General features: G+C 39.2%; 9 protein-coding genes and 1 non-coding gene across 11 annotated transcripts; 6 read left to right on the top strand and 4 right to left on the bottom strand.

The window, feature by feature from the left end:
• Positions 1-12,998: 12,998 nt before the first annotated feature.
• Positions 12,999-13,967, bottom strand: LOC145766012 (protein CFDP2-like). The gene has a single exon (XM_082577665.1). It carries the CDS (start codon positions 13,965-13,967, stop codon positions 12,999-13,001), a length of 969 nt encoding a protein of 322 aa, XP_082433791.1.
• A 2,362-nt stretch (positions 13,968-16,329) lies between these two features.
• On the bottom strand, positions 16,330-21,847 carry LOC145766273 (uncharacterized). Its single transcript, XM_082577947.1, has 5 exons — positions 20,865-21,847; positions 20,618-20,738; positions 19,948-20,052; positions 18,521-18,604; positions 16,330-17,577 (listed from the first exon to the last, which is right to left on the bottom strand). Exons 1-5 carry the CDS (start codon positions 21,350-21,352, stop codon positions 17,422-17,424), a joined length of 954 nt encoding a protein of 317 aa, XP_082434073.1. The 5' UTR covers positions 21,353-21,847; the 3' UTR covers positions 16,330-17,421.
• Positions 21,848-39,409: 17,562 nt separating this feature from the next.
• LOC145767029 (twinfilin-1-like) lies at positions 39,410-51,551 on the top strand. Its single transcript, XM_082578760.1, has 9 exons — positions 39,410-39,545; positions 42,113-42,193; positions 42,964-43,133; positions 43,613-43,708; positions 43,982-44,086; positions 46,378-46,503; positions 46,923-47,073; positions 47,590-47,711; positions 49,841-51,551. Exons 1-9 carry the CDS (start codon positions 39,521-39,523, stop codon positions 49,997-49,999), a joined length of 1,035 nt encoding a protein of 344 aa, XP_082434886.1. The 5' UTR covers positions 39,410-39,520; the 3' UTR covers positions 50,000-51,551.
• Positions 51,552-51,745: 194 nt separating this feature from the next.
• LOC145767635 (uncharacterized) lies at positions 51,746-99,368 on the bottom strand. Of its 2 annotated transcripts, XM_082579488.1 has the most exons (38): positions 99,227-99,368; positions 98,250-98,383; positions 97,788-97,901; positions 96,849-97,116; positions 96,224-96,404; positions 95,645-95,764; positions 95,120-95,316; positions 94,601-94,772; positions 94,175-94,253; positions 93,458-93,613; positions 92,637-92,784; positions 92,161-92,310; positions 91,845-91,948; positions 91,549-91,644; positions 90,737-90,897; positions 87,121-87,244; positions 86,632-86,736; positions 85,771-85,917; positions 65,059-65,249; positions 64,266-64,410; positions 63,911-64,045; positions 63,138-63,279; positions 62,635-62,776; positions 61,881-62,003; positions 61,606-61,722; positions 61,401-61,532; positions 61,113-61,238; positions 60,367-60,474; positions 59,921-60,019; positions 59,496-59,567; positions 58,823-58,938; positions 57,089-58,531; positions 56,649-56,762; positions 55,861-55,990; positions 54,180-54,309; positions 53,843-53,976; positions 52,346-53,453; positions 51,746-52,110 (listed from the first exon to the last, which is right to left on the bottom strand). In XM_082579488.1, the coding sequence occupies exons 1-38, from the start codon at positions 99,336-99,338 to the stop codon at positions 51,985-51,987; spliced, it is 7,401 nt and encodes a 2,466-aa protein (XP_082435614.1). In that variant the 5' UTR covers positions 99,339-99,368; the 3' UTR covers positions 51,746-51,984. The 2 variants fall into 2 exon arrangements, with proteins under 2 accessions (XP_082435614.1, XP_082435616.1); XM_082579490.1 differs by lacking the exon at positions 60,367-60,474.
• LOC145767638 (sorting nexin-17-like) lies at positions 68,972-71,657 on the top strand. The gene has a single exon (XM_082579493.1). The coding sequence runs from the start codon at positions 69,035-69,037 to the stop codon at positions 70,475-70,477; it is 1,443 nt and encodes a 480-aa protein (XP_082435619.1). The 5' UTR covers positions 68,972-69,034; the 3' UTR covers positions 70,478-71,657.
• LOC145767637 (alpha-L-fucosidase-like) lies at positions 71,665-76,896 on the top strand. The gene is made up of 7 exons (XM_082579492.1): positions 71,665-71,964; positions 72,476-72,608; positions 73,769-73,979; positions 74,575-74,755; positions 74,920-74,996; positions 75,499-75,622; positions 76,060-76,896. Exons 1-7 carry the CDS (start codon positions 71,671-71,673, stop codon positions 76,489-76,491), a joined length of 1,452 nt encoding a protein of 483 aa, XP_082435618.1. The 5' UTR covers positions 71,665-71,670; the 3' UTR covers positions 76,492-76,896.
• Positions 78,852-84,462, top strand: LOC145767636 (alpha-L-fucosidase-like). The gene is made up of 7 exons (XM_082579491.1): positions 78,852-80,555; positions 81,053-81,185; positions 81,661-81,871; positions 82,163-82,343; positions 82,508-82,584; positions 83,097-83,220; positions 83,648-84,462. The coding sequence occupies exons 1-7, from the start codon at positions 80,208-80,210 to the stop codon at positions 84,077-84,079; spliced, it is 1,506 nt and encodes a 501-aa protein (XP_082435617.1). The 5' UTR covers positions 78,852-80,207; the 3' UTR covers positions 84,080-84,462.
• Positions 99,369-114,406: 15,038 nt separating the features above from the next.
• LOC145767505 (myeloid leukemia factor 1-like) lies at positions 114,407-119,652 on the top strand. The gene is made up of 7 exons (XM_082579338.1): positions 114,407-114,554; positions 114,793-114,910; positions 115,167-115,310; positions 115,829-115,939; positions 116,047-116,119; positions 116,299-116,385; positions 116,558-119,652. Exons 1-7 carry the CDS (start codon positions 114,517-114,519, stop codon positions 116,782-116,784), a joined length of 798 nt encoding a protein of 265 aa, XP_082435464.1. The 5' UTR covers positions 114,407-114,516; the 3' UTR covers positions 116,785-119,652.
• Positions 119,653-129,186: 9,534 nt separating this feature from the next.
• On the bottom strand, positions 129,187-133,066 carry LOC145766287 (solute carrier family 25 member 36-A-like). The gene is made up of 7 exons (XM_082577962.1): positions 132,734-133,066; positions 131,963-132,193; positions 131,498-131,749; positions 131,000-131,147; positions 130,569-130,704; positions 130,273-130,409; positions 129,187-129,743 (listed from the first exon to the last, which is right to left on the bottom strand). The coding sequence occupies exons 1-7, from the start codon at positions 133,003-133,005 to the stop codon at positions 129,684-129,686; spliced, it is 1,236 nt and encodes a 411-aa protein (XP_082434088.1). The 5' UTR covers positions 133,006-133,066; the 3' UTR covers positions 129,187-129,683.
• A 5,301-nt stretch (positions 133,067-138,367) lies between these two features.
• Positions 138,368-138,474, top strand: LOC145767735 (U6 spliceosomal RNA). The gene has a single exon (XR_014288885.1). It is a non-coding gene; the product is annotated as a U6 spliceosomal RNA (small nuclear RNA).
• The last annotated feature ends 5,705 nt before the right edge of the window (positions 138,475-144,179 follow it).

The following is a 144,179-nucleotide window of genomic DNA, read 5'->3' as shown; positions in this document are numbered from 1 at the left end:
GATGTCAACATCTGCATCACCTGGAGCGTTCATCACATTGCAGCTTCTATTCCTCAGTTGAGCAGAAATTAATCCTTCCTTGTTGGAAGCTCGAGGCAAGAACTGCTCCTTCTTTCCAATGAACTGGGTGTCTACAGTAAAGTGAACAACCGGGTGGACGTTCATGCCGCGTCTTTGATGGGTATTGTCTTTGATAGACGGACCACCATATCCATCAAAGACCACCGTTGCTAAGCGATAATGACGAATGGTAAAATCTGCATACGACTGTGCAATAGACCCATAACTGTCTCCAGTTTCCATGGCACTCGATGCAACAAGAACCCTCCATCAAGGAATGTAGTGATCGGTTTTCGAGGCAGATTCTTTCACTACTTCATAATCGGCTGACATCACACTGCGGGCATGTTCTGTGATGGCAGTAGCTATCTGAGGCTTATCTTCTGCAAGAAACAGGGTCTGGATGTTACGTGGCTGTCACAAGTAATACTCGTCTTCCTCTCAACTGGTCTGAGTTTTTGGGAAATGACAGCAACAAAACTGCGTTATATCAACTGGTTCAACAAGCTGTGATAACTTCAGTCGATCCAAACTTGTTTACGATTGTTGTAACATCATTAGATACAGCTCTTAACCCTTAACATACCAAGCGGGGTCTCGTAGGGACCCCAGAGGTGAATTTTTTTTATCTCCCGCCTTACCTATAGCATCATTTTTTCTCTTTATCTTTGTATGTGTCATAAATTTAAGCAAGTTCAGTATAGTGCAACAAAAATTAAAAAATTATTTGAAACATATGCAAAAAAACAACATAACGTTACCTGGGGTCCTGATGGGACCCCCCTTGGTATATTAGGTTACAAATGTTGAATGTTATCCAGCTAACTTCACGCGAAAAATGTCCTTACATTTTGCCAGAGTTTGAGAATTTGATGACAAATCAACATGTGGTCAAAGCAAAGAAAATGCTAAACTTGCAGCTTTTCGCGAAATTTGGGATGGATTTATAGAAAACAGCAAAAAACTTTATAAGCCATTTGAAGAAGTAACGGTAGATGAACAATTAGTCTCTTTCCGAAGGAAATGTCCAATGCGTACATGAAATCAAAACCAGCAAAATATGAAATTAAAGTGTGGGCAGCTGAAGACGTGAAAACCACTTATCTGTATAATCTCCAAGTCTATTCAGGAAAACTTCCTGGAAGTGCACCAGAGAAAATCAAGGACGTCGGATTGTGTGTACTGTGTGGCATGATGAAATCACTGTTTGCAACTGGAAGTGTTACCACAGATAATTTTTTTACATCAGTGCCAACTGCAGAATTTTTGTTCCAGAAAAATATCACCAAGATAGGAACACTGAGCAAACAGTCAGATATTCCTGCAGTTATGGAAGTTGCGAAGGGACTATATGTTTTATCGTCAAACTTTATCTTTTCAGATAAACTGTCAGTTGTAAGCTATGTGACTAAAAAAACAAGACGGTTTGTTTTCTATCTTCTCAGTGTCTTGATGATTCACTGTCTAATGAAGATCACAAGAAACCCAACATGGATACTTGAATATAACTGCACAAAAGGAGGAGTGGATGATGCATACAAGTTGGTGAGTGAATATTCTTGTGCCAAACGAATGTCAAGATGGCCTTTCCGACTTTTTATGAACGTGCTTGACATTGGAGCCCTGAATTCCTATATCACTTTGGTGTTCAAAAACAGAGACTGGAACAGTAGAAAATCTAATCGAGGATATTATTTCTTGATGGAGTTAGGCAAAGAATTGACGTAACCTAATGTCTTGCGCAGAGCATGTAATCCATCTGGTTTTCAGCTTCACATCGTTAGAGCTATTGACGGTATGGGAGTTTCTGAAGCTCGAAACACTGAAGCTTCAAATTTATTCTTAACGTCAAGGCAGCTAGTGAGACGGAAGAGAGGAAGATGTTTTCAATGTTCTTGAAACAACGATAGAAAAGTTAACATTATATGCTCCAAATGCAAACGTTTCGTTTGCGAACAGCACCGAGTCACCAACACAACTGTGACAAGTGCAAAAGAATGTGAAGAAGGAAGATGAATGTGAATGAACTGTGTATGTATGAATATGATCCTTTGTCTAAGTAATTTGTAGAAACACATATTATACTGTATGTGATGCTAAGACTAAAATTTTAGTTTTTATAACACTTGGGGTAAAAACAGGGGTTTGTTGCAATGTCATAAAAATGGCATCTGCTTTACTTACAATTTCAGCAATCTTTCTTTCTTACATTAGCTTTATAAACTGTAATCTAAGTAAGGATGAAGAAAGTAGACTATAAGTTGGCTTGTGCTTTGGTGTGCCGGTATACTGATTGTATGTATTGTGAGAAAACGCAAAACTGGCTTAGCCAATTTGCCGTTTTTCATTTCCAAGGAAGAATGGCACCTTCATCCCCAAACCTGAACCCCCTAGACTTTGGCTTCTCGTCTTACCTGGAGAGCAGGGTTTCGACTAAACACCACCAAAGTTTGGAAGTGCTGAAAGCTAATCTGAAAAAAGAATGAGCCAAAATACCTCAAAGAGTTATTCATGACTCTTGCAGGTCGCTTTCGAAGCGTCTCCGACTTGTTATCGACCCAAATGGCCGACACATTAAGTAAAACTTGTTTTTCCGAAATATTTATTTACTTGACAATAACATTATATGTTTATTACTCATTTATTAGGCTATCTACCATTTGTTAAATACATTTGTTTGAAGTTGTAACGTTAATTATTGATGACCCTGTATATACTGTATACTTTAAGCAATAGAAACGACGGGGTCCTTGGAGGACCCCACCTTGGTAAACGACGTTGGTGAGCGAGGCTTGGTATGTTAAAGGTTAACAATCAAACATTGGACATGTCTGATGTTTCCCCATGTGATCACGAAGAGGCAGACACCCGTATGTTTCTCCATGTGAAACATGGAAAATCCGATGCCATAGTCAAAACAGTAGATACTGATGTGGTAATTATTGCAATTTCGTGTTTTGACAAGTTAGAAATCTGTAAACTATGGGTTGAATTTGGAGTTGGAGAAAAAACTCGCTTCATTCCAATCCATGATATTGTTTCATCTTCACCTCAATCTCAGATGATTTGCGCTTCTTTACCTTTGTTTTATGCTATCACAATCTGTGATACTGTTTCGTCTTCGGAAAAAAAGGCTTGGGATTGTTGGATGCTTAATCTTACCGCAATGTGTGGCTTATTTAACTCTCTGAATTTCTCAAGCTCACCTAGTTCTATAAATGACATACAAAAGTATGTCATAGCTCTTTATGGCAATAGTCCTACTATCACGGATGTAGACGAATGCCGTTATATGATGTTTACCAATGGTTGCACTATTGAAAAGCTGCCACCAACGTCAGCTGCTTTGATGCAACATACACGCAGAGCGATACATCAAGCTGAAATACGGACATCAAGCTGAAATACGGAAATCAAGCCTCGTAAATGTTCAGCAACTACCTTCTCCTTTAGCTTGGGGTTGGAAACATAATGATGCAAATCAGCTTGTTCCGTTTTGTCAGTCTACTTGTGGCTCTCGATGTCCCTGTAAGAAAAAATCCATAAAATGCACAAGTCTTTGTTCATGCGAGTACGAAACATGCAATTCGACCACAAAATATCCAATCCTCTCTGATGTTTCATCTTCAATCCACATTGACGTTTCATCTCCAATCCACAATCATCATTCAAGAAATGCTTTTGACTTTCTAAACTCTATCTTGTAACTTGAAAAAACTTGTCGTACACGATTTTTTTTAATATCAAATTACGTATGGTAGGAATTTAACATCGAAAACCGCTAGTGTTTTCATCTTGAATTAACAGTGTTAAGACTCTGACATTGCATCATCTGGGGTCGTGTATTAATTGGATTTGTAGATCATAATTAGGGCTACATAATTATTTTAAATTTTAAAGTGGCATGACCAAAAGGGAAATTCACCCCTGTTAGCTGCTCTTCTGGTTATTCCCTTGATGACGTCGTTATTGCGTCATACTGTACTGGAATTATTGTTATTGCTTGCAATTGTAAAATTTTAAGCATTTGCAAAACTAATAATGAGAGTATTTGATCGCTTTTTTCGGAATAAACTTACCTTTGGTTCCTGAATTTGAAGTTGTCTAGTTTTAATAATGTAATGATGACGTCATAAAAGACGCAATCATGACGAAACTACTTTTAGAAATTGTGAAATGGTTTTAGTAACCGGTACTCCAACTAAAACCAACAGCAAACGACCAAAATAGGTTAAAAAAGCAAAAAAAAATATTTGATGACGTCACAATGACGTCATCAATTAAATTATTTTGTGTTTATTTTGTCTCACTTATTAGTATGTGCTTTTTAAGTTAAAATATACAAAAATCGAATATGTAATTGCACAAAAATGACGTAAAAAGAGCTGAAACGTGATTTCTGGGGAAATCCCCGATTTGGGGGTGATCACGTGACCCAAAAAGTTGCGGCACCCACTAAAATCAAAGTTGGGTTGATCAACTGCAAAAATATGCAAAAAAACAACGTGTAACACGTTTAGCCTAAAGATTCCCCTAAGGACCTGAACTAATAGCCTTAAGTATTTAAATATAACTTTTGTATTACAGAGAAGCAGTGAAACGTTTGTTGATGTACTTATTTTTATTTTAGCAAATAAAAAATCATTTGATTTTTTTAATTGATTTTTTTGATTTTTATTGTTTGATTTAAATCAACCAACCCTGATCCACATTTCACGCTATTAGTGAAAAGACTTTTTTCTATGACTTTTTTCTTTCTATGAAAGAGTCTTATTGTCAGTCAACATTTAGACTAAGAAACTGTATGGTCGTTCAGTGTTTTTAGGCAACCTTCCTTTTCCGATGTGTATTTAGAAGTTAAACTCACTTTCTCTCATACGGTAGATTGATTGAAGGCAGTGGCTATTTGACCGGCTCCGGTCTTTGAATCTAAAACACTATTTGACCGGTCATGACGTCACTATATAGGCAGTTAGGCACCTTTTTCTTTTCTCTTTTAAAGCAAATGACGAAAAGCGCCTATATAAGTTCTAAATTCGACAACTTCATTCAACTCGATCCGTGGCGCGTATGATATTTCTCCGGTTGCTATTCCAGAGGGAATGAGTTTGATACTACTCGGAAGCGTTCCTTTCTTCTTTTTTTTAACTAAATTTTGATCCGAAGTGCATTTTTTTGGTCAATTTTTAATTTGAGTTGCCTACAGCCCAATTTTTTATGTCTTTTCAAATGTGGGTAATAAATCTAGAGTTTTTTTAATTTGCTGGAATTTGAGATTTTCTCTGGGTACGGTAATTTTCCGTTCGTCATAAGAGGATGTGACAGTGTTTGCGAACGACGCATTACATTTTTGCTCTCAACAAGTTAGTTATATACAGCTACTGCAAAATGACTTCAGAGCTTTTTACCAAAATTGACGCCAGGTTGGTAGCTGTGCGTTTTACATCAGATCATACCACTAACAAGAAAGATTGTGACTAACAATGCTAAGATTGTGAAAAAGGTTATAATAATGCAATATGACAAATTATTAAGAAAGGTCCATAGTTTTTATTAAAAAATTTCATTGTATACAAAATGCTTGTTTTTCTTGAAAATTTAGAAAGGTCCGAAGTCATTTTGCGGTAGCTGTACAATGCTTCTTTTAAAAAAATGGTAATGGTATGTAATGCGTCGCTCGGCAAACACAGTCACATCCTCTTACCGTACAGTACCCAGAAAAAATCTTAAATTCCAGCAAATTAAAAAAACTCTAACTTTATTACTCACATTTGAAAAGACATAAAAAATAGGGCTGTAGGCAACTCAAATTAAAAATTGACTAAAAAATGCACTTCGGGTCAAAATTTAGTTGAAAAACAAAAAAAAGGAACGCTTCCGGGTAGTATTGAACTCATTCCCTTTGGAATATCATACGCGCCACGGATCGAGTTGAATAAAGTTGTCAAATTTAGAACTTATATAGGCGCTTCTCGTCTTTTGCATTGAAAGAGGAAAAAAAAAGGGTGCTGGTTTAGCATCGGCCGCCTTGGTCAGTGACGTCATAAAAATGTGTGACATCATGCAAAAAAACGCAACTACTTTTAGGAAGGGTGCAAAAACGCGGAATAGAAGTAAAAGCGGAATGACTATTGATTTTTAAATATTTGTAGTGAATAGTGCCTCCAGCTTTCTCATTTCTGCTTAAATCGTTGGAAAGCACGATGCTTCATCTACCCGAATGAATTAATTGCCAAGGCGATTCGATCATTGTTCATCATAACTCATAAACCGCCACCCGTTTGCTGTGATCGGTGAATAGTGCCTCCACCAAATATGCTGTAGCTTTCTTATTTCTGCTCGGATTTTAACAATTTTACTATCATTGGATGGCATTATGCTTCATCTACCCGAATGGATTAACTTCCAATCTAAAGTAGGCATTATATATATTTATGTAGCGCTAACTTAAACTTTATACTATTTTGTACCAATTCTCAGCAATTCATTTTTTACAATAAAAATACCAAACCAACACAAATTAAAAGAGTATGTCTTGGTTTATTCATATGTTAATATTCACATTTATATCTAATCCACAAAACAAGCAATCGTTGTTCAAACGTAATCGCTCGACGAAGCTTTTTACCAAAACAATGCAAACACAAAGCGATCAATTTCGAGTGTTCATTATAAGCCGCCCACAATTTGATGTGATCGGTGAATACTGCCTCCACCAAATATGCTGTAGCTTTCTCATTTCTGCTCGGATTTTAACAATTTTCCTATTGTTGGAAAGCATGATGCCTCATCTACCCGAATGGATTAATTGCCAGTCTAAAGTAGGCATTACATTTATGTAGCGCTAACTTAAACTTTACTATTTTGTACCAATTCTCAGCAATTCAATTTTTACAATAAAAATACCAAACCAACACAAATTAAAAGAGTGTCTTGCTTTATTAACCTAACAACTTTCACGTTTATATGTTATCTATTATACAAAACGAGAAATCGTTGTTCAAACGTAACTGCTCGACGAAGCTTTTTTCCAATGCATTTTTCAAGGCGATTCGATCGTGGTTCAGTATAAGCCGCTCACAGTTTGCTGTGATCGGTGAATACTGCCTCCACCAAATATGCTGTAGCTTTCTCATTTCTGCTCAGATTCTAACAATTTTACTCTCGTTGGATGGCATTACGCTTCATCTACCCGAATGGATTAATTGCCAATCTAAAGTGGGCATTATATTTATGTAGCGCTAACTTAAACTTTACTATTTTGTACCAATTCTCAGCAATTCATTTTTTACAATAAAAATATCAAACCAACACAAATTAAAAGAGTATGTTTTGGTTCATTGATATGTTAACTTTCACATTTATATCTAATCCACAAAACAAGCAATCGTTGTTCAAACCTAACTGCTCGACGAAGCTTTTTTTCAAAACAATGCAAACACAAAGCGATCAATTTCGAGTGTTCATTATAAGCCGCCCACAGTTTGCTGTGATCGGTGAATACTGCCTCCACCAAATATGCTGTAGCTTTCTCATTTCTGCTCGGATTTTAACAATTTTCCTATCGTTCCAATTCTCTTGATTCTCCAATCAATGATTTAAAACTACATTGCCAGTTGAGGAATGATATGAAAGAGATACAAAAATATTCTGCAACTATACCTCCACTTTTTATTGAAATAACTTTTAGCATATTTGACAAAGTTTGATAAACATTAATATGTGGTACCTTTCTGAGCGCCTAGTTATTTTTGCACTATTCAGCGATCATGCTTCCTTCACTCAGAAACAGAAAATGGCTAGAGAACTTTTAAAGTATGATGGAGCATTTAAATCAAGTAAACTTCCAAAAATCAGAATCCAGCAAATGCCAGTTCTTCAACAACAAACTCAACTCCACAACCTTATTATAGGAAAAGACTCATGGACTTAGTTCAATTTACTCAAATTAGATACAAGTTTTTTAACAGCTAATCCCAAGTTTTGGCACAAAAATCTACTGATACTTAAAGATAAAAAATATAATCAAAGCAATCCCAGTTGTCAATGATGCATCTGAACGAGCATTGGGTCTTCTTACTGAATTTTATGACAAACTTACCCGAAATTCTACAGCAAAACAAAACATTTTAAAGATTATCAAAGGATTGAGAGAAAAACAAGCCACAGTTGCTACATCATCAGAAAGAGTTACTAAAAAAGGAATGAAACTGTACTTGTGAAAACTACAAATCAAGCAACATTGATGCGTAAAACATTGCATATTGCATTATGGCTACACAGGTACCGGATCACTGGTACACCTTTTGTCTTGAGCATTGTCAAAGGAAGTAAAATAGTATTGGTTACTACATGTTAACTGATATACCGTATATATTATATACTGTATGTATGTATACCAGTAATTTAAGGTTTTAGTCAAGTACTTTAATTTTTTGTTTACATTGCCAGACTATTGTGTGATTGTTACATTGCCACTTTAGCCAGCAATAGCAAAAATTTGTATAAAATAATTTTTAGAGTAAATTAACTAGATTTTTCACAAAAACGCTATTTTAGGAAATATCTAAAAAACTACATTACCTAGACCCATAAAATGTATTAAACACTCATAGGAATATTGGTGTTCTGGAACTTTTGGTGTTTACTAGAGCTTTCTAACTAAAGTGGTTTTCAAGTTACGCCATTTTTTTAAAATTTGGGTTGTTTCCATGGAAATGTAAAGAAAATAGGCGTCAAACAACAATGAAATTTAAAAATTTTTATATTAGCATTAGTTTTGACTCCAAACACAACTTTTTGCCAGCCAACAGCAAGATCAGTGAAAGTAAGGTTTTTTTGGTACACCCTAATGAACACTCGATATTGATTGCTTTGTGTTTGCATTGTTTTGAAAAAAAGCTTCGTCGAGCGGTTACGTTTGAACAACGATTGCTTGTTTTGTGGATTAGATATAAATGTGAACGTTTTAACATATGAATAAACCAAGACATACCGTACTCTTTTAATTTGTGTTGGTTTGGTATTTTTATTGTAAAAATTGAATTGCTGAGAATTGGTACAAAATAGTAAAGTTTAAGTTAGCGCTACATAAACATAATGCCTACTTTAGATTGGCAATTAATCCATTCGGGTAGATGAAGCATAATGCCATCCAACGAGAGTAAAATTGTTAAAATCCGAGCAGAAATGAGAAAGCTACAGCATATTTGGTGGAGGCACTATTCACCGATCACAGCAAACGGGTGGCGGCACTATTCACCGATCACAGCAAACAGGTGGCGGCTTATGATGAACAATGATCGAATCGCCTTGGCAATTAATTCATTCGGGTAGATGAAGCATCGTGCTTTCCAACGATTTAAGCAAAAATGAGAAAGCTGGAGGCACTATTCACTACAAATATTTAAAAATCAATAGCCATTCCGCTTTTACTTCTATTCCGCGTTTTTGCACCCTTCCTAAAAGTAGTTGCGTTTTTTTGCATGACGTCACACATTTTTATGACATCACTGACCAAGGCGGCCGATGGTAAACCAGCACCAAAAAAATTGCCTATAGAGTGACGTCATGACCGGTCAAATAGTGTTTCAGATTCAAAGACCGGAGCCGGTCAAATAGCCACTGCCTTGATTGAATGAATCTTTATCCTCGGATTGGGAAAGCTTCTTACAGAGCTTAATCCTGGCAGTTTCGCATACTTGTAGAGGCTTTGAATCACTGACGCAGGCCCGGTCACCGAGATTGGAAGAGTGCAGTTTCCGATTGTTGAAGTCTTGCTGCCGGGGAGTTATTCCATCCATTAGGCTAGATGCCGCTGTATGGAGAGCAGTCCTTAACGTGCGTTGCTCAAGCGCACACCCTGAGAGTCGAACCAGCACCACTTGATCTTGAAGCTTCTTTGTTCCAGAAGTCACGCGCTAACCAACTGAGCTATCAGGTGTGCGCTTAGTCAACCCTGTAAAATAGCAAGGTCTACAGTATTTTCTACTAAAACTATACACTTGCAGCGTGAATACCTAAATCAAACATGACTCCCACATCACAGAAGGCGCTAAGGCCTGACAAACTTTCGAATGTTACTGGTATGGATGCTAAGATATCTACTGTACTGTCAGTCCAACTGTCCTAGATGCCACAAAATTATATCAATCACTCAACTGGTTCATTAATCATTTCAGTTCAAAACTGCGCAGTTTACACATGATTGATTGCCAGTGTTGCCAAATCTTTAAAAAAAGTTCTTGCAATACTGCATAAAAACAACCCAATCCAATGACATAAAAATAAAAGTAGCCTTATACAAGCCAAAATTTATTTTCTGAAGTATTTTTGCACCAAATAGTCCAGTCCATTTGAGAATTTACACTGCTATCATTCCAAGTGCATAAACATGAAACGTTGACTTTGCAAAACAAAAGTGCTCATACTTGCTATGATGCTATTTTATTCGTATTGTTTATAATAATATTTATTTGCATCAGACAAAGCTGTCCATATCCAAAACAACGAAATAATACACAAACTGCAAACAACGAACAACAACAACGAATAAGTATAAACAATAATATAAAAACAAATAATAATATAAACGAATAACGAATAATATAAAAACAACGAATAATTATAACCAGGGATATCTAGAACAATATCCCTAATCTAATATCCCTGATTGGTGTTCTAATATCCCTGATTATAACTGTATTCAATTTTATTTTATTTGTTATTGCTGACGCGAACATGTAGAGAACGACAAAGTAGTAGGCATCCTTCCATCTTTTCAGATGATGGTACCGGTAGCACTCTGGGTACGGCAGCTTCTCATATAGCTCTGAAGTCCAATCCTGGCGTGGCAGTCTCGTCCACAGTTTGGACATATGAAATCAGAGGAGTTCTGAGGCTGCTGTCTCTCTTTTCTTCTTTGTCTTCTTTCCTCTAGTTGCTTCCTCCGCCTCGACTGACCCTTTGCTAGACCCGCACTGACTTCGTAGCGCCATCTGTTGCGATTTGCTGCGATCAGTTCCCAGCTGGCAGGGTATGTCAGTCTGCTTCAGGTCTCTGTCACGCAGTGCGGGTCGTCCTACTGGGCGTTTCCCTGTGGCAAGTTCACTGTACAGAACGTCCTTGGAATGCGCCCATCCTTCATTCTGGATACATGCCCCAACCAGCGTAGACGTCGCTGGCAGAGGAGAAGGTGTATGCTCAGGGAGCAAGAACGTTCCAGAACAGTGGTGCTGGGTATTCTGTCCTTCCAGGAAATACCAAGAATGCGCCTCAAGCAACGAAGGTGAAAGCTTTCAAGGCGGTTTTCTTGTCTGGCGTAAGTGGTCCAGGACTCACTACCGTACAGCAGAGTAGGCTACTAAGAACACACGCACGGTACACTCTGAGTTTTGTGTTAAGTGTCAAAAGATTATTGTCCCACACTCTCCTCCCGAGTTGAGTCATCACTCCTGCAGCCCTGGCTATCCGTCTGTCGATTTCCTTATCTAAGGACAGGTTGCTGGTGACCGTTGAACCAAGGTAGGTGAAGTGGTCTGTCACTTCGAGCAGTTCTGGTCCTATGGTGATGACAGGTGGCTTGGGACATCTTGGCCCATGACTGCTGTTTTCTTGATGCTGGTGGTCAGTGCGAATTCCCTACAGGCGTGTGCAAACTGGTTGAGCAACTGCTGCAGCTCGTGCTCGGCGTGTGCTGACAGTGCTGCGTCGTCGACAAACAGCAGTTCTCTGATCAGCACTGTGCGAACCTTCGTCTTGGCTCTCAGTCGGGCCAGGTTGAACAGTTTCCCATCACTGCGGGTGTGTAGGTGGACACCTTGTGTGGAGTGACCGAATGCAAACTTCAGTAACAGAGAGAAGAAAATCCCAAACAAAGTCGGCGCAAGGACACATCCTTGTTTCACACCAGACCGAATTGCGAAGGGTTCAGAGGTCTCCCCGTCGTAACTGACCACACCCTGCATGTCCTTGTGGAAGGAGATGATGATGCTAAGCAGCTGTGGAGGACAGCCAATCTTCTGCAGTAGCTGAAACAGGCCTCTCCTGCTGACAAGGTCAAAAGCCTTCGTCAGGTCAATATAGGCGATGTATAACGGCCTCTGCTGCTCACGGCATTTTTCTTGAAGCTGTCGTACGGAGAAAATCATGTCTGTTGTGGACCTCTGGGCGCGGAACCCGCACTGAGATTCAGGGTAGACCCTGTCGGCCAATACCTGAAGGCGCCTAAGGACCACCTTGGCAAAGACTTTTCCCACGATGCTAAGCAGAGAGATGCCTCTGTAGCTGTTACAATCAGTGCGATCCCCCTTGTTCTTGTACAGAGTAATGATCTTGGAGTTGCGCATGGACTGCGGTACTTGGCCCTCTTTCCAACAAAGACGCAGTATAGCTCGTGCAGTGGTTTTAGCAGGACAAGTTTCCCACACTTTGTGACCTCGGCTGGAATGTTATCCTCTCCCGGTGCTTTCCCACTTTGCATAGAGTCAATGGCTTTACTCAGTTCTTCTAAAGTAGGTTCTGCATCAAGCTCTGCTATAACAGGTAAATCTTCAATGTTGTCTAGCACTTCTTTAGAGACTGAGTTTTCTGTTGAATATAGTCCCAGGTAATGTTCCACCCAGCGTGCCATCTGCTTGTTCTTGTCTGTAAGGATCTCGCCAGTCGATGCTTTAAGGGGGGCACACTTTTTGATTGGTTTTCCTGTTGTTTGCTTGATGCCCTCATACATTTTTCTTATGTTGCCACTGTCTGATGCAAACTGGATACGTTCTGACAGCAGAAGCCAGTGGTTGTTAGCACAGCGGCGTGAGGTTTGCTGAGCTTTGTGTCGGGCGACTTTTAGGGCTTGTAGGTTCTGACTGCTCGGGTTTTGTTTGTAGCTGAGCAGTGCTTTACGTTTCAGGTCGATAATAGGTTCCAACATAGAGATGTGTGCTTCAAACCAGTCTGTGTTCTTTCGCTTCTTCTCTCCTTAGGTCTGGACGGTGGATGGTCTTACTCAGTGACTCCCACATGTGTTCTGCGTCCTGAGTCTGGGCAATGTTTAGGCTTTCTTCAAGACGTTCAAAGAACTTCTGGTTTTTGTTTGGAAGGGAGGTTTTGCTGACATCGATTTTAGGCTGGCCTTTCTTCTTGATGTGATGCAGCCTCTTGGGCCTTATTGATATCCTTGAGGCAACAAGAGAGTGGTCAGTGTCGCAGTCTGCACTGTGGTATGATCTTGTGTTGCAGACACTGTTTAAAGAGGTACGTCGTGTGATGACTAGATCCAACTGGTGCCATCGTTGCGATCTGGGGTGTCGCCAGGATGCTTTATGGATAGCCTTGTTTTGGAAGAAAGTGTTTGTTACACAAAGGTTGTGGTAGCAGCAAAGCTTGAGGAGCCTTTGCTCGTTGTCGTTCATTTTGCCAATCCCATGGTGACCCAGCACATTTTGCCAAGACTCATTGTCTGCCCCCACCCTGGCGTTGAAGTCCCCCAAGACGAAGATGTGCTCTGATGCTGAGATTTCCTGAACAGCCTTGTCTAATTGCTCATAGAACTGATCCTTGGCTTCAGGTGTGGCCTGCAGTGTTGGCGCATACACACACACGAGGTTTGCAGGACCTTCATGCGTGGAAAGGCGCAGTGTAAGGATTCTTTCTGTGCCTCCCGTAGGGGGTTTTATCATGTGCAGCATGGTATTTCTAACGGCAAAGCCAACCCCATGTTCTCTGGTTTCATCCCTTGCTTTCCCTTTCCAGAAGAAGGTATAGGAGTCCTCCTTTAGGGACCCACTGTCAGGAAGTCTTGTTTCTTGCAAAGCAGCTATATCAATGTTCAATCTGTAGGGTTCGCGATCGATCACTGCAGTCTTACGAAAGTCCTGTATATCTCTTAAGTCGTCGGATAGACCAGTACGCATAGTTCGTACATTTTAGCTTGCAATACGAATGGCTGGAGTTTTCTGTTTACTTCTGTCATTTCTTACTTTGTTGTTTGGTGTATGGCATACAACCCACCTATCGAGTAAGACTCTAAGCTCCACACACCCAATGAAGCAGGTAAGTCGTGACGGGTCAGCACCTAACTGGCCGGGGGCTGCCCGGCTTAAAGCGGGCGGTAGCTGAACCAGTAGGATTTCGAGGATCCTTCCCACTGTCGAAGACAACCCGTGGCGTCTAGCTTTTACGTCAATTTAACAAAGACTTATAACCCGTAGACTGCTGTCCTCCGGTTTGTTTTACGCACCCAGGGATGGGGGCGACTGGAGTGGCCTCTCCAGAGTGCTGGCCTGGGCGTCTGTATGGAGGTCTTGCGCTGCCCAAAAACACAACAGGACCCCCTCTCTGCCTCTCCGGCGTGGTCCGAGGGAACGCAAAGCGTGACACTCGGCGACGGTTTGGCTGCAGGAGTTGCCGGAAGGATGTCAGAGTTTGACAGTCGACCGCCTCACGTACTCCACTCCGGATTTTCTGTCTGGGTTGACTCCCGTAGCCTTTCCCAGGACTGGATGTAGCCGCAAGACAGCGGAGGTTTTTAAATCAGGGTTTGCCTTCCCCGAGACGAACTGCCGTCCAAGACTGGCGGGCTCCGTCTGCCCGGCTGTTGCTGTACTGTCTTTTGTCTGACCTCTCACCTGTAACCTGTCCGACATGGTTAGACCTGCCAGGGGCTACGAGCCCCCGTCGGTATAGCCCACAGGATCCTTGAGGTACTCAAGCCTCCCCACCACGGCAAGGTAACAAGTACGGGAGAAACACACAAATTTGACACCAACAAAAGGAAAAGATGACAAAACCAAAAGGTTTAAAATATGCATCAATAAATTCATAAAACAGTGTTTGGAAAATACTACAATTAACACTTGCAAGTGCAACAAGAACGATTTAAATTATACAACACACAAAAGAAATTCAAAGAGACTGGATTCCCAGATTTTTTACTTTGAGCGTCTCGTATTCAAAAACTTATTTTGTACTGATCATACTATTTTTGCTACAGACGAAATAAAAAAAATTCTCTCCCCCTAACAATTTTTTAGGCCTCGATCGAATGAAAATGGAAGACACCACACTCGAATTTCACCCTTATTTGGGATCACTGGATCATCAGTCGTGCATAAAGTGGTAATATACATTTTACATGTAAGGATGGTTTTATTCAGATTTTATCATTTTAAATGTTAATTGGCAGTCTAATGAAATTCTGTCTGCCGGACGGACATTCTAACTAATTTGACCATCCTACTCCATTAAACGATTTCCACACAATTGTTACTCGAATTATAATTTTAGTTATCAGAAGGTGTTCGTAACTTATAATATTGTAGGTCTATAACAAAATGAATTTAAACATTACAGAATAATGAAACAATAAGAGGTTACGAATTATCACATTTTGGCAGTCATCCAAATTGTATACGTTGTAATGTTTATTCTCTCTCGTGTCTGTTCGTCAAAAGCCAAATGTGAACAGTTTTATTTTCTGTTCCCTTTTTTCTATTTAAAGCAGCTTAGATGGAAAATACAAAATCTTTAGAAAATGACGTAGGCCTATGGGTTAAAGTGGTTCAATTGTTAGGAATGAAAACGTATTTGACACAATAATGGATCGCTACAGTGCCATCATAGCCTACTATTTTTGCTACAAAAGAAATAAAAAATGTTCTCTCCCCCTAACAGTTTTTTAGGCCGCGGACGAATGAAAATGGAAGACGCCACACTCGAATTTTACTGATGATCCCAAAAACTCGAGTATGACATCTTCCATTTTTTGTTCGATCGGGGCCTAAATATTGGTCAACACTGCGAAGGAGAATGTCCCTTCGTTATGTGAGTTGGAAAAATTTCCTACTGTCAGACAGATTTTGACCCTAAAGCAATTGCAGTGCCTCCCCTGAAGAAAATCCTGCGTAGCCTACGCCACTGCTTGCAGGAAACCACAACTAACGATGAAAAACAAGTTAACCTGCAAACACCAGAAGTCCAATAGTTACGTGAATTGATTTCAACTTTGAGTGTGGCCATTGCGAACATATTCTTTGCTACACACAGGCCATGCATGTAGGTGTTTACACTGTGGCTGTTAAGCATGAATTGCCAAACTCCCACGTCATTATCTTCTGCAACTTGTCCGAAGTAATCTGACAATCTAGTCCTCAGGCTATCGTAATCAAGTGAACATATTCTGCAACGATAATAAGACTGGATGAGAATTGAACATTCCGAAGTACTTTTGCGTATAGGCTTCTGCAAATTTATCCCAAACTTAAGCATCACACTCCGTTGCAAGAATCACAAATAAATTTTATTTCTCTCCACAAGGACGAAAAAACGCGTAAATCAAAGTAGGCGCTAACAAAAACATGACTACAACAGAGGCACGGAGAACTTGGCAGCCCCAAAAGATAATATATTGAGAGGGGGTGAGGGTAGCTGAACTGTTGTAGGAATATTTTTTAAATAATTTTACAAGGTAATTTACAAATTTGTGGAACCTCTTTGAACACAAGGGGCTAACTACAACTTCACAAAGACATGGGTGGCGACTTTGGAGGTGTCTGTCACCAACCAGACTGTGGGAAGTTTGCAAGAAAGCACTGGCTTTGACTCCAGATCTCCGAAGCTGTAAATTGCTTCAAAGTTTTCTTCACGTCGAAATATTCATTGCAATTTACCGCAAACGTGAGTTTAACACGCATGTTCTAAATTTACCAATTTCAAATATTTGCTTCTCGTAAAATGTTTTAAAAAGATTAAAGAAAAATTTAACGCTCATAAAATTAGTGTGAAGCTTTAGAAATCGAATTCGTACAACAACGAAGCTGTGAAAATTGCCACAGCCACAGCTTCGGAGATAACGCTTTGTCCCCACAGCCCGGATACTTACCAAAGACAATGGCTGACTTTCGAAGCGGGAACAACAGATTTTCAAACATTGCTTCCACACTGACACGCAATGTAACAACTCGCCCGTTGATAGACTTGAATTTCAAATCTTAGGGTAACCGAGACTGAAACGAAACCTTTAGGCAAACGTGATTCTTTAAATATGACAAAGTACCAAATATGCATTGAGGAAACATAGTGCTCTGAACGCGCACAACGTCTCCTGCTCCGAGGCCAGAAGATAAAAAAATCGATTCTTAAACACGTGCCGTGGGCTACATTTTCTGGAAACAAGAATGCGAGGAGAAAAATATAAAACGCTCAAGTTTTATCAGCTCTTTCGAAGAGCTAGTCATTCCTTGACCCTAGATATGGCCGATCATCTGGAGGAAGAACGTCCTTGGAACAATTGGACACCAACTCGCAAGGACTCGGAGTGCGAAGGGAGGAACAAGGCAATGACTAGACAGCAAACACTGCGCCAGACTGTCATTTAAGAGAGAACGACAACTTAGGTCGAGTGTTCTTCTTCCCTAGGATGACGTTTTGCTCTTGTCGAGCTTGTTTCTTCTTCTCTTCCTCCATCTTCATCCGCTCCTCATGGATAAGTCGCTGCTCATCTAACATGGCTAGGCGTTCTTCAGCCTGAGTAGAAAGTTGGTACTGGTTAAGAGAAATAGTACATCTGCTAAAGCATGACGGTATGTCGAAGGAATGCTAGTGTCATATCTACAATCATATTATTTTATCTTATCCAGGTTTGACGCTATTTTGCACCCAACTGGTGCAAAATATATTATTATCCACCCTTTATGTCCGGTAGTTTAAACTTTGGGTTAAAAAGGCGGGAAGGTAAAAAAACCAATCTCCGTACCCATCTTCAGGCACAGCTTCAAGTGTATTGCCAAAGACAACACAGCCACATGCTCATGAGTGGTGTCGAACCGGCGCCCTTTCGAGTATCGTACCAGGGTTCTCACCACTCGGCTATGCAGCAGGCATATCTACAGTACTTATGAGTGGTAGCTTGAGATTTGGATCAAAGAGATGGGAACTTTATCTGAATGTCCACATTCAATGGCAAAGGCAATGAATGTCCACCTACCAAGGTCCACCTTCAAAGGCGGTGATATAACATACTGGTTATATCACCTTAAACAATTTTTTTTTCACAAATGACAAAATGGTACAAATTACAAAGCAAAAATGAAGTTTCCTTTATCGTAAAATGATGTCGAAGTAGTTTTCTATCCCTAATTCTAAAAATAATTTAGATTTTTTTTAAATAGCCTATTTTATCAATTTCCCTGCAGTGCAACTGTGAACAGAAGCGCAGAGTGTCGGGTCATACCAAAGACTTTTTAAAAGTTGTGCTGGATCTTATTCCTGCTTGGCACTCAGCAATGGAGTGGATTTCGGTAACAATGTGCTCGGTTGCGCTTCTATACGGCTGCATTGACACTGTCTGCTTTGTAAAGCGCAGAGGAGCAACTTGTTTTTGTGATGGATACAGCGCTATATAGAACTAAACATTACTATTACATTCCTTTTATGTCCTATTTATAACATAAATCAAAGCTGTTTTTACCAGTTTCGCTTGGGCTTCTTTCATCTTTATCTCGTTTTCCTCTATTATTTTCTGAAGTTCATCATGTTTTTTTCGTTCTTCCTCCTTAAAACGGGCAAAAAATTAAAACAAAGTATTTAAAATGAATTTCAAGAGAGACATATTTCTTCGTTGCCGTTCCACAAGAATCAGGTTGGGATAATATTTCAAATCGTTTTTAAATCCACGCAAACAATTGTGATTACAATCTACAATATATTTTACTGCATTTAGACGAAAATACTAAAACTTCGGTTAGAAAATAAAGCCAATTCTATTAATTTCGTTCTACGAGAAGTGATGAGATCATCCCAAATGTCAGGGCACAAATTGCTGAACAAGCAGCATTGGCGTTATTTGCTAACCTCATCAAGCAAGGATAATAAAATGCATACCACTAACTTATGGTTCTAATTTACGTGACCAATTACGGATTGTTGAAGGATCAGGACGGTTCCTTAGTAACTTATCTCTGTTTCAAATAAAAACAAATCGGATAAGTTTGCTTGCAATTCCCTCGGCGAGGAAGACCTAGACACAATAACTTACCAATTTGATCCCAATAGGATATTTATTAATTTCTTGCTTGCACTGCACCAAAGTCGTACTACCGTTGACAACAAAAAGAATCAATTTAACTTTCAGTTTTTTGAAACGCTAGGAAAATAATTTATAATCTACTAAGAAGGAAAGGTGGGTGTTATCAACAATGGCTGTAAACTTTGCCGATATATTGCGTCGTTTGGACGTAATTGGTTTTGGAAAATGTTTGTGTTGCTTGATTAATGGCAGTTGCGTAGTTATCACAACTGAAAATAACTCTGTAAGGAGACACTGATACAATTCATAGCCGAATACAAAGGTAAACACTCTGTCGTACTTTTTGCGTTGGCGATGTACGTTAAAGGTCGGCCACAAATAGAGAGGGAGTTGCACTTGTTCCTCAATATGGACGTCAACTACGGGAACTAATAGAAAGTTGCACCATAGAGCGACAGTCCTGTCAATTTTACAATGGGCCTCAGCCACAAGTCTCATTGACTGCTTTATTGCGTCTGTCTTTCTAGCAGAAGTGTGGAGGCGTAAAAACAAAAAGTTCAAATGTACAAGCTCTGAGAGACCTAAGAAGTATATTCTTCAACCAATTACAGGCTTACTTCTATACTTTCACAACTCCAGATTTAATCCTATACTTATTCACAGTGCAAAGCTACAGTTGTGCTTAATAGACATCTCTCATATCACGTCGCACTGTGGACTATCAGATAACCATTGCCATTAAAATGAATTGTTCAAGTGAAAAGCGGCAAAATGATTGAAACCAATCTTAATACAATCATTTAATTCAAACAGATATGCAATTGCTCTGAAAAGAAGGAAATACTTCATTGCAAAAGTGACCACTTTACCTGTTTTTCTAGGCGGGCTTTCATCTCGATTTGTTTCTGTTGCTCCAGCTCTTCCAACATCTTTGCTTCCATCTCCTTCTTTAGCTCTTCCATCCTGCGTAAAACCTAAAGGACAATAGTAACTTTTAAGTTGAGAAAGAGCGATCTTCCTGGCGTCAGCACTACCTGACTACTCAATACAGAACAGCGAGCATTGTGTTTTGCTAACCATACCGGTGTAGCCTCCACACTAGCCATCAAAACTTTTCCCAAAAAACATGTGTTTCTTGGCTGTCGAGTGTAGAAAGAACTCAGCAGTACTGATGAGCCCAGCCTGATGGGCGAAACACGTGTATATCGCCGAGTTCTTGCTACACTCGACTGCCTAGTAACAGTAACTTTCAAGACAACTTTTCAACAAAATACAACAAACTGGCTTTACCTTTACCAGAGTGAGTTTAGTCGTGTAATATATTAATAAAATTAAATTTGCTGAAGCTTAATGTTATAAATTCTACTTCAATGAAAGAAAATAACTGGCCGACCGTGATGTTTTGGGAAGAAGATTAGCCCGTTAAGCTGAATTAGAGAGAGGGAGGGAATGACAGACAATATTCACAACAGTGTCAATTCGAAAAAGTAAATCAATCCAAAAGTTAAACAAGTTGATGATAGTGAGAGCAGGTTTCACCTCCTTTTCAATCTCTTCGCGTCGTTTTTCAAGCTCTTCCTCAATCCTCTTGGCGACTAATTCTTTAACTCTGCGCTGTGTTTCCTCTTCTATCATCTTCTCTTCAATTAGTTTCTTTTGTCTAAAACGAAAATTGTGGCAATAGATTAAGGGTGTTTCAAACGAATGAATGGACAAGCAGTATGAGAAAATTGAATGAAACAGAACGTTAGTTAGACTTCAACCCACAACAACAAAGGAATCTTACATCTGACGTTGTCGTTCAATGGCTGCTTTCACTTCCTCTTCTTCTTTCCGTTTTTTTTCTTCAAGAGCATTTCGTTTGCTCAACGCCCGACCGAAAATATCAACTCTTTCAGGAGTTGATGACCTTGAACGCGATCGCTTTGAGCTTCCTCGATCACGGGAGCGCCGTCTTTTTCGATCCCTAGAGCGAGAACGATCTCTTCGTGATTTGTGCTCTCGGTCCTTAGAGTACTTTTTATGCTTGCTATGTTTCCTTTTCACTTCCACAGGACTTCGACTCCGTGACTTTGCCATGGTTTTACTTTCCTTAGAAATGTTGTCCAACATTAAATTTATCAACGCAAATCTGTACAAAACATTCCGTGCATCAAATAAATACTCGGAGTATATAAGGTAGCAATGATATTTCAAAACAACCAATTTTCCGACGCACAACTTAACACAACTACTTTTAACCGAGGACCACTTTTCAAGGAAAATACTTTGCATTATGCAAAATGTTTTGATGCCAACTATTGTTTAATAAACGACACACCATTTTATGACAATTGTTACAGTATCCTAACGTAAATTACAATCCTTACAAAATCGTTACTTACTATAAACTGCAATAAAAAAGCATGAAAAAAAACATTTCAATGAGTTGACATTTAAGTGACTGTTGATCTACTTTTTTAATTGCCTTGTAGTAAGAAACTTCAAAACAAAACAATGTTAACTAATCCCAAAGACGTTTGCAAAAAACTTATAGGCCTGCCAAGTTTGACATGAATTAAAACAACAATCAATTTGAAAATTGCTTTGCTCTCTAACTTTCAAATTGCTACAGCCACACATTTCTAAAATCAAAATTATCTATCTGTTGAACAAGCACACACTACAACCTTGAAATTATGAGTTATATAAAATTAATTCATATCTTGATGCTGTATTATGCCAATTAATATTTGAAGTCTGCACATTAACATCTTGTCACACAAAAGTTTATTTTATAAATTTCTTGTATATGTTGCTGATGGTGATTTGAGAAGCGATCATCCAAAACATGCAACCAACATTTCCGGCAACTTCGTTAGGAAATGCAATAATTCTAGCTATAAAATCAGGATAAATGACATTCGATGACATAGAAAGAACCGGTACTGATCTATAGAACATCACGATGTAAAGAAATACAACATAGCAAGCAATTTTTAAACTCCACTTGAGAATTGTTTGAAAAAAAGTCAATTTTTGCGCTGAATTTTGAGATAACTTATTCAGTTGGTCTTTCAGGGGATCAATTCTTCGCTGCAGTTTAGTAAACTTTGCAAAGTTATCAATCATGCTTAATTGACTTTGTTCTAATAGCAACCCAGCCAATTCCTCTTCCAAGTTCTTTTTATTTATGCTAGATCGATGTGTTAGTGACTTTAAAAGGGGTGTACAAAGATTCACCAACTTCCCAATGCTGCATCTGAAAACAGTCAAACAAACTATGGCTAACAACATCTTTTATTCCCACTTTGAAACCTTTCTGTGATGTACTGAAGCTTCTTTCAATTCTGACTGGTTTTCTTTGTTAGCATTCATATAAGCAAGATACGCAACACATCCAGTTAGAGCAGTCAGGCCAAATATCATAATAACCTTATTAGGCCTGGCATAAAGTTCAAAATTAAACAGGGCAAATCCAGGTGTTGTTTTCAGTGAACGTAGTCCGCTGCCTGGATCGCTAACTTTCTTAGAAGTTTCCACTTTAGAGCCAGATGCACTTTCTTTGCTCATGCCCTCCCTGTTTGCAATTTAGCTGAGAATGTGTTAACAGTAGCAAGTATGCTGCTCTGCAAACTATTTCATCTATGATTAACTTACATCTGCAATAATAATAATAAAAAATATTTTACAACATTGTTTAACTTCAAAACTTAGGCAAGAAAAAACTCTGACTGTAAAAATGTCAAGATATTATTCAACACATATTACTGGCACAAAAGTTGAAATTTTCACAAAATCAACAAAAAAGGAAGTCGCCATGTCTACACACTATACATGCTCATTGCTCTTATTGCTTTTGCTTAGTGTCAATTATTGTCATTAGTGCAATTGTAACAATAATTATATAATGTTTTACTTTGAAGTCTAGATTAAAAACGCGTGTTTGCCTGCCTTGCAGTATGTTGGCGAGATTTAGAAAATTTAAAAAATTGTTTGCAGATTTAACCAACAGAAAAGTCATTTCCTCATGCTTGCTTGAATTTTTTCACTTTGATATTCAGAACACTGGGCAGAAATTGTGTTACATCAGCACTAGCCAACTCAAGATACCTAACTTGAAACATTATTAGCCCCTAAATTCAAGAAGCTTCAAGATCAATCGGCGCCAGTTTAAATCTCGAGGTGTACACTTGAGCAATGCGTCATAAGGACTGCCCTCTATTCAGCGGTATCTAATGGATGGAATAATTCCTCAACAGCAACAACACTTTAACAATCAAAAACTTCACTTTGTCAATCTTGGTGGCCGGGCCTGCGTCAGTGGTTCAAAGCCTCTACAAGTTTGCGAAACTGAATTAAGCTCTCAAAGAAGTCTTCCCAGTGCAAGGATAAAGATTCAATCAATCAAGGCAATCGCACATCGCTTTTTCAGGTCTACGACACTAAAAGTTGATCGCTACAAACACAATATGTTTTCTTGGGGTTTGTGTGACTCACCAGCCTGTGTTTGTGATGAAACTTAAAAGCGCATCACATCATTAATCATTGTCCAGTGTTTCGACCTGCAGAGCATGTGGATCTCATAGACCCTGATATAAAAACTGGTTTCAGCAATTGGGAGATGTTGCCTGAATTGATGCCTCATAAGCAAGAAGAAAGTCATCATATAAAAAATGCTTGAGACAGTTTTATGTATGGTATGGTACTATAAATATAACGACTCTGCTTTATGTTTTGAATTTTTAAGTTACTGTATTATTTAGCTGCTAAGATTAATTATTTGAATAGAGGAAGTAGGATTTTACAAATCAAACATGACTTGAAGGATCAGGGACCTGACTCTTCTTGGAGAGATGATTATGAGTTGATATTTTTTATTTTATTAGCAAGTTTTTGCAAATTTGTGTTTTTAATTTGGCTGTGGCTATTTTTCTCACATTTCTCAATTCTGGAAAATTTTGAAGTCTTAACCCTCAATCTCTCATCTTAACCCTAACTCTGGCAATACCTGCCATGAAGCAATGCTTTTTATCACAATCATGGCAAATAGTTTGGAAAAATAGCCACTGCATTTTGATTTTCTTAACTAAAATAATTTTAGCTTTTACGTCAATAAAATGTACAATTATACATAGAAGCGTGTACAAGCGATAAAAAAACATTATATTATCATGAAGTATATGCAAGAAACTTTCAAGAACGAATTTTTTTTCGGGATATCTCGTTAGTCGTTACCCACATGACACTTTGAGCATAGGCGCCGACTTTTCAAAAAACCTTGGGGGGCGAGAAAGGTGGTGACGTCATAACCATAACGCTATTTTACTCAATTAAAATAGTCTTTGATTAAGCTTACTGTCTTGCTTATATTGACACCTACGTCGCAAACCGAATTTGTTAGAACCGCTGCTTGAAATTATTAGTTTTACGCATGCAGTACGCCTAGTCGTAAAAATTTTGAAGCTGAAGATGCTATTACTATAGCGAAATCGATTCTTAACTTTATAAATTACACTAAGAGGTTAGATTGTTGTGCAAATGCCAGCATTTGATGAATACAAATTAGCAGTAGCTCATAATAAATTGGAATAGTTGGAAAACAAGCCGATTCATTTCCTTTTCGTGCGAGTGAATAACAACGATCAAGACAGAGAAAAGTTATCGAAATAAAAAACGCAAAAAATCATGATCTCAAACATAGTGGAAACCCGCTATCAGTTTTATTAACCTCGTTTCGCTCGTTTTGCTAATTACTTGCCTTCAAAGCGTTAATAACATAACGGCAAAGTGTTTTATCGAAAATCTTTATAGCCTTTTATCGAATATCGTATATACTCCAGTATAGGTCGAAATGTTTGCAAGTGATTTTTCACCTTAAAAAGACAGGTTCAACTTATACACGGGACAAGCAGTTGTCTCCAGCGCGGCAGTTTTCAAAGTGAACGCATTTTTGCTGCGGCAAAATCATTGCCGACGTAGATTACGGATTGTGAAATGGCCAAAGTAAAACTTTTGAATACGTTTATTTGCAGTGATTCAAACTTAATTTTTAAATTTAATGATTTCTTGTCAATTCTAAACTTTATGCACGTCTTGAGCAATATGCAAAGCTCACGAGACAAAACAGCACAAAGAGCTGTTTTAAGAGATCAATTTTTTTATTTTTGCGTGTTGGATATAATCGTTCTTATTACGTAACATTCCATGATCGTTGAAGTCGATGTCAAACCTAAATGGTCGCATAAAACAATGATGTCGGGTTGGCTAGGTGATAATAGCGGTAAGAGACGTCATTGCAGGCAATATCTGCGACCATGACCATTAAACACCTTTTCTTTTATCGATTTTCGATTTAATTCTCACACATTGCAAACAAAACAATGCATTCTGTTGAATCATGATTAATCTCACGGCGGGAAGATCTTGTTGAAAATAGCGCGTCTAATTTAGCTGGTTTACTTATTAACTTATTATTGTCGTGAATAGTTATGTGACTATTCCAGCAGCGTAAGTTACTCTCCGCTCTACTTTGAAATTTCCTCACAGTACCGGTGTAACGGTCCAGGAGTGACCGCAGTCCAAGAGTTACCAGGGTTGCCAAATATAATTTTTTTTTTTAATGAAAATAATTGAAATTTCTACTGACTCAAAAACTTACATTGACAATTTTTGGCATTAATTAATCTTAAATGAAAAGGTATGCATTAGTTTGAGAGTAACTACTCAATTAAACTTAGTTGTAAAATTTTTGTTTTTGTATTGCTTTTGGAAGCGCCGGGCAACTCTGGTCATTTGTGATCTGACACCATTTCTAGACTGTCACGCTGCAGCAGCACGGTAACTTTTAGACCGCAGTAACTCCTGGACCGTTACACCGGTATGTCAATACCAATACTTAGTCTTAGATGAACCATCGAATGGTAGCATCGGAAATAAGTTATTTGACTTATACACGGGAGAAGGAAATATCACCGATTTTCAGCTCAAAAGCAGGGCTTTGACTTATACACGAGATTGACCTATTTCGAGTATATACGATAGTGCGGGAGTGTATAGAGATGAGTGTATGAAATGTATATATTTTTACAATATATACATCAATACAGTGCTTACTGCTTATTGAAGCAAAACACGGATGACGTTTTGAAAAATGCATGTTTTCTGCTGTATTCACGTAATTGTTCGTTGTGTCGTAGTTTCAACTCGATAAAGTTTGCTAAAATCGATTTCATGTTTGAAGTCACAGAAAATCTAACTGATGTTTGGATAACTCGTGAAATGAGAATAAACATTCAATCTCGCATTGGCATTTTCGCTACCACGCGTTTTGACTTTGAAGTTGCTCCTCACGTGCGGGAAGATCAGCAGTGTGTGACTGTGAGCGACTGAGCGTGCGCATCTCAGTAGGCCTAGTAATTCACGTTCCAGAGAAAGCCATGCGATCAGCTGCTGTTTTGCGAGCAAGAGCAACGTAGGCTGTTTTTCGCTTTCGGCATTGTTTAAGTCCATTTAAATGAGCTCAATCTTTTTTGCAAAGTTTCTTATCTTTGAAACACCACTATTAGCCATTTTTGGTGCCCCTCAGCTATAAATTTACGGGGGGGCTGCCCCCCTGGAAGTCGGCGCGTATGACTTTGAGAGTTGGCGTTTGGTCCCCCAATTTTTTTTAAATGCCCCATAACTCCTTAGCTAATGCTTGCAGACTAAAATTGACACCATTATTGAATTCTGCATAAAATCAAAAAACATTGGGAATATCAACAGCGTCACCTAGTGACAAACACAAAATTTCAAAACGCAATATCCCAAAAACCGCATGTTCAATTTTCAAAATTTTTTTCTGCTTAAAGGGGCAGACAAGTCCATTTTTAAATGCAAATTGAGAGTTGAAATACATAAAGGGGATATTCAAAAACACGTTGCACTTGTTTTTATGAAAAAATACTCATTTGTTCTCACGCAATCTTAAAACAAAGTTCTGGTTTTGTAATTCGAACACACACCACATGAACTGTTGTCGAAATAAAAAAATTTCTTGCGTGACGTCATGAGAGTACAACCGCTGGGCAAATATTTTGCTTGTTTGAAGTGTGGCAACTGTGGCATGCGTTTGCAGCAGTGGATAAGATTATTCCAAGTTACAATTGAAGTTCAGATTTAGTTTATTGTAGCCTTGGTGCTAGCTTACATCATTTTACAGACTATACTAAACTTTTTATTGGACGTTTAACCTAAACATTTTGGGCTAGACCTTGCAGTGTTTGCATAGTTTTGATGGTATTTAACAGCAAGAGGTTCAAAATCAGACAGTCAAGGGTTGCAGAGATTTGCATTTATTTTTTTCTTCATGGTTAGTCAGTGCTGTGTGCACGATAGGCCTACCTACCAGTCTCAGTATTTACTCATGTATGTCAATTTGTGATTGTGTATTGGCTAGACAAGTACAGTAGGCCTATTTCAATATGCATTCTTCCCCAGTGCTGTGTGAGTAAACTAAGCTAAACCTGTAACAATTCGGTACTCATCATGCCAAATCGGTGTGTTGTCTATGGCTGTTCATCTGGCGGTTCTTCGATTGATAAAATTTCTTTGTTCCATTTTCAAAAAAATCGTACCATAAAAAAGAAATGGAACAAGTTTGTAAACACCACAAGAGTGTGGCCAGGATCAACAGAGTCCAGCACAATATGTCGACTCCATTTCAAGGAAACAGATTTTCAAAATCTTTTTCAATTAGACATGGGTCATGCCACACGTCTCAATTAAAACCTTAATGCATGCCCTTCAATTTTTCCAAACAAAAACATTTCAACAACTTTGCAACCGTTCGATTCAAAGTCCAGTGGAGAGACAACTCCACAACAAAATTCCATTTTATCCATGGACATAAGCTAACAATTATATTTCTACATGTTTGTTATAAAGTACCGTGTCACATAAGTAGAGAAGTAGCATCCTTGAGAAATTGTTTTCCATACAGTTTACAATATGTATGCTGCCTGCTGATATAGTGATTCTCAGCTACATGCAGTTTTAAAACGTCCCATGTATAATTCACCGAGTGCATTAACAAAAAAAGTCCTTCATATATACATTGTTGTTTTCTTTTTCAGTTACTGGCTAGGGATGCACCCAAATTAGGATTATTATGGATCATTACCGGAAATTTTAAAATGTTTGAAGAAACCCCGATCAACCCTAACCCTTTTAAAATGTTTGCGGAAACTGCGATCAGCGACTTCGGCAAACTCTTAGGATCATTAACGGAAATTTTAAAATGTTTGCGGAAACTACGTAAACTGGGATCAGCGACTTCGGCTTTGTTCTATTTTTTCTCTCGATCTTTTCCGTTTGTTTGTTTGCGGAAACTCCGATCAGCGACTTTGGCTTTTTTAATTTTTTCTCTCAATCTTTTCAAGGTACAAATTGTTCAGGGTACGAATTAGGTTGCACCCACTGGCTAGCACTAGTGTTGACAATGAAAAAGCTGAACACACTGAATTGCAGGAAGATGCAATGGTAATGTTTAGTGTATAAATGTGGGTTTTACAGTATTTGTTACTGTTGTTGTAATGTGCTATTGTGCGTTCTTCTGTTTATAGTTGTCCCGGTATTCTAATGTGTCATGCCAAACAGAAATGGTTACTTGTGATGCTGCAACACAATATGACGTGTTAGATTTCCGTGTTTGTTCATCAAAAGTATGCCAAGCTGCCTTGAAGCCAATGAGTGCGGCGAAAGGTAAGAAACTTTGACTCTATAATATAACATATTATGAAATAACAGTAGTGTACATTTTAAAAGCTTTGGAAAGAGAAGTGATGCCAAATAATACTGTAAAAGTTGCTTTGCTTGATTTGAAATATGTTTATTGCAGCAAGTCAGGCGAATGCCCTGGTATCAACACAATCTGTAGGTGTGACCTGCAACTTGCAAGAAAGAAAACGAAGTCCACCAGATTACCTTTCTTCCACTCCCAAAAAAGCAAGAATGGCTTTGCAAGACATATCTTTTGAAGATAATGAAATGCACGATCCAAATTTCTCAATAAATACATTTTCAGAGGTGTCTACTGTCTACCAATGAACATAGTGATTAGTGAAAAGCTCTGGTAAGTTTGTAAACAATGATACTGTTATCTGTTATAGATATGTTATGAATGCTTCCTGATGTATAGAAACACACACATACTGTAAGCGCTCAATCTTTTCTTTAAAATAATGTCATGGATAAGAAGTTTTTGTGCAGTGAGCTATATTGCTTGCTGTCACCAATACGGTACCCGGTCATTTGGTCGACAGGACGTTCGGTCGACAAGACATTTGGTCGACAAAACGATTAATTTTAGGGTTAGAGCTAGGGTTAACTAACCCTAACTGTAACCCTAACCCAAATGTCCTGTCGACCAAATGTCTTTTCGACCAAATGTCTGTCGACCAAACGACTGTCGACCGGCCATGCACCAATACATTGGTGTTGCTCTAAAATAATCTAAAACAGTTCACTTGCACTGTTTAGATCTTCCAGTTCCTCATCAAACACTTCTCCAATTGACGAGAAAAAGTATGTTGTATTTGCTACACAGCTGATAAAATTGTTCAAGATTTGTCCAGTCTACCAAACTGCTACAAATGCAACTGTTGCTGGTTGTGGGACATGCATAACCATAACAGAAGTTTGCTCTATGCCTGAGTGCAACTATTCCAGAGTCTGGTCAAGTCAGCCAATGATGGGACAGATCCCAGCAGCAAATTTATTACTTGTGGGCAGGGATGGGCAAAATAGAATAATTAGCTATTCTAGAATACTGAAACCGAATATAGAATACAGATATCTATTCTAGAATAATTGATCGTTTTTACCATCAACACATTTTAATGATTTTATAAAAGCAATGAACATCACAAAATTGCTTATTGCAGTGTAACAAATTTAGGCTTTTTAAATGTTCACCAGTCAAACGGGATCTCATCTTGGTGGCAGTTAGTGTTGGGCGATAACTCGTAACTGCAAACCCTTACAAAAACATTGCAGAGGCCAAGCGGCAAAAGTTGAAATTGCGTCGGCAATTATTTTGAATGTTTATTACGAAAAAAATTGTACCAAAACATGTAAAACGAAAAGCGAAAAATATACTAGAGTAGTCCATCACGACCGCACTGTTTGATTTGTTGTGATATAATAATGCCAAAAGTAGCGATAAAGCGAGTAACGCAATACGCACGCTGTTACAGTAATTCACGTTAAATAACTCACAGAGAGGAAAAGTAAGTTAATTTTGGGTTGATTCAACGTTCGAGTCGGCACATATCGATTTAATTTTCCCACGGGTTATATTGCGTAACAACAATGCCCAAAAAGAAATTTACGTTTGTTTTACATTAATTCGACATCTAGCGACGTTAAATTATCATAAAATAACGTTAACTGCTCAACCAGGTACTGGTAACAAATTAATAGCTCCCTGCAAGAAGATTGCCTCGATTTTCGATGCACTAACACAGTTTCGGCACAATTGGGATACTGCGAGCAACACAAAGTCTATTTGATAAAGAACTAGCTGTCAGAATCGGAATCATCAGATGCTGTATCGAAGGATGAGGTTGTCGCCCTATCACTGGAATCAGACACACCAAGAGGCTCATCGCTTGGCTGTAAATCTACACTGTCTTCGCCGTTCGCAATGAAGCGTCCACATTTTGCGACTTTCGTGCTTTGATACCCATCCACACGCCTCTTTCGCATAGCTCCATCAGGGTGTTGACTAAGGAACAAATCTATGGCTGTGCCATAACGACTGGCAGGAATGTCTAACCCTAACCTTACAAGCGCTCGTGTGGCCTCGGCATTTTTATTGCTGACGCTAATTTCAAAGACTGAGAAACTCTTTTCTTAATTGGAACAAAAATATCGAAAAGTATCGAAATATCGAGTATTTTTCAAATATCGTATCGTTTTGTTTTTTTCAATATCGCCCAACACTAGTGGCAGCTAAACCTGCACTTGAAAAACACCTCTCTGAAGAAGAAGCAGATGTGACAGTTACACTAAAATATTGCGCTTGACAAGAAAGATCTCTTTAATGCAAACAACGAAACTCGTACGTTTTTCCTATGCCGGATTGCACTAAATCGATAAACAATTCTACTTTCGCTGCAGCGAATTCGTTGCGACCAGACGGAGCTGTACGGAGTCGATCGTTAAAGCGGTTTCAACTATCCGATTTCATATGGATTTTGAAACCGGTTAGGCTTCACAACCGGTTATTCTATATTCGGTATTCTATTTTGCCCATCCCTATTTGTGGGTTCTATCTTTGCTAACGGCTTATCGTACGTCAAGACACTGAGGATGCTTGCCACCTGAATGTTCAGAGTATTTCAACTACTACCTTCTATAACCTGTCTAAAAAACATGTCCAACCAGCTATATATCGCATGTGGCGAGAAGAGCAGAATACTATACTTCAACAATTGGAAGGTGATGGTGGTGGATGCAACCTAGTTCGTACCCTGAACAGTTCGTACCCTCAGTTCGTACCCTTAAAAGATCGAGAGAAAAAATTAAAAAAAGCCAAAGTCGCTGATCGCAGTTTCGGCTAACCGTAACCTTCACCCTAATGCTAACCCTCGCTGATCGCAGTTTCCGCAAACATTTTTCTGCATTTTCCGCTAACCCTAACTCTAACCAGTAACCATAGACTAATCTATGCTCTAACCCTAACCCTCGCTGATCGCAGTTTTCGCAAACATTTTTTCGTAGTTTCCGCTAACCGCAGTTTCTGCTAACCCTTACCCATAGGCGTCTATTTTTTCTTAGAAGAGAGGAATTCTGGGTGGGCGAGAGTTTTCAAACAGATTTCATTGAATGTGTATGTTCGCAAATTCGCAATGGTTAGTCTTTCTCACAAAGACTGCGTTTAGCGTCACGGCATTTAGCTTTGATAGGTTTGATGTTTCATTCTTGCGCCTTGCGATCTTATGAGCGCTGCTAAACTAAACAAACTTCTTTATGTTTTCCTTTGCGACCTAAAAAGCGCGTGACTCGTGACCTGTTATTTTTAAAGTGGTGCTTTCGGATTTGCCACAAAATGTTCGGACAGGTGACTGCTGACTGCGGATATTGCTGCTGTATAACTTCCATTGGTATGCGGCAGTTAACCGATTGTTTTCCGAGGCCCACAAACAGCAGCTACAGTAACAAGTAGGCTACCATCAGGGTTAAGACGCATCCACTGGAATCAGAAAAAAGCTTCCTTTTCAACACACGACCGTCCCGAGCCGGAAGCTGATCCGGCAGCATGCTAACGTCAAATGGAGCAGGTAGAGATCCATGGCTCATGCTGTCTTCTACAACTACGGGTGCATTGTCTGAGACATTGACTTCACCACTGTCCATCCTTGAAGCACTGCTTTCTTCATCAATGTCATCTCTCTACGTTCATTTGTGGTGGACGTGGCTTCTTCAGCATTATCATCTCGACGCCTTTTGGAAGCTGGTTTTTAGAATGCGCAAATAGATGTGTGACTTTGCTTCATGTTTAACTTTTCAATAATAAAATGACAACATCGCGCGGTGCCCCAATTTATACATACCCAGCAACAAGTTTGTGAGGAAAGATTTGTAAGAAGCAATTGTTTCAGTACGGTACGTTTTTAGTTTGTATCGGTTATTTTATTGTTATGTTCATTACGATGTCATATTCATATTCCCTTACGCTGACCTGGAATTGAAGTTTGATTGTGACGTAACGAAAGTGAGACCATTCTGAGAAAAGATCAAACGTGGCTTTCTCTCAACAGGAATTGCCAGCGTGTGACAGTTGCCCTACCAACAACAATGCAGTGAATACCGCCTTTTTTTCAACGCAGCGTTGATGTGGAATTGCTTTGTTCTGTTGGATACCTAGCGAGAGACATAGCGTAAAACAAGAAGTTGCGCTGCAGTTGGTTGGATAATTCAGCGTTTAACAAAAACGGAAATAATTGTAACAAACACTTCATAAGTGCCATGAAAACAGGGTGGGCGAAACATATTTTGCCCACCCTCGTTTCATGGCAATGTGGGCGCCGCCCACCCGGCCCACCCTATTTTGACGCCTATGCCCTTACCCTAACCTTAGAGTAATCTATGCTCTAACCCTAAGCCTCGCTTATCGCAATTTCCGCAAACATTTTTCCGCAGTTTCCGCAAACATTTTTTCGCAGTTTCCGCTAACCTTTACCCTAACCATAGAGTAATCTATGCTCTAACCCTCCCTGATCGCAGTTTCTGCAAACATTTTTCCGCAGTTTCCGCAAACATTTTTCCGCGGTTTCCGCTAACCCTTACTCTAACCATCGAGTAATCTATGCTCTAACGCTAACCCTCGCTGATCGCAGTTTCCGCAAACATTTTTCTGCGCTTTCCGCTAACCCTAACCATCGAGTAATCTATGCTCTAACCCTAACCCTCGCAGTTTTTGCAAATATTTTTCCGCAGTTTCCGTTAACCGCAGTTTCCGCTAACCCTAACCCTCGACTTGTTTGCGGAAACTCCGATCAGCGACTTCGGCTTTGTGCTATTAAACTGCGATCAGCGACTTCGGCTTTTTTAATTTTTTTCTCTCGATCTTTTCAGGGTACGAACTGTTCAGGATACGAACTAGGTTGCATCCGATGGTGGTGACCTCATGTTAGCGGGAGATGGAAGGGTAGATTCTCCTGGACATTGTGGGAAGTACGGTGCATACACGATCATGGACACAAGATTGAATAAAATAGTGGATTTGCAACTTCTTCAGGTATGGACTTCAGCCAGTACATTTTATACTTTAGCTAGCAAATCCAGCTTCTATTTACATCACTCGTTGAAAAACCAGTGTGTCTTGTAACAAATTTAAGTTTATTTTACGTATGTTTGTACGTTATACTCAGACAACAATATCTCTGGTTTTTACATTGATTTAACGTCTGCAGACGTTGAATCAATGTAAAAATGAGAGATTTTCTTGCAGTGTTCAGTTAAAGGGACTTTTTGTTACCGTACTTTAAGTTCTGATCCTGTGAGACTGATTTACTTTGTTCGTTTTATATTATTGGCTTGTGTTTTGCAGATGTACTTCGATTGTTAGTTCATTTAAACCTAATAAATGGTCATTTCAGTGTGAACATACTTTTCTCAAAACTGCTCGTAAACAGGCCAACTTTGCCAAGAAAGCAGCAACGTAATGATGATTTATTGATGCTAAGCTATTTCTGAAAGATTTCAACGGTTCGAGAAAAAGTTTTCTCTGCCTATAAAACGTTGTATCGTAGTTTTATAAAATATTTCTGGAATCTTCATTGGTTTCGTATTATCTGAATTTCTGAAAGATAGCAGAACCTATAGGAAATTCACTGAAACGATACAAGTTGTATTTGGCTGTACAATGTACATGCTTTCCATTGCCAAGCCAAGAAAAATTTGCGGCCATAGCCATCTCCCATCGAATCGGCACATACAACACTCATAAATACAACATACAACACCATCGAATCGGCCATAGCGTTTGCCGCTAAGAGTAGATAAAAACAGATTGTGCAAAATTGATATGTTTAATGTTGTTGCAGAGCAATGTATGTGGTTGCAGCAATGCGATGGAAAAGGCTGGGCTAGTTAAATGTATGGATTTCGTTGAGAGATGTGGCTTTGATGTGCGGGTGAAACTCCGCCATCCACAAATCATTGCATATATGTGGGATCACAAGCCAAAGTTGAACATGTGTTTGATGTCTGGCATGTGGCAAAAGGTACAGTTAGAATATTGTCACAATGAATGTGACTGCTACTTTATGCAATACTGGTAGCTGACTGATGGTTTTTATTTTATTAGGATTTTGGAGATACAAAAGTAAATATAACCAAAAGTTGTTTTTATAGATGCTATAAGCACATTTCCCACAGTTTGTTCGGTGGATCTGGGGTTATCTTGGAAGATCAATCCGTGTGCCTCTGACGTCATGCGTCGTTTCGGCCATTAGATCGAAGTTTCCAAGTGACAAAAACGAATACGTTGGGTTTAAGTGTCCTGATTTGAAATAAAGTCACAATACAAAGTCTGCTTTGAGAAAAGCTTTTCCGTGTGCACAAAGAGAGAGAGTGAATTTTATACATGTACAGTAAGCTATACTAGAGGTCTTGAGAGAATCTTCCTAGTTCTTCACAAACTAATATGGTACTTGTCGAAAGGTAGTTGCTTTCAGTGTTCATTTTATCAACTACTGAGCCGCTTACAATCGACATAAATAGTTTATTCTATTTGTTGGAAACGTCACTACAAACAACCGCTTACACTGCATCTTGCGCGAACACAAATCAGCTTGTACTCTCATGACGTCACACGTGATTATCGCACGGTTCAGTGCGCGCGCGCCTTCAACAAATATAGAGCAAACAAAAATGGCCCTACAAAGGAAACGCAATCAAATTTAGGGAAAATTTCAACGACAACCCTTTACTATAAACATCTAGAGCACATACAAACAAAAAAATCGCAAAGTACAATTTGGACTTGCATGGCCCTTTAAGTTCAAATTTTGTAAACAACAAAATATATCAAAACCAACACCTTTTGAAACCTAGTGGTTACATTTCGTAGCTGGTGTACAAGCTCCCGCCTTGGTTAAAAAGGTGATGACGTCACGGAGGAGGTATCGACCAAAAAAATAGTGGAAAAGTGGGGTGAAATCAGTCAACCATGATGATAAAAAGCATGCAAGTGTCCGCCTTTAGTAAATTAGTTGTGATGTACTTGATTCTGCTTCGATTTTAACAATTGAACCAGCCCTGCAAAGCAGAAGATCTCACCTACCGTATGCAAAGCAATGTAACACAGGCCCAAAAAACACCACATATCTCCTTAGAAAAGAGTTAAACTTGACCAAGTTTAACTATTTATCCGAAGAATACTTCTAAAGATACCAGCATTTAATCAAGAACATATCTCTGTCGTTTCTGCTTCGATTTTTACAATTGAACCATTGCTGGAAAGCACAAGCTATCGTCTACCCAAATAAAGCTAAGCCAGACCCTAAAAGTTAAAAACATTTCCTAGGTAAAAAGTTGAACTTGACCGAGTTTAACCATTTATACGAAAAATACCTTTAAAGATACCAGCATTTAATAAACGCTAATTTAAAGAACATATCTCTGTCTATTTACAAGCAAAAGTTGAGGTTGATAGCTTTTTCACAAAGCGAGCAACCGGGCAAGCGGACGCTTGCATGCTTTTTATCATCATGGTTGACTGATTTCACCCCACTTTTCCACTATGTTTTGGTCGATACCTTCTCCGTGACATCATCGCCTTTTTAACCAGGGCGGGAGCTTGTAAACCAGCTCCTACATTTCTTACTAAAATTTGTTGATTTATAATGGAACCGGAATGCCTCATAATCATCATTAGGGTATCATTGGGGGATATTTTCCGATTGGATGTTCCATTACAACCACGCACACGTTTTTTTAGACTTTAAATTAAAGTTGTCCATCATTTCCTACTTTTAACATGTTTATGTGGTAGGCTACCCAAGTGAATCAGATAGAATCAAAACAAGTTTTTTTGAAAAAATAAAGCTAAAAAGTTTACCATTTTTTTGGTTAGGTCTACTATAGCAAGTGGCCAATTCATTTCCAGGTAAAATGGACTAAACTTCAGCTTACTTGTGCAAGTACGTAGGACTTGAAATGCTTTTGAATTTGAGAGATATTTGATCTCAAAGAAGACTGCTGTCTAGCAGGGACCAACCGCCCACCAGAAAATCAGAGACACTGAAAAAATGTATAAACCACAGCGTTGCCAGATGCTGGAAGCTGCTTGGCACCAAAAAGTAACTAAAATTTCACCAGATTGCATTCAATTTCACCAGATATTTAAAACACCCTAAATAAAGCAATTTCGCCTAAAAATACAAATAGTTTTTGAGACATAAGACTAAAATGAAACGAATATGCAAAACGTATGTTTTGTCACACATTGCATACACGGATTATAACTGTAGCAGTCATAATTATCAGTATAAACATCAAAAGTTCTTAACCAAAAAAGTTGTTGTTTTTACTTTAAAAGCGGAAATTTTTACTGCCAGGGTTAAAATGCACTCCAAGATGCAATAACATCCCGATGAAAAAAATTGAAAGACTTTTGGATATCCATTAAAATGAAACAAGTGGCCACTGTATGCATGTGTATTGTGTAGCGGCCGTAGCCTATGTAAGGTCACTGATGTTGATCTACGAAATCGGAGTGTCTTGGAAGCTAACTTTGTTCAGCCCCCATCTTATGGAGATGCCTCAACGTGGTGTAGAGGTGAACCCAGGCTGAAAAATAGGCTCATTCCTAGCAACTCCTGGGGCTAATAGACACACGTAAAAGTCCCCAACGGCAATCTCTTTTTGGCGGAAGAGGGTAGTGTCTGACGGGCGTCAATGAACAGAGCACCCGGCAACCCGTTGCAACCGGTTCCCCTGAATCTGCACGTTCCGATCTTATTGGACCGCAGTGGACATGGATCTGGCCAAGAGTGTGTGCGTAGGCAGCGTAGCCCTCGCGTAGTCACGACCACCTTAAACAACCACACAAGCGAATGACCTTTGTCTCAATTTGGACCAGGACCGAACAAAGCCCAATGGCGATGATATTACCGGTAACGGGGGCAGGCTTGGTAAAGCTGGAAACCTCCAGCTCGGTCTCACACATTGGCGGCGGATCTATGATGATCGTCTCCCACTCTCCATACAATGTGGCTTTTGCCCACGTTTTTTCCATCATAAACTGGGCCTCCAAAGCCACATAGGCCTACGACATCACCATCCAAAACCAAGTTCAATTTGAAGACAAAACCAATGCTCGGACACGAGCTGGAGCCGACGAACGACGACGATGTAAGGTCACTGATGTTGATAAACTTCTAGTTTTGGGGCAAAAAACAACCTCCTTCACAAATTTTAAATATAAAACTTGCCTTTTTGGACAGTTTTTTAGCAAAAAGAATTCTCCAAAAAGAATCGTCTCGCCACTGCCTGCAACCATGCCAGTAGCAAAAGCTACACGTTTGCTGGTAGGCTATCAGTGCTGCTGTCAGATTCAAAAGATTGATTGAAGAGCGGAATTTGTCACTCTGAACTTGCAACACACTGCCATCACGCATACGCAAACCTTTTGCAAAACATTTTCTGCACGAGCAGAGATTTTTTGCTAAAAAGTTTAAAAATTTTTGGAAAAACTTGAGTGGGGTATCTGCTTGACTCGAAGACCCATGGCCTCTTCGCATATTCCCGTTGCTGGGAATTCCTTTTTTATTGCTGTATTTATTGTACTATATTTACCTACAACGAAATAAATCAATCAATGGGGAATATTTCACCAGATTTCACCAAAACGTTGTTTGGTTCCAAGGTCAAAAAGCGTGGTACCAAAGACCACTAAATTTCACCAGAATTTTTTTATTTGGTATCCTATTTCCCCATCTGGCAACGCTGATAAACCAATGTTGCCAGTCGTACTGATGGTGACAGAAACAACGTTTCGAAAAAAAGGAAAATAAAGGTCGCCAAAAATTAGACTTCTCTTCAATAATTGTTATTTTTATGAGAATGCTCCGCTCATACATTTAATCAATATATTTTGTTTTATTTTTATGGATTTATTTTTATGGGAGTGGTGGCAGACTAGATGACCGTTTATGGTCTTTTGCTTTACCATCCTGATTGCGCCAGAATCTAACCGACAACATTGTTTTTACTTTTCATTTACTCTGCTTGTTTGTTTATATGTGGCACTAATAAAACAAATTAAGTTGACTTGATTTTCACATCGGATGTAAATAAAAATGATTAAATTTTAAATTTAATTTAATGAATAAATTAAATGGCCGAGTGGTTAGCGCGTTGCGCTCGCAGTCGAGAGCCTGCATGTTCGACTCCAGCCACCCGCACTTGCTGTTGTTTCTCTGGGCAAGAAACTTTACGATAATTGCCTCTACCCAGTGATCGATTTCGAGTAATGGGTAGTACCAAATTTAAGTCATAAGTAGAGTAGACAACCGGAAAAGACATTGCCGTCGGCTGCAGCGTGGGTCAGGTGTACGTCGGAAGGCGTACACCGATGCATAGCGCTCAAGTCCGCTTTCCCGCAATGCAGGATAAAGATAAACAAACAAACAAAAAAAAAAAAACAAATTTCAATTAAATGGTTGCGCCAGCAATGAAAAATAAATTTAAATTGATTTATGTTTTTATTTTTCATACGCCATCAGCTACCGTATCATAGCCAAACTTCATCTATAACTGTTTTAGCTCTGCAAATTTTCCTACCTTCTTCCCTGTTGAAAATCCGCACCCTGGGGGTTTATTTTTATATTTTTTAAATTTAGATTATTATTTTACTTGTGGTATTTCAGCTGCACTTTTTTTGTTAACTCAACATAGTGTCGTTGAAAGATGTCTCACCAAACAGGAATTAAGTGTGAGTTGAGTATGTTTTATGTTGTTTGCTTGAATTGTGTTACAGTAATTGAGGAAAAACTGGTCGTATTTCTTGTATACGTAAGTTTATATAGCGTTTGCACATCGATAAATGATAAACAAAAAACGCAATGTCGGAGATTTTGAACAGAGCTGTTAAGAAATGATAAAACGATGTTGTACCAAAATTGCCGGCAGCAATTGCCGAGTGGTTAGCGCGTTGGGTTCGCAGTCGAGAGCCTGCTTGTTCGACTCCAGCCACCCGCACTTGCTGTTGTTTCTCTGGGCAAGAAACTTTACGATAATTGCCTCTACCCAGTGATCGATTTCGAGTAATGGGTAGTACCAAATTTAAGTCATAAGTAGAGTAGACAACCGGAAAACAGACATTGCCGTCTGCTGCAGCGTGGGTCAGGTGTACGTCGGAAGGCGTACACCGATGCATAGCGCTCAAGTCCGCTTTCCCGCAATGCAGGATAAACATAAACAAACAAACAATACCATGTTGTACCGTACCATATCAACAACGGGTGCAACCTAGTTCGTACCTTGAACCATTCGTACAGTCAGTGCGTACCCTGAAAAGATCGAGAGAAAAAATTAAAAAAAGCCGAAGTCGCTGATCGCAGTTTAATAACACAACGCCGAAGTCGCTGATCGGAGTTTCCCCAAACAATTTGAAACAAACTGGAGGGTTAGGGTTAGCGGAAGCGGCAGAAAAATGTTTGCGGAAACTGCGATCAGCGAGGGTTAGGGTTAGAGCATAGATTACTCTATGGTTAGAGTTAGAGTAAGCCATGGATCACGGAATTAGATTTTTAATTCTTTTAATTAGATTTTTAATTTTCATTAATTTCTAATTCCGTGATCCATGGGTAAGCGGAAACTGCGTTTAACGGAAACTGCGATCAGCGAGGGTTAGGGTTAGAGCATAGATTAGTCTATGGTTAGGGTAAAGGTTAGCAGAAACTGCGATCAGCGAGGGTTAGAGCATAGATTACTGTTTGGTTAAATTGTTGATTAGTTTCATAACTCAAATTATTCTTTCCAGGGTGGCAACTGACTATTTGACCATATGGTCATTTCGTTGTCTCCCCATCAATAACAAAACCTAAACATTGTATGTATTATTGTTTTATGTCACTTTTGTGTTTTGTTTTTTGATAAATAAACGATTGATTGATTGATTACTCTATGGTTAGAATTAGGGTAAGGGTTAGCAGAAACTGCGGAAAAATGTTTGCGGAAACTGCGATCAGCGAAGGTTAGGGTTAGACTAGAGCATAGATTACTCCATGGTTAGGGTTAGCGGAAACTGCGGAAAAATGTTTGCGGAAACTGCGATCAGCGGACTTCGGCTTTGAGCTAATTTTTCTCACGATCTTTTTAGGGGGAAATTTTAAAATGATTGTGGAAACTGCGATCAGCGACTTTGGCTTTTTTAATTTTTTCTCTCGATCTTTTCAAGGTACGAACTGAGGGTACGAACTGTTCATGGTACGAACTAGGTTGCATCCATCAACAACAGGTGTAGGCCTATATGAGTTCCCAAGAAAAAGTGTAGTGTAGTTCCCAAGAAAAAGTGTAAAAAGTGTAAGAGTGTAAGTATAAAAGTGTAAGTAAAAGTGTAGAAAAAGTGTAGTGGGTTCCCAAGAAAAAGTGTAGGTGCAGATGACAATGAAAAAACTTGCAAGCATGCACCATTTCTGTGGCTGGTTGCATGAACTGGAAGGGTGCAACCTAATTCCTACCGTCAGTTCGTAGGCTATCTTGAAAAGATCAAGAGAAAAAATTAAAGAAAGCCGAAGTCGCTGATCGCAGTTTCCGCAAACATTTTAAAAGGTATAGGGTTAGGGTTGATCGCAGTTTCCGCAAACATTTTAAAATTTCCGGTAACGATCCTAAGAGAAAGAGTTTGTCGAAGTCGCTGATCGCAGTTTCCGCAAACATTTTAAAAGGGTTAGGGTTGATCGGAGTTTCCGAAAACATTTTAAAATTTCCGGTAATGATCTTAAGAGTTTTTGTTGGTTTGCGGAAACTCCGATCAGCGACTTCGGCTTTTTTTAATTTTTTCTCTCGATCTTTTCAAGGTACTAATTGTTCATGGTACGAATTAGGTTGCATTCAACTGGAACCATCCAATGTTTGATCAGATGGTTTATTAAAAAGACCAAAAGATTTGGAGCTGGTATACAAGTCCCCCCCTTGGTAACTCATGACAAAGAGGAGTTGGCCAAAACATGTGGATTGAAGTGTGTGAACAGTAAAGCAAAGGTAAAGTAGTTTCACCCTATATGTTTGGTCGAGTCCTGTCTTTGTCATGAGTTACCAGGGGGGGGGGGGACTTGTATAGGCTACCAGCTCCAAAGATTTGATTACTGTTTACATCAACGACTACAAGGGTGTATGATGTAACATCAGTTCTGAAGGGTGTGTAAAAGGTGAAAGGTTGAAAAGCAGTGTCACTACAGTTCACACTTGGATAAAATGAACTGGTTTTTAGTACCACAGTATGATGGACAAAGCTATAGAATTTTGATCTTATAACAACACTATAAATATTTCCAGGTGGTGATGAATTAAAAGATATATTTCGAGATTGTACCACAACAGGCGACATACGATGTGTTAAAGTTTCTATTAAAGAAGGTATGAAAATCTTTTTATTACAACATTTCACAGCTTATGTTGTTTGTACTTTTATCATATTTGGTATATATCCATTCAATTGTGTTTAGTACTAGTAATTTAGCTTCAGTACAAGTGTTATAAAAGGTTTGGTGTGATGCTGGGTTGGGTCAATCTTGGTCTGGCAGCTCATCTGTAGTCACATCTAGTATGGAAGTTCCATGGCCTTGCTTGCCGCACAGATTCCACAGTGCTTGCAAGTCTTCACATGACCCAGGTCATCACAAAAAAAATTCAGGCAAACTGGTGATGTTTTTAAACTGTCCATAGACTGCACTACCCGGTGATTTCGACCCAGTTTACCAATGCAAAATACATTTAAAACCTTTCTAAAAGATAAGGTTCAAGTGTGAAAATTCCAAACGAAAATTACTAGTATCAGTGTTCACTGTTCACATTAAATGTGACTTTGAAGCAAGTACAGTTGTGTATTTAATTTATGTTTAGCAATGTTTATGTGATGTAGTTTATTCTCATCATGTCCAGTCTTGTTACCATTGCGTTTCGGTGCTTTAGATAAGCGTTAGACACACAAGCTCATTTCTTTGCATTAACTCTTTTTTTCATGAACATTCAATTATGGTTTTCTGTGCACATGATATCATGGTGTTTCATGTTTTGACTTATGTTGTTGCTACTACTGAGATGTATTACTATTGTTGACTGATATATAAACACAACAGTTGCATATAAAAACCATGCACTAACTTTTTGCCACTTTTTCTTTGTAGAAACATTAGTTTCTTCGACGTGTATCAACAAAACCTCAGATTCCTGGCAAGATGAATATGATGATGTCGTGCTGAAGTTACTTATGGACAAGCAACCAGCCTATTTGATTTATCAATTGGCTTCGAAGAACAGTTGGCTTCTCATAACATACTCTCCTGATAATGCACCTGTGAGTTGATTTTTTCATATTAAACTTCATACGGTGTATTTATTATTTTTAATAAGAACCTCTTTTTATTTGATGGTGGTAAAGTTGTGCTCCAAGGTTTACATTAAAGCCTCAAAATAATTGGCTTGATTGTTCATCATATTAATATGTCAATGTTAGAAGCTGTATATATGATATAGAACTGCGTTCTGTTGTGGATTACTTGTTGTTGTTGATGTAAACTTGTACTGTAAATAACCATAAATGGTTTTTTAATAAAAACTACTTTGAAAATGACCAGCTATTTGCATTGCTGTATTTCATCAGCTCATGATTCCTTGTAAAAAACGGTTGCTTGCAAAGCATGTCTAATATTGTTGTTATCTTCACTTCACAGTGTAGATACTAACGGCCTGTTTTAGCCGGATGCTGTGAGTTCACTGTGGTTCACAACACAATTTCCTAGTCATGTGCTATGACGAATGGTGCTATGTTTGTAGGTTCGTCAAAAAATGTTGTATGCTGCTACTCGGGCAACATTGAAAACGGAGTTTGGAGGTGGATTTATTCAAGATGACATGTTTGGCAACACTAAAGTGAGAATACATACTTAAGGCTTAAAGTTTGATCTTTGTTGTCTTGGTACAGTTGTGTGTCTGAAGAAAGTGTTGCCATATGCCAATTCAATTTTATGGACATTCATGTTGGAAAGAATTGCCTTGGGAATGCTTTATGAACAATATTTGGCATTTAATTGGTTTGCAAGCAGACACTGGGAACTTATTCAAAATAGTTCATGTTTTGCATAATTTTTTATGCATGATAGTTTTAAAATATCAATTTTTTGAAACATAACAACCTGATGGCAGGCGGACCTTTCATACAAAGGATACATGCAGTATCTGACCCACAAGAATGCTCCCCCACCGCTGACTAATACTGAGGAGGAAAAGAAGTTAATTGAGGAAAGCGAGGTGAGTAGATCATTGGCGATGATTCCAGGAGGAGGATGTAGTAGATCAGTGTTTCTCAACTTTTTTAGCCCAACGTCCCCTTTATAAACTGGCGAAATTTTACTGCCCCCCAACAAAAACGATTAATTACAAAAAGCAAATATATATTTGCGAGCATGAAAACAGTATACTGGTAGTAGTGGTTACGTCATAATGGAACTCACCAGATTTTGTGATATACTGAAAAATTACTGAATTTAAATTTTAAATAGATAGCGTTTGTAAACAAAACGGTTGGTCAATCAAATACGACGATGGTGTAAAAGAAATTGCTTGGTTATCATACGAGCATGTATATAGAGTAGATTATCCAGTCAATGATGTGACAAAATCGTTACGCTGGTCGGTAGATGTGTTAAACCAGAATGCCCCCTAATAAGCATATCGCCCCCCTGCAAAATCAAAACGCCCACCCACCGCCCCCGTTGAGAACCACTGATATAGATAGTACCTAGTGAGGATCTTTTCCAGCACTGGTTGCTACGTTCATCTGATGAAATTGAAAGTAAAATTAACAACAAACAAGATGGTTTATTGCTTCACTGACGTTTTGCGCACCATGACAATGCGCATCCTCAGAGCGAATAACATACAAAATAAAATTTCACCAGGTTATATACTGCAGTGCGATTAAAGGCAAGAAAAAACTAAAACACGCAATATTTTAAAAATTGGCCAATGATGTGTGAGCGGTTACTTTCCACGTTAAATTACGTAAAAACTTCCAACAATAGACATAAAAATTCGACCAAACGTCAGGTCAAACAAAGCAACAGCAAAACTTATAACAGTTTCACCACCATTCCATACATACAGGGAGTTTCTGAGTCGATAAGACGAGCATTGAATCGCGCCGGAGTTAAAGTCGCTATGAAACCATTTCGAACCATCGGCAATATTTTATCACTACCAAAAGACCCCACCCCTTTTGACAATAAATGTGGTGTTGTTTATGAAATTCCGTGTAATGATTGTGACGCATTTTATATTGGCCAAACTGAACGTAGTATAAATTCCCGGGTCAAAGAACATCGCAGAGCTGTCAAAAATATGGAACATAAAAAGTCAGCCCTTTGTTCACACATGTTAGAAGAGGATCACAAAATTAACTGGTCAAACAAAAATTTTGAAAAATGAAAGTAATTATTATCAACGCACCACCGCAGAAAGTTGCTTCATCAACATCACTTCCAAACATTGCAATGTACTCAACCAGAACGACGGAAACTTTTTACCAAAACCTTATAAATCATTATTGTCTCGACGTGCAGGCTTCAAGCCTAATTAAACACAGTTGGAAACGTTATTGCAATCTAATTTTGTCTCGAATTTCTAGTGGTCTTCAGTGCTTCGAACTTATGTTTATTGTTGGAAGTTTTTACGTAATTTAACGTCGAAAGTGGGGCCTGGCTCCTTCATCAGAATGCGAGTGTGGTGCCACGGAACAGACCGCAGACCATGTCATCCACCACTGCCTAACCCACCGGCCTCCACAAAGTGCGCATGGTCTGAGAATCCTGGACGACGAGACTGCTGAGTGGCTGAAGATTTCCTGCCCTCCAATCTAGCCTGAAAAGATCGCTCATACGCCATCATCATCAACGTCGAAAGTAACCGCACATCATTAGCCAACCTTTAAAACATTGTGTTCTATTTCTCTTGCCTTCAATCGCACTTTTTCTGTTGGTCGTCACCGCTTCGAATTTTTATGTCTATTGTTGGAAGTTTTTACGTAATTTAACGTGGAAAGTAACCGCTCACACATCATTGGCCAATTTTTAAAATGTTGCGTGTTTTATTTTTTTTCTTGCCTTCAATCGCACTGCAGTATATAACCTGGTGAAATTTTATTTTGTATGTTTTTCGCTCTGAGGATGCGCATTGTCATGGTGCGCAAAACGTCAGTGAAGTAATAAAACATCTTGTTTGTTGTTAATTTTACTTTCAATTTCATCAGATGAACGTAGCAACTAGTGCTAGAAACGATAATTGTCCTGATGAACACCCAAACTTTTTAGTATTTAGTGAGGATCTTGTTCAAGAAGCTGCCTCTTTGAACTTCACAAACTAAAACTCTTTTCTGTTGCTGCCAGCTCCCAGATTTATGCAAAAACCAAACATGAATTGCTGATTGAAGTAATATTTATCATTTATCCTTCTACCAGCATCTTTTCTGATACCTGTATTTCAAAACTATAACCACTCCATCATTGACGCTGTTGCTAATTTACAAATCTTAAATGTCATTCCAGAGTAAATCTGGCATCGGTACCTCTACACGTCACCAAACCGTGCAAGGTCTTGAATTCCCAATAACTGAAGACGCTAAACAAGCGTTGCAAGACTTCAAAGAAGGAAGTGTAAACCACGTTGAATTGGTAGGTGGACAAAGACTATAGTTGGAGTAGCCATTGCGCTTATTTCAACCTTGTATAATGCGTTGATGTGTATTGTGTGAAATATCAATATTTGAAATTATATTATGGCGTCATTTTTGCCATATCCAAGCTCGTGCCTAGTGATTGAGATTAAGACGAAATCCAAGAAAGTTAATCTTCGCGCCCATGTCATTGATCCTAGATATTCGGCTTGAATTAGTGACTTAATCAACTTATCATATAAAGAAAAATAATTACAGTTTAGTTTATTTACTTTGTTGGCGAATAAACAAAATTGTACAAACAGAAATGACGAATAATAACAAGGGTGGCAACGAAAGACCAATAGTGCAAAAGTCGGTTTTTGATCATTTTGTAAGATTTATCACTAATTGAGATGTAACTAGTTTCGCTTTTAGAGCATCAATCTCAAAGACGAGGAAATATACAAGTGTGCCTCAAGGACTATCTCTGCTTCAGATCTGGAAAGTTTAATATCCAAAGACAAAGCTGGGTATCATTTATTCAACTACACGCATAGGTTTGGCGGAGAGGATATCAGCAGCATTTGTAAGTGTTTTCAACAACGTAGTGTTGTAAATTTAAGGTCGTTTTAACTTATGATCCTTGCAAAAGTCACCCAAATGAAATCCTTAATTGCCCAGTTAAGGACACACGGTTATGTTAGCGTGGAGGCAGAAAATCAAAACCCGATGAAAATATACTTCTATACATGATCACTTGTTTTATTGCTGTCCATGGTCACCTGCTGGAGTGGTTGCCGAAACCGCTAGGGTTAAAACTTCTAGAGAGGTTTTCTCACTCAGATGCCTAGTCTTGTGACCAATTAGCATTGTCAGCACAATTGTGCATACTTTCATCTACACTCGGAAGCACATTCTATTGGCATTTATCGACAAAATGTTTGAATTCGAGTCTTTATGTTTAATCTACGGTTTCATGTTATCGTAGCTCTGTAATTAAAAAGCTACCCGTGTGACTATTATGTGATGATTACATAACATTGTTAAGCTTAGGTTGAGTTTCAGTTTTGTTTCGATTTTAAAAGTGACAAAATCGTTACAGTTTTCATTTACTCGATGCCCGGCCACTCTGTCCCCATCAAAGCAAGGATGCTGTACTCCTCATGCAAGGCTCCTCTTCTCAGCACCATAGAAGATGTGTACAAGATAGTTCTGGATAGGAAGGTTGGTTTATTCTCTTGAATGTTTGTCGAATTGTGAGCATTCCATCTAAAGAATCTGCGGCTCCTTTCAGTGACGTAACTATAATTTTTTTTTTAAAGGGGCAGAAGAAACTATTGGGGGAACATCATTCAACATGAATTACAATGGTATTAACACATTGTCATAATATTGAAATATTTTGGGGAGGGGGCGATTGCCCTCCCAAGCCTTTCCCCCCGTGGCTACGTTTCTGGTTTCTTATGCTGTCCATTCGTCGAATTTTTTACCAATATGTTCATCGAATTGTGAGCATTCGATTGTCGGCTGCATAGCCGATTGGTGAGAGTCCTGGTACGACGTTCAATACGGCGCTGGTTTGACACCGCTCAAGAGCATGTGGCTGTGTCTGGCAAAACACTTAGAGACATGCCGTTGATTATGAATGGTACGCTGCTGTAGAGAGAGAAGTGCTTACGGTCCTTCTTAGGGTTGTGGCTCACTAATCTGAGCATTCCATCGCAGAAGAATCTGTAGTTCCTTTATGTTGTCCATTTGTCAAATTCTTTTTCTAACAACTCTTGTTTCCGTGAAGTTTGGTTTGATAGTGACACGAACAAACCACGTCTTTTAGGCGCAGTCCTTCAGGTACATGCTAGGTAGGTCTTCTCAATGTAGTACGGGGCGTTAAGGTATTGGACTCACTAACCATGCGACAAAATGAGTCAACATTCAGACCGCAAAGTACAAGTGATAACATGTACCGAAGTGTTTGCGCCTAAATGTCGTAGACCAGTGAAGATCGGTGAGGGAAAGCAAGGAAAGCAGTGCTTACCTGAGCGAAAACTATGCAAAATATAATGACTGAATTCTAGGTTTAACTTCTTATTATTTTTATCAAGTCTATTTTAACTTGAAAATTACTGTGTTCGTGACTAGAATTACTCGTAACGCTTGTGAGTAGTCTAAGTCCTCACCAATCCGCATTTCTTGCCTATAAATGCCAATTAACGCAAACGCTTTTGTCAGAAACCATCACTGAAGCTCCAGGGAAATCAACTTTCAAAATTGCTTACCCTACATTGAAAAACGTCTTCGTTTTATCCAATCCTCAATCGTTTTGCAAAACGACACCAGCTGCTTAGCCAATCAGATGTGTTATCTGGTGTTATGGTTAAAGTTGCTTTCCCAGTGACGTCAATGCGTATCTCATAGCGGCTGCTTTTGGTTTCAGGCGAAAGGAATACAGCCTCTACGCATGAGTGATTTTCGGGCTTGTAACTATAGGCTACTGAGTACGCTGAAAATAAAGCTGGTTCTCTTACCAAAAAAAAACATAGATTCTACAATAAGACATGCAATTCCAAAGGGTACATTAACCAACCAGTACTGAAACAGCACAAGTGTTTTTTAAATTCTTTGGGTCAATAGACTGACATCACAAGTTCAGAGCAAACATACTTGTGTTCTTCAAGAATGGACTAGCTTAATTTATAGGCTAATTATTTGCTCTTTACTAGTGCACCAGTCCAATGCATGTCGTAAATGCTTACAGATGACATTGACAATAAGTTTTTGTGCTCAGTCTAAAAAAGCAGCCAACATTCTAGACTAGTCCCAGTTTGATTGATTGAATCTTTATCCTCGGACTGGGAAAGTCCGAAGATTTTGTTTTGGAAATGCTCTCAGAGCGCACCAAATTGGAAGTGTTTTTCAAAATTTTCTGGGGGAGGCCCCCCAGACCCCCCGCTGGAAGTGTTGCCTTCGCCCGACGGTTACGCCCCTCGTGCCTACTACCTTGCTGCAACATATTTCCAAGTTGCTTTCCCAATGGTTTAAGCCACCAAACGTCACTGTCGTAGACTAACAATGCGGCATTATCCCAACATCAATTGCTCTGATGTAACCCAATTATATGTGACGCCATGTGGAAATCGCACCTTCCCAAATTATTGTTGCTGAAATTGTTTACCTATTTTTGTAGAAGAAGCTGAAAATTTAAATGAGTTCAAAACTAGCTTGAAAACATTTGATTTTACTGAACATTGTGACTGACAATGTTATTTTATCACCATTATCATGTAAAGCGCCCAGGAACATGGTTTGCACTGTGGATGTGGCGCTATATAAATGTTGTTAATATTATTGCGCAGTTGGAGTGTGACAGCAGTGAGATTGTCAATGAGGCGTACATGCGCAACGAGATGCATCCCCCTGATGTTGATAAGCGACAAAACTTCAACAAGCCAAAAGCCCCCGGAAGGCGTGCTCCCACCCGCAAGCCGAAACTAGTGGGCAAAGACGTGGAGTAGCGCGAAACGTCACCCGTGACGTCATCGCGCGGCACAAAAAGCAATTGTTTTGTCATGGGCACGTCATAACAAATCTGTTTGTAACCATTTTTATTACACCATTGTGGTGTTCGCCCGTGTCGCGAACATGATCAGATCTTTAACTTAGCACTTAATGCCATGTCTTGCCTGCTGTTACTGCCGTTGTTATTTTGTTGTGAAGTAACTTGAATTATTACATGTGCATTTGTTTGACCAACCCTCGATAACTGTGTGTGTTTTAGCTAAGGTATACACTATTGCTCTGAGAAATTTTATTCATCAATTTGTGACATACGTACTTTCAGCACAGCTTCAACGATTCACCATATAAAGCGTTTCGTTTTTTTAACAGAAAAAGTGCAATGTTGTTGAATTAAATTTTGTCCTCTGCTGCTCTAACTCGTTAAACCAGTTCATTCAAACATCTGCTTTTTCATGCTGTCCTGGTGGACGATTATATGAGAATTGCACTGCCAGTAAAGTTGCTTTCTTACATCGTTTTAACTACACAGACAGCAAAATCCGTCATTTTTACACTGATTCAACGTCGAATCAGTGTAAAAATGACGGATTTCGCTGTCCGGGTACTGAGTGATGGAGATATAGATATATTACAATTTATAAAATGTCGTTTATGGTTTTGTTGGTTGCTTGATATTGGCCATTACATGACGTTTGTTGCTACAGAAATAACATTTTGCTTTCCTTTAGCTGCAATTGTTTCAAAGACAAGTCTAGTAGCCTATCACTCAAAAACATTTCAATCATCGATGTTCTGATGAGTATAAAACACTTAAAATTTTTGGTAGTGTTCTTATTGTACTTCCACTTCCACTTTCAGTACCGGTATGCAATATTTCAAGCTAGTTGGCAATCTAGCAGTAATTTTAGTAGTAGACGCTGGTTCAGCGTTTCTTTCCACTGTTACACTTGTACAGGCTTCTTCCATCAGCTCATTCTTACGATATAAATGGTATTCTGCAAGTATTTTTACAATTAACTGACGATGGGGTCAGGAGCGGTTTAAAAATCCTATGACCCCATCTCAAATCATTTCTTTGCCTTCCCCTGAAAGGTGGTTATGACACCCCCTCCTTCAGAGAGCGTCATATCATGCAGCGCTATATTTGATGAAATTTATTACATTGCTCATATTGTGTCATCTTCGCCTTCATGACACGTCACTCCACGGCAGAGATTATTTATCCCAGATTCCAAAGTTTTCAAGGTGATCACTGATCAACCTTGCATAGTTCAAAGCTCGCCCGTCCTTGCTGCTCAGATAGTAAATCAGGCGTTTTTACATTGATTCAACGTCTGCAGACGTTAAATTGTAAAAAAACAACTGATTTGCTATCTGGGTAGTATGTCATTGTGACGTCACTGTTGGTAAACCTGATTTGCGTCCAGCGTATTCGCTGTGTTACTTGATTGTGATCTTATTTATTCAAGAGGTGTCCGTGTATGATTATGACGTGTTTGTATCGCATCTTCCTTCACCTATCTTGCAAAATATCAAGACCAGCATTGACTCTCTCGTGGCAAATCGCTGTTAGAACATTACGTTCAGTGTCACAACGTCATCAGTGCGACGCCTGAATATCGTGTTTTCTTCCTCTCTCTCTATGATTTTTCTGACAACCCGGCTTTTGGGCGTTATGGTTGTACAGACCCTTTGTTACGTTGACAATCAGATCGGTCGATTTGTGCGGCAACAGACGGTCATAAGGCAGTGCGGTTTATTTCAGGCAGTCAACCTCACATAATACCAAGATCGTATGAGCTTGTTGTAAAGTCAGCAATTGTTGCATTGATTGAACGTTTCTTAAAGTCAAATTGAAAAAGCCAAGGTCAGAATTGCTCGCTCACAAAACACTGCTGTGATGACGCAAACCATTAAAAGAAAAACAGGGAAATGAGCCGACGGGGTGGCAGTGTTCACTGCTTGGTTGTAGATGAGGCTTTCATTTCTTTGTGTAGGTTTTCTTCTTTCGGTCATAAGTAAATACTTTCGCTCTTCTTCGTGACATGATAGGATATATGACGTCACCCGTTCTGGTTGACCGCCTTGTGATATCAGGTTCGCTGGCCTACAAAAGAAACATTCACAAGTTGATATGGTGATTATTCAAACAAGAAATTCAGTGGCTGTGCAGTGTGCAAATAAGCTGAAAGTATGGAAACCTCTTTTCGGGAGGAGGTTGCCCCACTACTTGGGCCTTGGTAGGGCACGCCTGCTAGCGGGACAAACGCCAGATTCCATTTATTAAAGATGGGACAAAGGGATGATGATATCACAACGTCATGGACTAAGAAACCACTTACCGTAACTCGTGTCATTGGCGAAGCGTCGCTTGTTGATTGAGAAGGAACGCGAATTAAATTAATTCCTTCGTTCGTCGGGGTCCATTTCTTCGTAACGTCATGGCTACGTAATCGGAAAAAAGAATGTTCAACTGAAGATTCGGCACCTTCCGCGGTTTCGTCGACCGTTTCCATTGTGAAACCTGCCGCGAATGACGTCACAACGTCCGTTGTGACGTCATCGCTCGTCGAACGTGTACGACGTCGACCAGACAATGTAGTCCCGCTTTGGCTAATGTCCGCTGAAGGTTTACGTGAGCTACGTTTTGACGTCGATTTTGTAACCGTTGACTGATTATCTTCCACTTCAGCGGTTTCACGACGTCGAGTTCTGGAACTTGTCTTGGTCACGGTTGGTGACTCGTCACGGTTTGGTTCTATGACGTTGCGTTTCTTCGATCCGGTCTGAGTAACAACAGGCTGTTCGTCATCAGTGGAGGCTTTGTGACGTCGGGAGCTAGTCCTGGTCACGGTTGATTGGTGATCCGTATCGGATGACGCACGGCTACGCAGCCGAGTCCTCGATCCAGTCTTTGTCACGGTTGGTTGATCTCCAGCGCTGTCATGCGACTCGCTTGCCCTCGCCCGCTTTCCAGGGGGAGTTTTCGTGTTGTCGTCATCGCTCGCTTTTATTGATGACGTCAATTGACCACCAGCTGCGTCATTGGACCTTGCGTTGTTTTTCTTGCGAGACGAAGTTCGGGTCACGGTTAGCTGACCATCGATTTCCGATGTTGTCCGAGGTTTTCGTCTCGATGGAGTTTTCGGAGCCTTCTCCTCAGCTGATGCGTGATCCGAAGAATCGCGAGCGGATGCTTTGGATTTTATTCTGGAGGAGAATCTTGTTGAAGCTGGAGGAATCGGATCCTCTTCAATCCGTGAGCGATTCCTTGCGCGAGAAGCCGTTCTCGTCGCGGTTGACTGATTTTCATCAACGGCACGTGACTCGTTCTTTGCGGGGGTTTCCATGACAACCGGCTTCCCATGGTCAGGTGGTTGCCTCAACGAGGACTTTTCGTAGTCGGATGGAGCCTCATCATCTGCATCCGCAGACTCGGAGCCGATGTTCCTGAAGAAAAGTTTATCATCAGCTGTTCACACAATCTTCGCCAAACAGAGATGATACTCAGTTATTCGGAACTGTAGAATATGATACAAATATAGGGATGTGAAGGCAAAGTCGCAGTAGGTACACATCCAGCCAGACTTCAATAGCGTAGCTGGAAGCAGAAGTTGTAACCTCCCTCCTCCACATGAAACGTCTAATTGACCGACGAATAAATATAATTAAATGTATGTTCCCAGACAAAGTGTCCCATCTTGTGACTATTACGGATCCCCTCCAACATAAATTGAACGAAATTTACTACGGTAGCAACACACAAGGCACACAAAGCCAAAAACCAATCAATATCATCTTTTTCAGAAGATTACGAAATCTCTGACGACCCCACTCACAGAGATGCAGAATCCTTGCTTCGTCTTCCACCGCGTCTGGAAGGCGTTCTCTTGACCGATTTTCTTAACGCGTTTGTGATGTCACTGTCTGATAAGTGATCGGTGACGTCATCTTCGGAAGAGGTTTCCTTGGCCTGAAAACGTTGACAGCTCAATAGAGTAATGCATTACAAAACGTGAAAAACTTTAAGAATTTGCAATGAAGAAACGAACAAGCGTTCTCATAAGCCCACAAATCTTTGGCTAAAAACTTAACATGGGGTTAAAAAAATCAATCATGAAAACATGAGGGTAAAAGTTTGGAGGTTAAGGTCACACTGCTACGCGCCATACTAACCTTTAACCTCCGACTGGATCTAGATGGAGTTACCAGTGGCTTCCGAGAGGGAGTCCTGGTTGACTTTCTGGCGGATTTAGGAAGAGGAGGTTTCGTTGAAAGATTGGGGTGAACTTGAGGGTCTGATTGTCTAATAAATCATAACAAAATTAAAATGAAATTGTGTAACAAAACAAACCATAAGCCTTCAGTCACAGACATAAGGTTCGAATGTGCATTTTAATGACAAATCTTTTGTAACAGACAACTTCACGTCTTGATACGAGCAGAGTTAAAGCGCAAAGACCAAGAATTTGTCCATTTCAATGCGACTGAACGTGATACAAGAAATTACAAAATATGTCAAAGCTTGGCTAGTTAACGAGACAGCAACCCAGCTTGGCTAGTAAACGAGACAGCAACCCAGCTTGGCTAGTTAACGAGACAGCAATCCAGCTTGGATAGTTAATGAGACAGCAACCCAGCTTGGCTAGTTAACGAGACAGCAACCCAGCTTGGCTAGTTAACGAGACAGCAATCCAGCTTGGATAGTTAATGAGACAGCAACCCAGCTTGGCTAGTTAACGAGACAGCAATCCAGCTTGGATAGTTAACGAGACAGCAACCCAGCTTGGCTAGTTAATGAGACAGCAATTCAGCTTGGATAGTTAATGAGACAGCAATCCAGCTTGGATAGTTAATGAGACAGCAACCCAGCTTGGCTAGTTAACGAGACAGCAATCCAGCTTGGATAGTTAATGAGACAGCAACCCAGCTTGGCTAATTAACGAGACAGCAATCCAGCTTGGATAGTTAACGAGATCAGCAACCCAGCTTGGCTAGTTAACGAGACAGCAACCCAGCTTGGCTAGTTAACGAGACAGCAACCCAGATTGGCTAGTTAACGAGACAGCAATCCAGCTTGGATAGTTAATGAGACAGCAACCCAGCTTGGCTAGTTAACGAGACAGCAACCCAGCTTGGCTAGTTAACGAGACAGCAATTCAGCTTGGATAGTTAATGAGACAGCAACCCAGCTTGGCTAGTTAACGAGACAGCAACCCAGCTTGGCTAGTTAACGAGACAGCAACCCAGCTAGGCTAGTTAACGAGACAGCAATCCAGCTTGGATAGTTAATGAGACAGCAACACAGCTTGGCTAGTTAACGAGACAGGAACCCAGCTTGGCTAGTTAACGAGACAGCAATCCAGCTTGGATAGTTAATGAGACAGCAACCCAGCTTGGCTAGTTAACGAGACAGCAATCCAGCTTGGATAGTTAACGAGACAGCAACCCAGCTTGGCTAGTTAACGAGACAGCAATCCAGCTTGGATAGTTAATGAGACAGCAACCCAGCTTGGCTAGTTAACGAGACAGCAATCCAGCTTGGATAGTTAATGAGACAGCAACCCAGCTTGGCTAGTTAACGAGACAGCAATCCAGCTTGGATAGTTAACGAGATCAGCAACCCAGCTTGGCTAGTTAACGAGACAGCAACCCAGCTTGGCTAGTTAACGAGACAGCAACCCAGATTGGCTAGTTAACGAGACAGCAATCCAGCTTGGCTAGTTAACGAGACAGCAATCCAGCTTGGATAGTTAATGAGACAGCAACCCAGCTTGGCTAGTTAATGAGACAGCAACCCAGCTTAGATAGTTGAGACAGCAACTAATTGAAATTTTTTATCATTGTGAAAATCCACCTGGGAACTTCTTCCGTTGTTGGGCTCTTCTCTGGTTTCCGTTTTCGTTGCGACCTCCTCAGAATGGCGGAAGGCGGAGAGAACACAAATTGTGGCGGAGGAATACAAGCCTTGACAGATGTTGATCGACCTGAAATCGCAAAAGTATTTTTAAAGTTCCAACGTCGTCAACCGACATTTGACGTTGGGTTAAAGTTTCTTCATGCGCGACAATTTCATTAAAAGTGTTTTGGAGTTTCCTAAAATATTCCAAAAGGAGTTATTCCTAATTGCACAAAAGTATTCCTAATGAGATTCTATAATTTATGTTCACATGAGCCTCTTATTTTAAATGCATGCAAGCTTTTTTTAAAGTAACGCCAAAACAAAAAAGACTATGATGCCGTTACAATCAATCAGCATAAAAAAATGGTGTACTACCAGGGTTGCGGGGTGGAATTTTTGTGGGCTGTGGAGTGGAATAATACCAGGCTTCAAATGCAATAAGAACCTTAGTGCAACTTTCTCTCTGTTTCATTTCATAGTTTGGGTCATGCTCTAAAAAGTCTACCAACTAACTAGTCATTATGTGTAAGGTCATAATAAAGTGTTTGTGTTTCTACAGCGCTGCATCCATCACAGATACGTCTTACTCTCAGCGTTTTACAAAGCAGAGAATGTCAGGGCAGGGTAGCAGATTATTGACATAAATTATAAAAAAAAAAGATCTTAAAGACAATGCTTAGTTCCAATTAATCACGCCATTGTTTCATGCGTCATAGAGAGGTGACTCGCGATTAGCGGCTTACCTCTTCTTCCACTTCGGGTCACTGGAGGAGACAAAACGAAAACGGGTTCGGATGAAATGACTTTGGAAGGAGTTTTAAACGTTTCTTTCACTTTCTTGCTAACTTCTTCGGTTCCTGTTGGATGATGAAGCAATATTTAAGAATTATCTTTGGACCAACTGATTGGATGGGGGGGTTTCAGGGGCTATTCTCCATAACCACAATATTTGAATAATTTCTTGTAACTAATCAGATTTAAAGTTAGAACTAAGCCAGAAGAAAATTATCGCAAAATTTTTTTGTTAATTTTCTGGTAGGGATGATTTTTAAGTGATCAAGTATTTTCCTAGCAAGATTACTGAAAGCCATGCATAGATCCTTGCATGGGAAAGATGGATCTACCGGCAGTGCAGTATTTTAGATCAAGGTTTCAAAATACTAAAACAAACCGAGAGACATACCTTCAGTGATTCGTTCTTGACTGTTCTCAGCAAAGGTTTTATCGTCAACCACGATTTGAAGCAAGGTCTCTGCTTGAGGTTGGACCGATGTTTCTTTATGGGAGACAATGCCAGCAGGATCGGTTTTAATTGTTGCGTCACAAAGGGTAGGTGAAGACGTCGGTTTCTCCGACTTTTCAGCATCTTCTGCATTAGTGCCTTCTTGTTTAGATGTAAATTTGGGAATAGTGTCTTTCTCGCTTAGGTTGACAGAAGAAGGTCGCTTTTCGAGCGAAAGTTCATTCCAGAATTCGGTTTCGCGAGCACCTTCAGAATCCTCTTCAGCAGTAACTTCTGTTGCTTCAGCACCAAGGTTTTCTTGATTTTCAACTTCTTTTGCAAAAGTAACATCCTCTTCGTCAGTTTTCTGCATAAAGAAAAGTGAAGGATCAAGAATACCTCCCGTAGATGGCAACTCCTCCTGACCTAAGTCATTTGAAGACGCATTTTCAACAATATTTTCAACATCAGCATCCGGAAATCCAGTTTCTTCTTCATGAAAAGCTTCCTTTCCAAGATAAGTTTCTTCCATAACTACCGGAACATTCGCGGCTGTTCCTGCGTTGCTATGGCTAGCATCGTCAACCAAATGGGTCTCAAATGAGAAAGGATCAACATCCACCTGGGATAGAAAACTAGCGGAAGGTAGTCGAGCATCTTCCACTCTGGTGACATCGATCTCAAAGCCAAGATTAGTTTCTTGCATGAGTCCTTGTTGGATGACTTCAACCGGCTCCTCCTGAGTAAGTATTGGAGGATCATCAGATGGGACTTCCTCATCTTGAAACGATTGATATGGAGTTTCATTGTTTCCTTTTTCCTCATTCTCAGGAGGAGTATCCCAACCGTAAGATTGAAGATAATCATGGAGATTGATTTCCTTTCGTTCTGGAGTTTTTTCTTCTTCCTTATCAGAAGAAATCTCTAAAACGTCTTCATCTCCCGAGATCTTCTCTTCTGCATCCACAAAGTCCGCTGATGACTCACTCAATCTCAATACAATCTCATCTCTGTTAACTACTTCCTCTTCAGATGCCCTATCCTCCAAATCCTCTTGCTCAAGATCAACCGCTTCCTCTTTCATGGGGATGACTTCGGTAGGTGCATTGATGACGTCAGGTGCATCGATGACCTCGTCAGAGGCATTGATTGCGTCATGTTGTTCTTCGATGACATCATCTTCTGAACGTACATCACCAGTGGAAACGATGAGGTCATTACCAACGGAGGCGGCATCACTACCAGCACATTCAACGACGTCATCACTATCTGCGACCGGAACGACGTCATCATCTGTAGCGGGACTGATGTCACTACTGACGTTGATATCTATATCCTGTCCATCACCTTCCACACTGGAAGATAAGACGGGATGATCTTCTGTGACGACCAACTCCTTATCACCTGCAAAACAGTACAATGAAGAGCTGAACGAAAGACAAAATGAAACGGACGTCGCGACACCAAATATCATCCACGATCAACTAAAGAACCTCAAGTTTATTGAACTACGAATTCTTTTGCGGTTGACAATGTGTCGACAACCCGTTTAAACACCAAAACCGTCTAAGTTGCGAACGCTATGGCAGACAACGCTACGTAAAGGCGACGATCACAGCAATCCTTCATCCGGGAAGGCATTATTGATTCTTCTGCTCAACACACCAAGATGAAAGCCATAAATAATTTGCTTACATTGCAACTGTTCCACGGAATCGACGTCATCAGTGACGTTGACATCGACATCTTCGTCTGTTGGTTGGCAGACGACGATGTTGTCGAGAGGGGGAAGTTGAAGCAAAGATGGCTCTCTGAAGAACCAAATGTGAAGGTGAGAGCAAAAAAAATTAATTGAGGTTTTTATATATCAATAGTAGGCTCACGATATTTTCAATTTAAAGTTTCACAGCATTGCAGAAGTGGCCATGGCCATTTTCAATCGTTACCATTCAACCCAATCATCATCACAGCCCATAACCTCGTTCCAACTAGCTCAAGTGACGTGTTTTTCTTATATTGCATCATAAACACTGACGTAGTAAGTTGTTTCACGTCAAGACGTAGTGTAACGCAACGTAAGGCGCACGCAAAGACCTTTGCAATCTACGCTTACTTACATGTAGAAAGCTATAGAGACGTAGATCAACAGTTGAGATGATGAGAGTGTAGGTCTGGGTGTCTTAGTGGACAAAACTAAAAGTTGCTCTCTTAGTAACAGCCTCTCACTGAAGATGAATAAGACGTGAAAACTCGGTTGAAACTGGAATAGTTGGTCTGACCAACTTTATTTATTCAAGTGGCGTTGCTTTTGTTGTATGGTGGTATATTTCACTTAAACATCTACATCATAGTAACTACATCCACTCACTCTTCATCATCGTTATCACCGCTCGTGTTCAGGCCGAAGAACCGTAGACGTTTAGGCGTGCATGGTGTTTGTCTGCAACAAAACACAACATCAAAAGTTAACATTGTCCATTTCGACACCTTTTAAAAGTATGAGGCTGCACTGGCAAGACACTTGATGTGTTTGAAGTTGGACACGAAGACTGGCTTCCCTGTCTCCTTGCCCGCTTCAAGCAATCCTTCAAGGTCCTGGAGTAAGCTTGAATTCAATTAAAAACTGTGATAAAACAATCTCAACATAATTATACACATTTCACTACACAACTAAGTGAATAAGCATTCCAACATAATTGTAACAAATTGGCAATGATCTACGTATGTTCGTATTGTGCTGTGCTTCTAAGATCAACAAATCTGAAGATTTAGATGCTAAGAGTTAACACTCACGATTCCGTGGCGGGCTTATTCAGGCTTTTACCGCCAATTCCTTTGAAATTTTTCAGCAATTCCTTCACTGGGGGAGTGTCCAAGGCAAATCGTGGATTTCTGACAAGAATAATTATTGTCACTGATCACATAAACAATCACATAGCTTTGTATTTTTCTTATAAGCATCTATTCTCCGTCACAGTCGGCAGTTCTATTGAGGTATAAAAAAACATGAATTTAAATTACAAATCTCAGAATAATAACAAAGCAGGTAACACTGTTCTGATTAACTTGTCCTCTTGTCCCTAAACCACAATCTCAATCTTAACAATCTCTGCTGCCTCACGCGCCTTCTCGACTTGCACACAATGCTCTGATTGTCACTACAACTTCATTGAGATAACAAACAATGCGCTGTAAACATGTCATATTCATCCGCGACAAACATTTTAACAACTTCCTACATGATAAATCGCGATCTGATGACGTGCTTGCCGGATGACGTCACGGCTGATGACTTCATCCAATCGGGTGTCTCACTTTCGGAACCGGACGAATCCAACGCGAGATCGCTGAATCGAAAAGTTATTTTAGTGTTTGGTCGTTTCACTAACAGCGTTCACTAGATGTGAACTTTCTCACTGACACTAAATACTCGTACTGCCTCAATATCGCAATATTTTTCTTTTTACATTCAAGAAAAATTACCGTCTTGTTCAGCGGTCTCACGGAAACCTAGCAGGCTGCAACAAAAACTATTGAAAACTTTTCAAACTTCCACCCATAGCTCACTATAAACTGTCTCAACATCAAACTGACGCATAATCATCAAATATTTGATGATTGGGTGATGATTTCCATACAAGCATGAACCCTCCAATACATCAGGACTCTGATGGGGATGTTTACTTCCTTTCAAATAATGAAAACGTGACCAAATACATTGCTGTATCTGCGTGTGCCAACTGCGTGTACACTCAAGCAAAGCAACCAGCAACCTCTCCATTTTTGCATAGATTCAACGTCTGCAGACGTACAATCGACAAAAAAGGAACGGACTCTGCTTTAGAATCCCCTCTACTCCGGAGCAGAAACAAGCTCCCAAGAAGCACAACAACCCAGAGACAGGAAACGTTTGCAGACGTAGAATCAATGTGAAAAACGGTTGATTTGCTGTCTGGAAACGCCTCCACCAACGCAAAGTACATACTTGAACGGCTTCCGCTCCTCACCAACGTCCTTGTCAAGCGAGGCTAAACTGCCACCTTCTGGTAACGATGGATTCAGGTTACTTTCTTGGCTTTGAGATATGCAGGGAAGCGAAGGGGATTTCCCTCTGTGGAGAATGCAGGGGTTAGTTTCTTGGCTGTGGTAATCAGTTTACATGTTTCCAATTACGCATCTTTCTACGTACGTGATTAAAAAATAGCTCTATGATTGTTACAAAGGTCTTTGTTCAGTCATCATCTCTAAGTTATGTTTTCACAATCCGACTTACTTGAACAGTTTTACTTTCAAGATTGATTGTGGGGTCATAAGGTCAAAGTTTTGCTCGCCGCCCTTTGGAGTTCGAGGTTTACGATTGATTGGGGGAGTTTGCAACAAAACAGAGGCGGTTTGCATCAAGGAACTGAAAAGAAAAAAAGTTTAGTCAAAAAACAAAATGGCAACACTGGAATAAGGATGTCATCACAAACACGAACCGTTGCTTTTCTCTTGATTCCAAAGTGTTGGGAATGAAGAGTGGGGAGGCTACTTGGGAATTGGACATCAGGCTCGGGGAGTCGTGGCTGCCTCCCAACGATGCTCTGTGGGATAACCTGGATCATAATCACACAAATCATTAATTATTATCGAACAATAAAAACATCTTAGCTGAGTGGATACGCTGAGCTGACGATCGATAGGAGCGGGTTCAAATTCCACCCTGCCGCATCTTCATGCATTCATGATGTACGAGCGCTGATGTACCACTTACCTTGTAAAAGACCTTCGGGAATATTTGTACGCACTTTCCGAAGCCCGGATGTCGTCTGCGAATAAGCGTCGGCTTCTCGTGTGGTTTGTTTGCGTTGAATCGGGGGAAGAAAACTGTCTCGGCCTGAAAGGAAGATGATATTATTGCCGAGATGAAAGCCTGCTCCAATCCCACCAAAAAGTTTGTGACAGTCTTTTGCGCCGTGTCCGGGCTGATGACTAGAGATTTAAAATTTGCACCAAGTAAGCGGGAAACAGGAAAGTCAACTTTCTTCACCGCTTCAAGGTTCGAACACCGATCGCTTGACTGACATCACATTGAAATGAGAGAAGTGAATCAACTTCTCAGCACCATGTCATGAGTGCCCTGGTACGGCAAGAGGACGCTGGTTCGAAACCGCTCATAAGCATGCGGTTGTATCTTTGGCAGGACACTTAATGACTGATAGTGGACACGAAGATTGGCTTCCTTGCCGTTTTGTCCACTTGATTTAAATCTTCGACCACCTGGCGCAAAGCGTCAATAAATCGGCTACTTCAAGCTCTTATCTTTTAGACAGGAACTGCGTCAGCGATTAGATGCTTTGACATTCACAAGCGTGTGTAGAAGACAAGCTTTCAAGTTGGATGCTTCATACCTAGCCTGCAAATCAGTCCTTTTTTCATTGATTCAACGTCTGCAAACATTGTGCTTACAGAACGTTGAATCAATGTAAAAAAGATAATTTGCGGAAGGGTAGGCTTACTGTACCAACCTTTGCCTAAATGGAGTCATCGGCAAAGATGTTTCCACATCTTTAGGTTTGTTCAGCGTCATAGATAGAAGAGCGGCATGCGACAATGGAGCGCTCTTCTTGCGCGAGTTCAGCACCGCTGACAATGGACGGGAGTGGAGAACTGAAAAGTAAAAGCCGAATGTGACTAAGTTACTGAAAAGAATTCTGTTTTGTCACAGCGATTCTAGTGTCTCTTAACCTCCGTTCTGGCTTCTCGATGTTAGGAGAATTGTAGATCATACATTTCAATCGGATCCATGTATTGCAAGATACAACCAAACGATTGTAGAGCTTCAGCCGCCGCAAAGGCAGCTTCATCAGTATTCTTACTGAAATACAAACTTAAACTAACTTGGAAAAGTTTCAGGCTCCAACATAGTCAGTAGACATCAATAGAGAAATGTCGGAGCAAAACTTTGCAAACAAAAGCTTTAGACTGCAGCATTCCCACCAAAATTTAGTGTTTGATCTAATGTACTTACCTTCTTTCCTTATATGGGCGTTCTGTTCGAAGACCTTTTGATTAGTGAGAGCGAGATCTCTCTGTGTCTCGGGCAAGACGTTGATGTATCCTTGGATGATATGGCTCAAGGTGGCGTGACGTCGCATTTCAGCGTCGTCTGTCTGTGACGACGGAGGTTAAGCTGACAGAGTTGCCGTGTAAGATTATTAAACGCAAATAGGCTGCGCATGTTTATCTCTATCAAGGACACATCAAACTGCACTTCTTATGAACACCTGTTTACCAAGCTTATTACACGTTTACAATATTAGTATACGATTATCCGGTGGGCAAATAACCGAACTTGTATGCACCCCCGCAGACTTGAATCAATGCTAAAAACGGTTAATTTGCCGTCTGGGCACAGGTACCAAAAGCCACACCACCACATGTGGTGCTGAAAAGTTACACTTTTTCACTGTGCTTTTGCACTTTCACCGTGCACACAAGAATGGACATTAGGCAATTGTTCAAGAGTTTTACACCTATTAACCGGCGCGGTTGGATTGTTATTATTGGACCGGTGGCCGATGGCTACCAAAGTCCAGCCTGGTACACCAACGCACTCTGTCATCATAAGCATTCGATGACGACGATTGAGAGGGATCGACGGACGACATTTCAGTTGTGACATCAGAAAGGCACGTGACGTAATATGAAGGCAAGATGCATGGCAGCAGGGTTCAAACCAGGACTGTAAAGTCAGTAACTTTTAATACCACGTCATAGACTAGCTTACAGTTCGAAGCTTACCATAATGGAAGAATGCTTGTTGGCTTGGAACAGCTGAATGGCTTGAACGTAACGGAATCGGCGGAGATGATAAAGAATAAGCATCTCGTAGGCGTGTGGAATGTCGGTTGACTGGAGGTACTTGGCGACCAGGTCCTGCAATGAAATATCGTAGACAGAATGATTTGCATGTTCAAGTAAAGTACCCAGCCACAAAATCAGCCGTTTTTACATTGATTCAACCATGATTCAACGTAAGTAGACGATAAAGCAATATAAAATTTGCTGAGTGGGTTGTGAACGCATGATGGAAACACAATGTCTCCCAAAGAGTTGATTATTATTGGCGAATAGAAATGAACTGGGAATAACTTACGTTCTCCTGGCGCGACACAGTGATCTTCAGAAGATCATGCAGAACATCGTGTTGGTAGCAACAGGAGAGCAAGTGGGTGAAGATCGCTTCACTGTCCTTCGAATCAGCTTTGGCCCGCGCCAGCTCAAGAGCGTGATGTGTTAAGCTTAAACCAACAAAACAACATATTGTTTTCAAAATGAAGCAAATGCTAACGTTGGTGGAAATGGAAATCGCTCTAGTAATCTTTCTGTCTAATCACTCAAATATAGAAGGATAAAGGCCAAAGGGGTAACCCTTTGGTCAAGGAGACTCAAACGCATTCGGCGACGTTGAAAGGCACGCATCAGATCTCAACAACAACTTACAAGTTTCATTGATTTTATATTTACAAAAGACCTCGTAATAATGGATGATAACTTTTTTTACACCCTTTATAGACTATTTTGTTATGACAACGTGCTCCATGCACATAGCCGTAGGAGATGAGAATGCAGGGGGGCAGTCGTACCCTTGCTACAATAACAACACCGCAAATTTAGGCCAAAGTGTAATTGCACATTGCCCTTTTAAACTATAGATTTATGAAAAACGTCCAGTTATTTGGACAAATTATACATTGTTGCGTTTTTAAATTTACAATTATAGTATTTGCAAAGGCAAACTTTGGGCAAATTTTGTTCGCACCCCCAAAATCTTTTATCCTCCTACAGCTATGTCCATGAAACTCAATTAACTTAATAGTTTTCTGTGTGGGTATAGACGTATAGGCAATGAGGCGCAATCGGTCCTCAGCCAACATGACAGGACATACCCGTTGGCGATGTACACTTCAATGTGTAGCTTGACGTCATCAAAGCAAGTTCGATTGGCGCGTTGTGTCCGAAGAAACTGTAGAGACAGGTCATGGTAGCCTTGGTGCATGTAGGCTTGTAAGATGCGCCTGTGTTGCCAGGGCACACTCACGCGTTCAGTACCAGCCTCACAGAACGTGGAAGCAGAATCCTGTGAGAGCATTCCTGTTAGAACAGTGACTCAAAAAGCAAACAACGCCAAGCATTCCATAAACTCACAAATTTTTCATGCAAATTTTGAAATTCCATAATTCTCGATGAAATTTGGTTTCTACTTGTGAAATAATCCAAAATATCTCATACATAAGTGTACAGTTTTACATTGCGCACAAATTCAATGAATCTATTAATAGTAATATTTTAGCGTAATACACTGCTACAGCACTACTTGTTATCTGTTACATTACATTGTTTTGAATTCATACTTTTTGATCTCGCTTTTCATTTCTTATCGATTTGGAATTCCAACTAACACAAAATTACAAACCCCCGGTTTAACCGATATTTCCGTATGCATTGATCGTATCAAGCAATGCAATATGCAATGATTTATATTATATTTATGTTAAACATTCGCTAATGTTTCGTTGAAAATGCACTTGACTACACAATCAGCAAATGAAGTTGAAATAAGAATTTGAAAAAAGTAAAAAAACTATGAATTCACAATCGGTACAGCTACGTCATAACTCATAATAGCAATAAGTACTGGCATCCGAGTTGTAAACTTTCAACTATAGTGAGTCCCAATCCCAACAACGGATGTAGTTTCCTAGTTTCTCGATATTTGAGAAACAGGAACAATACTCTGTACGACTGTACACACAACTATATGAGAAAGGAGACAAAAGCATATTAACTCGTTCAGTTGCTTAAGTATTGAGATAACAAAGCAATCCTTTTTAACATTTTTTCAATGTCTGCAGAGCTTTAATAAAAAAAGGTCGTTGCTGGTTGGATCATATGAAAATTGTAAGGGTACCTAACGGTATGTAACCGCTTTCAAATGTTTGTATGCTGTAGCCAAAGACTACTGGCCAGAGTAAGCTACTGTTGCAAAGGTGGCATGCTGCGACTATCGCTTACTTTAAATCATGTCCTATTGTAATGTTTAAGCAATCCGCGTTTTGTCGCTTCTACCTTTTTTCTAAGCCTCTGCTATGTTTGTCATATATTGTTTTTCGTTGTGATGTCAGAAATAAAAACAAACCGAACTAATCAGAAAGTCCCACGCATCCCCAGTGGCGCCGGAAGAGTTTTGGACTTGGAGTCCCGCTAAAATGGTCCAGTTTTGATAACTCACTTTCCACTATAACTTCGTATTGCTCCCGAGATAGATCATACTTATAAACGAGAACATAGGAGTGGTGAATACTTCCGGTATTATGTCATTTCCATAACGCAGGTAGCAAAACTATTGATTGCCAAGTGGTTGAAAACAAAAGTATGTCGACCCATTTAAATCAAGCTCAATTCTTGTGAGCAGGAATTGGCAGTGGCACCTTTCGAAGCAGTACGTCCAAGTGTAGTTTGGCTACCCCCACTGGCCTGTGAACGCGAAAGAAGAACCCTCTGGATGAATGGTGAGGTACATGGCATAGTCGCAACAGACAGTGCTACCCTGACCTGGTTCTCCGTCATGTACCCTAAGAAAGTGAACGGTGGCGTTTTGAAGTGACAACTGAATTAAATACCAAGCCAAAACTGTTCTGCTTATGCCTTGTGGTCAAATGACTTATTTGCCATTTAATAAAGCAGCAATCTATGAAACAATTTCCGTCTCAATTGCCAAATTGTTATGCGCTGCAAACAGGATTGCTGCGACGACACACGCTGCAACACGGAAATCAAATCATGGTTTATTTTAATCCAGCACTGGCCACTGCATGCGCGGGTGTCCAGTTTCTGATATTTCAACCAGGACGAAAAATATACTCAACCAGGGTGGATGAAGGATTTACAAATGTTATTGGAAATAAGGTGAACTTCTTGCCAATAACCTTAAGTTCTGTGCTACAAACCTACTAACAAAGACAAATGAAAAAGAAAGCAATTACCACTTGTCACAAAAAGTAGTCACACAATGCAGAAACTCCACAAGCAATCGTGTGACTATGACAGAACAAAAACCTATCAATGTGGAAACGCAACCTTCTTAATATCAGACTAATGGTCCTGCAATTTTGCATTCATCAAATGCTGGTATTTGCACGCAATGACTTGTTTCGTTTCACACAGTAAAACGTAAGTTATTTAAATATACGAATACATAGTAATTGCACAATTAGAAAGTTAGGAGCCATAAAACTTGGTCCCAACATTGATTATCGGTACACCAAAAAGACAGCACCACCGTCCCAAACGTGACCCTTTCAGATATGTTGCGTTCAGGGACCGACTTCCGGCAGCGCGACTGTGTCTACCGACGTTTGAGGCACACATTCCACAATTTTACTGATTAGACTCAGAGCATCCCTTCAACAGTGTTCAGGCCCGGGTTTAGAGGGGGGCAGAGGGTGCAAGTGCCACCCTTTCAAAGGGCCCCGACGTAAAAAAACTTTTGTACGGGGGCCCTCGATCTAAAAGTGCCCCGGGCCCCCATGAGCTAAATCCGCTCCTGACAGTATTACCTCAGCACGTCATTAGATCGGCGATCATTTTGATTTTTGATTTTCGTCATCAACCAGTCCGTCATAAACAAAGCACCACTTGCAGTACGCGATATCTCAGCGCAGTAACACAGTTACAAAACATGATAACGCACATCATGTTATTTAACTAAATGCCTGGTGAACAGCTTCATTCAATTTTCAGCAGTAACATAGTGTTGATTAACTTTGTGTTTCCTTTGTTCCATCAAAATGAGCAGAAGATCTGCGTGGATAACGATGAGACTAAACACTGGCTGTTCTCCAGTAGGTTCTTGGCGTAGTGCGGGAGACATTGTCAATAGGGCACGGAAATTAAGAATCACATCATGATTGGATTACAGTAACCAAAAAGAAATTGAACTAAAGCACAGGACCATGTTAGTGTTCTATCAAGACCAGGCGGACTGCATTGTACAGCAATTTCAATGTTTAGTTTGAACGTTTGCCGAGCAACATGGTTTAACGATTAACAGCAAAAACTTTATGCCAACTGTCCGTTTGCGCAACGAAACCTTCTTGCCAAGTAGGAAACGACCAGCTATTAAACTTTGCAAAGTGAGAGAATAAAAGAATTAAAAAAGAGCAACAAGTGAGAAAAAGAGTGTGCCCGCTAGTTATTCCATAACACTGCGACTTCATTCAAGCGTGTCTGATCTGTGAGCGAGATAGAGGCAGAGCAAAGGACGGTTGGCAACGGAAGGACAGTGGTAAAAGACAAGAGTTTATGAACAAAATTATTTGTGGGTGTGTTGATAGAATGACTGTTGTTGTTTGATAATGACAGTTTATCAACAGATAGAAGGCCGAGCAGTGCGGATAGAATAACAATTATCAACAGCAGGTAACTGGCAAAGTTGCAGCAAATCTTGTAGAGCAGGCGCAGTGAGTCAAAACATAAAATAAAAACTTCATTTCAAATTTATTTATTTGTTGTTGCAAAAAAAAATGACGTTTTTCATTGAAACACACATTAGATATTCCTAAGACACACCAATTATAACTAGCTAATAATCACCATCCAAATATAAGTTCTACACAAAACTTAACCCACAGCAAAATTCCAAGACCATCCAGTTATAAACATTTATTGTTATTCAAATAGCAAACAAAAAATGTATATAAAATAATAAAACAGCATGTGATGAACTGAAGCGACGCGAAAGTTGTTATAAGCTTTCCAGTAAACTCTATCCATTAAACTAACTTTTTACCTTCCAGGTCATTGGTTTTCTTTTTACTCTATGATGTTATAATTACAACACTATTCTGGTTTTAACAAAATAACATGCACTTTTCAATTCCATTTACTGAAGAATTAAATGATGAAAATGGCTCCAAGTACATTGGATTCAACATTCACGCTAATGGAGTACTACATTGCATAGTCCGATACAGTCAACTTTATGATTTAAATGAGCAACTCAAGCAAGAATTTGGGCAAGATAAAATTCCAGAATTTCCACCAAAGCGATTTTTTGCTGTCAAAGGTATTGATCTTGATGAGAGAAGGCTGCAGCTTGAAAGATACATCCAAGATTTATGCCAAGACCAGCAGCTTTGTTCATGTGAAACCTTTGCAGTGTTTCTGTCCAGAGCCCAACAGGAAACACAACAGGAAGCATCAGTTCCAGTCAGTTTTGAGATTCATCTCATGAATGGCTCAAAAGTAAAGATTAACATCCAAAGCACTGACAAAACAGATGTAATTTTAGAAAATACAATGGCAACACTAGGTGTGGATAAAAACCTGACATACTATTTCGGTTTACATCTTATGAAAAGTGAATCTGATGGAAAATATTCCATTGTCAGAAAATTGCAAGAGTTTGAATGCCCTTACATATCATTGAGGTCTGTGCAAAATAACGATTCATACAAAGTTGTGATTAGAAAGTCATACTGGGATCAAAGCTACGATGCAAATGTCATGGAAGATGAAATAGGATTGAACTTGTTGAGAGTGCAAGCAGAAAGTGATGTGAAGGCTGGATGGATTAGTTGCTCTGAAGAAGCCAAGCGACGTTTAAGCAATTTAAAATCAAAAGGTTCAAAAAGAGAGTATATCATATTTTGTCAAACTTTAAAGAATTATGGTTACATACAATTCAATCCCTGTACCACAGATTTTCTGACGAAAAATAATCGAGTCATTGTATGCATTGGCAACAATGAATTGAAATTAAAAATCCTTGTAAGCGACGATAATGTAAAGCTACAAGTTCTTCAAGTGACAAGAATAAAAAGCTGGAGAATAACTTCACAAGACAACCAATCGAAAGACAAATCAGGAGCATCTCCACATGAGAAAATGCTACAACTTAGCCTTGAATACTTAATCAGTAAAGGAAACTTGCAATGGGTAAATATAGTAAGCAATCAAGCTATTATGATGAGTATGTCCATTAAATCAATGGTCGATGAATTGCTTCAAAAGCGAAGAGGAGAAAGGATTAAAAAGCCAACTGATAGAAGTGCAGGTGAAGCCAGGAAAACGTTTAAGCCTCGTGACAAAACCACAGAAGGATTGTTTGGTTCAACTGACATTCAACTAAGAGACACTGAAGCTGTTGGAAATGTGCAAAAAGCAAAAGAATCTGTGAAAAAACTATCGAACAAACTCACAAATACTTCGATTTTGTCAAAACAGGCACAAACTCCCAATGAAAACCTCACAGAAACCACAGGAAATGTAAGAGCCTTTGAAAAAATCGGAGAAGATGATTTGTGATATCAAGCAACCTTAATAATCTGCTCAACTTAGAAGTGGCAGCTTTAGTAGAATTACAATGCGTACTATCACTGACGGACACATTTAAAGTGGCCACGTCATAAGGCATTTATACTATAAAAAGATCTTGCATTGCAAATGCAGTGTTCTAGACAAAATTAGACAGTTTGCATTATAACCCCAAATCACCATTATGTCACATATGCCAGTTACTGCACAAATTTTCAGTGCACTTGTTATATGTTATATTCATTCCACCACTTAAATCTTAAATTGTAAAAGATATGTTATAGTATTATGTTAAGCTGTGACTTCCAAAAGTGCAATAAAGTACAAAATGAATAATCGTGTATGCTGCAGCTTTACAAATCTTGTTGACATGTTGGGGTTAGTTGAATTTGAATATAATAAATTTATGCTTGACAGCAGATATGCAATACGGTATGCATGACAGCAGATAAGTTTGTTACTTTTCAATTGATCACTGAAAAGACATTTTTGCTTCCCCTGGGAAACAATTAACAACGTATTTTAAGCAACAACAGTCAACAGTGCTGACATATCTTTGATCAATGTACAACATGTAACCACATGTAAACAATTAACGACGTATTTTAAGTAACAACAGTGTTCACATATCTTTGATTTATGTCAACTAAGTTTTGTGTGCTGGTATTCCACAGTGTATTTTTTGACTGTACGTACTTAAAAATGTTATGATCAATCAAGGCAGTTTGTTTTGTGCAAAACATCATTAGAGCGAGCTGTATAAATACAATGAATTTCTTAGAAATAAAGCTATAGTGTTTGTAAATTAATGTCTATAAACAACTCAAACGCAATTAACATGTACGCATCATTCATAACATTTACATATTTTATTTACTTATTTATAATTCCTTTACACTTATAGCACTGAAGATGAAAACAGTATATTTTTCGAAACGTTTGCTGAACATGAGTTTAGTATCTGCATTTGAGTTTTAAAGTTTTTTTTATTTTTTGATAAGATTAACCAGACGTTCCAACCATTTTGCTCCTAAAAAGCTATGGTGTTTGTTAAATAATGTCTATACCAACTCAAATGCAATTAATCTGTATGCAAGATTGTGATTTTGCTGTCCATCCTTAAACCTTCCATGAAAGCACTGTATGATTTTAATGCTGTCTTATTGTTTTATAGAAAGTTAAAAATGATTAAGGCCATTGCATTCCTGTTTGTGGTATTATTACAAGTAGCTTGCTCCCAAAAATATGGTAAGCTTGCGCAGGATGAAATTGTTTCACTGCGTGAAGTTGTCTCAGATAGTCAACTTAAAATGGACAAACCAACTAAACCAATAATGAAGTATGAACCAACTTGGGATTCGTTGGACAAAAGACCTTTGCCATCTTGGTACGATGAAGCCAAATTCGGAATATTTATTCATTGGGGAGTATTTTCCGTACCAAGCTTTAAAAGCGAATGGTTTTGGTGGTACTGGAAGGTAGGTATATACAATTTAACTAGAATTTATGTGTTAGAATAGTTTATAGTCCACATTAAATAACCACAGAAACATTTGGTTACTTGCATACGGTACCAAATAATTGCATTATACATAAGCGTTGTAAATCCCAAACCATTACTAATCATTTGTAAAAAAAAATGCCACCATTGCATAATTCAGTTTAAAACCTATAAAAACCTTTATGGAACAGTTTGAAATTCGCGAGACTATGGCGCCACCGCGCCAGGCATATGTGGGTGAAAACTTTTGGTGGTAAGTAAAGTGGGACTAGTGATGGCGACACAAACATTGCAGCTACAGCATCCTTAGGCAATGACAACGATATTTCATAGTTTTACAGCAAGAAGTATGTTTTTGCAACTGCCATCAATCCATTTTCTTATAATCCCTGAATTATACTACTGAGCTTAATAGTTAACAAAATGCCAGTGGTTCAAGATGAACTGGTGAGATTGCAAAATACTAATGATTATTATAAATTTTACAGGGCACCAAACCGGTTCAGAGTGTTGTTGATTTCATGAACAAAAACTACCCCCCAGATTTCACATACGCGGATTTTGGAAGGTCATTCACAGCAGAGTTTTATGATCCTTATGAATGGGCAAAGTTGTTTGAAGGTAAAAAGACTAAAAATTGCTTACAGTGTACAAACTAGGCCTACCCTATGTATGTGATCATGTTGAAAATCCCCAATAAATGTCTGCACATGTTTTATGAACCATTTCAATAATAGAGAAATAAAACATAGTAACTTTAGCGGGTTTAGCATACTTTATTTCACACAAAATATAACATAATTAAATAAAATAAACTCAAACGTTTTCGACACGTACGTGTGTCCTCATCAGGAATTAAATCTGCAATACATAAAATGAAAATCGTAAGATAAATTTGACTATGCACTGTAACTATAACGACACTCTGGACTGAAAGCACAAACTGAACAAATGATACGAGAATGATTGCGAGTAAATTATGCGGTGAGAAACAGATCACGTGAGGTGTAGACTACAGGCATTGGACAAAACAATTAGAACACACACAAAAGGAACGATGAGCCACAAGCGAATAACTGCCGGTTGAGAGATGGATTGTTACTTTTGATTCTTAAGGCTTCCATGATCTTAGTCTGAAAATCAGTCCAGAGTTTCAGTCCAGAGTGTCGTTATAGTTACAGTCATACAGTGCATAGTCAAATTTATCTTACGATTTTTCATTTTATGTATTGCAGATTTAATTCCTGATGAGGACACACGTACGTGTCGAAAACGTTTGAGTTTATTTTATTTAATTATGTTATATTTTGTGTGAAATAACGTATGCTAAACCCGCTAAAGTTACTATGTTTTATTTCTCTATGGTTCAACAAAGCCAACTCTCTACCAAAGCTTTATCATTTCAATAATAATCTGAGAGATCCATGGATGTTTAGAAAGCATTAGATCGAGTTTATTGATTTCACTTTTTTCAATCTCTAAACCAGCAGTGGGTGCCTTTTTTGGGGTTGAGGGCTAATATTGCCCATAATTTGACAAATGGCCATACAATCAAAGCCTGTTAAGTTTCTGTCATCAAGGCATAGCTGCCAGTCCTGTTCCTGTTGTTGGTGGTAGCTATTGACAGTTCCAGAATTGTTTAACCCGCCAAATTAGTGCCGTGGGCTACGGATTGTCCGTTCGAAGTCGCATTCACCATCGGCATTAATCATAGGTGGTGTTGTACCAATGAAAAAACCCAATGACACCTTCGCTTTGTGGTAACATAATGTTTTGTACAGAATCTGGTGCTCAATATATTGTGTTGACAAGCAAGCACCATGAAGGGTTCACCAACTGGCCTTCCAAAGTATCTTGGAATTGGAATGCAATGGATGTTGGGCCAAAGCGGGATTTAGTTGGAGACCTGGCGGCAGCAATAAGAAATTCAACAAATATTCACTTCGGTCTTTATCACTCTCTTTTTGAATGGTTCAATCCACTCTATAACCAGTAAGTGAAAGGTTCTGTATGGCTTATTGTTCTGTATCATGGTGTGTCACAACAACTCACAATACTAAGTTGCAAGGTCATAATTGTGTCATAAAAATCACTTTTTTGTCGCTTTTATATATAGCCTACACTTTCAATACACAGTGCTGTATAGCACTTATTTATGTGAATCCTAAAAAGTTTAGACGCTCATTACTGTCATAAGTGTCATAGGATATACTAATTATTTGAACAACAACTAGCTCTATTGAGAAAAACTTGCATATAATTATTAGCCCTGGGGTCCAGACGACATGGCAAAGTGGGATACTTCAACAATAGCAAACTTTCACTGCACATTTTGATGCTTGCCAAACAAAGAGACCCTGCACATGGCGACAATGCATTATTTTAGTGCTAGTTGCTGGTGCAAGGCGGCACCAGATGCATTGGTCATCAAGAGACTGATGCAAAGTTTTACGATTGAAGTCGAGTGATGAAATTGTTGCCGAGAGTTATGTAAGCATTGTGACGTCATTAACTTTATGTGTTGTTTGCAAACAATATAGGCTTTGTGACGTCACATACGCAGACTAATGGTCTTGTTACAACACAGAGACAAGGATGCCAAGTTTACAACTAGAGATTATGTGAAGAACAAGGCCATGCCTGAACTGTACGAGCTTGTCAACACTTATGAGCCTGACATTGTGTGGTCTGATGGAGATGCAGGTCCAGTTGACTATTGGGATTCCACTGGATTCCTAGCTTGGTTGTACAATGAAAGCCCAGTCAAGGTGAATTGGCGATGGAATCAGCATCCATTGTATATAACACCAGATAGACCACATCTTTTGTAGATAGTGCTTTGTTACTTTAAACTGTACTTTTGCAAATATTGCCTATAACCTTACAAATACATCAGAATGGTAAAACTAATTCCCATTTTACCATTTTCCAGGACAAAGTGGTGACGAACGACAGGTGGGGTTCTGGGACTGCCTGCCACCATGGGGGATATTATACTTGCCAGGACAGGTGAGACGTTGGGAAGAAGCAAAATTTGAAAGTATGTTTCTTTGCAACAGCAGAGGTTTTAGCGATTTTGCATCTTAGTTGAAACCATCCCTACAACGTATGCTTGGAATTACCTTAACATGACTTCAGCAGGCGATTGCACATAACAGAACCGGTACCACTTTGAAAGCCTTTTGTCCAAAACAAACTCGCACCTCGGCCACAAGTCATTGATATGGTATTCTGATGTGGACAAACTGCTTAGAGCTTACTTAATACAAAACATTTAAACCAGCCAGTTTTGTGGTTTAGATCTCACGCGCATCCCACTCACATTTTCTTAGTTATTTAAAAGTGAGTATCTGTGATGCCAAACAGCGAGTAGCTCATACAGGAAATCATCCACAAACCACAATTTCAAAGGAGCAAAGCAATTTAACATTGATTGTTGTCGTCATAAAATAATTCAAAAATAGTCGACCAAAACTCATTTTTTTCATTAGTACATTTATCTTCCACGCAGATACAACCCTGGCAAGCTGCAAAACCACAAATGGGAGAATTGCATGACGATCGACAAGTCGTCCTGGGGTTACCGGCGAAATGCAAATATAGAAGACTTTTTGACCATCGAAGAAATACTTGCAGTAAGTATGAATAGGTCACAAAATCCACATTTTTACCATAAATGTTCTTCAACAATCATTTTTATCAATCTGCCACTGGGTGGATGGGAGATCAGCCAGGTAAATGCAGGCTAGGCTTGAAACAAGACAATGAGTACTTGCCTAACCCTAAATGTGCAGTATTATATATATACTTCCTCGGTAACATGACTTACACAGTGGAGAAAAGAATCATTGACAAACTGAGATTATGCCGTTTATCAAACTACAAGTATTATCTTCAAATCAGTGCTCTACAACATGACAAAATTACTAGATAAAGGTGCTGTGATGAGCATCATCAAGCATTAACTGGCCGATTCTGTCTCTGCATAATTTCACCGGTCCAGTAAGACTGCCGATTCTTGGGAAAGTTTATTTGTTCTAGAAGCTTCTTACAAAATCTGCTTTTCTTCCAGACACTGGCGTCGACCATCAGCTGTGGGGGAAACATGCTGATGAACGTTGGTCCCACCCACGACGGTATGATCGCCCCTGTCTTCCAAGAGCGCCTGAAGCAGATCGGAAGCTGGTTGAAGGTGAATGGGGAAGCCGTCTATGGGTCCACACATTGGAAAGCACAGAACGATAACGCGACTTCAACTGTGTGGTATACATCGAAAGGATCAAGCGTGTACGCCTTTGTACTTTCCTGGCCCAAAAACAACCTATTGAAACTGAAAGCCCCCATTTCTGATGGTTTGCAATCGTCTATTTCTCTTCTTGGATACAACCAACCTGTGGAATGGTCCCAAGCAGGCGATGAATTGCATGTCTCCTTTCCTGACCTAACCCAAGATGAAATACCATGCAAGTGGGCATGGGTGCTGAAGCTTCAGGGTTTCCAATAAACTACAGGACCTTAAAAAAGTACGAAATCGATGTATCGTATTTTCAATAATTGGAGCAAAAAGTCAACGTTGTTTATTGTATTATTGGGAGTCAGTTCTCCCGGTTTAAAACGTGCATTTTTCACTTTACATTTGTCATCACCACCAAATCTATCTAATGACGATTGTTTTTGTACGGAACGATAAGCTATGCAAGAGTCCTTCACTGGAAATAATTGTCGTAAACATATCTACATGAAATGCTTGCCCGATTGAGTTGTGTATTGGTTCCTCGTCAAATCACGTCACAAACGATTCATTTGCGTATCACAAATCGATAAGCGTTGCAAATTATTTGCTAGGTACGTATTTCATTAAAAAGACAAGATCACAAATGGCTTTCTTCTGGGTAAGCTGGTGAATGGTGATGTTGGATGTTTATTTAGTGCAAGAGTCGCAAGATTATCGTTGAATCAATGTCTAATAACTTCAAATTTACACAAATACATCACTTGACGACAATAATTGTTGTCAGATTTAGGGTAGCGCAACAAAACAAACTGTTTGCCACGTCAGTTGAATAAATGTTTACGGCAACGATATCACTCAAACTCTACTCGTGGTTACAGTATACCCAGTAATTCAACAACAATATAACCCAGACGAAGGTCTAGAAAGCACAACGGTTTGCTAGTTTGATCTGTCAAATGTAGACTGTGTATTGTGTAAACAACTCTTATTGACAAATGTAACTCAACAAAAATACCGAGCCAGAAACATCAGACTTAAAATGAGCAGCAAGCAAGGCTAAACATTTCCCGGCTCAATCAACATACGAGTGAAGCTCGACCGGTAATTGACCTATAAACAGAGTTGCCATCGACAGAGACCCCAAAATAAGGACAACCAAAAGATTAAATTTTTATACGAAATGAAGCAAACGTTTTTGAACAAATCTTTGCACTATAATATATCAAAGGCGATAGTTTTTTTCAGAAACGATCTGTTCCAGCAACTCCTTGTTCGTAGAAAATACTTTCTGCATCTTATGACAGCTCAAGTCTAGGCTTACCTCTACAACGGATGTAGCGGAGATTGAACTGTCATTTCACAAAGTCTGTTTCTTTTCCTGGTTCACTGAGCCGAAACAAGAGAGAACACCTGCTCCACAAACGCATTACTGATCGGAAGAGAGACGATGACGCTAACCAGCTTGTAGAGCAACAGAAAATATTCGTCTCTAGTAAAGATATTCATCCACTTGTCCTCAGGTTCATCCTTGTGGACATAACATCTGGAATCTTCTTGAGCAGTGCAATGACAGCCGAGACCTCATTGAAGAACTCATGCTTCATTGCCATTGGCGGATCAATTTGTTTCGCTAACCCCTTAACCCTCTCATACTCATTTGTTTGATCTCTTAGCAGGGTCCAGTTGATATGTGTTGGAATGTTGGATGCTTATCAAAGTGATACCACTCATTGATATCTTCCCAAAAAAGATACATTTGTAATTGTTAAAAATAAGACATAACAGGACTCAAATCAAAAACAAGGACATCTCTTAGAAATAGAAATAAGGACAATCAATTTTTTTAAGATATTGCCCTTTAAAATAAGGAAAAATCTTAGAAATAAGGACGGTATGGCAACCCTGCCTATAAACAACATGCTGAAGCCCTCCATGCTAAGCTATCAGCACGCAACAACTTGCTGAGATGCTTAGCTGGAACATCCTGGGGTGCTGGTGCCTTAACACTCTTGCACTTGTTTACAGCACCTCCGAATATGCTTCCCCCCAATTGGTGCCGCAGCGTACATAGCAAAATTGACACTGCAATTGATTGAGTTTCGCTTTTAGCAGCATGATCGTTGCTTACTATACAGTGTAGATTCTAACGATCTGTTTAAGCCTGATGCTGCGAGTTCGTTGTGGCAATATCAAGCGTTGCCTCAGCTAGACTCCGTAAGAAAAATCACGTACGTTGGCTGGTTTTACAAGCTAAGTCATGGGATGACTACCTCCTCAACCAGATGGTCCAAAAAGCGCACACCCAAAACCCCAGCGCTTGAAATCTCGACGCCTTTTTTCCCGCCGTTCTTCAGCTATCTGCAACTTCAAACTCCACATGTCCGAAGTTTGGAATAGTGAAAGTAAAGACGTCACGAGACCAGTTCAATTCATGGTCCTTCCCAATATCAATGCTCCACCGGGAGCAAAACTGGATGCAAATGCATGTACTTCATGTCTGAGTCTGACATACTTCCATTTTGAAACATAATAAATAAAACTTGTTACATTATTTTCAACGTCTTGTGGTACCCTAGTCTACAGAGGTCTGCTACTATTCGGCGAGTCCGATTCGGAGAGTTCCCTATTCGGAGACAGCCTTTTTCGGAGAGTTCCCTATTAGGAGATTTTTTGAAAACCAAATTATAAAAAATAAAAATAAAACCCAAAATTCGTTTGCATACAGACAGCGATGCAGGATACATGTCAATTTTATGTGAGCAAACATTTTAATTTAATAGCTCAAAAATAAATTTAATTCGCTTTTTATTTTTCGTTAAATTTCAATTAAATTAATTTTTCTTTGTCCGAATGCAAAAGAAACGATATTGTGGAATAAAATACAAAATTATTTAAATAAACAGATGTCGTTGTTGGATTTTCAAAAAATCTCCGAATAGGGAACTCTCCGAGTCGGACTCTCCGAATCAGACTGGCCGAAACGGGCCATTCCGAGTCTACAGGCACTAGAAGAATGTAAGAAAGTATTTTATAATCAAATGCCTGATGAACATTCTGTACCCCCCCCCCCCCCCCCCCCCCTTAATATACAGTATTTGTGTTTTAAGAAAAGCAGATATCAGTGCATCCCCTAAAAACAGTTTTACCTTCTTGAACTTATTATGCTGAAGAAAATGTACTGTGTAAAGAATTTGGTACGACTCCAACCTTTTCTATGTTTGCACCCGTTTTTGATTTTGGAAAGTATTGCTATCATGATTCATGAAGTATATTGCCATGCACATTTTTATTCATCCTTTTCATTAACATTGAACCAAGCATGGCTGTGATTGTGAAACTGAAATATTTGCTTCTGATGTGACATGTTGGGGTTAGTTGAATATATTTAATTCATGCTTCGGACAGCAGATAAGTTTGTTACTTTTCAATTGATCACTGAGAAGACATTTCTGCTTCCCCTGGGAAACAATTAACGACGTATTTTAAGCAACAACATTCAACAGTGCTGACATATCTTTGATCAATGTTGATGAAGTTTTGTGTGCTGGTATTCCACAGCGTATTTTTTTACTGTACGTACTCAAAAATGTTATAATCAATCAAGGTAGTTTGTTTTGTGCAAAACATTATTAGATCGAGCTGTATAAATGCAATGAATTTCTTAGAAATAAAGCTATAGTGTTTGTAAATTAAGGTCAATAAACAACTCAAACGCAATTAACCTGTACGCATCATTCATAACATTTACATATTTCATTTACATTTATAGCACTGAAGATGAAAACAGTTTAGTTTTCGAAACGTTTGCTGAACATGAGTTTAGTATCTGCGATTTGGGTTTTTTATTTTTTGATTAGAGTAACCAGACATTCCAACCATTTTGCTCCTAAAAAGCTATAATGTTTGTTAAATAATGTCTATACCAACTCAAATGCAATTAATCTGTATGCAAGATTGTAATTTTGCTGTCCATCCTTAAACCTTCCATGAAAGCACTGTATGATTTTAATGCTGTCTTATTGTTTTATAGAAAGTTAAAAATGATTAAGATCATTGCATTCCTGCTTGTGGTATTATTGCAAGTAGCTTGCTCCCGAAAATATGGTAAGCTTGCGCAAGATGAAATTGTTTCACTGCGTGAAGTTGTCTCAGATAGTCAACTTAAAATGGACAAACCAACTAAACCAATAATGAAGTATGAACCAACTTGGGATTCGTTGGACAAAAGACCTTTGCCATCTTGGTACGATGAAGCTAAATTCGGAATATTTATTCATTGGGGAGTATTTTCCGTACCAAGCTTTAAAAGCGAATGGTTTTGGTGGCGCTGGAAGGTATGTACAATTTAACTAGAATTTATGTGTTAGAATAGTTTATAGTCCACATTAAATAGGCTAACCACAGAAAAATTTGGTTACTTGCATACCAAATAATTGCATTATGAGCATTGTAAATCTCAAACTATTACCAATCATTTGTAAAAATGCAGATCGTTGCATAATTCAGCTAAATTAAAACCTATAAAAATCTTTATGAAACAGTTTGAAATTCGCTAGACTATGGTGCAAGGCATACGTGGGCCAAAACTTTTGGTAGAAACTAAAGTGAGACTAGTCATGGCGACACAAACTTTGCAGCTACAGCATCCTTAGGCAATGACAACGATATTTCATAGTTTTACAGCAAGAAGTATGTTTTTGCAACTGCCATCAACCCATTTTCTTATAATCCCTGATATTATACTAATGAGCTTAATAGCTAGCAAAATGCCAGTAGTACAAAATGAACTGGTGAGATTGCAAAATACTAATGATTATTATAAATTTTATAGGGCACCAAACCGGTTCAGAGTGTTGTTGATTTTATGAACAAAAACTACCCCCCAGATTTCACATACGCGGATTTTGGAAGGTCATTCACAGCAGAGTTTTATGATCCTTATGAATGGGCAAAGTTGTTTGAAGGTAAAAAGACTAAAAATTGCTTACAGTGTACAAACCAGGCCTACCCGATATATGTGATCATGTTGGAAATCCCTAATAAATGTCTGCACATGTTTTATGAACCATTTCAATAATAATCTGAGGGATCAATGGATGTTTAGAAAGCATTAGATCGAGTTTATTGATTTCACTTTTTTCAATCTCTAAACAGTGGGTGCCCTTTTTGGGGTTGAGGGCTAATAACGCTATAAATTTGACAAATGGCCATACAATCAAAGCCTGTTAAGTTTCTGTCATCAAAGCGTAGCTGCCAGTCCTGCTGTTGGTGGTAGCTATTGACAGCTCTAAAATTATTTAACCCGCCAAATTAGTGCCGTGGGCTACGGATTGTCCATTCGAAGTCGCATTCACCATCGGCATTAATCATAGGTGGTGTTGTACCAATGAAAAAACCCAATGGCACCTTCGCTTTGTGGTAACATAATGTTTTGTACAGAATCTGGTGCTCAATATATTGTGTTGACAAGCAAGCACCATGAAGGGTTCACCAACTGGCCTTCCAAAGTATCTTGGAATTGGAATGCAATGGATGTTGGGCCAAAACGGGATTTAGTTGGAGACCTGGCGGCAGCAATAAGAAATTCAACAAATATTCACTTCGGTCTTTATCACTCTCTTTTTGAATGGTTTAATCCACTCTATAACCAGTAAGTGAAAGGGGTGGCTTATTGTTCTGTTACGTATCATGGTGTGTCACAATACTAAGTTGCAAGGTCATAATTGTGCATTATTTTAGTGCTAGTTTCTGGTGCAAGGCGGCACCAGATGCATTGGTCATCAAGAGACTGATGCAAAGTTTTACTATTGAAGTCGAGTGATAAAATTGTTGCCGAGAGTTATATAAGCATTGTGACGTCATTAACTTTATGTGTTGTTTGCAAACAATATAGGCTTTGTGACGTCACATACGCACGACTAATGGTCTTGTTACAACACAGGGACAAGGATGCCAAGTTTACAACTAGAGATTATGTGAAGAACAAGGCCATGCCTGAACTGTATGAGCTTGTCAACACTTATGAGCCTGACATTGTGTGGTCCGATGGAGATGTAGGTCCAGTTGACTATTGGGACTCCACTGGATTCCTAGCTTGGTTGTACAATGAAAGTCCAGTCAAGGTGAATTGGCGATGAAATCAGCATCCATTGTATATAACACCAGATAGACCACATCTTTTGTAGATAGTGCTTTGTTACTTTAAATTGTACTTTTGCAAATATTACCTATAACCTCACAAATACATCAGAATGGTAAAACTAATTCCCATTTTACCATTTTCCAGGACAAAGTGGTGACGAACGACAGGTGGGGTTATGAGACGCACTGCCACCATGGGGGATATTATACTTGCCAGGACAGGTGAGACGTTGGGAAGAAGCAAAATTTGAAAGTATGTTTCTTTGCAACAGCAGAGGTTTTAGCGATTTTGCATCTTAGTTGAGGCCATCCCTACAACGTATGCTTGGAGTTACCTTAACATGACTTCAGCAGGCTCTTGCATATAACAGAACCGGTACCACTTTGAAAGCCTTTTGTCCAAAACAAACTCGCACCTTTCTCGGCCACAAGTCATTGATATGGTACTCTGATGTGGACAAACTGCTTAGGGCTTACTTAGTACGGAACAACATAAAAACCAGCCAGTTTTGTGGTTTAGATCTCACGCGCATCCCACACACATTTTCTTGGTTATTTGAAGAAAGTGAATATTTGTGATGCCAAACAGCGAGTGGTTTATACAGGAAGCCATTCACAAACCACAATATCAAAGGAGCAAAGCAATTTAACAATGATTGTCGTCGTCATAAAATAATTCAAAAATAGTCGACCAAAACTCATTTTTTTCATTAGTACATTTATCTTCCACTCAGATACAACCCTGGCAAGCTGCAAAACCACAAATGGGAGAATTGCATGACCATCGACAAGTCATCCTGGGGTTACCGGCGAAATGCAAATATAGAAGACTTTTTGACCATCGAAGAAATACTTGCAGTAAGTATGAATAGGTCACAAATTCCACATTTTTACCATAAATGTTCTTCAACAATCATTTTTATCAATCTGCCACTGGGTGGATGGGAGATTAGCCAGGTAAATGCAGGCTAGGCTTGAAACAAGATAGTGACTACTTGCCTAACCCTAAATACATACTTCCTCGGTAACTAGACTTACACAGTGGAGAAAAGACTCATTGACAAACCGAGACTATGCCGTTTATCGAACTACAAGAATTATCTTCAAAGCAGTGTTTTACAACATGGCAAAATTACTTGATGAAGGTGCTGTGATGAACATCATCAAGCGTTAACTGGACGATTCTGTCTCTGCATGATTTCACCGGTCCAGTAAGACTGCCGATTCTTGGGCAAATTTTATTATTTGTTCTAGAAGCTTCTTACTAAATTTGCTTTTCTTCCAGACACTGGCGTCCACCATCAGCTGTGGGGGAAATATGCTGATGAACGTTGGCCCCACTCATGACGGAATGATCGCGCCTGTCTTCCAAGAGCGCCTGAAGCAGATCGGAAGCTGGTTGAAGGTGAATGGGGAAGCCGTCTATGCGTCCACTCCTTGGAAAGCGCAGAACGATAACGCGACTTCAACTGTGTGGTATACTTCGAAAGGGTCAAGCGTGTACGCTTTTGTGCTTTCCTGGCCCAAAAACAACCTATTGAAATTGAAAGCCCCCATTCCTGATAGTTTCCAATCGTCCATTTCTCTTCTTGGATACAACCAACCGGTAGAATGGTCTCAAGCCGGAGATGAGTTGCATGTCTCCTTTCCTGACCTAACCCAAGCTGAAATACCATGCAAGTGGGCATGGGTGCTGAAGCTTCACGGTTTCCAGTAAACACAGGACCTTAAGAAAGTACGAAATCGATGTATCGTATTTTCAATAACTGAAGCAAAAAGTCAACGTTGTTTATTGCCGATGGGAGCCAGTTCTCTCGGTTTAAAACGTGCATTTTTCACTTTACATTTGTCATCACCACCAGATCCATCTAATGACGATTGTTTTTGTACGGAACGATAAGCTATGCAAGAGTAGCCTACTTTACTGGAAAGAAAAGTGGTAAACCTATCGACATGAATTGCTCGTCTGATTGAGTTGTGTATTGGTTCCTCGCCATATCACGTCACAAACGCTTCATTTGCGTATCACAAATCGAAGATTGTTGCAAATTATTTGCTAGGTACGTATTTCATTAAAAAGACAAGATCACGGCTTTCTTCTGGGTAAGCTGGTGAATGGTGATGTTGGATGTTTATTTAGTGCGAGAGTCGCAAGATTATCGTTGAATCAATGTCTAATAACTTCAAATTTACATAAATACATCACTTGACGACAAGTGTTGTCAGATTCAGGGTAACGCAACAAAACAAACCTTTTGCCACGTCAGTCGAGTAAATGTTTACGGCAACGATATCACTCAAACTCTACTCGTGGTTACAGTATACCCAGTAATTCAACAACAATATAACCCAGAGGAAGGTCTAGAAAGCACAACAGTTTGCTAGTTTGTTCTGTCAAATGTAGACTGTGTAAACAACTAAACCTCTTATCGACAAATGTAACTCAACAAAAATGCCGAGCCAGCAACATCAGACTTAAAATGAGCAGCAAGCAAGGGTAAACATTTCCCGGCTCAATCAACATAGGAGTGAAAGTCGATCGGCAATTGACATATAAACACTATGCTGAAGCCCTCCATGCTAAACTATCAGCACGCAACAACTTTTTGAGATGCTTCGCTGGAACATCCTGGGGTGCTGGTGCCTTCACTTCACACTCTTGCTCTTGTTTACAGCACCTCCGAATATGCTCCCTCTAATAAGCAATATTGACACTGCCTTTAATAACATCATGAGAATAATCGCCGGTTGCCTTCTTCCAATTCCCACTGACTTTCTGCCGGTACTATATAGCATTACCCCAGCTAGACTCCGTAAGAAAAATCACGTACGTAGGCTGGTCCTACAAGCTATGTCAAGGGATGACCATCTCCTTAACCAGATGGTCCTAAAATCACACCCCCAAAACCCCAGCGCTTGAAATCTCGTTTCCCGCCGTTCTTCAGCTATCCGCAACTTCAAACTCCACATTTCCGAAGTTTGGAATAGTGAATGGAAAGAAGTCGCGAGACCAGTTCAATTCACGGTCCTTCCCAATATCAATGCTCCACCAGGAGCAGAACTAACTCGGAAGGAATGGGTGAAGCTCAATCGCTTGCGAACTGAGGTGGGCCGTTTCAATAGTAATTAGTAACATATTTCAATTGGGCCTCGCCGACTCACCATCTTGTGCATCTGGCTCAGATTTTCAAACTGCATAGCCTACCACATTCTCTACCAATGTCCTGTATATCGACCCAATGATAGACATGTAGACCTAATAACGCTCGATGAACACACAACTCATTGGCTGCTGGGCCTGGATTTAACAACGTGACCTGCCGCGGTCTCAAACGCATGAAGAAGGGTCAATCAACTTCATTTCTTGTTGAGTTTCAAAACCGATTTCAACTAAACATTTGGACTCACCTGGAATTGCTTATGGTCCAGCATCCAGAACGCTTTGATGAGCTTCGTAGTGGCTGGGGGAAGTTGGAAGGTTTGCGGAAAATAACTGATGAATTGTCGATGCTCCTCGTAGCTGGCAGAGTAGATAGCGCTGTTGTGCCGCTCGTCCTAAGAAGTGATGACGTGGAGTTGAAAGAGTTTTATGACCTTGAAATGCCACAAAACCAGGTTGCCCCGACTCTATAGATCTAGTGATAAGTACTCCATTGCTGCCTTAATGTTATGAGAGTTTCGGTGCCTCGGTGACTTCTTGTGTGCAGAAGCACTCCACTAAATGGTGAGAATAAGTTTTGCAGTTGCCAGGGCCCAGGGCACACAAGACTCGTCTGCGTGGGGTTTCAGGTCCTATAAATTCATCAACTTTTTGTGATTACAAGCAGTGGCGAGGTTTCGACCTATGGGCGGTCATCAGAACGAGAAATTAGACCACTGCTGCGTACAGATCAGACAAACGTTCCCATTATGATCCCTTACACAGCAGTGGTTCCCAAACAGGGGACCGTGGAAAGATTTGAAGGGGTTCAGTGATTGAAAGGACTCAAAGTTAAAGCATTAAAATTATAATTCTCCAGAGTAATTTTGCATAAATTTCATTCTTAGGATGCGCTTGTTCGCAAGCTGGATAGTTTTTTGAAGATGGTCTGTGGCTACACAAAAATTGGGAAACTCTGATATGCAGTAACCAAACAATCCATCATCCACACTGCCTGCGCAAGTGCGCATACACTACTGAAGCAGCGAATACAATATATCCAAAACCATAGCTCTGCTGAAGCGTACAGCTCTAGGTCACACATATGCTACTTTACAACTGGCACTCACGTCAGAGCTCTCGGCAATAGCGAGAATGTCCAGAAGGAAATATGTAACAATGATGTGCTTGAGCTTCTCGTCTATGTTCTCCAGGTAGTACATGTCTAAGAGCGCCTGTGATCAAACAATGTAAACTGCACAGAATGTTTGTTGTTATAACGGGAAAGTGTGTGAGGAGGTTTCTAATAAAAATTTTAGATTGAATCAGGAAAAACAGCAAAAGTTTATCCAAATTAAACAAATCACCACAGATTGAGGTCAGGCGCGCTGACAGTGTATTAGAAGCAAAAGGGCGGAAATTTGTTAAAATCTATCCGCTGACATAGATAGATCCACTTGTATACTGATAACACAGCAAAATGAAACATTGCATTGAAATGTACTTACAGATAAAATATGAAATCACAGGGCATCTAAATATTGTGACACTCCACTGAGACAAATAGCCAGCATGGCAGATGCAGCAGTTAACAATCAAGAGCTACAAACCGAGCTTACCATTAAGCTAGGAGGAGGATAACTGGCTGATTCATGATCATTCATCTTCTTCCAACGCTCCAACAGGCTCCCTCCAGCATCATCGATCAAGCCATCTATCACCAATAAGCTCGCCTCGGAAGATCTAAACATCCTCCAGAGTTGGAACATTGTCGCGATGAAACGAAATATTTTGACAACTCTACAACATCCCGTTTTTATTGAACTACATCTCATGACCAGTTGATTTTACGAAAATGTTTGTAGGTTGAGATCATGTGATTACGGGCTATGCTGGTTGACAGGATAATGACCACTGGGTTATGTCGTGGCATAAAATATAGGACGATAACCACAACGGCGCTACCTTGCGCATTCTAACGGAAGCTAGATTTGACGTAGCAATGACGGAAACGCGCCCAGTTGCGTGGACGTGGCAAGGTTTTTTTTTCGGGTCTGCTACTATTCGGTGAGTCCGATTCGGTGAGTCTGATTCGGTGAGTTCCTAACCTCTAACCCCTAACCCTAACCCCAAACCCCTAACCCTAAAACGGCAATGATAATTAGTAGGATGTTTCATTTTTTCACGATTTTTGAAATCAAAAATGCTTGGGGTCTAATCAGATCGGATTTTGGCCACAAACAACCGATCCAAAATATTTTTTCGATCGGACGACTTTTAGAGGGTGCGCGGCCCCCTCAAAGTTTGAAAATTTGAAGCGTGGGAAAATTTGCAGGAAATATGCGATATCTCGGTAACGGAAAGTGATAGGAAGACGTGTAAGGTGTCAACTTGTGCGGAATGGCCAACTTCTTATCTGCGTTTAATACATTTTGCTACCCTATCTGCAACGAAAAAAAAGTTAATTGCAAAAAACTGTTTTTTTCATATTTTCGATGTTTCGTTCTACAGAAGCAAAACCCTTGGAACCAGTAACTACAGTGATTACAAGTTATAGAGAGCAACAAACATGTGCTATGGCATAGGGTACAAGTGTGCATCGAATGTTACACAACAATGGACTTCCTTTCACGATTGGCTTAGAATACCGTCATCTCCTATCGCACAGTGTCTCTCACATGTAAACGTTTCAGCATAAGCTACCAACACAGAGTAATTAAACAAAACAGTTGACATTGACGTGGCTGTGCAAATCAAGAGTCATACACCATGTGAACGCGAAGAAAATCATAAATTCAACAGTATGTACAATACTTGCGGACTAGAGGTACTCAAACGCAGGAACAGGGATCCCCCAGTCATGACCAGTGAAAGCAAAACAAATAAGCAACATCATGTAGAACGAAAATTCGGGCATGTTACCCAAGAATAAAAATTACTGCCGGCATGTAACACTTAATGATTATTCTTCAGCATTGCTTAAATGCACCACATGCACCAATAATCGCATTAAAGACAGCTTCACTATTAACAGAAATTTCCTTGAGAAAAGACTTTACTCCGATAACTCTTTCCATAGTTTTGTTCTTTGCTCGATCATGCGTTTGAACCAAAAACACATAACGATCCATACCATTCACATTTCGATCATCATAATGAAGCTGCAGGAAATCGGAAGCAGAGATGTCATCATCACATTTTTTTAAACACAGCTTTCTTGTTTTCTCCCTACAGCTATACATGGTAGTCGGTGAGGCAGCAATATCGTCACCAGCACATGCAAGCAACTGGTCAGACTGTTGGCGAGTAGAAGTGTTTCGCCGGTCAGCTAACATACAGCTTAAAGAACTTACGGCAATTTTTCGTTTTTTTGTGTACATCTTGCCACCTGTTACTGCTGTCTTGGCGAAATCAGGATCAAGAATTAAGCCTCGTGTCTCATCTTTCGAAGACTCACTGCTGGAAACGGTTATATCAGGTGTAATCATATCTGCAGGTCTTCGCCTTAGCCTCTCCTGTGCTACCAGGCTGGAAGTTTCTGAGCTGGTCGAAAAAGAGCAAGATGGTTCATCTTCACTTGGTAACTTTTGCTGGTAAGAACTCTGATGACTCAATCTATTTTTTTACCCTTAAAGTAAAAGATCTGTTGCGAGATGCAGTAATAAACATCTTTCTAGCAGAACTTTGATCTTGCAAAAACTTAACCTCCTCTTCTGGGATACGGTGCATCCATTGACAGCTACAAGAAAGTCTGCCGTTGTAAAACTTCACCTGTGATGGAATGGCACATTTACACTTGCAGATATCAAACAGCTCATGGAATATACCTTCTGTCGCTCCCGTCTGTGGCTGTTTTCTTTTCTTGATTGCCTTAAATTTGTTTATGAGCAGTTTTAACCTGGTCTCAACTCGAAGGATGCTTATCACCGGAAGGCTGGCACTAACCCAAACATGAACTATATCATTTATCAACTGTCCCTTGACATCAGCAAAACATGGAGGCTTCTTAAAGAACTTGGGATTCGTTTCACTGCATTGCTTGCATAAAAAAATGTAGTGGTGAAGAACGCTTATGTTTGTGGGTAGTACATTCCCTGGCAGCTTTTCAAATTTCTGCAATGTCTCACTGGCGTCAAGTCTTGTTTCTGGCATAATAGCAATTGAACTAACTACTTCTGGGTACAAATAGCCAATACTTAAATCTTAACACCTGCAATGACAATCCATGGTAAATTATACCAGCAGATGGCGAATGACATCGACTCAATCTGCAACGGGAGCTTCTCAAAACAACCCTATACATTATTATAACTAACAAATCTTCTTACTACAAACTCGAACAAGAATGTAGTTCTGAAAACTTAAAAAGCACAGTATAATATTCTACAAGTCGTCCACCTGCATTGTTAAGTGCATTTAACAAAACCTTTTGTTCGTAAAAAATGTCATTTGTCATCACTGCAGTTACTGGAAGGGATTCGCTTCTGTAGAACTGGGAAGAAAATATGAAAAAAACAGTTTTTCGCAATTAACTTTTTTTTCGTTGCAGATAGGGTAGTAAAATGTATTAAGCGCAGATAGGAAGTTGGCCATTCCGAACAAGTTGACACCTTGCCCGTCTTCCTATCTCCTTCCGTTACCGAGATATCGCATACTTCCTGCAAATTTTCCCACGCTTCAAATTTTCAAACTTTGGGGGGGTCGCGCACTCTCTAAAAGTCGTCCGATCGAAAAAATATTTTGGATCGGCTGTATGTGGCCAAAATCCGATCTGATTAGACCCCAAGCATTTTCAATTTCAAAAATCGTGAAAAAATGAAACATCCTAATAATTAGGCTACGGTACCCGATAATTTAAAAAAAAAATTAAAAAATCCCCCGTCAAGGGATCAGACTCACCGAATCGGATTCACCGAATCGGACTCACCGAATCGGACTCACCGAAACGGGCCATTCCGTTTTTTTTCAGCTCCAAATCAGGCAGCCCACAGAGTGATCTCAAGCACGCCTCACTGAAGCCAATAACAGCGGATACGCAAATACTTATCCAACTAGCCATAACCCACTACCTGGCAACCCTGGTATGGTACTGCATTGCGGAATGACAGGGAAAGCGTCACTGAGCATAAGTTAAAACAAAATTATCTCATGCATCCTCTCAAGGACGCGAAGAGATACCTTTAGTTGCCGTTACGTTGCTAGACATTGTTTCAACGGCTACTTGATTATATTTACGTGTTAATTCTTTTCAATTCGTTTCTCCTGGTGTCGAAGATCCTTCTTAGGGAGTTCTGCTTGTAGACGAAATGGAACTCCTCACAAGCACGCAGCTCAGATGACAAGTGGCCTTCCAGTTGTTCCGGGAGCAATCCTGCGCCAATGAACCAACGGAGGATCTGGAAAGATTGCACTAGGAAGATCATCCAATGTCGTTTTACATGCAATGAGCATCAAGCTACCACGTTATAGCCCACAGACGTTGAATCAATGTAAATATGACGGATTTTGTTGTCTGGGAATCGACGCTTGTAGGCAAAGTCTGCTTGATAATCCAGCCAATATATTGTATACATCACAACTAAGTTATAAACATTGGCGTTGTTGGTCATGCAGACGAAATCGCATACTCTGAGCAATGCTGGCTCTTCACATCGCTTCAACATCGTTGCACATTAAATGATTCAACGTCAAAACATCAGACAGTTTGCTCATAACATCAGATCTGATGTTAAAACATCAGATATGGTAACGTGGCTTTTGTTATTGCTGTCGATAGTGACGTATTCTCGAGCTGTGTTTCCACTTTTTAATCATTTTGAAAAAATTAAAAATAAATGAAACATTGGACTTTGGGCCTTGCCAGTGCCATTAAAAACAAATTTTTTTCGATAATTGTTTTTGAAATGTATTCTTGAATGTTCAGTTTACGCATTTTAATGCTTAATTCCTGTTTGAAAATTTCATTTAGTATGCCTTTAAGTCGACGCTTTTCACTTTTCACTCGGCCACTCAGTCAAGGCGACGTTGAAAGATCAACAACAACCAACCTTCAAATAATCTTTTATCAGAGTGACGACACTGATCTTGACGTTGAGCTCCAACTGGCTCTGTTCGCTGCTCGTCTCCGCCTCTCTCACTAGTGCCTGGGTAAGAAGATTTCAAGGTAAAAATAAATAAAGTGAAGAAAAACGGTGGCGAGAAAGAGATTCCAGCCACAATAGACGAGCACGCCAATTGATGGGAAATGGAGGCAAAACTTTGAAAGGATTAAAGCTTCCACAAATAAAAAACAAACGTGATAAAAAAGTAGCAAAATTTCAACAATACTTTCCATAAAAACTACCTTGAACACCAGGAACAGGTCGCCCAGTTCGGAAGTGTGACGCGACAATTGCGATTGTGCGGTGGCGTCCAAGACAACCAATGAACAATCGAATATTGGAACACCTGAAACGTGTTGCCGCTTATTATACTGCACTTTTTATTACGTTGATGAATCTTCCCACTACGTTTCTAGGAGGGACCTGAAAATAATGTTACAATACAGCGCTGAAGACAAATAGTTGGGCCCAGTTTTGTAGGTCAGGCTCGGGTATTAAAGACCAGAAATTTCAGGCCAAAATTCAATAGATTTCATAAATATTTATGCTCATACTCACATAGCTCATCGACCGAATCTTTGATAATCGCCGTGGTTTTCCAAGCCCATTCCATTATAAACCGTAACGTGCATCCAGATGCCGCGTGTTGGCCTGACGCGAAGTCGCTGACCGCGCGAGACAAGAAAGTGAAGACGCCATGCTCCAAAGCTGCAACAGCAAGTTTGTATGTGATGTAATTGTAACATGTGGGATTGTGGAGTTGTCAAGCCCTCATAGCTTGAAAGCAGCTATGGCACCACCTTTACCTTGTTGTATTGATAAAGCATACAGCAAATAAGTTGCAACAGCGCTCTCTGACGGTTCATTTTGTCCATAGTTGATGTGCAGATTGTACGTTGTTAAACATGTGGAAAAGAGATTCTTGGCAATAACTCCAAATTGAAAGATTTTTGGAAATGGGACTCTTTGGAATGCAAATGCTCAACAAACTACCTTGCATCACGTGACACTAATGACAGACAAGGACAACAAACCTGCGGATAAGATGCATTCTCTCTTTTGGTCAAACGTGAGTGCGGAATTGTTTGAGGCATCGATGAGTCCTACAGCCACCATTTCATCGAACATGAATGAAGGATCAACCAAGCACTCGGAATGGTTGTGCAGCATGTACTGAATAATCTGGGAAGTCAACAACAACAATTGAATGAATGCGTTGGTTGCTGCTCGGATGAAATAGGAAATAAGATAAATTGCTGCAACTTTGATGTATGGCATTAAAAATAAGGAATGGGAACATGTTATTGTTGGGCCGAAGCGGAGAACCAAACTGTTCAAAGATATAATTGGTACGTTGTACTTGTATTGTCGACCCGAATTACAAAATAACACATTACCGTACCAAAAAAGTTAAATTTCTAGTCAAAATTTTTTTTGCAGCGAAGGTCAGGTGCTTTACCATTATGATACAATTTACCAAAAATAACAGAAAAAGCCGGCAAACATAAAGGGCAGCATCTCAGATGCAATAAGTATTCTTGAAACTTTGTCAACACAGCTGGAAATGCTTACTGCGCGAACAAGTACTTGGTTGTTTTGAGGCAATTGTTGATCAAGAGGCAGCGAAATATTTCAAAACGAAATGATTTCTACGCAAAATAACTTTATGTTTCTCGGCAGCCGATTTGTAGCAAGAATTGACAGCGACAGACACGTGTTTCGCCCATGAGGCTGGGCTCATCAGTATCGCACCGTATTCTAGCCACAAATTTATTCGACCACCGCTTTACCAGTAATAACTTTATGTTCAGTTTCCTACACAACGGATTCAATCAACAAACCAATCACAACTCACCTGTATCTGTACGCCTGGCATAGAGCAGGTCTGGGTCGCTTCGGATGACAAGGAGTTTGTCTTTAAGCTGTAGGCTGATGGTCTAGTGAAGTGGTGGGAGACTGGATGGAGCTTGGAGCGAAAGTGACGAAGCGATGATGGGATGGTGTGCAACGCCTAAAGTGGATACACAACACTCAGAAACATGAAACCTCTTGAGCTTGCGCAGTTTTCTTATCGCTGCATTGACGACAATCAACTACAATGAATTTGCATCACGCATTGCAACTTTCCTTGAGAAAATACTTCAAACTGCAATTAAGCCTTTTATGAAGCTTGATCTTGTAGTTTTGGAACTTGTAAAAACTTTGGACCACCGACGTAGTCATCAGATTAACAGTTCTAACTTTTCCGCTTTTTAAATTGATGTTGTTTGAAAGCTATGTAATCCAGCACAGTTCAGTAGCTTATAGCCCTAAGAAAGGTCGTACACATTTCTCTCTAGAGCAGCGCACTGTTCATAATCATGAGAGAAGTCAAGGGCTATAGTCGAAGGGGCGCCACCCCGCAATGCGCAAGACTCAGCCACATGCACGAGCGGTCTCGAACCGGCGCCCTATTGAACCGCAAACCAGTGCGCTCACTACTCGGCTATGCAATCAAACACCGTATCAGTGATCAACCGATTGCACATGCGACAAGCTGATTTGGAAACGATCAAGTGCTAACAACTCATACCAGCACATCACCAGGCGAGATGTCCATGACAGCGTTGAGCTCCCACAAGGCCAAGTAATCCTGGTCGTCTGAATATCCTCTGCATACAACAAGCGTTATATAACCAACAGCATCAGCCTTCACTCCTTTAACATCAGTTTGTTATGACGGTTCAGAGTAAGAATATAATTAATGTTATGGACGTATCATCATATTACAATGGATTTCGATGAAACCACTGTTTCTTCCTTCACTTTTAATGAATGGTGACACGCATGAGCGGTGTATCTTTGATACCAAAGAAATTTCACATGATTGCTAACATGGATTCTAAAGCTTGTTAACAGTTTTCCTGTATCAGGTTACATCAGATTCAAAAGTATTTTCCCAGTGCCTCAAAAAGTACAAGCTAATAAGCAAAAACACTATCCTAGATAATCGTCTCACCTGTTAGTTGTTGGCATGTGGGCGACATACCAACTGTTCAAGTCGAAAAGCACTTGGTGAATAGTTCGCTTTTTGCTTCTCGTAGTCTCCCATGCTGCAACCAACACACTTGTGGAAGGAGTGTAACAACTATCATCGTCATGGTAGACGCGGCCAGCTGATGGTAAGTGCTCTGAAGCAAGGAAAGAAATGCGGATCAGTTTTATCCAAAGACTAGCGACCATCAAACAATAAAGAGCCAAAATGTAGATTGTAGACACTAAACACATGTTTTGCGACCGTTTCGATAAGTATACTAACTTCAGTTCTGTCATTGCAGACAATAATCAATGCTGCAGTAGCGAGCACCTCAAGAAATAGCCTAAGGTAGAATAAAAGGAAACACGAAGACTAACTCTTGGCCTTTCTGTCAATTTAGTTCACAGTTTCACTGCCAAGTGTCCGAGTTCCACTATGGTCTTGTTAAAATAACTATCAACCAATTGTATGACATCGCACCGTTGAAACAATAATGTTTACCAATAGCACAACACTGCAGCAGTCTGGTGTCCCCACTTGATGGTGCGTTCCCTAACGAAGGGTCAAGAATGATGTTGAAGCGAGGGGCGCAACACTCGAGGTCGCTATAGTGCGAAATAAATTGACCTCCCATTTCCATCACCTCCTTCTTTCTGTACATCAACTGGAACATCGTGCCAGTCAATGAGCAACTGCTTCTGGAAAACAAGAACCACTACCAGTTGCCCCATTCGCATTGAAACTATTTACCACTAAAATTTCACAGCTAAAAGTCTCCACAAAAGTTCCAAAATACATGTTGCCTGTTATGCTTTGCTGAAAAACATTATCATATCCGTTAACATATGGCCATTCTGTAATGTCTTCAGATTCGATGTGTCACAAAGCATTGCATCGGTGGGTCAATATTCTAAGTAAGAACTGCGTTGCAAGCAGATGTGATCAGCAATGTATATTTGTAAACGTCCAGCAGAACTACCCTATAACATTGCATAAATTGTGTTCAAATGCAAGTTTGCAACGTACGAGATCTCGTCAGACACAGACTGGATGAGCCACAAGTAACAGAAGTTCTTTGGGTCATTCTCTGGTTCTTGAAAGACAAATCGAACCATGGATGAATCTTCGGGAAGTTCGCTGCTATAACTATAAACGAAAAACAACAATGCAATAACATTTTATTGTGAGTGTAACAATTCGATATGTTCGACGGGTAAGGGTTGAATCATCTAATTAAAAATTCTGGAACATTACAATTTTAAGAGATGAGACGGTCAATTGAACTTAGCTACCAACCATCCAATCCTGGTTTGACATCCAACTAAGAATGATGTTAAAAAACACTGCTCACCTCTTCACTAACTTAATTTATTGAATGGCCATAGCGGCCGAATGGAAGGCTACAGTGAAAAACCAACTAATCACCCCACTCTCATTTCTATGTAATTCAAGCACAAGAAGAAGGTGATCTTCTAATTAGTACGAGCTTGATAGGCTAGCTAAGCATAAGACTACATTTAATATCAGGTGGTCTCACAAAAATTGAATTGTGACAAAATGAATGATAACTAATTTCAAAACGTAATAAAAAAAAATATGCCCAACCTTAGTGCCAAATCATGTAAATCAAAGATCTGAAACTGTCCGAATGAATATCCAACAAATAAAGAAGTGCAGCGACGTTCAAAGTGCAGTGATGTGACGTCAACATCTTCTGTTCCCAACGTATCAATGATCTCATCATCAGGAGCAACGTAGTGAAACTTATCATTTTCATGGCATTGATCTAAAAACGCATTTTAACTTGACTTGGTAGTAAAAACAACCCAATAATTGACATTTGCCGTCATACATTAAAACAAGGGCGCAGATTCACAGAATTTGCCTCATACACGCTGCAAAATCTACGCTTCACACGATGCTATTGCATACTGCTGCAAAAATTATGACAGTTTTACATTTGGGAACAGAACAAGGCGACAAACCCAATAGGTTTATAAAACCATTACAAACATAGCACTGCTGATCATATCACAACTACTTCTACCACTACCATCCTTCGTGCACCAAACAGAACAGTATTTATGTGCTTTTTAGTTCCAGTAGCCTGCTGGCTTAGTTTGGGAAATCATCGTCTATGAGGTGGAAGGTGGTGGTAAAGTAATAGACCCTTGGCCCCTAAATGCTAAAAGAAAACAATGATAAGCAAAAAAACATCACAATCACTTACCAAGCAGATCAAACCCAAGGTGAGCGTTCCGTTGGTGGACGCCATACCGCAGTTTAGGAAGCTCTCGAACAACTGTTGGTACAGTTTCAATGGTTGCAATTCGCTCACGAAGCATGTTCTTATCATCCAGTCTTAAATCAACCAAATACAAATGTCCTTCTTCTGTGCCAACAGCTACAACTCCAAAAAGCCACCTTAAGTTTTGAGAGAAGGTTCTAGAAGAGTCTGTGGCGCCTCCTTGCAGTAAAATCACTTCCAAACAAGAAACCTTGAAAAGAATACAAAATGAAACGTATCTGTCACTTGTGTATTAGTGGTCCATGTACCCTACTTATCAAAACCACTTAAAATGAATTGTCAAGTGCAAAACACAACAATAAAGCGTTGGCTGCCACTTGGCAAACTGGAATAATACACTTCTGGGAAATTTTGAAGTCTGAATATTGCATGTCAGCAATTAACAAACTTAGATAAATTAGCCCTAGCTAGGCATAACGACATTGGTTTTCAATGTAACTTCAACTAATGCTGAACAGTGAACAATTATATTGAAAAACTGGTTAATGTCCTCTTCACTTAATTATCTCTAGGTTACAGAAACATAATGATTTCAACACTTTGAAAATAGACAAATATATATAACATCAAAAAAGATGCACATGCATCAGTAATTAAGCTCAAGCTCAATAATAGTGTCTATATAATTATTTATATATAATATTATATCAAAATATAGTTATTACTATCTGAATCCTTAACAAAGACCCTTCTGATGATCCGTTTGAGGTGAAACAGGCTGTTAAGGATCCAGATAGTAATAACTATATTTTGATATAATATTATATATAAATAATTATATAATTCCACAAAAGGATCAAGAAATTCATTAAAAAATTATCAAAATACTGTGATAAAAATAAAAGCATATTAAATTCTTACAGGATGTGGGATTCCAATGGTTTTGATCACCTTTGAACCTCGCGGGTCAAACAAACAAATCGCTCCCTTTTTGTCATCAGATTGTAAACCAACAACCAATAAGTTTCCATACTCCTATAAATAAATAGTTTGAGTAAGCTTTTAAAACATGGCAATGATATTTGCCTCGTAAGTCGTAAACAACAAGGGCATTAAAGCGATATGACACATCATAATATTAACTTTTACATAAACAAAGTCTGGAGTTTGATGTAAAGGAATAAAACTTATGTATAATAAATAAGTCTCAGTTTCAAAGAACGAAAACTGTGTGAAAGATATATGATAAAATTTTGAAACATTTGCTTACGCATACTAAAATGCAGCAGATTCAGTTCAATCTTAAAACAATTCAGAACTTGTCAACAAACAATATAAAATATAACTTAATGGAATTGATGATGTCAAGCTAGTATAACTAACCTTGCATGCTACAACTTTCAGTGGAATACTTTTATTAAAAGAATTTTCAAACTTTTTGTAAGCTTGTCTTTGCTTGCTACCATGATGGATGATGGTAAGCATTGGCCCTTTTGCAATCCAGCATAACTCTCCATCTGAAAATAAAGTAATATTGATGTTGCATTTAAGAATTTAATACAAGATTCTTCAACTTCAATGAGCAAATTGGAAACCAGAAGTGTGTCCTTTAATTCTTTGCCATTTGCAACATAGGGGCAAACCATTGCAACAATATTTTCTAAACATTTTACAAAGAAATCTTAGCCAATTTTGATGATCAAGAGAACTAATTGACTAATAAAACTTTTCTGTTTTTGTGAACCAACCCAGCAAGCTATCCACTTGAAGCAGTTGACTGCCTCGTATCATTGGTATAGTCCTGCTACTCATTGCAACTAACAGTTTGCTAGCCTCATTTTTTAATCATAAATCAATTTCACTATCACAGCAACCTCACTCCTCAGTACTATAATCATGTCCTCATCATCCTGATAGTGACATGATCATTGATCATACTAAGCATGCTGCAATAGCGACATTGATTTATGATTAAATAATGAGGCTGGTAAACTGTTTGTTGCATTGAGTAACAGAACTATATCAAGAGAACTCTATCACCTCTCATAATAAAGGCAAATATAAAGGGATGAAATGATACATGTTTTCATTTAGTTAAAACTACGCACAGTTAACCATCTATAAGAATACAATGGTACCGTACTATACATAGTTCCACGCAACAAAACTGTGACAGCGAGATAAAGTGATTTTTGTAAAAAAAATTGTAAAATGAAGAATGTTAAACATCTCATTTCTTCGCTGCAATAACACAAATTGTGATTGACACGATCAAAACATGGAAAATTGTCCTGCAGCTGCTCAACACTATACAGGCATAAGACGAAATAAAAACTTTTTCAACATTGCAGTAAACCTACTGTTTAAATAGCCACCAATGACATCATACAACTCTTCTTCGGTGCTCGATGTGTAAACGGAATGAAACGATGACGAGCCAACCTCTACAGCAGCATGCAATAAGTTATCCATAACTATAGCAATATGTTTTGTTTAACTAATCATAGTAGTATTAATTTTGCTCATTTAATCATATTAAAATTCTAGTACAGCCAAGCCCAAGTCCTAAACATATGAACAGTTTTTTTCAAATATTATTAATAAACTAAGATCAAACTTCACTATATTGGTTTGATGCAATTCCAAAGTATCCTACCGGTACTTTTTTCATATAAACATACTTTATCAAGCAAAAATAAAGTACAAAACTAATTGACAAATAAAGTACAAAACTAATTGACGAACAATTGCTTTACGAACAATTTGCCTATAACCGTACAAAAATGCAGGTAACAAAACAGCTGGAAGCAGCAAACAACACACAAATAAACTGCTTTAAACTTCAAAGTTAAATCAAATTTAACACATAAAGTGCTTTTGAGCTACGCCGAACTGAAGGCGTATGGAGTTTTTCAGTCTTGGTACTATTGTGCCATGTAGCGGGCGCTGTGTGTTGTATTCCGCATATATATAGCACTTAATATAATGACGACATCTCGAGGACAATAAAGCGATAATCTGAGCATAGAGTCTGAAATTCTTCATACACAAGTTTATTGTAAGAGTAAGACCAAGCAGAAAGATGAGATGCTGCACAGCTTCAACAAAAATAACTCAAATCCATAATAACTCATCAAAGGCCGTTGATGTATAAATCACTACAACACGTTGAGGTGGTGCCGGCTACTTGCATTACGAGGACGTCGCCAAATTAAACTAACTATTGTTGTCCATATGTTCCCACTGCAAGATACTTAGTACGCTGATAACTAACTTGCAGATCATGGATAAGACTTCATACCAAGTGATCAATATCTATATCAGTGGTTCTTTTTCAACCTTTGTCAGTACTGGGGCTAAACTCGAAATCTAAATTGTGTAAAGGACCACAACAAAAGAAATGCAATTTCATGTGAAACTTGATGTTGGCTCTGACTTTTAATAAGTTTCCAAAAACAAGGGCGAGATTGAAAGATGCAGTACAGTACTCAAAGGTGGTTAAAACGATAGGTTATCAATCGATTATGATTTGGTGTTAATTCCAACCATTTTACTGAAAAACCTTTACATACCGTATGTAAGTTATGTTGAACCAAATACAGAGAAATTTTTCAGTGCATTGGATATCAAGTTAAAATTATTTTCCTCTTGAGACTCGACTCTAAAAGTAAAGTAGGCCTACGGTAAATGATCACATTGGAAAGCTTGTGTCAGCTCCACATCTGATCGGAAACATATTGGCTACAACTGAGAATCTTTGGGAACTGTTTTGGAAACTGGAACTTTCATTGGGGGCAGAAAAGAATTGATACCGTTTCAAATTCAACAATCATGTGTCAAATACAGTAAGCCTAGTGTGAATAAGTCTGATCAATTTGGATGCAACCTAGTTCGTACCCTGAACAGTTCGTACCCTGAAAAGATCGAGAGAAAATTTTTTAAAAAAAGCGAAAGTCGCTGATCGCAGTTTCCGCAAACATTTTAAAATTTTCTTCCTAAAAAGATCGAGAGAAAGAAAGCTGAAGTCACTGATTGCAATTTCCACTAACCCTAATCATAGACTAATCTATGCTCTAACCCTAACCCTCGCTGATCGCAGTTTCCGCAAACATTTTTCTGCACTTTCCGCTAACCCTAACTCTAACCATAGACTAATCTATGCTCTAACCCTAACCATAGGCGTCATTTCAGGGGTGCGAAGGGTGCTTGAGCACCCCAAAATGAAAATCTGAGGTAACAACATAAATGCGAGAGCACCCCTGGGCCCTGGTTTGCATACAAAATACACCAATTCAAATGGAAATTTGCATTGCTAAATAACGTTTTTTTTTCTTTCTTGAAAGTCGTTTCACCAAAGTGCAATATTTTCAGTGTTTTACATTTGTGTGTGGCGCGCAGCGCCACACATATCAAGGGCAGACATGATTGTACTATTGCATAACAATTAAGCACAAACACGCGCACTGCGTCAAGAAGTGCCGTTCGAGAGAAAACAATTTGTCTGGCTCGAAGAAATTTGCTGTTTTCTACTCAAACGTCTACAAAAACATTATGCAAACGGCGTCAGATGTAATCGTTAGCCGTTTCCCTTCTTCATCATACCGAATGGCAGACTTGCTACTAGAGCTGCTAAAGAATCCCACAATGAAAGACGACGAAATTGCTGAAGACGAAATTGCTGTTTTCTACTCAAACGTCTACAAAAACATTCTGCAAACGGCGTCAGATGCAATCGTTAGCCGTTTCCCTTCTTTATCACACCGATTACCGAATGGCAGACTTGCTACGAGAGCTGCTAGAGAATCCCACAATGAAAGAAGCCGATGTTACCAAAATAAGCAAATTTTATGATGGTGACTGGGAACGCAAGGATTTGCTGCGTAAACGCAAACAGTGGTTCGCTTGTTGCAAACGTGACGGTGATGTTGTGACAGTGAATACGCTACGTCAGAAATTCACTGCACAGCCGTCAATGGTCCATATAATGCCAAATATACAGCTACCGGTACCGCAAAATGACTTCGGACCTTTCTAAAATTTCAAGAAAAACTAACATTTTGTATACAACGAAACCTTTCAATAAAAACAATCGACCATTCTTAATATTTTATCATTATTAAAATCTTCTTGACATTTTTCACAATCTTTGCATTGTTTGTCATAATGCTTAATGTTAGTCGTATGATCTAATGTAAAACGCACGGCTACAAACTGGCGTAAATTTTACTGTACGCAAAAAGGTCCGAAGTCATTTTGCGGTAGCTGTATATGCAGCTTTGGTAACTTACATTGTTATGCCGACTTCTTCCTGTGAAGCCGAATGTTCCTTTTCGTTATTACGACGCTTGAAGACCTACTTTCGCAGCACTCAAACGCAACATTGACTGAACAATTTGGTCGTTATAGGTAGTCATCGCGAATTGGCAGAGAAATTAAACATGGAAGAACTTGTCACGGAGTTTGTTTCCAAGACAACGACCCGCATAAACAAATTTGGATGTGATTAATTTATAGCAAGCCGCATTATAAGGCAGACGTGAACAAATTAAAGTCGAATATATTTCAATATTCAATGTAAGATCACTTTCGCCTCGCATGTAATACTTGTTTTCATTTCTATCTGATCGTTTGACATACCGCTGCAGTCTATTCGATTACACATATGACAAAATTATCTTCTTTTATGTTGATTCGACGTTTCATGACGTAGGCTAAACATGGTTGAATTTGCTATTAGATTGAGTCATTTGTTTTAACATTTTCCATCGGTTAGGTTTTCAATTGATTAGCCTATATTGACAATTTTCATAAGATAACTTAGAGCACCCCTAATTTCGACAAATTTTTTAAAAAAATTACGCCAATGACCCTAACCCTCGCTGATCGCAGTTTCCGCAAACATTTTTCCATTGTTTCCGCTAACCGCAGCTTCCACTAACCTTACCCTAACCTTAGTTAGAGTAATCTATGCTCTAACCCTAACTGATCACAGTTTCCGCAAACATTTTTCCGCAGTTTCCGCTAACTTTTACCCTAACTCTAACTAGGGATGGGCAAAATAAAATACCAAATATAGAATAACCGGTTGTGAAGCCTAACCGGTTTCAAAATCCATATGAAATCGGATAAGTGAAACGGCTAACCGCTTTAACGATCGACTCCGTACCGCTCCGTCTGGTCGCAACGAATTCGCTGCAGCGAAAGTAGAATTGTTTATCGATTTAGTGCAATCCGGCATAGGAAAAACGTACGAGTTTCGTTGTTCGCATTAAAGAGATCTTTCTTGTCACGCGCAATATTTTGGTGTAACTGCCACATCTGCTTCTTCAGAGAGATGTTTTTCAAGTGCAAGTTTAACTGCCACTAGTTGGGCGATATTGAAAAAAACAAAACAATACGATATTTGAAAAATACTCGATGTTTCGATATTTTTGTTCTAATTAAGAAAAGAGTTTCTCAGTCTTTGAAATTAGCGTCGGCAATAAAAATGCCGAGGCCACACGAGCGTTTGTAAGGTTAGGGTTAGACATTCAAACAAACGTAAATTTCTTTTTGGGCATTGTTGTTACGCAATATAACCCGCCGGGAAAATTAAATCGATTTGTGCCGACTCGAACGTTGAATCAACCCAAAATAAACTTATTTTTCCTCCCCGTGAGTTATTTAACGTGAATTACAGTAACAGCGTGCGTATCGCTTTATTTTTGGCAGCGTGCGCATCGCTTAACGAAATGCGTCGTTCAGCAAACACATCCTCTTATGACAAACGGAAAATTACCCAGAGAAATTCTCAAATTCAAGAAAATTAAAAAACTCTAACTTCATTACTCATAGTTGAAAAGACATAAAAAATTGGACTGTAGGCTACTCAAATTAAAAATTGACCACAAAAATGCAGCAGCTTAACGATTGAGTCGGGTCACAATTTAGTCATAAATTTAAAAAAAAAAAAATGAAAAAAAAGAACGCTTCCGCGTAGCTTCGAACTCATTCTCTCTGGAACACCAGCCCGAGACGTATCCTACGCGCCGCCGAATCAGTTGAACATAACCGTCGAATTTAGAACTTATATAGCCACTCTTCTCGTCTTTTGCTTTGAAAGAGAAAAAGAAAAAAGTGCCTGTATAGTGACGTCATGACCGGTCAAATAGTGTTTCAGATTCAAAGACCGGCGCCGGTCAAATAGCCACTGCCTTTTTAAAATGCTTGCGGAAACTCTGATCAACCCTAACCTTTTTAAAATGTTTGCGGAAACTGCGATCAGCGACTTCGGAAAACTCTTAGGATCATTACTGGAAATTTTAAAATGTTTGCGGAAAAACGGAAACTGCGATCAGCGATGTTCTATTTTTTTCTTTGGATCTTTTTAGTTTGTTTGCAGATACCGATACTCCGATACCCTAACCCTAACTACCGATACCTAACCGCTACTCCGATACCCTAACCTTGCAGAAACTTTGATCAGCGACTTCGGCTTTTTTAAATTTTTTCTCTCGATCCTTTCAAGGTACAAACTGACGGTACAAATTGTTCATGGTACGAATTAGGTTACACCCCTCTAACCCTAACCCTCGTTGATTGCAGTTTCCGCAAATATTTTTCCGCAGTTTCCGCTAACCCTCGAGTTGTTTGCGGAAACTCCGATCAGCGACTTCGGCTTTGTGCTATTACGGTAAACTGCGATCAGCGACTTTGGCTTTTTTAATTTTTTCTCTCAATCTTTTCAGGGTATGAATTGAGGGGGTCTGCTACTATTCGGCGAGTCCGATTCGGCGAGTCCGATTCGACTAGTCCGATTCGGCGAGTTCCCTATTCGGCGAGAGCCCTTTTCGGCGAGTGCCCTATTCGGCGAGGTTTTGAAATTTTTGAAGAGAAATTATCGGGTACCGTAGCCTAATTATAATTGCCGTTTTTACATCGTTTTAACGTCGCTAAACGTTGAAATCGTGCAGAAAGGAATAAAAAGAAAATGTTTGAACTATTAAATTAAAATTCGTCATGTCAATTCAGTTGTTTTTATTTCTGACCATCATATGAAAAACAATACACGTCAACATAGCAAAGGTAGAAGTGACAAAACGCGAACGTTAAAACGTGCTTGAATTCGTCATGTCAGTTCAGTTGTTTTTCTTTCTGATCATGATATCAAAAACAATACGTCAACATAGCAAAGGTGTAGAAAAAGGTAGAAGCGACAAAACGCGAACGTTAAAACGTGCTTGTGACCGAAGTAAGTTATTGAGTTGAAAGAAATTTGGCACAGTCGCAACACTTTCAGAAAAATTTAAGATATGAAGGAAAAATAAAACAAAGAAAATGTTCCAAAAAAAAAAAAATAGATCATGTTTATGTCTATAAGTTAGTACTTTTGAATAGTTAAAATGATTAGTTTGGACCAACAAATGTGTGGCCTACAGCTTGGATTGAAAGGAAATTATCGGGTACCGTAGCCTAGTTATCCCGACCAGCAAAAAATTGTTCCAAGAACACAGTTCATTTTTACATTGTAGTAACAGAATGAAAAGGCTAAACAAATGTGTGGCCTATCGTGTTAACGTCGCTAAACGTTGAAATCGTGTAGAAAAGGGAGCTTTTGCTGACTAGGATACTTTGAAACTGAGAAACATTCACAGAAGCCCTACGATTTGTTCCAAGAACCCATTTAGCATAACATTTCATTTGTACATTGATTCAACGTCTGAATACATTATCTTAAAAATGCAACGTATCGTAGGGCTTCTGTGAATGTTTCTCAGTTTCAACGTATCCTAGTCAGCAAAAGCACCCTTTTATACACGATTTCAATGTTTAGCGACGTTAAAACGATAGGCCACACATTTGGTTAGCCTTTTCATTCTGTTACTACAATGTAAAAATGAACTGTTAGGCTAACTGGGTTCTTGGAACAAATTTTTGCTGGTTGGTATAACTAGGCTACGGTAGCCTACCCGATAATTTCCTTTCAATCTAAGCTGTAGGAGTGTAGGTCACACATTTGTTGATCCAAACTAATCATTTTAACCATAGGCGCCTAAGCCGTGGGGGCCAGGCCCCCACGCATATTTCCGCGTGGGAGCAACTTTTTATGCGGCATTGATACATAAAACAATAGATGAACCAGCGATCGGCAGCAGGAAAACATTTTTAAATACAAACCGCAACAGCTTCGCAGTAAATAATCACTAGAACGAGTAGCGATGTTACAATCCCACCCCAGACAAAAAAATCTGTCATTTTTACGTTGATTTAACGTCTGCAGACGTTGAATCAATGTAAAAATGACTGATTTTGCTGTGACATAGCAAAAATCTACCATTTTGCGTCGATTCAATGTCATCAGATGTTGAATGCACCCAAAACCAACATAATTTGCTACGTTGACGCAGTGTGCGTTTAACTTAATGCGCTTGCAAACAGCCTCCTGTCGCTTTCGAAAGTCGAAACCTCTGCAGAGAATTGTAGCGGCAGTGAATCGGTTGCTGTGAAAATGAACTTGAAGTCTCGGCCCGAGGTTACCACTAACCAACGTAACAAGGGCTGGTACAAACCGCACTGCCCACAGTCGCACAAGCGGCATAATCAACACAACAACGGACTCGCGCAAACTGCATGGCGCACACACGTCCGTTGCCATAGAAACCCGATCAAAGGCGGGAATATGCGCATCTTTTGTTTCATCTGCAACACGAAAACGGGCGTATTACAGCGAATTGAAACTTGAAAGCTGGTCAGCGATAAGTTGCGATATTGTAGTGAAAAGGGAGCAATGTCAAGTCGAAAACTTAATCAAACGTCTCTCTGTAACTATTTTTCAAGGGCTGTTTACGGATGTCAGCAACTTTTAAATTTATTAAAGGTGACGTGCTGTTGAATTGATGTAAACATGAATGATTTTGCTTTCAACAGGTATATTTTCAAGCATATGATCAAGTTAGTATTTTCATTCCATTTACAGTATACCTTTTAGTAAACCTTTTCGTCTCTTGTTTCATGCTAATAAATCTAGTTCGTTGCTAAACTTTATGTTGCGCTTAGCTTAAAGAGTCGCAGTCCATCAACCGCTAGCCAACGCAGACGCATAGCATGTGTTTTGGTTGAGCTTTGTTTATAATAATTAACGGTAGGTCGAACGTAGCGATAACTCTGAGTGTGGCAATAAAAGCAATCCTAGTGTGACGACATAATTACGTCATCCATCTGCGTGACATTTCGCTGAATTTACGTTGCTGCTGATGAAACACGCTTTCGCCCCCACGGCCAAAAAAATAGTTAGGCGCCTATGATTTTAACTATTTAAAAGTACTAACTTATAGACATAAACATTATTTTTTTTGTAACATTTTATTTTTTTTATTTTTCCTTCATATCTTAAATTTTTTTGAAGGTGATGCAACCTTGCCAAATTTCTTTCAACTCAATAACTTACTTCGGTCACAAGCACGTTTTAACGTTCGCGTTTTGTCGCTTCTACCTTTTTCTACACCTTTGCTATGTTGACGTGAATTGTCGCTTCTACCTTTGCTATGTTGACGTGTATTGTTTTTCATATGATGGTCAGAAATAAAAACAACTAAACTGACATGACGAATTTTAATTTAATAGTTCAAACATTTTATTTTTATTCCTTTCTGCACGATTTCAACGTTTAGCGACGTTAAAACGATGTAAAAACGGCCATTGCAATTAGGCTACGGTACCCGATAATTTCTCTTTAAAAATTTCAAAAACTCGCCGAATAGGGCACTCGCCGAAAAGGGCTCTCGCCGAATAGGGAACTCGCCGAATCAGACTAGTCGAATCGGACTCGCCGAATCGGACTCGCCGAAACGGGCCATTCCGAATTGAGGGTAGCCTACGAACTGTTCAGGGTACGAACTAGGTTGCACCCGATCAATTTCACGCGAAAAGAGTTGCAAACTCCAGTAGTCCAGTAAAAGTTCAGTAAGAAATTATCAGCTAATTTTCTTAACTAATATCAACAGATAAGAAAACTAAAAGGTATAAAGAACTAGGCTACCATAGGGATGCAACCTAGTTCGTACCTGAACAGTTCGGACCCTCATTTCGTACCCTGAAAAGATCAAAAGAAAAAATTAAAAAAAGCGGAAGTCGCTGATCGCAGTTTCCGCTAACCTTAACCATAGGCTAATCTATGCTCTAACCCTAATCCTCGCTGATCGCAGTTTCCGCAAACATTTTCCGTAGATTCCGCTAACCTTTACCCTAACTCTAACCATAGATTAATCTATTCTCTAACCCTAACCCTCGCTGATCACAGTTTCCGAAAACATTTTTCTGCAGTTTCCGCTAACCTTTACCTTAACTATAGAGCAATCTATGCTCTAACCCAGGGGCGGGCAACTTCTTCAGTCGGCGGGCCTGATATGGAAAATAAAATACTTGGCGGGCCGGATTCATGAATCGCGACATTAATCGCGTATGTATCTACCTAGACAAGGAATAAATCGTGTGTAATGTAAACTTTAAGTTTAAAGCATAGTGACCAAAAACAGTGTTTAATGAATTTATTAACAATTAACGTAATGTACTTCAATAGCTGCTGAAGTCAAATGAGACATCTGTGGTCGATCAAGGTTGTCAAGTTCTTTGAACTCTGGCTGCATGTCGGACGTAGAAACCCCCCAGCCAGCAAGCCCATATGGGCCCCATATACTATTTTAATGGGCTTGTGGGCATGTGGGTTCTATTTGGGTTTTTGTGTTTTTGCCATATGTGCCCAATATGGGCTTTCTTGCAGAATGTGTTGCTAAATGACAAGGTGGAATATAAAACTTCCAATCTTCAAATGCGTGATCATATAAATGCATTTTAATAAATTTAGCCACATAAAATTATTGATCATGGGCTAAGCATGAAATATTGATGGGCTTCCCACTTTGTTTATGGGCAGACTATGGGCTTCCTGATATACGTATAGGCAGCTTGTATTAGATTTATGGGTTACATATGGGCAGCCCATATTAGATTTGTGGGTTGAGTGTGAGCAACCCACATGAAACCCATAAATGAATATGGGCAGCCTAATAGTGAGGCAGCGCAATGTGATGCCCACGGACACAATGTGTATCGGCCCCATATGGGCAGCTCACATGGGGCCCGTACATCAGCCCATATGGGTCCCCATGTGGGGCCCATATGGGCTTGCTGGCTGGGCCTAAGTAAAGACTGTACGTAAACATCAGTGAGATTGGATCGCAGCTTTGTCTTGTTAATGTTCATGGTCGAAAACGTTTGCTAGCAAATTTATGTAGACCCGAACGGAACAAATAGTTTCATGGCCATCTTCTTCAGGTTGGCAAACTTGGACTCATTCGGTGACTCAGAAAATTTGTCAATGCTTTTAAATTGGAATATCTCTTTCAGGGTAGAGTCACACTGCAAATCAATCAATTCCAGCTGTAGAGCAAAAAACTAAAGAATAACTGACAGTCACTATTATTTTACGTAGTAAGCAAGTAGTGGGAATTTGCGGCAGAGTGTGGCTGCGGGCCACATTATCATGTAAAGACCGGAAACTATCTGCGGGCCACTCATAATCCTGTCGCGGGCCGGATCCGGCCCGCGGGCCGTATGTTGCCCGCCCCTGCTCTAACCCTAACCCTCGCTTATCGCAGTTTCCGCAAACATTTTTCCGCAGTTTCCGCTAACCTTTACCCTAACTATAGAGCAATCTATGCTCTAACCCTAACCCTCGCTGATCGCAGTTTCCGCAAACATTTTTCAGCAGTTTTGCTAACCGCAGTTTCGGCTAACCCTAACTCTAATCATCGAGTAATCTATGCTCTGCTCTAACCCTCGCTGATCGCAGTTTCCGCAGTTCCGCGGTTTCCGCTAACCCTAACCCTCGAGTTTGTTTGCGGAAACTCCGATCAGCGACTTCGGCTTTGTGCTATTAAACTGCGATCAGCGACTTCGGCTTTTTTTAATTTTTTCTCTCGATCTTTTCAGGGTACGAACTGAGGGTCCGAACTGTTCAGGGTACGAACTAGGTTGCACCCCTACCATAGTAGTCTAAAATGACATACGATACTACCGTATGCCGCAAACAAGTTGTATGAGATTTACTGTCTAGTTTACTTTCATCGTTTTGTTCCTTAACTGTTGCAAAATAACAAAAAGTATTTGCAAAGTAACGCATACTAATAGTTATTTTAAAAAAACAGTAGAGTATATCTGATAATCCAAAACTAGCACTCTCCAACTCCAAGTCCAAACCGCATTCCCGCGATTCTCAAGTGAAGGCTTTGGGTTTGGGCTCTGTGCAGAGTTGCCAAACCAGGCTAAAAATTTCCTTGCAAGCGCTTGCCTTCTTGCTTATGAGGCAGTAACTCAGGTAACATTTCTCAACTACTGCTACCAGTGCATTGTATTAATTTTGGAATCTATTAATTCGAAGATCCCTTTGCTTGAAAAATACTCTAAACGCCAATCCATTTACAAGCAACTTATCCATCGTAAATCGATTAAAAGTGTACTTTTACTACGTCCAAGATGACTTATGCCAAAAGTTTTCACCTTATATAAAACTGCTTTTCGGCCAATTTCCAAAAAAAAATTCTTGCTTTGGTAAACTCCGTGTATGCATTACTTTTTCACAGATGTTTTTTCCAGAAATTGGAAAGTTCCCCAACTTCAAATGCCTCGCACCTTTCCGAATTTGTCCCCAACAACTTTCAAATTTTGCTAAATTTATCACAACTTGAGCACGAAATTCCACACCTGGCAACTTTGGCGAATTTTTTTTTTATGACTGGGGTGTAAATTTCAAATTTACTTCCATTCTCTTTGTGAATGTGGCGCTGGTTCCCAGACTGTATTTTGTTTGTTGTGAAAAGAATGCAGAACAGTTATACCAGAGCCACTGTATAAAGTGGCTCTGGTTATACTCAGTTCAAAAAATTGCCCTATGAAAAACTATTGCAGAAAAAAATCTAGTTTGTTATGGTGCTATTTTATTTGTATTGTTTACCGTAGCCTGCTATTCTCGCAATTTTTAAAATAAAAGTTTTTCTCTTCCTCAACAAATTCAGCAAAAGGAAGACCATAGCCTATCAGTCACCGAGTTTAGAGTCAGCTGCTTCCAGTGTGCTCAACGCAACAGATGTCAAGCATCGAAAAATTACGTTTAAACCAAAGATAGTCTGCTGATGTTCGATAAAAATTGAAAGCAAAAAATATATTGTTTAGTTTTTTCAATGCACAACACGCAAAAACCAAAGACATGTTTGCATAAAATGACGAAGTTGATGACGTGTTGGAGTAGCCAACACGTCATCATAACATAAAATGACGTGTTGGAGTAGCCTAAAAATTGTAAACACGAGTGAGCAATGTATGTCGGAAGGCGTACACCGATGCATAGCGTTCAAGTCCGCTTTTCCGCAATGCAGGATAAAGATAAACAAACAAACAAACAAAACAAAAAGTGTCACGATTTCTTTCTATCTCTTACCAGGAAAAAGACTTGGAAAGGTTCAATGACGTAGTTTAATGGGTTATAACCGAAAAGTAGTCAATTAAATTGACGGATAGTTCTACTGGTGAGATGATATATAAAAACGCTTGAAGGACTCCAACGAATGGTTCACCACTTCCAACAATTAATCAAAGTAACAGTAAACGGCAATAGATTCCAATGCTTGCGACTATTGATCAAGTTTAACGTAATCCACTCACAGCTTCTCATACGATTCTAATTTCAATCAGAAATTATATTAGCATCAACTTTGCTTTACTCGTATGCAATACTTCAACTTTTAATCAACAATAATCTTTGCTTCTATTACCAACTGCTACTATTACAGCAATGATCTCTCACAACCAACTCATCATAATAATCAACTCATCATAATACAACTCCCATAATCACATAATCAACTCAATAATAATCATTACGCAAACTACACCACTATTTATAGAAAGTTGTTTCGGTCTAGTAACATCGAGAATGTTACGTAATGTCACATTGTTCTGTCAAGTTGCAATAAATGTCAACAAGCAGAAGCTCAAAGAAGTTTAAAGAAGGTGACGTAGTGTAGAAGATTCTTACATAATAAATATTTCGCAATCGGACATCTACTGGTAAACATCCTTGTGACATCATGACAAACGATAATTGGTGATTGAGAAAACAACAGAATGTACGAGGTTCGCATCTTACAGAATGGTCCAGAACTACGTTACATAACAAAGATTCGCAATCCAAGGTTACTTCAGGTCATAACCGATAATAACACATCGCACAAGAATTTTACAATTAAAACAACAACGCTTGTTGAAGACACAAAGCAACCCATCGCGAGGCAATACACATTGATTGTGACAGCAAGCTTGCTACAGCAGCTACTTGATGACGTCATGAACAGCGTAGCTTCTGATTGGTTCGTGCTGGATTGGATATCTGCATGTTAAAGTGCCTACCACTTGCAACAAAGGCGATTAAACTTTTAGTGCTAATAAAAGAAATTCAAAAAGTGACAAGCTTTTGAATTATTTCGTTTGAGAGTTTAAAGCAGAGGTTCTCAAAATGTGTGGCGCGACTCGCGACGTCCTCATGTGTCGTTTCAATTTTTCAAGAACTTCGCACAATGATTCCTGTTCATAAACTTAGTTATGATAAGAAAATGCTTAGAGGTAATGTTATCTTCTATCATGCACATTTCAAGTTACAAAAGTGTAGCAATTCACATTGTCTGAATTGGAATATATACTTTATATGGAGCTAGTTGATTTTGTATTAATTGAATTATCAGTGATGTACGCGCATACAAAAAATATTGACGCCGTCAGCGTAAACGCAAATATTCGAAAAACCATATGCCGTATGCGTCAACGTAACTTGTAAAAAAAGTGGGCGGCGTCAACGTTAGCGCATACACTAGCGTAAACTCATTTTGTTTGCTAGGTGCCAAACATTCACGCGGTATAAACCCCATGTATAAACCACTCGAAACAAACAAGTTTTATTTTGTATTTCCATGAAGAAACCATCTGACATTTTTCTGCGTTTTGGTTTCATTATGTCTTTGCCCATTGAAGACGTTCTTTCAACTGCAGCGCTGGAAGATATTGGCGTGTTGTAGCGAAAAAAAGACATTAAAAAGCATGCGTTGACGCTATGCGCTAAAAAACGCGAAAACTTTATAGCGTAACCTCAAGCGACAACTATCCAAAAAAATGTGACCGTAAGCGTTAGCGCAAACAAAAAGTCTAAGTCTACGCCGCAAGCCTACGGCGTAGAATTTGCGGCGCATACGTACATCTCTGTGAATTATACATGTGTCATCGCCTAACATTATCAAAACAAACAAAATAAAAGTTTCTATTTCTCTCGACCTGGCAACTCTGACCTAACAAAAGAAGAGCTTGTGAGGAGTTGTGATATGATGGTGATGAGAAAAAACGAGTTGTTTGGTTTGGTTTTGAATCTTTATCCTCGGACTGACAAAGCCTTGAATGGTTATTTCTGGTAGTTTCGCATACTTGTAGAGGCTTTTGACGTAGGGCCGGTTACCGAGATTGACAGAGTGAAGTTTTCCGATTGTTGAAGTGTTGTTGCCAGAGAATTATTCCATTCACTAGGTGCCGCTGAATGGAAAGCAGTCCTTAATGTGCATTGCTCAAGCGCACACCGCGAAAAGTGAACTTGCGCTGCGTGATCTTGAGCCGGGTGCGTAACCACTGAGCTAACGGGGCGGACGTTGTTATCGAGTCTTCTTCGTATTAATGTACTGATACAGTAATACAGGATTGTTCAGATTTTAGTGATGGAAAGTGAAGTTAGTGTAGCTTCGGTCAATGCTGCTATACCTCTGTGATTTTTGTGATTTTGCAGTTTGTGTATTATTTCTTTGTTTTGGATATGGACAGCTTTGTCTGACGCAAATAATCAATAAGGGAACGTTCAAATATTACGTAACGCCTTCGAGGGGGAGGGGGGGGGTTTATGCAAAGCGTTACGTTAGCGTCACATCGGGGGGGAGGGAGTTCAAGCAAAACGTTACGTAACGCTTTCGAGTACGAAATGGTAGTTTTTTGAGCTGAATTCGTAGTGAAAAAGCGTTACATGGGGGAGGGGGGGATTGAAAAAAGCGTTACGTTGGCGTTACATAGGGGAGGGGGGGTCAAAAATTCGGAAAAAAAGCGTTACGTAATATTTGAACGTTCCCTAATTTAATCACACCTTTTTTACTATCCTTATATTATGGCGCTACCATCATGATTGCGCCATAGTCTAACCAACAGCTGTACAGTGCATTGTTTTGACAATTACATTAATTAGTCTGCTTGTTTGTCAATATATCACGCTGTTGAAACAAAGAGCTTTACTTATAGCTTTAGGAAAAACGGCCTTCCAAGACCATGTGTACACTTTGGTTTCGGCCTGCTGTTAGAACAAGGTTGCCGACCCCTTGGCTAAATTTTGTCATTAGCACCCCCACTTGTTATACAAGCAACGATCTTGTTCAAAGCGAAACTCAATCTTACAGAACTTTGTTTTATCTCAAACTGTCAGAGTTGCCAAAGCATACTATATTTTGCTTAAAGTTTGTGCAGTTTTCAATCTAAACCATCAGGTCTAATTTCTGCTAAAGGGGCAACCTATTGTCATCCCCAACAAATTAAAAGAATGTTTCACTCTCCGTTTGATGATGATCCTTTTTTCCGGTAAGAATTGTACTTAAATTCATACTTACCTTCCAAAGTATTGTAGACTAGAATCCATTATGAGTTTTTTATTAGAAATCTAACAATATATATATTTTACAACTACAATACATTTATATATATTTTACAACTACAACATACTATATTTTACAATAACTACAACATACTATATTTTACAATTTACAACCAATTTTACAACTATATAACTTAATAATTTTGGAAACTTTTACCTGTTCAGTGAGTCGATGGCAGACATGCACCGGATGATGGAGATGCACCAAAATATGATGTGGCAACCGGATGTACACTCTCAACTTGCTAGACCTTATACCTCTCATGGGCGCAGGCATACAGAGGTGTGGACTAACTAATAATGGCGAAAAATATGCAATGTTTCGCCTAAAAAATTGGGAAGTTCTCATTTCTTGTGTAAAATAACATTTTTCTATTCATAAATATAGCCTACTACTGAATCTTAGCGATTATTTTACATAACAATGACAATTGTTGTCTGCAAGGACAAGTCAAAGTGATCAAACGTAATTTTTGTCATTAGCTGACTTCTTAGCGGTTTTCATTATATATACAACATATATTTCTTATTGTGTTTAGCCAAACAATATGGCAGTTTCTCCATTCAATATGATGGATAACATGTTTGGAGGTGGGTTGTTAGGCGGGAGTATGTTTGGTGGAATGCAATCTATGATGAGAGATATGGAACAATCCATGAGCGCTACACAAACTCACCAAGGAGTAAGCAATCAGAATTTTTCGTTTTGTGTTATAAGCGTTTTTCCAATACCACAGTCATTTGAAAATTAGTCTATTCTTGGCATTTTTTTAAAATCGAGTCCAAGTTTGTGCGGGATACTGAATATTGTGTATGACATGGTTAGGAGGGTAATGTTGTTTATGCTAGTATGTATTTATCAACATGTTGTAAAGTGTTTTACCAAGACACAGCTGTGTGCTTTTCTATAATAAGCAATCTTTTGGATCATTGGTGAAAGATGTTTACATTTTGCTGTGCAGGCAATATCAATAATGAACATAATTGCTTTGTTCTTCTGTTCAATTCAACAAAAAAATGTACAACACGTTGAAGTTTAGGGTTACTTCAATCATTTTTCAACAATTACCCTATAAAAAGTTGAACTGTGCTTGCAAATGATAATATAGCAAGGACTTAAAGCACTTTTTTATTTCTAATATATCTTGGCTATCTGAACGAGCCATTCAGTGATTCACGATGTGCATTGGATTATTTCCAGATGCCTAGATCTTCGTTTCATTCTTCCTTCACATCGGTTTCATATGGCAGTGGAGATGGACAACCAAAAGTATACAAGTCATCGTCGTCCGCTAGAGTTGGTCCAAATGGGGTCAGCATCCTTGTTTGTTTATTATCCTGAATTTGGAAACTGTGGTATTGCTGTTGTCTTTTTCGCTTTTATCCAAAGTTTCCAGACTTTTCAAACTTCGTTTTCAGGTGCGAGAAACACAGAAAACAGAAGAAAACTCAGATACTGGTCTACGACGAATGGCTATAGGCCACCATATTGGTGAGTGTTGCCCATGCCATTTATAATGGGTACTAAGCTGAACTTATTCTTGTTATAAAAATATCCACTATAATATAACAACCTATTCACATACCTAAACTTGTTGCATTGAAAGTTGTAGCATGTTTACAGCAACCACGTTTTTGTTTCAAGTCAAGTATGGTGCTTTTGTTTTCCAGACGAGCGTTCCCACGTCATAGAGAAGTCTCGTAATACGAAGACTGGAGATAGTGAAGAGAGTCAGGAATTTGTTAATTTAGATGAAGGTTGATATTTGTTCTGTAATCTCTTATCTTGTTAACAATCATTCTTACGAAATAGTTTTATTCTTATTTTTGCCATTGATTGAAGCTAACCCAGCTTTTGTTTGCAGATGTTGATTGTTGATGAAACTATGTCTTTTAAAATATAATTCTCTTTTAATTTTTTAACTTGCAGAAGATGCAGAAAAGTTCAATCAAGAGTTTAAGATGAAGATCCAATCGTCGGCTCCTCCTCAACGCCACAGGAGCATCATGCATCATCAGATTGGACGACATCCTCCATCATCTTCCCAACATCCTCGTGAGCCAACGAGTCACCACCTTTCATCTCGCAACATCTCCTCTGGTAGTAGCTCTGGGATTCAATTCCAGGAGCCTCAACGCCAAAGAAGGCATTATTAATTCATTGGCTTCACCATCCTCAAGGAATTTTTTGTTTTCAAATTTCTTAACACTATTGATGGAAAACTGGGATACAATACCATGCAAGCAACTTTGTGGCATCGCAGAGACTTTACAGCGTTAGGATAGAGTACAATAGTTGTTAGCAATCATCTGGTGAGTTTCACATATTTGTAGTTGATAGAGATACAAAATTCGTCGTTTTACATTAATTCAACGTCTGCAGACGTTGAATCAATGTAATAATGATTGATTTTTGCTGTCTGGGTTGTGCTGTTTTTTACTCTGCTGAAAGATTGGTACAGAAGTTGTAAGATTGTTTTTCACACCAAATCGATCTAGCGAGATCATCAATCATCATCGGTTGCAGTGTTGTTTCATCAAAAGACACTTTGGGCTGCATATTATGTTGCTCATTTCTTGAGTTTTTATTTTCATCACTTTTACCATCACTGACGTAAGTGATGTTCTTATTATGAAGCCGGTTTTGTTGATTGGATGCAAGGTTCGCTTGGATGTAATGTAGATGCGGATGATGTGTTTATACTTTTGTTTCATGAGAAGTACGGTGAACATTTATGTACGGCTTCTCTTACCTCATACGAGGATGTGTCTGTGTTGAAACATTTTTTGAATGCTTTTGTCAGCCGAAAGCGGTCGATATTTTGGTTCTATTTTTTCTCTTTTGGTTTGGTTTTTGTCACTCTATGTTTTGTGAAAGTGGTATGGTAGGTCGGTGTCTTGTTCAGGTGATTTCAAACTTCAATGCTTCGTCTTATTCGGGCCAATCAAATCTTTGTTCTTGTCTCCTCATTATTATAAATAATTTCACGAAATTGTACTTTATTTTCAAGAGTAATGCTGAACCAATTTGTTCAGACTACCCCCAATATCCCTCCCTGGCATATTCACAATTAATTTTATTATCTTTTAATTAAATGCCATCCTTGATTGACTATCGGGCTGTGACGTGATAATGGTTTCGCTATTTCTCTTGCTTGGTTGTGCATCGGTTTTTCAATCCAAAGGTTGGGTTTGAACTGAACAAATGTTCACAAAACACTTCAAATTGAAACTTGGAAGGTGCATTCGACTGTGGGAACCTCCATGAATTCATGGATTCAAATTGGTCGTGTCTTTTGAAAACTTCTTCGTCATTTGAAAAGGTATTATGTTAAAAATGTTGTACGTATATATGTGTTTGGTGCTGATCTAACGACTGTTGTTCCCAATAACTAGCATATTTGTAGACATAAAGCAATACTCTTTGGTAGAGAGGTGGCTTTGTTGGACCATAAGGAGATAAAACCAAGCAACTACACCGCTTTTAACATCTGTATATATTATGTTAAATGATGTGCGGTTGCTTGGTTTGCTTATGGTTCAACAAAGCGATACCTCGCAAAGCAATCGTGCTTTAAGTTTTGTTGTGATGCTTCTGGCAGCATAACCAAGTCGCAATATTGGCCATCGCTGCTTATTGCCTTCGTGGGCTGCGAACACTTTTTCAACTTAACAATATTTGCTAATATGTTTCCGTTCCCAGACAGCAAAATCCGTCATTTTTACATTGATTCAACGTCTGCACACGGAAAATCAATGTAAAAATGACGGATTATGCTGTATCGATAACTTTGTTACACAAAAGTCAGAAAATTAAACCATTTATCAATTCAATAGCCTAATAAATATCACTTTACAAGTCACTTGCGATGCATTGTTGAAACATAAACAATGAAACTGGTGGTTTCTTTTTGATTTTCTTTCTCTGTTTTTGTTGTAGTTGATTCCACACCGTTTTTTTTTACAAATTGACAATATCTTCTCATTGATTTTGTATAACATAACGTCTACGTTGTGTGATGTTGTTGATTTGTCTCACTTATGTTTTGCGATGTCCTGTTTGTATCTAATCCACTGATGATGCTTCCACACATCTGTTCTTGGGATGTTGATGGGTTTTGATCGAAGTCATCACGCTCTATAGATTACTTACGTCATTGTTGCACGAGTGGGTTTAGTCATGCAGTTTCGTCTGAGGAGAGATCGGAAACCCTGCTTTGTTTAGGGAAAGTTTTAAATTTCAGAAGTAGCTTGATCTGTCGCTTCGTGTGACAAAACTCCTGGTATGTTGCGAAGCCGTACAACTGCAGCTTTGTAAGTTTTGCAGTAAAAAACCTTTGTCAGAAAATAGCGTTTTTAACACGTTAAAATAAGTGCAGAAATTTGCTAGCAGTAACTTGGCATTTTTCCCTTCGTAAATACACTTCACCATTAAAAGTGTAGTCCGGGAACATCGTGAATCTGGGGTGGTAAAAGGATAGACCCTCGGCCCCAGAGGCTCACACGACGCCGACTAAAAGGCAAAGTCCTTATACTAATGCAGTGGTAGCGTGAAGTTCAAGCAGATGCCTTCATACAAAAGTCGGTACTCCACAAATATATTTTACAGTCATGCTTTTAATTTACCTTGCTAAAGCTGATGTTGTTAGACACCTCTGGTGATACCCAGCAAGGAAAATCCGTCCTTTTTACTTTGATGAAACGTCTAAGACGTTGAATCAATGTAAAAAGGACGGGTTTTGTTGTCTGCGTACATGCCGATTGCTGAGCTGCCATGTGACGATGAGGTGTTGACATCCAAATGAAGTGATTATGATTCATAAGTGACGCATTGTTTCGGTTACTCTATTCACCAGGGAGTGGTAATCATGGGGAATACTTGAACTCGACTTGTTGGAACTTTAAACATCAAGTTTGTACTACACCCAAACAAGGATTTCTAGCTAATCTCCAATGACCTTCAACGAAGGCGTGTTTGAGTCATTTACAAAATTTTCTCCAAACAATACACCAACAAACAGTATTTAGGATAAGTGGAAAATTGTTTCTGAGTTTGTATTGAGAATATCAACGATTTTACTTTAACCGTATTTACTTTAATTTTTAAATTTTTAATGTACACACAGAAGTTTTTCTTTTAGTGTTGGGTTGGTTTAATTTTTTTTCCTCGGACTGACAAAGCCTTGATAGGTGATTCCTGGTAGCTTCGCATACTTGTGGCTTTTGCAGGGCCTTTTATCAAGATTGAGAGAGTGAAGTTTCCGATCGTTGAAGTGTTATTGTCGAGGAATTTATTCATCCATTAGATCCCGCTTAATGGAGAGCAGTCCTTAACGTGCGTTGCTCAAGTGCACATCCTGACAGTCGAACCATCGCCGCTTGATCTTGAAGCTTCTTCGTTCACGAAGTCACGCGCTAACCAACTAAGCCAGGGTGGTCCAAGACTGCGAACATGAAGAGCCACATTAGGGTCTGAGAAAAACTTCACGGGCCGCATAGTGAGAAATGATAACACGTTGCTGAAAGTAGAAACGCTGTTAAATAAAAACTTAACTAGGTTGCGATTTTGAACTTCTTTTCTATAGATTTTGATCTGTTTAGCTACATTGTTACTGTTCGCAAGCTATGAACATTAACAATGAAAGGACTGAGTGTGCTGTTCTGATCGACCTAATGTTTTGCTGCACGCCTAACTCACTTAATCTCTGCTTGCGACACAACAAGTGATTTTCAGCTAGTAAGAAAGATACGATACCATAACACGTCAACCAATTAGCAAACCAAAACAATGTATTGTTTTTTGCTTTTGCATATAGTGTCGATCTCTGGTTTAAATTCAGTGGTCGACAGACGTAAGGAGGCATCCAGGGTTTCATCAGCCATTCTGTTCCGTGTTTCGCTTTTTTATCGCTTCATAACGGAGAAAGTGCTAGCAACAAAAGCAAAATATCAACGCAAGTTTGTGTCGTCACAAACCGACATTGCTTCCTCATAGTTACCTATTGACCCGATCATGCGCGACTTATTTAGGGTTGTGGCGAATGTACTGTATTTATAAAACGTAGGTGTACTTTTAAACCTTGGATTTAGCACTGATAATTCCGGCATGCACAAAGTGTTCGCGGGCCACATGCGGCCCGCGTGCCAGGGTTTGGACCACCCTGAACTAAGCTATCGGGGCTGGCGAATGTTTGCATTTCTGCGATCAAACCCAAATGTGAATGTTAAGCAAAGACCTTAAACTTAAAACACACAATTGAATGTATTGCGAGATTATCGCACTGTAGGCTACAAATCTTTTGTAATCCCAACCAACACACGTGATGCTAAACAAGGAAACGAGATTAAGAGTACGAATGACATGGCACAAGGAAGAACCTGAGATTGTAACTGAATATCACGCGTCGACAACTGTGCCTGTTATTGAGTTGACAGGTGGTTTCATCATGTCGTCATCCTCCCAATAGGCTTTGAACAGGTTCCCCAAAGTGATTAACGTTTTTGCTCCCTCGCAGAAAAATGTCTACATAACTTTTCTTCCGCTGTGTCTTATCAGTTTGTTTCTATTTCTGACCATCACAACAAAAAAGAATATACGGTATGCCAAACATCGCAGAGGTCTAGAAAAGGGTAGAAGCGATAAAACACGAACGTTATCACGTGCATGATACCAAAACAGTACAATCAGTTTAAAATATGGCACGGTCGCAACACCTTAGTAGAATTTGATCCTTTTGATCTTGTCTAGAGCTAGAGTTAAAAGTTTCAAAATAAAATCATTCAAAATAAAAAAGTAACTTACATATTATTAAAATGACTGTAGCTTAATCTAATGGAAGTCGTCTGTGTTAATAATGTATAATTGTATAGCTTATATACTAACTGTTTACAATCTACTCGAAAAGCGTTTGCTCGAGGTTTATCAGTTCATTCTTGAAATTAGCCCAAGAAACGCTGCTGTAATTTTTGAAAGCGAACCTAGACATAGATTAGAAATGTTCGTAGAATTCTCCATAGCGAGTTATCGCTTAAAAGTCATTGAAAAATATGTAGAAATTCGCAAAGGTAGCTAATATTATTCGGAATAATGCCTCGTTTTGAGTGAATTGAATCGCCAGGGTCGTTCATAAGATGATTTGGGCCCAGTAGCCTACCAATAAGATCTTCTTGCCCCAATTCAAGACACTACATTGAAAGAATACGCACAATATGGACAAAATACGCAGTAGTTTTTTTGTCCCCGGGCCCCTGAAATCCGCCTTCAAAAGTACCCGCTGAACCCTCCAGCCAACGCTACCATGCACAGCCAGTAGCGGCGCCACGGGGGGGACTGGGGTGGACATGTCCACCCCACTTCTATTTATGGTCAATTTTGTAATTCGTCGAGATCCGATGAGAAAACTTGGGGGGTGTATGCAGAAGGGTTAGGGGGGCCTAGTGACTGCGTCATAAATTAATTTCAACTTCTTACTTATGAATTACTGTTGCAGCATTGACATACGAAGAAATAAAGAATCTTCATGGTTATCGCTCTATTGTATTGATTGATTGTAGTCTAATTTTACCATTTTGAGGTGATGGCTTTTATCACAGCTGAGACACAAGCTTTGTAAGACCTAATAGGCAAAGGTTTTGATGGGGCCACTAACATGTCAAGCAAGGATGAAGGTGCACAGCAACACCTAATTGCAGCGGATGCCAAACCGTCGGTATATTTTCATTGTTTTGCACACCGACTAAATCTTGCGCTTGGGCACAGTGTTGAAAACGTAGCGACAGTCAAAACAATTGGTAACATCTACAACTTTATGGACTGTTCTCCCAAGATACATTTCTTTGTATAAAGAGCATTTTAAAAAGGATGGAATCACGTCTGGAAAAATTGCATTGCACTCGTTATCTGATAGGCTACTAGATGGTCTCATTGGTCTGCACGTTCAGATGATCTGGATGTTGTTATTAATGTAGCCTATATCCAGCACTGCTGTCAATGTTCCAACAAATGTCAAACGAAGGTAATGGTGTATCTACTGGATGTTTGTTCCCCATCAAGCAAACTGAATTTGTTACTGCTAGTCTAATTCTTCATAAATGCTTTTCGTTAAGTAAACAGGCTTCAGATTATTTAAAAAGTGAAGAAATGGATCTCACCACTGGGGTTGCTGAATCAACGACTTGACAAGAGCATTTGACTCACTGCGTTCAAAGGAAGATTTTACCAAATTGGTTTTCAACACATCGCTGTTTGCGGATAGAAATCAAATTACCAGTGAAACCACTACGCCGGCTAAGCGATGCCGCTACCCACCAAGCCATTTCTGAGATGGTCAGATATTATTGATAGGTTACAACAGTCTTCCGTGGAGTGAATCTGAATCCATTACAGAATAGTTAAGACGAGATTTTTCTTTATCCTTTGATAGAATGCTGAATGAACTTAAAAAGCGTTAGGCTATTCGGATCAAACATGTGAATTAATGTCAAATGCAGCTGCATTTTATTACACGCACATGTCTCCATCAAATTTGCCTAAAGTTGAATATTTAGTCAAATTCTATAATTTCCATGAAAATCAGGTTGGGCAGCAATAGGATCTTCTTTTTTGGGGTCAGCTAATTGTCACAAGTGGAAACTAGAAATTGAAAAGCACCAAAGTGGACCGTGTGGTTGTGTCTGCCTTCACTTTTGAAATTGTTTGGACAAAACGATCTTAAATCATTTGTACAGCGATTTGTTTCAAATTATTGCTACTGTTGCTACTTTCATCTTGTGAACGTATCCACAGCAAAATAAGACAATAAACTATTATCTGCGACCTGCCATCATTGCAAAGACTTGAACATCTGGTGCAGATCAGCAGAAGCGAGACATTGTCGACAACACTGGTCCTCAAAAATGGTGAAAGCTTTTCAACTGACCTGCGAGCGCAAAATAAAACTTTAGTGCAGTGATTCTTAACCAGTAATGTACGCGCATACAAAAAATATTGACGCCGTCAGCGTTAACGCAAACGTTTGAAAAACCATGCGCCGTATGCGTCAACGCAACTTGTAAAAAAAGTTGGCGGCGTCAGCGCATACATTAGCGTAAACTAATTTTGTTTGCTAGGTGCCAAACATTCACACGGTATAAACCACTCGAAACAAACAAGTTTTATTTTGAATTTCCACGAAGAAACACAAGCATCTGAAAGTGTTCATCAGACATTTTGCTGTGTTTTGGTTCCAATATGTCTTTGCCCATTGAAAATGTTCTTTCAACTGTAGCGCTGGAAGGTATTGGCGTGTTGTAGCGAAAAAAAAACATTAAAAAGTAGCCTATGCGTTGACGCTATGCGCTAAAAAACCGCGAAAACTTTACGGCGTAACCTGAAGCGCAAACTATCCAAAAAAATGTGGCCGCAAGCGTTAGCGTAAACAAAAAGTCTACGCCGCATACTTGCGGTGTAGAATTTGCGGCGTATACGTAGGCTACATCTCTGTTCTTAACCTATGGCAATGGGTATTATTAGGTACCGGTAATAGCCAGGTTTTTTAAAATTCTGTTTAAGGGGCCACCCAATAAATTTTTATGAGGCCGCCTATCATTGCAGCAGCTCCATGACATAAAATAACGACAAGCTTGCTAACACAAAGATCGTAGTTGGCAATTCTATGGACCGCAGAGGAAATGTATGGGAGCGTTTGGCCCCATTCTATTCTTTTGTTCATATTACCTCGAAATATTTTTGTCCACCCCACTCATTCTTGGCTGGCGCCGCCCCTGTGCACAGCAATAATGTTGGTAAACTCTTTATGGCTTTGGCTACCGCGCTGTGTGACGTTTTTTCAATGAATTGACTTGTTGAGATCCTTTAGCGGCATAAAACATGTGAATACCTTTCCGCTCTGTGGCAGGTTAGAGTGTTTTGCAATGACAAACACTAATTTAGACACAGACACTAGGGTTGCCAGAGGTTAATATAAAAAAGAGCCCAAGCTTATGCAAAAAGTCGCCCAAAAGTAGCCCAATTTTTTTGGGGGTTCTAAAATGGAGCCCAAATTGGAACCCAAGGAAAGAAATAAGCTATTATACAAAATTATTCAAGAACGCTTGATCATCAGTCCCAAATTATAAGTGTTTTACCAGTTTTTCACATCTTTCAGACAGATTGGCAACCATGCATTCACTCAACTGTTTGTTAAAATAACTACAAACAAGTACCGGTTCCACACCAAGCAACACAAAAAATGGTTTAATTGCTTTTCGTGATGAGCTAACGCATCAAGAGTGTTCCCCTCAAGACCATCAACAGTTTTGATAACCCACCTTGGTCGAACGTAGAAACTATCTTTTTTTTTACTCATATAAATTGTTTAAAAAAATTTCACTAGCCTTTCTTTTCTCATCTTTCTACATTTGTAAAAACTTTATTAAGGTGTTGCGAGTTGCGACCATGCCATAACTGATTGTCCTGCTTTATCGTCATGCACGTTATAGCGTCCGTGTTTTGTTGCTTCTACCTTTTTCTAGACACTTGCTATGTTTAAAATATATTGTTTTTCGTTGTGATCGTCAGAAATAAAAACAAACTGAACTGATGTCCACTGCATTTTCATGAAAACCTGGATCACTTAAGTTGCCAGGATTTCCAGATATTAAAGCCTAAACATGCACATATTTGAAAATTGGCATCTTTATACGTACCAAATTGGTAACTCTGCCTGACCGAGGCCTCCAAAACGGCTGCTCCTCAATGAAATAACTATGAATTAGGTAAAAATCTTAAACATGATACAATTTTTACATAAAAAGTTATATTATATTTGTAAAAAAAGTAGCCCAATTGGGCGCCAACCAAAAAAGCGCGCCCAACGCGAATTTTTGGCGCCTGGAGAAATCAAAAGTAGCCCAATTGGGCGTAAAAGCGCCCAATCTGGCAACCCTAACAGACACTTCAAAACAATTACGAATCCTGACCTGCACAAAGAATAGGAAAAGTATTATTAGGTAATCTGTTATGGCGTTTATGAGATAACAAATGTATCAATTGTTTGTCAATGCCAGATAACATCAGCAGCGCTCTGAGCATTGATTTACCTTCTACAGATTCTAAAAAGCCTCGATCTATTTAGATCAGTAGTTCGCAACCTTATTGTCTTAGAGGACTTCTTTTGGTGCCTTGGAAGCAATTGCGGACCCTTAAAAATATTTTACTTGAAATTTTGGTATAACCTATCGCCCCTCCAAAAAGGAATCAAATGTTTCATAAGTTTCAAAGCTGCATACTTAGAAGAATTTGGCAATGTAGATATTAACAACCTGTTTTAGCCTGATCAATCAATCAATCAAGTTTATTTCGGCATAGCTCCACATTCATTTTCAATGTACACATCAGGAGATACAACAAATCGCTTTTTTGATATGGAAACTACACCATGGAGGCACCGAAAAAACCAAGCGGTTATCCAAGTCAAGGTGCAAGTTCGCTGAGGTAGCCTAATAGCAAATTGCACTAGTTTTCGGAACACAGTTCCCAAGTCATGTTCTATTACGAATGGTTTTGAAGTCAGTGGATTGTTGTTTTATGCGGCTCTTTTGCTTGGTTTGAGGCTGCTGTCTTGAATGCTGTTTGTTGAGTTTCTGTGCTGTTAGGCTGTTGCTGTAAAATTTTGTTGAATCAGCTGATTAATAGATTAGGTGACGTAGTTGTTCACTTTTGGCACGGTTTTTGATCTTTGGACTTTGCCTACTTATGAAAATGGCCTCTTTAAAGCTTAATTGATTGTAAATTCAAAGTCGGCGAGGCACTGTCGAACTTTCATCTGAGCTAACCTGTGCTTTCAGGCGGCAGTGGAGTGGGCGGATCGAGCTGCCTTTGTAGCTTTCCCTGCATTTCTTGCATATAATATAATCTTGTAGACACAGTTCTTGGTGGTACACATGTCGTCGTTCCGTAGTGGGCAGTTTTGCAGCCGGCAAGGTTCGGATTTTAGTTGTTTTTGAAAGTGTGTCTCGGAAGGTTCGTGAGCGTCGAAAGGGGCGGACTGGCAAATCCAGGTCTTTGAAAACTTTCTTTACTTTACGGTCCGCGTCATCGCTTATAAAAGAAAATTCAAAATGTTTTGAGTTACCGGTATAATGGGTATATAGTGTTTGGTTTTTTTTGCACCCCCACCCCCAAGATCTAAAAGTGCCCCGGGCCCTCATCAGTTAAACTCGCCCTTGTTCTAGATACGGTGTGTCCCATTGGTAGACCGTCAACTTAGAAAAATTTGCTGAACTCGCGACAGACGAAGTTATGAGCTAGCTATAATATGTTGGCACACAGGAGTAATATACAGTGATTTGTATGCTGATTTGATGTTTTTCTATAAATTTTATCAAAAAATTATAAAAATTTTACGACCGTTACAGAGAATTTCTCCTTTTTTTTTTATTAGTAAACAATATTTTGTTGTGCTGTAATCACAGCCCTAATTAAACTGTGAGTGCTGATGTAATGCTAAGCAGCGTTTGCATTTCTAAGTTAAGCCATTGATCAGCAATCCGCTGCGTCAAAAGAATTAAGTTGAACATAGCCAACATCATGAACATAGCATTTGAACACAGCCAACAAACACTATGTTGGCAACATAGCCTTAACATTAAAAAATCTAACTCATTTATATGATTTTTTAGTTGGGAAACCAAACCTTTGTGCGATGTCCTTTAAATTTTCAAACGACGCACCAGTGCGTTGCGACATACAGTTTGAGAATCATTGTAATACAAAAATAAAGTACAACCAATTTTTAAATTCCGTAATTTATCACTCATGCTGCAAGCTCGGAAACTTTCACCGACTCCTTGAAATCGTTTCCGATCGAGTCGTCGGTTGAGCGCAACCGATTTTTCTTGTTTATGCACAACCTTTCTTTGGATTCTCGATCATTTAAAAAAAAAAATTTTAATTTCATGATGAGATTATAAAAGTTATGCTGTATTTGTATCTTACTTAATTGCCACAAGGGTATTGTGCATAAAACAAGTAAAATACTAGCCTCTTACAACTTCAATTATTGTTTCGGAAATGTCGTTTCCACAGCGCATGCGCGGCCACCGAGGCGGTCTTTGATTAACCTGATATGGAACGCCTCAAGAAATCCTGGTTATGCTTAGTTTGTTCTTTACTTGCAGATTGAATAAAATTATTGTTAAGATGTTATTGTTATATCATAGCTAAAGGGATTTATTATTTTATCATTATATAATACAGTAGGCTAGGGCTAGGCTACTGTTGTTAAATTTATTGGTTTGTACACAGCAAATCTACTGTCGAAAAAGATATGATGGGTTTTCTTGTAGAGTTTAGGCTACGGTACTAAATGTTATGGTTTTGAACTAATTTTACATGAGAGCCTTTGGTTGGTGAGGTTATTGTGCTATGACCGACATTTACAATTCACGTCTGTAGCAGATTAGACGGTATCTCTAGCCAGTTGTTGTATGTCTAACATGTTCAATAGATCTATATCGGTCATTGGTTAGTCAGTCGACTAACACTGAACTGATGCTATATCTAACTAGTTTGTGACGTCATAGTTATTTGTAACACAAGAGGAAGACATGCTACGTCTGCTGACGTTTAATTAGTGTTTGCTGGCTGGGTTATATAACTTATAACCAGAACAAAGATTTTTCAGCAGGGTTTCTTGTCTAACATGGCATCATCGATGCATTGTTAGCATTCTTTGCAAATAATCGCTTGGAAACAGGCGGTTTGAAACAATGAGGTACGGCAGTTAGAAAGAAAATTTTAGAGGGAAAAACGTTTTAATATTTAAGATAAAGAGTTGGTTTGACAATACAGCTACTGCTGCAGCCAAACATTTATGAAACGTCATTCAACATGTATATTACAATGTCATCAAAACATTGCAACAGCATTCAAAACTCATTTTTGGGAGAATTGCTTCCCCAAGCCTCTTCTGGCTAAGTCCCTGGTTTGAAATGGTGTCTGGATTAGTTTATGAAGAGTACAATCCACACTCCCTCCTTGAATTGATGAAATTTACTACTTCCTCATCAAAACTTCGCTAGCGGAAGTTTGAGATGTCGAAATTTTCCTTGTCATGCGATAATTTACCGTCGTTGAGAAGGACGGCAACTCACGTATGAATCATGATCGTCACGTGCATAGTTGTTATAACTTGCACGTATTTACCACTCAGTGACAACGCTTCATTGACGCCACATACAATATCACGACCGAAAAGGTCAGAAGCCATTATTTGGTTCAACTAAAAAATAAATTTCTCAGAAAGCTATGTGTAATTGTGTATGAGTAAAAGGTCGCGACTCGTGAGCCAGTTTCAAGTTACTTTTTATCCAGCAAAATCAACTGCATTCTTTTGAAATTTGTTTTTGGAAAAATTATTACTTCAGTGGCTAACAGACAACACCGTAGGATTGTTAACCGTCTACCTTCCAACCTATGCACTGCAACGAAAAGTTAATTCACCTGTTTGAGGAGGGAGCCATAAAAGCCCTTTCAATATAACAAATTCTCTGTTTTTGTTGAATCGACTGCAACAGACATTGAAAACGAAACACTTTTATTTGAACAGCAAAGGATGCAACAAAAATTGCATATTGCAAGTTGAAACAAACACACATGGACAGATCATATGCAAATATGCTGAATCCATTGAATCTGCAAAACCCAACAATTGAGAAGCGGTGGTAGGCGAAGGCGACCGAAGGAAGACGAACAGTTCCATTTGACAAGTTAACTTTCAAAGCTAGGGATTGAACTTCTCTTTTATGTCAAAAGCAAGGTATTTGTATCAAATATGTGGTCAATTGAGGTATGGCTGCTCCTTCTGAACGCACGCCTTCTTCTGTTTGGCACAAAAGTGGGTGTGGTTCTTTTGAGATGAAGCGTGAATATTTAAACGCAAAAACAATACAATTGAACACTAAATGCCAGGGGTAGTCATTGAGGTAAACTTTATGTTTCTGTCAGCATCTCTTCTTGTGGGCGCCTCATTGCAGAAGGCCTACACCTTGAGTACATGCAAAGTCGTCCGTCTTTTTCATCGAACCAAATACACAACTCCTTCATATACTCCCATCAATATCGCCATGTTGGGGACCTGTGGGACGGTTAGAAAATAGTTTCATGAAGCGAAGTGTCGTTTGAGGTAAGAAAGACTGGCATAATGACATTAACTGTGTGCATGCCACTCACGGGCGGGTCCAGCAAGTAGCCTGGGGAAGGAGGGGGGGGGGGGGCAAATTCAACGCAACATGTCTAGATTAATTCGACTTTACACCTTAAATAAAGTTAACAATCTTTATTATATAAGGGGCGGATCGCCCGCTTGGATCCGCCACTGGTGCCACTCATTCATGTTAATGAACCCACTGTAAGCTACTAACATTCACAGCCGCAAAAACGTCAATTATATTTTAGCTTCAAGATTTAATTTATTTTAACTAAGATTAGTTTTAAGAGTTTCTTTCAACGCTCTCCAGTCAGCAAGTCAGTCCGTTTTTGTGTTGGTTCAACCTACGTATACGTTGAATTAATGAAAGAGATGGTTTGGTGGCTTGGGTGTTGGATAAGCAGCAGTAAGTAATCGTTCTCTTCCTAAGGACAGCAACTACAGAAAAGCTTTTTACCTGACGTATTAACTGGGCTGGAAGGCCCCCATACAAGCCCCTCAATCCTTCTTTAGCAGAAATGCATCTGACCGTTTGGAAGAAACCGTTGTACTTTCGCTTTACAGGCTCTTCACGTAACCTTGTCCGTACAACTTCTGCACAACAACAATAAAAACTTAATAGCCATACAAATCATACATTATTGTAAAATGAACATAAATTTTTATCATACAGATGTTTTACACAGCATATGGACAGATGGCTATCCAAGCACGTGCAAGATGAAACAGACAGGACTACAGAGGCAAACATACCGTGAGGATAGGCAACGCACGTGGCAGCACATTTCGATACTGATGATATAACCATCAACCCAGGAAGCTCCCAGAATGTTCCCATGGATACAGTCGTGTCCCTAGGATCCAGATGATGCTTTTGGATGTACAGTGTCTAAAGAGAAAGCTAGTTAGAAAATCGCATTGCTTATGACATGATGTGGCCACATTTTAAAACAATGTTGATGAAAAATATACTTCCATAAAATCCTTTTCCCATGCACAAAGATGATAACTTGAAATTGAGATTTTTTTTCCACAGCACCTGCTGGGTTGTGACTTGTGACATATTTTGCGTCAAGGTGCGATGTTGTTGTATTATACTTGAAGTAATAAGCGTAACGAGAATATCACGCTAAAACAAGAAGGTGACAGCAAAGTTGTTTTCTACAAGAAACCATCAACAATACCTTTAATTGTTCGTAAATAGTAAAGTAGATGACTGTTTCGACAATTCCAGCGTATGAAGCAGTAAGTCCTCTGTAAAATCCCTTCAAACCTTCTTTCTCCCACAGACGCCGCGCACATTCCGGCATGGAGAGTGAAGTTTTGTTCATTCTGCAATTAAATGTCTATTAATAATTTGAAGTTGAGCCATGAAACTTAGGCATTAACTTATCGAAATAGTAAAATAATATCACTTCAAGCTGCTGGAAAGTGAGACAATGACTGGGAGACTGTTTCATAACTTACTTCTTGCAGTTTTTGCCAAAAGTTTGCTTTCTAAGTATACTATAGTTCTAACTTCTAATGCTTTTTACACCATGACGTCAAATGTCTATATACATAAATAACAGATGAGCCCGATCGAGATGAAAATTTCTAAAAATGTCACCAACGTTCTGATACAACATGCAGTGACTTCTGTGAAAATGTTAACAAATTAAAAAGCTGAATTCGAATCGTACCTCCTGTGTAATTGCTGCTTCGTCTTGATGACCCATAAAGGACATGTGGCGGATGTGCAAATAAGCCCACCAAACACTGACGCAGTTATGTGGTTTGCACATGAACTTGAATGGAATCCAAAATCGCGATGCAAAGACTTTTTGGCGGCTTCATAAGCGTAAAAGAAAAGGGCCCGGGATGGCACAACGCCCATTAAACTTGGTCCTAAACCTTTGTAAAACGAACGTATGCCCTCCACATGCAAAATGTATCTGAAATGCACAATAATATCCATTTTAAAGGTGACTTACACATCTAAAAAGTTACACACAAGGTGTCATGAACTGTTTTAAAAAAAAAACATCCTCCATAATTTGAGGCGCAGTATTTTTCCAGAGCTGTCACGTGATGAGAAGCTTTGCATAGTTAAAGCTACTGAACTTCAGATAAGCTTCGAGTCAAGCTGCTATACTTCTGTACCTCACCTTCCATGTTGGAGTAAGGAATTGGGATAAGCAAACACTGATTGTGTTGCCACTGTGTAATGGGCACGAAGTGGGTTCTTGACGAACGTTTTTGCTAAATTGACGTTTTGTGACAACCGAACATTGCCTGACGTTCTGCCTGCCGATGACGTCACTTCTCCCGATGATTGTTGTCTCGTTTTGATGACGTCGATTGGACACGTCACCAAGGTAGACGCACAGCCAGCAATCCTGTTGCAAAGTAAATAAATACCGATATTGTTGCTATCGAAAATGGTAAGACATACAAAACTGAGCAAGATCAATGGGCTTAGCTTGGCTTAACATATTGTTTATTATTTTGTTTACGCGAAAAAGATACGGATATAACATAATAAAACAAACTTTCAAACGCTGTCAATAGAATAATGTTCATAATGTTCATAATAGAACATTATGTTCTCATTAGAAATAGTCTAATTTACATCTGCAATTTGCATATAAAAAAGAAAACCAACAAACGATAGTTCTGAACCAAGCAGCGATAACTCAACAACTGACACAAGAATAATAACCCTGCGAGAAACAGATCGCATGAGGTGCGAGATGCATGAAAATGGGCAGTTTAATGACTTTGCTGTGCATCTTATTTTCGCCTGTTTACAAATGAGTTTGAAACGTGGAAGACAGTCAACTTCTCTCTTGACTTGACCAACTGTTTGCTATCTTTTTGAATAGATTGTTAGAATGCATATCTTGTTTACAGAAACAAAAAAGTGTTAGCCTACTTACCCCCCAGCAAATAAGTGAAGAAAACTTCCTTTTTCAGGACTTTTTGTTTTCACTGCCGGTACTTCTCTTTGCGCGGGTAAAGTAGCCACTGCTGTTGCTGACCAACTGCTCCCATTTTTAACGCTTTCATATTGCTTATGTTCCGTACTCCATCGGCCATCAGTGGCGAAATTAACTCCATAACCATTTCCATAATCCTTGACATAGCGATGAATTGCTACTTCTTCGCCAGTCCACGAACTTTGGTTGGTTTTTCTCATAGAGTTATCCATCACTTGCAAACATTTATCTTCTACTTAAACACAAGCTTTCTGTTGACAAAAACAAACAGCAACTTAGAAAATCACTTAGAGTTAAGACTAAACAGCGGCCACAGTGTGTTGAAAGTGCAAAAGAAATCCAATAAAATGCAGGCGGAGGGTCAATTTGAAACTATAAACATTTATTGGATGATTTAAATTTTATAATTGTTTACATTGCTTTTACATAAAAGAAATGGAAGGTTAGATTTAAGAAAACCAACAAACGTCTTCCCCCACTCAATGCTTTTCTGATCTGCCTCACGCAAATTGTTGCAATCGACTTTTATGAAATACCAGTAAATTTCCACTGCAGAGCGCTGTACTTTTCCACTCCCACGGCACTGCGCTGATCACGCAGGCGACGCGTGATCAGGCCACGTGCTTTATTGTTCTCCTTGAAAAAAATAAATAAACCGGCTCTTGATCTTATCTGTCGCGTCGTAGTCTATTGGCGAGCCAATGAAATCTCGTTCCAGCCGGCGAGGTCAAAGTTCGTCGAATTATGGTCATTTTAACTGGTCGCTGCATTTTTGTTAAAATTTATTTTTATTTACGTCTTTGGTTGTAAAATAACGTCAACAAAAGGGTCTCCATTATTGCCAATTGTTCAAGTTCTTCTGCGCACACTGCCAGTATTAGCTTGATATTTTAGAGTAAAATTTCACACAAAATACTGTTACACAGCTTTGCTCAGAATCAGACACAATTCTATATTAACATTAGAATATTAGAGCAAACGCTTTATCGATTTTTTGCAAATAAAAGTTATAAAATGAAATTAAATATATAGGCTACGTACAAATGTATCAAACTTGATTTTTTGCAAAGCTAGTGAAATATTCCAAACAAAATACTTTAAAACAACATTTCACATTTTCACAAAATGTAATTTCGTTTTCTCCTAAATTTTTTTTTTTTCGATTCAAATTTTTTGTTAAAAATTTATTTATAAAAATAAAATTCGTCTTATGGGCAGTGGCGCCGGCAGGGGGGGGGGGGGCAGGCGGGGAAGCTGCCCCCCCAATGTTTTGGGCATCATCTTTTTAATTTTTTTTTTTTTATTAATACATATTAATATTATTTTTTTAATATTTGGATCCCAACCTCAAGTAAGTCAACTCAAGTTGCAAGGGGGGGAGGTGAAAGCTCTCTCTTTAAAAAAAAGTATGGAAAACCTTGATGACTAAATTGTACAGTAGATAAAAAGATTTTCTACAGAAACAAAGATATAGACTTTTTAAAGTTTTAACTAACGTCACATTGATGTAGAAAAATAACAACCTGTTAAAATTTTGATACCTCACACTCCCATGACTTCTTCCGCGCGCATTTTGGCATTAGTTGCTTGCAGTGATTCTTTCACTTAAACAAAACGTTTTGCTTCAGCGGTTTTGAGTTGTTCGATTCTTAAGTTGTAAAGGAGACTCAATTTCTCCAATATTCATACGACGTCATGAATGAAATTATATCTCAAATCGGCGTAATGACGTGCATCATCTAAACATTTTACCGAATAATAAATTAACAAATTCGATCGTCAAAAGTGGTTTGGTGGTGGTAAATATTACGTAATGAAAAAAATGTGATAAGGTTGGAAGACATTACGTCATGTATTTTCAATACAAATATGAAGTTTAAAATTTATTCTTTTGTTCATAGTCGTAATCCTCCTTCAAAGCGGTATTACAAAAAAATTTTCGATAAGGGGGGCATCAAGAATATGTCGACATGACTTTTAAGGTTTACGTCAGCTGCGGAGATCAGTAAAATATAAGGTTCTCATTATCGTGATTGTAAGCCGCGGGAAATTTTTTCTCTAAAAAACAGATTCCCGGGAAGCTAAACATTTTTTCCAGCCCTGGTAGAAAACAAGAGAAAATAAATAATATACCACTGTCTTGCACCAGTGGCGTAGCCAAGGGAGGGGGTTCGGGGGTTTCAACCTTTCAAATTGAATTTACGAATGTTAATACATTGTTTACAAGAAAAGTTTTAGCCTATGATGTAATTTTTCGTCAAACTGTGCAAGGATGCAAGCCATCTGCAACTGCTGAGATCGCTTGTTCGATCTAGATTAACATCTAAACAGCTATTCGTTATACAAAACTTGAATATATTAGAAATAGCCTAAAGTAACTTCATTGTCTCAAAGCTTTTTGTTTGACACTCATCAAGATGTATGACCTCTATGACGTTACATTTTCTAAACTTTGAGTTGACTTCAGAGCATAAAAGTTAGTGACTTACCGGAATAAGATCGTTTTTTGAATCAACTAAGGAGAAAATTGATAAATAATAAAACTGTAATAATCTCGCAAAAAAAAGCAATCAACCTATGTCTCTAAAACAAAGTTTGCCTAATTTTAAACCAAACTGCATTAAAAAAGCGAGTTTTGCCAATACCAAACATTCAAATATCTCAGTCTGGAATTAGCAACAAAAAAACATAGAGACTTAGCTTTATTTCCGAAAATGCCGAAGAAAACATGATCTTATCCTTTTGCTATGCCACCGGACAGCACCATTTTAAAAATATATTCATACCCACAATTTTGTTGAAAATGCTCTCAGAATGCACCAAATTGAAAGTAATTTTTCAAAATTTTCTGGGGGAGGCCCCCCAGACCCCCCGCCGCTAAGTGTCGCCTTCGGCGAACACGCCATCGGGCTTCGCCCCTTTTCAAAATTTTTGACTATACTACTGTCTTGCACTGTCAATATCTTGCCCCCCCAATGTTGAAGGTCTGGCGGCGCCACTGCTTATGGGCAACATTTCCACCTCACAATAAAGTGCGTGTGCAAAAAGAGTTAACTTGTATCATTGTATGGCAGCAACGCATTATAAAAGTAATGTAAGTTTATTTCCTACTTCCTGATTTTACATCAGTAACAATGCAACTTAAAACAACCATAAATACCATTACTGTGATACTTTAATAAATAATTATTTGATTGATTGAATCTTTATCCTCGGACTGGGGAAGCTTTTGCAGGCAGTTTAGTATACTTCTAGAGCAGGGGTTTTTTACCAGGGGCGCACGCACCACTAAGAGGTGCGAGACCTGTACCTAGACGGTGCGGGGATACTGAATTATCAAGGTTTGTTATAATATGACGTAAGAAGCAAAGTTTCAACAAAAATGTCGAACTAGACGTCTTTAGTTTTCAGCCAATCCTAGGAGGGGGTGCGAGAACTGGTTGGTAATTCACTAATTTCAAGGTGGTGCTGACAAGGCAAAAGGTTAAGAGCCACTGTTCTAGAGGCTTTGAATCACTGACGCAGGCCTGGTCACTGAGATTAACAGAGTGAAGTTTCCGGTTGTTGAAGTCTTGTTGCCGGGGAATTATTCAATCCTTCACGTGCGTTGCTCAAGCGCACGCCCAGAGAGTCGAACCAGCGCCGCTTGATCTTGAAGCTTCCTCGTACCAGAAGTCACGCGCTAACCAACTAAGCTATCGGGCTATAGTTTAATATTTGCAACTAATATGATGCTAACGCGTTACTTTTTAACAATATACAGTAGTTTAATATTTAGCTTAACAATTTTTTAACTTAATAACTTATTTCGGTATCAAGCACGTTTAAAGTTTATATTTTGTCGCTTCTACCGTTTTGTTGACCTTTGCTATGTTGACACGTAGCCGTAGGCTATTGTTTTTGCTGTGGTAGTCAAAAATAAAAAAAATAACTGAACTTTTAAATACACAATGCTGATGTTTCTTGGGTGAATTCTTATGTTGCGCTTTAAGTTTAAATCCTCGCCGTCGTTCGTATGAAGCAGAAAAAAAAGTGGGTTTCATGTCGTCTACCTCCGCGTGGTGAATCCTGGTAACTGGAAACTTTTTCAGGCTAATGACGACAACCAGAAGCAGAAACTGCAAAAATTGAAGGTCACAGTTTAAACCCTAAAGACCCACAAAAAGGTTCAGCTTTGGTTTAGGGTACTGTTTACTTATAGTCAGGGCCGTTGAGAAGATATTTTAGGACCGGAACCAATGAGATCTTTGGCCTCCAAGTGAGACATACCTCAAAGAAAACGCAATATACAAAGAATGCAAGGTGGTTTCTTCAAGTTCCTGGGCCCCTCGCAAAGATTCCTGGGCCCCTAAAATTATCCCGACACCGTGTCCAAAAGTACTTCCTGGACGCCTCCCGTCTACGCTACTGCTTATACTCGCTTCACAACTACCAACATTTATTTGAAACTATGCTTTTACCATTTTCCATCATATTTACGATGTAACAACATATTATTAGCATCATAGTAAATTAAATCATGTTTAAATCAAAGACTTATTCTCGCTTGTTTACTTAAAAAAGAACACAATATTGGAACAATTTGAACACCTTCGATGTGACCCGCCCTGGAGTCGAACGTAGGACCACTAATTGTTGCGCATGAAACTAGGAACTGGACGTATCTTTTGTTTTCGATCTGTTAGGAAATAATTTAATCTCCCTCTTAACAAAACGGTACTGCTATTTTGCATTCATCAAATGCTGGCATTTGCACAACAATCTAACCTCTTAGTGTAATTTTATTAGAATCGATGTCGCTATAGTAATAGCATCTTCAGCTAGCACATGTAAAAAAAACTTTGAAAAATACGTAAAACGAACAAATAAAGCAAACTCCGATATTATTAACACGCATAAAAATTCTATTTTAAATAGATGGTTACATAAAATTAAAATCAAAAGCTGCAAGCCTAAATCTGAAACTGGTGTTCTGCCACGATTTCCAACAATATATTGATACAAAATTCAAGAATACATGAACATTATCATCCATCAAGAAAATTACAACAGTTCAACAAGACAAATACAAAACGTGAACGAAAACAGGAGTCATAACTTGATTGAAATTGCCTCACGTCACACAGGTCCAGCGGAGAGCATGACATGTAGTGGTACAAAATGGGAAAGTACAGAATGTTTTAATTTGATTCCAAAATAAAACGTCATCATTAAATTTGTTATTAAAATCTTGCTTTGAATTATTTTTCATTTTATAGTAGGCCTAAACTCATTGACATGCTTTGCCATTTTATTTGTTTGCTGCAAGCTATATACTGATGAGGCCAAACTTGTGTGGAAGAAAGCTCTAATAGCGAAATCAATTTGAAATTTGCCAAGTTAGTGCGGCGCCCTCTACTTTTTTTTTATTATTTATTTATTTGATTTGATTTATTTAATTTCTGATTTGATGAAATTGAAAACAACAACGGGGTCTCCAGCAAAACTATGGAGATTGTTCAATGATGTGAGACGCAGATATCCGGTCACTGACAGCTGTTGACCTTGCGGCTGCTTTGGGCGAGAAAAAGCATAGTACTTGCTTCGGCAGTACATGTACTGGGATTGGAACGATACAGGGAAGATTAGCATGGCCCCTGCGCAAGGATGACACGCAGAATCGTGAAGCGTTCCATATTTAAAAAAAAAAGCATAACCGTTTGTATTTTTTTAAATTTTTAGTATGACCAGGCTTGGAATCGAAACCCATGCTTGCCGGAAGCAGACACTGATTGCAAATTTCGGCGTTGATTCGTTGAATTGATCAATCAGATCACCTCGGTTGAAAAAAGTAGTGATTCATATGCGCCACCACGCGGTTTCAAAATTGTATTGCTTGTCAAACTTAAAAAAATTTGGTTGGTTGGTTTTGAATCTTTATCCTCGGACTGACAAAGCCTTGAATGGTCATTTCTGGTAGTTTTGCATACTTGTAGAGTTTCTTGACGCAGTGCCGGATACTGAGATTGACAGAGTGAAGTTTTCCGATTGTTGAAGTGTTGTTGCTGGGAAATTAATCTATTCACTAGGTGCCGCTGAATGGAGAGCAGTCCTGAAATGCGTTGCTCAAGCGCACACCCCGAGAGTCGAACTCATAAGCCTTGACAGAAATAAAATACAGGAAAAAATAAAGGAAATAATAAAAATATATAATACAAGAAAAAAACAAATACCGCAAAATAAAAGCAACTGCAATTTCAAAGTGACAACAATTTAATAATAACAACTAATAATAACAACAACAACTTAATAAATAGGCTAAAGATTCAAAACCAAATCACTAACAAAAAACCTCGTTGAATACTGAATACTTTTATCTTGATTGTTAATTGATCCCCCCTTCTGGTTTGCTTGTTTTATCATTTTTGTATGGTAACTATAATGGGAAAAGTTTTGTCTGCAATAAGATTGTAATAATAAAAGGATACTGCAGATGTTGAAACGGTGTCAAAAATGAAATGATTTGCTGGACCAACGCGACAATCAACAGTCGAGAAAATGTAGATACACATCTTGACAACATAATACGAGAATGCACAATGTGGCAAGAACATAACTTAATCATCAAATCATTCCTTTTTTTTTCGCATCCCAGCTTACGCCCGAAGTTGAGATTTAGTAGACGGGAAAGCAAGAGAACCAATCTTTGTGTCCACCTTCAAGCATCCTCAAGTGTGTTAAAAACACATCCACATGCTTACATTGAACCAACGTAAAAAAGGTTGACTTTAAGATAGAAAGCAATACCATAACAACACTGAAAAGTTAAGTTACACATCGATGTTCAACTTGTTGGTTGCATAAATTTTGCTCAAAAACAACATTGCTTCTCAGACAGCAAATCGGTCGATTAGACGCATTTAGACGTTGAATCAATGTAAAAAACAATTGATTTGCTGTTTGGTTTGTGATGTGAAGTTGTATTGGAACTAGAAATTGTGACATAATAATTTGTTTGTTTATTACATCATGTTTTTCCGTCTATCGTTTTTAGGAAGTTGAGTGCAGCAAAGTCTGTGCGACGTCATAGAAGCATAAACAAGACCTGATATGATTCCACGATTAATTATTAGTTGTTCACCAGCTTCTCGCATATGGCAAACCCCTGTGCGTTGCAGGATCTGACTGTCACTTGGAGCGCCTTCAGATCAACCTCAGCACAATCTTTGTTGGCTTTGTTCCCGGTAAGGGGCCCGTTAAATTGGGTTCCATCCATCCACACAAACGTACCCTCTTCTTTTACGTCAGTCAATCCAATCCAATAAGTTTCAGTTCTTTCGAATATTTCAATAAGCGCTCTAAACATTGGAATTAAAATAGTTTCTGGAATAATTTGATATATTAAATTATCATTTTCCTTCAAAAACTCGTAGCCTGGACAGTGACAACTTCAAATCAGTCTTTTAGAATCAGACAAAACAAAATCGTTTCCGTCGCATATAGTAATGTCGATGTGATCTTCAATAAACATGGTGAAAATTTCTAAGGGAAAGCTGGGAAAAGGGACTCTTCCAGGGGTGGATCCAATAAGTAGTCTTAGGGGGACGATTTCAACAAAAACACAATCTTCTTCTTTTGTGTAAGACAGGATTGTGACATGTTGACAAGAGAGAACGGGTTGGACAGATCGATGCGGAGACAGGGTGTGAAGGCGATTGCGGCACTTGGAGATGAATCCGGCCACCCTCGATAACGGGGACATCACCGGATTAAAACTGGACTAGTACTACTACTACTACTACTACTACTACTGTCAACCTCCCCGTGGTCAGTCTAGGTAACTAAAAACAGGCCAATGGCAACAAACCGAGACACATCAGGATATCTCTGGGCGGTGAAAGAATAAACCCTTGGCCGAGAGAATTAAGAAAGAAAAACACAATGATATGTAGGTCATTCACCCAACCTTGCAACTACACCGTGAATAAAGTTACTTTTCTGTGTTTTAAAAGAGGCGATCGCCTCCTTTGCTCCCCCTGGATCTGCCACTGGCGATAGCAATGCCGATGTGATCTTTAATAAGCTTAGTGAAAAATTTTAAGGGTAGAGGGACTCTTCGGCGTTTCCATTGTTGTGCAGAGCCAAAGGCGTGATAAAAACTACAGTAAATGTTTACAATTAAAAAAGTATAAAACGTTTTGCAACGCGAACTGCTGCTTTCATTATGATGAAACACACAGGCTCCCGCTCTAAGCCAAAAGATCTTACTCGTATGTTTTCGAGGGTCGGGTTGGGAATCCAATGAGGTCAGCTCCACTTTCCTTACACGATGCTCTGCTTTCCTCCCAAGTATCGGCTACAGTCGTTGATTTGTACTGGTACCCGGTCTCGAGAAGGTGCCAACCAATGTCAACTGCGTGGAAAAGTAGTTAGATATGGCGCTGTATAAATGTTATCGTTATTATTCCATTGTTTATTTAAAGTCAGACTATTTAAAGTACCATAAAAACTGAGCTGCACATCGTAGGGTCGTTTCATCATCTTCTTACCAGGGACGCGAGGTTGATGTAGCCTAACACAGAAGTAGCCTATGACATATTTAGTTGATAGTTGAAACTGGATTGTGTTGCTCTATTTGCGGCTTTTATAATTAAACAAATATGAAGGAAACAAAATACCTGGAGGCTGAATCGACCCTCCTGTACGCGATGACGTTGATATTACTTCTGTCCCAATCAGTTCTTCGATTGTGGTGAGTGTAGCTTGCTCTGGTGAAAAGAATCGTTTATAACCATACAATTACACTGCTATGTTTAATTCTAACCAAATTTGTAATTCAACATTGCCTGATATATCAACTTGTTGAAATGTCATTAAATAGGTAGAGCCTGAGCCGCTGAGAGGATAATTTGGGCCGGTACCAATAAGATCTTCGAGCTCAAAATTAAGACACTTTTAAGAAAAAGTCTAACATCCAAGAAATACAATTTGGGCCCCTTTGGGCCGTTTCTGTGCCCCTTGAAGTTGTCATGGAGCCTTAAAATGATTTCTGGCTCAGGCAACCACTTGGCCCTCTCTGTCAATGCTAACGGATAGAGCACCTCATAACCTGAACTAATTTTGACACGCTACATAATTTGCAGCTTTTTATATACAGAAACGGTCGGAAAAGTTATTGCTACTTGGTCTTTCTGCTTGGGTTAGGCGGTTGGACGTGCGGAACAATATCATTACAGGCAACGACAGCAAACAATCAGGAGAAATAGTAATTGTAAACGAATGAGCGAGGAGAAATAATAATCAATGGTGTAAGCAAAAGAGCCAGAAGGTATATTTGGATCCTGGCCTGGAATGATTGTAGGGGCCCGAGACCCGTAACGTGGACGGGGCTGCTCAATTTCAGAAATAATGTTTGCTAATTATTATCCAACGGAAAAAAGAAAACGAGGCAGACCACCAAGACGATGGCATGACAACATCCAGGCATGGATCCAAATAGAGCTCCTGGCTCTTTTGTTTACACCGTTAGCTCAGTTGGTTACGCACCCGGCTCAAAATCACTCGGCGCTGGTTCGACTCTCGGGGTGTGCGCTTGAGCAACGCATTTCAGGACTGCTATTCATTCAGCGGCATCTAATGGATGGAATAATTCCCCGGCAACAACACTTCAACAATCGGAAACTTCCCTCTGCCAATCTCAATAACCGGCCCTGCGTCAAGATCCTCTACCAGTATGCGAAACTACCAGGAATAACCTATCAAAGGTTTATCAGTCCGACGATAAAGATTCTAAACCACACCAAACCACCACTGATTTGGTGACACTGGGCGAGCTAAAAACCGCGACTCATGGAGGCAGACAACCCATGTTGATGGGCAGTCTGCTTCAAGTGGAGATGGCGATTGAATTTATATTGTATCGTTGTTTTTTTTTTTTTTCCTAATTACAACTTGGTAGGTTTCTTGATGTAGATTTTTTGAAAATCAAGAACACTTCACCTATTTCTTCATGTTAGACTCAACTTTACTAAAAATTTTTTGATCAACCAACCTGTAGTTGTTTGGATAGATTCTTTTCTCGCAGAAGTTGAAGCTTCTTTCGTTTCATTCAGTTCCTTAATTGAGCTTGTGGTTCTCTCTGTTGAAATAGGGGAAATATTTTACTATTCAAACGGCTTATGAAGCAAAAATTCTGTTTTGCAATAGAAGTTTTTAAATAAAAAATTCATATAACAAGCATTACTTTCTTGATGCTTATGTTGTGTGATAATCGTAGCCTTCTGTTGTATACTACACTACCTTGCAGAGGACAGCCTTGATTGAAAGAAGTTTCATTTGGAACAATGCATTAAAAAATGTACAGTAGTTTGAAACGAAATTAAAACCGACACAAATTGCATCCAAACGATGTCTCTGTTTGATCCACTGCTGGCCCAGCCAGCAAAATCCACCTAGGGTTTCAGTGGCGTAGCCAAGGGGGGGGGGGGTTTTGGGGGTTACAACCCCCCCTTTGGCAAGCGTGTGACGTCACGATATTGAGAATGATGTTTTCAGTCAAAAAAAAAAATTGCCTAATTTTAAACAAAATTGCATTAAAAGAGCGAGTTTTGCCAATACCAAACATTCAAACATCTCAGCCAGGAATTAGCAACAAGAAAACACAGAGACTTAGCTTTATTTCCGAAAAATGCCGAAGAAAACATGATCATATCCTTTTGCTATGCTACCGGACAGCACCATTTTACAGGAATATTCATACCCACATTTTTGTTGAAAATGCTCTCAGAATGCACCAAATTCAAAGTAATTTTTCAAAATTTTCTGGGGGAGGCCCCCCAGACCCCCCGCCGCTGGGTGGCTAAAACCCCCCCCTTTCAAAATTCCTGGCTACGCTACTGTAGGGTTTTGTTGTCAGGGGTACTGTATGCTTTCAGGGACGGGGAGCATGCACCCGCTGTGCAATTGTCTGTCTGGTTAACATTGAGTGCAACCAGAAACGCATGACAATGAGATAAAAGATACAGCGCAACGTGACAGTCAAAGCAATTGCGTCACAATGTATGCAGTTATGTTGCAACAAAAGGGAAGCTTATACCGCAAAGGTAGTTTGTAGAGAGGTTATGCAGGTGACTGAAAAGGTCAAAGGTCAAACATAGGTTACCGCTTACACCCGGCCAAGTTGGCAAAATCTGTCTTTTTACATTAAACAACAAATTTACAAAAAAGACATAATTATATTTCTCGCTCTGGGAGAGAAGATATAAAAGGTTGGCGTGAAAAAGTTGCAACTCAGCTACATTATCGCAATGTACTATTTGTCGAGAAGGAAGCTATGAAACAATAGCAAATATGTAGAACCCTTGTTTTCGAAACCACGATAAAGTTTTAGGCACAATTACCGGCTGTT

This window comes from Aplidium turbinatum, chromosome 3 (assembly GCF_918807975.1).
Source record: "Aplidium turbinatum chromosome 3, kaAplTurb1.1, whole genome shotgun sequence".
Classification (NCBI taxonomy): Eukaryota; Metazoa; Chordata; class Ascidiacea; order Aplousobranchia; family Polyclinidae; genus Aplidium; species Aplidium turbinatum.
Note: the sequence above shows the minus strand (reverse complement) of the source record. Positions and strands in the feature narration are given on the sequence as shown.

Excerpts from the sequence above, each read along its gene's own strand:
- LOC145767636 (XM_082579491.1), top strand. The coding sequence starts at position 80,208 with ATGAAAGCACTGTATGATTTTAATGCTGTCTTATTGTTTTATAGAAAG. Across the intron at positions 80,556-81,052 it reads GGTTTTGGTGGCGCTGGAAG|GGCACCAAACCGGTTCAGAG; the intron begins GTATGTACAATT and ends TAAATTTTATAG. Across the intron at positions 82,585-83,096 it reads TATTATACTTGCCAGGACAG|ATACAACCCTGGCAAGCTGC; the intron begins GTGAGACGTTGG and ends TCTTCCACTCAG.
- LOC145767635 (XM_082579488.1), bottom strand. The coding sequence starts at position 99,338 with ATGGATAACTTATTGCATGCTGCTGTAGAGGTTGGCTCGTCATCGTTT. Across the intron at positions 63,280-63,910 it reads ACAAGCATTCTTCCATTATG|ACAGACGACGCTGAAATGCG; the intron begins GTAAGCTTCGAA and ends CCGTCGTCACAG. Across the intron at positions 60,475-61,112 it reads GAGGAGCGGAAGCCGTTCAA|CGATCTCGCGTTGGATTCGT; the intron begins GTATGTACTTTG and ends TTTTCGATTCAG.
- LOC145766287 (XM_082577962.1), bottom strand. The coding sequence starts at position 133,005 with ATGGATAACTCTATGAGAAAAACCAACCAAAGTTCGTGGACTGGCGAA. Across the intron at positions 132,194-132,733 it reads CTTCACTTATTTGCTGGGGG|GATTGCTGGCTGTGCGTCTA; the intron begins GTAAGTAGGCTA and ends ACTTTGCAACAG. Across the intron at positions 131,750-131,962 it reads TCCTTACTCCAACATGGAAG|ATACATTTTGCATGTGGAGG; the intron begins GTGAGGTACAGA and ends TGTGCATTTCAG.
- LOC145767637 (XM_082579492.1), top strand. The coding sequence starts at position 71,671 with ATGATTAAGGCCATTGCATTCCTGTTTGTGGTATTATTACAAGTAGCT. Across the intron at positions 72,609-73,768 it reads ATGGGCAAAGTTGTTTGAAG|AATCTGGTGCTCAATATATT; the intron begins GTAAAAAGACTA and ends TGTTTTGTACAG. Across the intron at positions 74,997-75,498 it reads TATTATACTTGCCAGGACAG|ATACAACCCTGGCAAGCTGC; the intron begins GTGAGACGTTGG and ends TCTTCCACGCAG.
- LOC145767638 (XM_082579493.1), top strand. The coding sequence starts at position 69,035 with ATGCACTTTTCAATTCCATTTACTGAAGAATTAAATGATGAAAATGGC.
- LOC145767505 (XM_082579338.1), top strand. The coding sequence starts at position 114,517 with ATGTTTCACTCTCCGTTTGATGATGATCCTTTTTTCCG. Across the intron at positions 115,311-115,828 it reads CTACACAAACTCACCAAGGA|ATGCCTAGATCTTCGTTTCA; the intron begins GTAAGCAATCAG and ends GATTATTTCCAG. Across the intron at positions 115,940-116,046 it reads CTAGAGTTGGTCCAAATGGG|GTGCGAGAAACACAGAAAAC; the intron begins GTCAGCATCCTT and ends CTTCGTTTTCAG.
- LOC145766012 (XM_082577665.1), bottom strand. The coding sequence starts at position 13,967 with ATGCGTACTGGTCTATCCGACGACTTAAGAGATATACAGGACTTTCGT.
- LOC145766273 (XM_082577947.1), bottom strand. The coding sequence starts at position 21,352 with ATGCAAAGTATTTTCCTTGAAAAGTGGTCCTCGGTTAAAAGTAGTTGT. Across the intron at positions 20,053-20,617 it reads GCGAAGAGATTGAAAAGGAG|GTTTTACGCAGGATGGAAGA; the intron begins GTGAAACCTGCT and ends ATTGTCCTTTAG. Across the intron at positions 17,578-18,520 it reads AAGAAGCCCAAGCGAAACTG|GCTGAAGAACGCCTAGCCAT; the intron begins GTAAAAACAGCT and ends CTTTCTACTCAG.
- LOC145767029 (XM_082578760.1), top strand. The coding sequence starts at position 39,521 with ATGTCTCACCAAACAGGAATTAAGT. Across the intron at positions 43,134-43,612 it reads ACTCTCCTGATAATGCACCT|GTTCGTCAAAAAATGTTGTA; the intron begins GTGAGTTGATTT and ends CTATGTTTGTAG. Across the intron at positions 43,709-43,981 it reads ACATGTTTGGCAACACTAAA|GCGGACCTTTCATACAAAGG; the intron begins GTGAGAATACAT and ends ACCTGATGGCAG.